A 144179-nucleotide genomic window follows, 5' to 3' on the forward strand; every position below is an offset into this window, starting at 1 on the left:
ATCACTCTGTTCAAGCAGAAATCAAATAAGAGAGATACATTTATTGATCCCAAACACATGCACAATCACACGACATGCAGAGTAGGGAAATTTGTCTTCTGCTTTTGTCCCATGTGGTGAACATCACAGGACACACAGAGCAGTGGGCAGCCATGCACAGCGCCTGGGGCTGGTGTGTGTAGTTCTGCACAAACCTCATACACTACTCCCAGGAGTGAAGGTAGCCAAGCTGCATTTATGTACAATGATATGATGATATCTGTAGAGCAGAATTTCTTTATCTGACAATGAGCTGATAACATCCTTGTGGGTCTGTGTAAAAGTAAATTCACTCTCTGGATGAATGCAGGCTTCATATGAACACAGCTCTTATTTCACTCTGTGCTGCCAGTTTCAGTTTGGCTGAAGCAAATGCGGATGTTGCCAACAGAGCCACTTCTGATCCTGGAAACTGAAAAATGATCTACGGACTGCAGAGGAGTTTCACCTCACTCTGGCAACAGTCCAGATATCATTTATCCCGAAACATCCAAAAGTTGCTTGAGAAAGTGAGTTATTCATATTTGCAAATAGTACACTGCAAATCGGTTCAATCATTATTGTTCAACACATTTCTGCATGTGACTTCTTAGTAGATCGTGGCTACAATGTTTTATATATATGTGTGTGTGTGTGTGCGACACATTCATATGCATGAATATGTGTGTATGATACATATCATTCTGTCAGTAATATACATATTGAACATTAGTGTACGTTATCTATCTATCCATCTATCTATCTGCCTGTCTGTAACTCTTTCTGTCTGTCTTTAGACAGATTTCAGTAGAACACTTACCTGAGCTCAAGCTTTTCTCTAATACTTGGAGTGTACATGAATAGCAGAGCTCAAGCCTGCAGGAGGCGCCATCATACTACTGACCCACTGTCAGAGGGGATGGTCTGTCTCGTCTAATCTGGGCCTTGCTGTAAATTGAGGTGACCTGATCTGCATGGAGGAATCCTCAGTATGGGAGATTGGTGACAGTAAAGATTTACTCAGGGAATGAACATGTTTTCTTAAGTGTTCCTTTAATACACATACTCCAGCAGCTCTTGGTAGCTCTGCTTAGCAGCAAGAAAAAAAGGAAACATGGAATCCTATCTAAAGTGTATATCTGTGTGAACTTAGGAAAACACATTTAAAGTTAGCGCTTAAATGCTAGATTTCTCATCCCAACCCTTTCAATACATTTTTACTTATGTGATAAAGCTTAAATGAGAAAAATATTCAGACGGTTAGCGTTGGAGTCCGTCTGTGGCAAACTGAATGGAATAGAAGTGGTTTAAGGGGTAAACAATTGCGTGTAAGGTCCAAATCTTTCACACTGCATTTCAGGACAGAAACCAGGTCATGAAGTCCGAGGGCCTCTCTGTAGACCTCTGTGATGTAACTGTGTGGCACAGATCAGAGCAGGGCTATTAAACCATTTCTAAAGATCTGCATGTTCCCTGGAGCACGGTGAACTCAATCAAATAAGAAAACACCAGGACTCGAGAGCAATCCAGTCCTTTTCAGTGTCCCACATCAGTGTGAAGTCTGTTATTAAAAAGAAGGTTTGTTGAAAAGATTGATTCACCAAACTGTTTAACCTACTTACTGTCACTTGGAGCTGAATCACTTGAACATGCACAGCAAAGGAGTGATTGAGTTTATGCCTGCAAATGCTGGCTATATATATATTAATCTAAAGCTTTTTTTTTGTATATATAAATGTAAATATAATAATTTTTTTTACAATTTGTTATTGGTTATTGAATGTATAGTGATGGGCACAAATGGCAAGCAAATCATCTGTTTACAATGAATTTTAGAAACAGATGATAATAAAATTATAGCAACTCCTTCCTAAACATTCAAGCTTTAGGACCATTTTTCTAGCTGCAGGCTGGTAGGACAAGTTTCACATTTAAAATAAAGGGGAAAAAAAGGAAAAGAAAAAACGAACTCTATCAAAAAGCAGCTTTAGAACTTGGGAAACAAGAGAGAAATGTTCAGTTGTGATTATTTACATTTTCAGCATCATGGCAGAATTTGGGCAGATGATGTTAAAAAAAACGCTTCAGTTACCCAGAAAATACAATTTGATTTATTTTTTGAAAGGGGTACAACATTTGAATGGCATAACTCATCTGATCCTTAAACATCTAAGAGTATTTCTTGTAGAAAAGAACTGAAGAATTGTGTCGTGATAATTGACTTAGTATTTGAAAGATGTCAGACCAGGGCTGAGTTTATTAAAAGGCATCAAATGTGACATGTAATCAGCCAATCTCACTTACTTGCTCTTAACCGGAGCTAAAGTATCTGTATTTTCCACATGTGTACAATGACCAACAAATACTGTATGATCTCAGATAGGCTCCCTCATTATAACATCACTTACAGTAGCAGTCTCTTCATGTTTAATTTCATACTTTTCTTAATTGGTGAAGACTGGTGTATATATAAAACAGCACGGATAAATCGTCATCGAAAGCATCACTGTGGTTGATGAGCAGTTGAGAGAAAAGCAGTGTCCTCTACCGTGTCACCTCATCACCAGCAAAGAGGAAGACGGCAGCTCCCATGTGCACAAACCGGCCTCAGGTACATCATTTAAGAGCAAAGCCTTCATGAGCTCTGCAGCCGAGACTTTATCCTCCTCTCCATTCACAGGCCTCTGATCAGTCCTTATGTATGGATACTGCACTTATTTGCATAAATGATTTATTATTCAGACACCGCAGGAGCATCTATCAATTTGTCTTTATTTCATTTACATATAGAAAATGGTTGGCACATTTCTTGAATTAGTACATTATTTTGTCTGAACATTTGTGTTGTTCTATGACTTACCAGTCACTATTGTACACTGATAAACGGAAACGCAAAAGGCAGTCTTGGCGCTTCTTCACGTTCATCAGGACCCTCTTTAATTCCATGTCACAACAAGACAGAGCAGGATCCAGACAGGACAAAGTCATTCTAATGTCATCCACCACATTCTCTAGTGTCACTGTGGATGATGTCACCGTTCATGTTTGGGCATAGTGTCTCTTCTGTCCACTTCCACCATACCAGGCCTGCTCAGCTCCTTAGGGGACACGTCTGCATAAAACTCAGCCACCACAGGGCAGTGATCTGACGCCACACCGCCCCATGACCAGTTATCCGGGATCCAGGGGTTGGTCAAGCCCTCCCGCACGACCATGCAGTGGCCTGTCGGAGGGAAACACAACATGCATGTGAGACTTCATGACAGCTCTAATATCATACTGACACAATGTACTGATGTGTTTACACTCTGAGGCTTGATCTGACAAAAACTGTTGCATTCTACATCCGACTATCATGAAACACAGGAAGAAAATCAGGAATCCTGCACTGAAAGGTAGTGGGAGACTTGGGTCTGACTTGATTTGAACCTCACTTAAAGTAAAATTCATTTGATCAAATCAGTTATGTAGGAAATGTTCACAGCTTCAGAAAAACAATCTGGTCAGTGGTCAGATACCTAAAAGAATTGAACTTGCCCCAAGGACTCAAGACTGGACCCGAATTTGTCTAAAATATCTTGGTATTGACTTTAAATCCTTTTAGTTTGAATTTGACATAAGAATTTAGTTTTCTTGTACTGGGAAAACTCAAGACTCAAGATTTTTCTCAACTGAATTGGACTTGTCTCAAATGGAAGAAGACTTAATTTGTACTAAGACTCTGTCATTAGGGTTAGACTAACCCTAACTCTAATAACTCTCCTTGAAGAACTGAATTATATTAAAACTGTTTCTACTGAAAGCAACACTCAGACACAGACTTTTCTCAAATGACTCAAATAACCTGGGACTTGACTTGAACTTGTTTACTATGAATCAGATTGAACTTGGTTGGCTCAGGACGGAAAGTGAATCAACGGGGGTTATCCCAAGCTCCAACTGTCTGCATGCCAAAGTTTCCTTGGGCAAGATACTGAACCCAAAACCCCAAAAAATGATTTGGGCTTTTCGAAAGGTACTTGGGAATTGAATTGGACCTGTTATGAGAACTTAACATTTCAAATCTTAAGCTTGACCACCATTTCAAAACACCCATAGTGTACACCTACCGGAACAGAGCTTCTTGAGGGAGCGGCTGACCCAGATGTTGTCCAGGCATTGGGTGCCCTGTGGTGAGCGGGTGCTGATGTTGGTGAACTGGGTGGATGGGATCAGAGCACAGAGTTTCTCTTTTCTCAGTATGTCCAGCTCTGAGCTCTGAGGGGGGGAGCTGAAATCTCCCAGCACCACCAACTCCTTCTCAGCTGCACAGAAAGAGATGGAGGGTAATGAATGGAATTCTCATCAATTACATTCATGCAGAGCTGGGAATATAGCTGTGACTCCCTCAATAGTAAAGTGGTTGGTCAATATTCTCTCCTCTGACTAATTCTCATTGATCATTGTCTTTGTTACAATTATACAGAGAAAAGAACTACACCAATAGCCTTCCTGGATGAATCAATTACTCTACACTTTGAGACTAAATTGATGTTAACTTATTTGAAGTTTAGTGTGTTCGGGGTCTGTGTGAATCCAGTGTGTGAGACGTGAGCTGTAAAGTCTGGAAACGCAGATCTTGGCTCTGATGTGACAGACTGACCTTTGAGTGTCTCCTGGATACTCGGCGAGAGGCGCTGACATTTTACTTCTTCTGTGTTGTGGTTCTTGCCGTTGGACTCTCCTGGTGAAGCTGTGGCCTGCATGTGCACGTTCACCACTGTCAGTTCGTATGAACCGACCTGATGGAAAAAAAACGTCATATGATCTGGTTAGACTTTATTAGCCTTTATTTGCCTTTCCGAACCCCCATTGGGCCCGGAGAGGCTTGGGTCTTGGAGAAACGAAACACCTCTAACTAATAATAACAATAATAATAACAGTAACAAAATCTGAGGTTGAACACTGTGAAATATGGTTTACAATTCCAGGGAAATGCAGCTCAGTTGCAGAGTCAAGATGATTTAATCAGGAATGAACTTCTCAAGTGCAGCTTCTCAGAATGTCCCCATGGAGCTGATTCAGATATTCAACCACCAGACAGTCTGAACATCTTCTTTTATTATATTACATATATGTGCTCAAATTCTTATTTAGATATGAAATGGAATGTGGAACAGTTCTATCATCAAACCATTCTTTATCTGTTCCCTTTAAAAAGATGATCCTGTTAGGAGGTTTTACCAGGAAATTTCCTTTCATTCCTGTTCATCCTTCAATTATTCAAATTAATTACATAATTATTCTTTATATATGATGTATTATTATGTCTTCCTCATGCTGTATGTTGAGGTCTGAGCCCTCATCCTCCACCCTAACTTATCTTGCCTATTGTTTAACATTGTATACAGTGTGTGTATGTGTAACCCATCTTTTAGTAAAACACTGTAAAAGAAAAAAAGCATTATTGCTTGCTAAAGCCCATATCTGCTTCGTATATTGGCATAAACGGTTAATCACAAAGTTTCAGTATTTTTTTCAGTCATGAAATCATTACTCACAATAAAGTGAGCCAAGTAGAGGAGAGGGTAGGTGTGATGCCCATTGCCATTGACAACAGGAGCGTCCAAGACAGAAGCGTCCTTCAGGTCAATACCGGACAAGCTGTCCCACAGAAAACCAGAGTAGCTCACTCCCTGTGAACAGAGGATCATGGGAACTGGAGTCAGTTATATATATTTTTAGATATTTTTGCTAACTTATGAAACAACCAGTCTCTACACCATTACTAACAAGGAGCTCATGACCAGTTTGTATACATAGTTCATTGTATCATCTATGTGGGCCCTCTCTAAGCTTATTGAATTGTAACAATTCATTTGTTATGTTCTAACTCATAAACTCATAAGGAGGCGACAGCCATCAAAAATGTGAATTGCTGTATATGACCCTCTAAATTACAGCTGAATTATGTCTGTCTATCACTACGTTATAGAGATGTGAATAAAGAACATTAACAAAAAGTAAAATGCAACTTAAATTGCGTGACCGTGGCTTGCTTGTTTTTTTTCCCTCAGTGCCACTGTCTGACTGCATGAGCCTCCAAGTCATTTTCATCATGTGTCATAGAGCCTTAGTCTTATACATAGAGATGTATTATAGACCAAAGGTCAGTTAATAAGGCTCAGTCACAGTTATATAATTGCAAAATGACCTGCTTGTTCAAAAGACAGTTTGGTAACTGGAGATTTTGTAGCACTTAACATGTATAACACAAAAATTATATTATAATGTAAATAAAAGTTAAGGTATGAATTCCCAGAAACTCTTCGAATACTAGGTAGAAATACATCGAAAGGGATTAATAGATAGATCAAAGGAATGGCAGTAAACTAAGACATCAAATTACAGAAAAAAAATATTATTTACACTGGGGTAGAAATACTGAGGACATTAAGTCCGTTCTGCCCTAAGGAGATTGTGATTGAGATACAATAATGAATATGACGTTTTTTGTTCGGCCAGTTTTAGTGACCATAGAAAAGTTTAGGAAGCAACCAGATGTGCATTTGACAAATCAATCAGTCACTTTTCATATTTGTTCATTTTTGTTAAAAACTAACCACAAAAAAGAATATAAGTATAAAGCTTACCTTGCCCAATTATATCACAAAATGGAAGTGAGTGATTCACCTCATTTCAGTTTTCCCTTTACATCACAGATTAGCGCCTACCACAGATAGATGTCCTCAACTATGCCTCAGACATCTGTCCAAAATATCAAATCATAAGCTCTTTCGAACACAAATCTCTACACAGATTTCGCTAAACTCATGTGATCACAGGACTATTGGTGCATGTATGGCTGCCTGGACGCAAAGCCACTCACTTCAACTCAAAGCCAAAGGTCCAATTTGTTCTGTTTCGTTTTGTTTCCCATGAAAGGACTGAAACTCCACTGTTTAGAACGTCAGCCTTGGACTATGGTTCCAGTTCTGCTCAGTTGAGGGGACTGGGAAATAGTACATGTGCCATCACACTAAGCACAACAAGGATGCAAAGAAAGACAAGGACTACTGCTGCTAGCTGCAGTTAGCGAGCTAGCTATCTAACAGCCAACAATGGCCTTAAGTTACAACTTTTAATGAAACAATCCGTATGAATAATCTGAAGAGTAGATTACATGCTATATTACGATTAGTTATAACTTTATTTATAGAACACTTTCCTTAAAAGGACATTTCAAATAAAGCTGCTTTGATGATTGATCCGTAACATTTGTTGACTCACCTTACTGGAGTATCCGGTGGGTTTTTCAGACACAACACTTTTCCAGAGCCCTCGTGGCCACTTCCACTTCCGTATGCTGGCCAGTGTACCTTGGTTTAATTCCACACAGAACTGCATGAGAACATAAAGAGAGAAATAACTGTCAGCACTACAATTCATCCTTTAAAAAACCTGCAAAACCTTCTCAGTCGAACCACAGTGTTTTCTTAAGTATAAAACACGAGTATTAGGGCCACTTTGAAAATAAAAATGATAGTTACAACTTTATCCTTGTAATATTAAAAGTGTCTTCTCAATTAAAACTTTATTTTGATAATATTTTGTAATATTTTTCTTGTAGGTCAGGTCAAAACTTTAAGTAAAATAATCAATTTTACATATCAACTAAAACTTTGAAATAAAAAACATAAAAAATACTGTGATTCCAGGCCCATGGAAAGTTTAATGTAGTTCTTCCAAATAAAGCTAGCCCTTCTAACATATGTTTATATATAGAGCTGTAGTCACACCTGACATGTGGTCTTTCATTCGTGTTTATTGAATGAATTCATTAATTCATAAAATGATTAGCTAAATCCCATATCTATTGCACCCATTGGAATTTAAGAGTTTCTTGGCTAAACACTGATGAGACGCTATATGGTCCTGTAGGTGCCAAGAAAATTGTAAGATGATATGAGAATCAGTGCACGATAAAAAGCTAAAGAAGAAAGAGAGAGATGCCTGAATAGTGGGGACATGGCTAAATCGAAGTGATCTAATGTTTAAATGTCAACACTGTTTTATCTCTGCCTTCGTTCATAATCAGTGCGAAATACATGACAAAGGGAAGTAAAGAGGGAGTAGTGTTTTTCATTTTAACTCTTCGGGGCACATTAACCACAGCAAAAACATGTTTAGCTCAACAGTCTAACTGCCACTGAAAAACAAAACGGAGTTCAATGAACTCAAATTGCCTCATGTCTCAGAGGAAATACAAGGCGCAAGAGGAAGCCTGTTATGTCAACATCACAGAGGGATCTCTAAACCAACAGAGGAATGATATTGTTACATGAGCAGGTAAATATGACTCAAGTTTTCTGTTTTTCCACAGAAGAAGATTCTCATAAAGGCTCAAGTTGCTGTTCATGCAGCAATGGCTCTAAATTTAAACTGAGAGGCTCCCTGTTGGACGCTGGGAGAGTGAGAGGAACCAAACCTATGAGCCGGCGTGCGCACACACACGCACACACACACACACACACACACACCAGTCTAAAAGGACACCAATTAATATTTAAAGTGAAAATATGCATTTAAATAATACCTTCTGCTGTAAAGCACAAGTCTTATTAAGTTTACATAAACCAGGAGGGACAGAATTTTACCTCCGCCAAGGCGCTCAAGTTTTCGTCTATAGGGATAACCACAAACCCCAGGGGAAGGATGCAGTTTGGGTCAATTTTGTTGGAGATCCGGATCAATGGGGCAGATAAAGGAACTTTTTTCGCTTTCTACCTTGTGAATTTGAGTCACTTTCTAAAGAAATATTACAGAGATCTTGATGACAACAATGCATAATTAGGGAGTTGCTCTCTATGAGCGTGTGTACTGAGGAGTAGCTTGATTGAATCATAGGGGGCTGTTGGCCCTTAGTGGAGGCATGTGCTCTACTGAGTGCCATTCTTGGCTGTGGCTGAGGGGTAGAGTGGTCGTCCTCCAACCTGAAGGTCGGCGGTTCGATCCCCGGTCTGAACCATCTGCATGCCGAAGTCTCCTTGGGCAAGATGCTGAACCCTGAATGGCCCCCCATAGAATAACAAAGTGCTGCGATTAGATGCACTGTATGAATGTGTGTGCGAATGGGTGAATGTAAAAACTGTACTGTAAAGTGCTTTGAGTGGTCATCTAGACTAGAAAAGCGCTATATAAATACAAAGCCAAAGCCATTCTGGTTCTTTATGCAAAACCCAACGACTCATGTTATACCACAATGGTCTGACAAGGCTCCAAAAGATTATTGTGATGTAACAGAACAGTAACCCCTTAAATGTTTAGTGCTGTTGAGGTCAGGTGATCATAGAGGAAACTAAATGAGAGTCAGGACTCCTTGATTTATTTGGTCTTAAAAGCAAAGGAAGGAGTACTAATTCCAGTATTAGTATTGTTTTTTAATCAAGTGCTGTGTGGATGTAAGTTGTGAATGGCAGGAGGGGCCCCCAGGACAAAAATAGCAAGTTGCCTCGAGTTCCCATCAAGCATTGTTTACAGGACAAACTATAAATAGTAACTTTATTATTTTTCCAGACACTCAAAAAAAAAAAAGTCTGGCAAATGTCAACCTGAGAACCAAAGAAAAAAACTCCTCCCATCAAATGAATAACTGAATAAGTGTACAAAAATATTTGTTTACGGTCTTAAATTGTGAATAAGAACAAACCATACATTTCATTTAACCATGCTGCTGACAAAGGAATGTGAAACTACACAACTACAAGTTATTCATCAGGCGAATTAGTGCTCAATCACATCGCACTGTCACTGTAATTATCACACTGTGTCAATGTTAACTTTAAGTAAGACCTGAAGCTGGGTCGTTGTGGCCACTTACGTTGGTTAGACAGTTGTTTTGATACCGTTGTAATATTATATTTGACATCGTTTCAGCAATGCTGGTTAACTTTGGCTGGGGTGAGTTATCTGCACATGCTGTAAATAATATGTAGCCTTGCATCAATGTGAAACAAAATAAATCGAGAAAACATTTCTCAATCAACTGTTAACAACATACGTTAACAGTTCTCTTGTTTAGCTGATAAAACAATGTTACCTTATTTGTATTTGATAACATTTTACAATGACTTTCTCCCTTAACTCGCTCTTAGTTTTTTTTTTATCTTCCTTTGGCCGGCCTTCGTCCAGACAATATTATGGAATAGTTAAATATTGTGTTAGCCATTTTTTAACAGCACGAAGCAGTTAACTAATGTGAAGATGAATGGATTGGAAAGATACAGCAGGTTTGTGAACAATACCTGGGATTTTGTATTACACAGTTAACAAGACTCGGTTTGGCTGAACTGCGTTTGGTTCATGCGTGAATTTGAGGACATTTAAAAAAAAACAGTTTTGTAACTCTGACTACTCCCTATGGAGAGTCCTGCCTGACCTTGTGCTCATTGGCAGTACTGGCTGCTCTCTTCTGTGGAAAGTAGCAAAGGTCAGAAAAGTCCGAAAAATCTAGTGACAAAGTTGGCAGCGCCGATGACGAAACAAAAACTATAGGCGTAAAAGCATAGCTAAAGGACCAGCGACCAATGAGCACTCCCAGACAGTAGAGTTTCTAAGGTTGGACTCACTTTTGCTGCCAGGCCAAAAAAATAAGAGTTATTCCACCTGATGCAGCGGGGTAGATATCGTAACTTTCAATCTTTTGTTGAATTAAGTAAAAAAAAAAATGGACCCATCATGCAACTCAATAGCATATATGGTCAGGCCCTGCCTGGTAAACAGCTTACTGTCAAACTCCACACCGACAGTTCATAGCACAGGCTTTGTATGAAAAAAAGTGTTGTCTCCTTTAAGTGTTTGTGATCTTCTACATAGCAGAACAATGGTGAGGAGGGTTGACATCCTCTGACTGCTGATTACCATTCATTCTAGTAATCAGCTAATTAAATACTTGGCAGTGACGACTTCAAACTGTATTGTTGCGGCTTTTCCTGTCCCTGGTCTGGCCCCGGTGTCACAGTGGGACTCGACCAGGTGACTCCTCCAGGTCTGAGCTCACTGCCAGGACCTTAACTACGTGATGTACCTGCACTTTGGTCGTCACAGGCTGAAGTATGAGTCCCTTTTGTGTTTAGATCGAATGATAATTCATCCGTTTATGTGAATGGCCCTTTGGTCCCTGGGGACTGTGATAGAAGGTATATCATGTTGGGGTTTCTAAGCTCCTGGCAGTGTGAAATTGCTTCATTATGAATATTATTACTTACTCAGCAAACGGACAGCGAAAGCAGAATACAGATCACCCTGCTTTTAGTGCCATATAGCTCACTATAACCTCTGATGACATTTTTACATTGTAGCACTTCACTGATAATGAGTGTTATCGAGATCTGTGTTGCTCTTATTAAAATGTAATAGGTGTGTGTTTCAGGGTTATAAAAACTAAAGTTATCATTTAATAAAATGTTCTCCTATAGAGCAAATTGGCACATTTTACAGTTAACTCAGGTCCTGCATTATCGCCTGATCGTGTGATTTTGTCTTACAGAGGGGCCCTGAGTCAAACTCTAGTTCTAACATATTGTGTTTTTTACTTTTGTTACTCAATAGAATTGCCTAAAACAAACTGACTGAAAAAATTAGCTGCTCTTGAATTTAACTGTGTAACATTACATTGAGTCAAATTAAATCAATTTTCATAGCTTTGGTTTATAAGTTGTTATGGCAGACTAAATGTTCTCTCTGAGGACCCCACAACAGGTTTACTTAAGGATATCAGATACCTCACTTCAAGATCAAAAGTCAATAAGAAATACAAAATCTAGTAGGCACACAGCATCACTAGCATTCATTTTGAGTTGTGTTTCAATCCACCTGTTGAATTACCGACCAACCATCACCCTCTTTTAGCTCTGGTTTGGTCTCCACAACCTCCTGGAAAAAAAAAAACATCTGGCTATTCGGCTGCTAAATGCTCCACTAACTTCACTAGCTAGTTGGTTGGCCTTCTTGAGCTTGTTTCACTGGTAACAGCTGCCTGCTGCTGCTGGGAACAGCACATGGAGGAAGTTATGGACTGGAGCACAATGAGCTGATTGAAACAAAGTCACATCACGATTCACTGTTTGTCACTACAAGCTACATTATTTATGTTGAAAAAAAATTGCCACCACTTTAAACTAACTTATTAGTTGTTTCATTTGCTTTAATAGAAACAACTCTACTCTGAATAGTATTCTGTAATTGAGGCTGCAGCCTCTAGGAACCACTCACAGGACTTGCTGAAATGCGAATATGATGTTTTGCATAAATATATTTTGGGATTATTCTATATAAGGTTATATGTTTGTCTTTGTCATATCTCTATTGAAAAATAAATGTGAATCTCAAAAGGCTGATTGGAACAAAAGAAATTCAGTGGTGTCAGTGAGGTCTCTTTCACTTCCTGCAGGTAAAAAACAGCCTCAGTCGCTTAATATGAAACACAAGCAAAACCAACAATACATAGAAGAAAAAAACTGAACAGCCTTTTCAGAGCATGATGGTAAATAAAGAAATTAAGGGGGTAATCGGAGCTGACCTCACTGAACTGAGGAGTGCCAGAAAACTGTGGCTTCATGTGTGTGCCATTATGCTTGTGTGTTATTACAGTTTACTTTCAGAAAGTCTTATTGAAAGTTCCCTGTTAGACGTCTGACAGTATGACCGATAACGGTGTTGAAACGTAACCACAGACAGAGGGTTCCTAAGTGACAGGGGACAACACAACAGTCTAAACACAGCACACACTCTGTGTGTGACTAATCATGACACATGTCCATAGCAGACACGGCTTCCACATTTACAGTGAAACGCTGTTTATTAGCTTGGATACCGATTTAACACATCCTCTTTTCAGTGTGATGTCAATGGGAACTGAGACCTGATATGGGACAGAGGAGTGATGGTGTCGAGTTCAGTAATAGATTTATATACAATGATTCCCAAAAGTCCTGCACGGCCAAATAGGCAAATACTGATTAAAGTCCATCTGGTCATTTAAATAAGCCTCTTTCCCATTTCCCTATTGAGCTGTCCTGTCAATAAAGGTGAGAGGCCCCTCCCAAAAGACTAATAATAATAATAATTCTGATCAGTGTGTTCTATGAATGAGCAGACTAGTGGCTTTATAATGCAAAATAGGCACCAAAATATGCTTTCATAGTCAAATGTTTCCTCTGGGGGCTGGGCCCTCGGACCAGTCCTGGATATACATTCATACTGGAAGTGATATCATAATAATCTCAGGATATTACATTTCAGTGCCAGCAAATGCTTTATTTCTAGAGATTTACATGAAATAGAATATCAATAAAGTCTGTTACCCAGATTTACAGATACTATTTATAGGTCCGGGTTACCCAGCATGCATTGTGATGGCACAGAGCGTAAAAGGAAGTTGTGAAGGAAGAAGCTATAACACTAACACTACAGCAATGAAAGCTGTTTAATAAGTTTTATTTGAGCTTTGTCATTTTAAGTCCCCTGGGGCAACAATGAATCTTCTGAGTGTTGAACATGGGGAAACAAAAGCAAAAAATAAATATATAATGTAAAGAGTGAAAGAACTCAGAGAGAAACCAAACATTCCCTCTGTAAGAAAACCCTGCGGTAGTGTAGATGAAAAGAGACATACGACATGAGAAAACTGCCAGTAAGTCAGTGTGGGCGGCTGGCTGAGTGAATACACTGCAATGTGGGCTACCATTTCCACGTCCAGAGGTAACTCATCCTCCCACCACCTCCCTCTCTCTGTCCAAGATTCTCTGCTGCTGACCTACTTCTCTCTCCATGGAGCTCTAGTTTCTCTGCCAAGGATCCCCCTGGTATCCAAAACCTAAAGTGACCTTACAAATGTGAAAACGTGTGTTTGTGTGTGTGTGTGTGTGTGTGGGCTGAGCGGTCCCTCGGAACGCTGCTCAGAGCGGCATGTCGAACTCTGACATTTGATGCACCAACCTCTGTGCATTAACGCTCATTATGACCGAGCGATGTCTGACAGTGCAGCACGCATATTTCAGTCTATGCTCCTACTTTTTTCCCTCACAACACAAATGCAGACATGAAATGTGTATGAAGGGACCACAGACAAACCAACATGGAGGAGAGGGAACGAGACACAGTACAGGGGATGGATTCCAACAAGCTGAGACAAAAAAGAGGGGCTCCTTCTGTAATATTGACAAGATTGTGGTTTGAAAAATCTGACACGAGCCAAAAAACTGTCCCTAAAAAAATCCCTTTGCAAATCATGCAACAGATTGCATGATTTGTGTGCAAGACTAGAGATGATCATCTGCAAGACTAGAGTTATGTAACTTTTCCACACTTTTCTAATTCTACATATAAACAGCTATTAAATGCCTTCTCTTCTTAAATTGCTCAGCACATTAAATCCCCAGGCAGTTACTGCATCAATTATCTACCCAAGATGCACATTCTAGCTATTAATAACTTCAACTCCAAGGTCCTGGGTCGCAGTATATTCAGCTCATGAAAAAGAGGCAGGATGTAAAGTATCTCTCATCACAGCAAACTCTCCTCATATTTTCGTCTGTGTCTCGTACGTGTGGCACAGCTTTTTCATCCAGAGAAAGTCTGCATGAGCTCCGGAGGGCTCTCAGTTGGACATTAGTGTCCACAAATGCACCTCCTCAGGAGAAACTGCTGAGGATCTCGAGTTCAGTGCCTGTCTGAAAGCAGCTAATGGGTTTTTTGTTAAACCCATACAAACTGTTAGCATAGCTTTAAGAATATCAATTTGTGGTTCAAAGAGGGATTACGTGCTGGTCTTAATACCTATAGAGTATAGAAAAGAAGCTGTGCTGAAAGAGAAACAACATCTTTACTCAGCTATATCGTTTTTGTTTGAGAACCAGTTAAACAAATAAAATAACATACATTAATGGGTGACGTATAGATGTGGGGGGGAAATGTCAGACTAGCTGTGTCTTCTTGTCATTACACTGGTGCAAATAACTGAGTGATCCGCTTTAACGCAGTGAACTAGAAGACAGATGAGCACAAATGTTCTCTGCTGTGGAAAAAGTCGTAAAAAGCTTTCACTTCCGACAAGATTTACTGTTTAATTGTCTTCTGCAAATCTGTCTGTTAAGGCAAAATGTGCCGGCATCTTTTTATGTTGTCTTATTTCCTCTTTATGTAGAAAAATTATCCAGAATCAAAGTAGAATCCAGTGTATCCTGATTCCTAACACTGCTGAAACTGATACCCTCCCCGTAGCAACCACAGTCATATTTATAGTAATGAAAGCACAGGAGAGCACCAACACAGGTCAAACCCAAATATGGGTCCGGAAATAGTGAACACTCGGGAGACGGAGACACACACACAGAGCGGGTGGAAGGAGAGAGGGAACATTTGAATAAAACAGCGACACATTAAACAAATGGGAAACACTGAGCGCGCGTTTGTCAGGACGTTTCCCTGAGCGGTGAGTCATCTCGTTTACAATGATGCAAAACAGAGCTGGCACCAGCATCTACAGTAACAGCCCTCCCAGTGTGACCCAGTCAGAGAACAGTGGGGTGCAAAGTTCTGCTTTACCTTATCAAGAGCCTCCCTCTCCAGAAGGTCCTGCACGGCCAGTAACTTGATGCTGGAAGCAGAGAGAGAGAGAGAGGACAGCTTTTACATTCACATTCAGTATTTTAATTGATGACTGTATATTAAATTATACATTTATTGTTTGTAAAAGAAAATGTTGTGGGATAATTGAGTGCATTGCTGATCTCCCAAATATCTTCTAAAGCCGGAGATATACTTGCTGTTTAACAAGTGTTTGCGTAGACAACCGGCTGCATCGTGAACGCAGCTGCTCACATACTTGCCGATGTACTACGTGTAAACTAGTGAGTCTGTCAGTTGACAAAATGACACAAAATCTACTGGATGGATTATCAGGACATTTGGTGTGAGGATATGGTATGGATTAGCAAAGAACACAATATATTTGGGGGCAGATTAGGGAATTTCTTTTCACTTTCTTTAACATTGTGAGAATAAGTTATATGATCTGCTCCAGATTTTGATCCCTGATTCTCTTCTCCTGGTGCGGGGCTGCATATGTTCAGGCTACACCTGACACAAGGTTGTTTTGTTGCTTGTAAATTCAACTTTTAAAGAAGAAAGAAAAAATATTGCTATATTCATTACCTTTTAACCTGATACCTTTAAACCAAGAGATGATAGCAGAAAAAGAATCACATCAAAATGAACTCATAGAACTGAAGGAAGAAATGTCTCAGAGCCACCCATGCTGTTTGATTCACGTGGTTTTCAGGAAATGCAGAGGTAACCACTGCTTTAGCACCAAAGATGGAGGCGAGAAACACTGGTGGTCATTTCCTCTCCTACTTCTCCTGGTACTCAGCCAAGCAGATCTGGCTACTTTGGTATTATTTGATTTGGAGATTGCTCTGACGGAGAGTTCTGCCTTGTGCAATGGCGGCAAATAGAATTTACTCAGTGGTGGTCACAGCAATGGAATCTTACACATTTAACGTTAAGTCTGTACAGGAACTTCCCAGTAACTGCCTGTACAGACTTAACAAAGACCAGTTTTCACAGGAACTACTTTCAGTCAAATGCCTCTTTAGGGAAATGGTCAAGGTCACTGGCAGCTCATTTGTACAAGTAATATGAAGGTTTTTATGTAGGACACGTTTGGCCTCCTGAAATTAAACAGGCTGGAAATGCTGGAAACTGTGTTTAACATAATGTTGCACTGGTTTTATTTGATCACCATGTTTTGCGCACAGTGATGAAACACCAGATATTGAGTGGTACTGTCCAAACTACATCCTCACAACCATAAACAGCACCGCAGGGCAAATTCTGTGTTTTTCCAACTGGCAGAGAGCAGAGGAAATCTGACTAACTCTGACCGAGGGAGTTTGGACTGCTGTCCTGTACTGCACCACGAAGGAGGCGGATTTACAGCCCAATAAACATTTATCTGTTTAGTTTTCAAATGATTTTCCAGACCAACAGTCAGCACAATAAAAAGCAATGAATTTCTCAGAGGCACCGGCGCCTTTCCTGCTGCCAGCTGGCTCTGAAGAGGAACCGGTTCACGATGTGATTTGTGACATAAGTGAGGAAAGAATTACTGTAAACTATTTTGTCTTTTACAAATGCCCTATGAAGAGTCAAATAATCAAAAACTAAAATTATATTTCCTCCAGAGCTCGATCTGAGCTATTACACAGAAAAACGAAAAGCACCCCCTCAGTTCAGGCTGCAGAAGCATATGATAATCTGATTCACTGTGGTGCAACACATTGAAATCAAGTTGATGGCGATGCTTTGGCCTCATTCACCCATAACCTACTAATACCAAATCAGCCAAACAGAAAATCACATTGCATAATGGTCTTTTCTGTTAGTGAAGTGCTGCTGCTGCTGCTGCTGCTGCTGCTGCTGCTGCTGCTGCTGCGGGGTATTACAGGACCTGCATTCACCGAGCTGAGTGCAGGAGCTCCAATGCGGCTCAGTGACAGCACCAGCAACATGTGCAATGTAATCAGTCAGCACTTGTGAAGGAGAATGCGAGCGAGTTACAACACAAATCCTCCACATGGCTGCACACGTCACACTGTTAAGGCTGCGGAGCTGCAAAGGGCAAATACAATCATGAGGAGACTTTTTTCTGCACTTGTGCCTGAGCTATATGTAACATTCAGGTCATATAGGAAAGGACAGACAGGCTACGTCCACACTAATATGTTTTAGTTTTAAAACACATCCCTTTTGCTACATTTATAATATATTAGTACATTTTAAAATAATAACATTAATCAACTTTATTGTATAGCCCTTTTCAATGCAGTTCAAAGTGCTTAACATACAATATATATTAAAAAAAAACATTTAAAAATGTAATTTAAAATAAAAAGAGAACTGATTTTAGAGGAACATAAGAACATGACATTCAACAAGACATTTTAAAGAAAAGGTAAAATATAATGAAGAAAAATGTATATGTAAATATATTTTTTTTACTATATATATATATTTTATAAAAAACAAATATGCGCAGGAGTTTAAGCAGGTGCAAGTTCAAATTAAAGACTGAAGCTAAGAGATGTTTACGTTTTCTTATAAAGATGTTTACTGCTTCCCTGATATCTAGCGGAAGTCTGTTCCACCACTTTAGAGCGTCATTAAAAAAAAGTAACCAGTGCAGAGCAGCTAGAACTGGACTTATGTGTTCTCTCCTCTTGGTTTTGGTTCTCAATATTGTTTGCTTTAGGACGCCTGTATTAAATGTATTACAGTAATCCAGTCGGCTAGAAATTTAGGCATGGATCAGCTTTTCAGCATCTGTCTTATTTATTAAAGGCCGAACCTTTGCTATGTTTCTAAAGTTGAGAAATTGGGTTTTGGTCACCTTATTAATGTGGGCTTTGAAAACTCGAATCTGAGTCTAAGATAAAACCTAGACTTAGAGTAACACTTATGCTTGACGTCCACACTGCACTGGAGTTTTCAAGCCCCTAAAACACCAACTTTTGGAAACGCTGTGGGCCCAGTTTTAGTTTGTAGATGTTATCAGTCCCAATGTTCCCTCACACTCCTCAGGTCAACCTTTACCGTGAGAAAATGTACTGTACCAGCCTTGATTACCCGTATGGAGAATGCAACATGGGCAAAGAATTACAAGTGTTGCTGGTCTTTGCTAGCAGCTGTTGTGCTTTTAAATTATAATATTCAAGTTATCTGCAACAAATCCTTGGGAATGTGTAGGTCCAGTGTATGACGAAGGTCATGTGATATGCTTTATCTGGCATTATTCCTGATACACCTTCATATTTCAGTTTATACGCCAATAGACCACAATATACACAATGCACAACATGGTGTCACAACTCAGGACAGGATGTCATAGGCTGTAAATCATGAAACTCGGGAACAGGACATTGGAGATGTCAACACGGATCACCTTGTTACAACAGTAATTGTGTAATAAGATGCAACAGAAGACTGTAGGTGCCAAAGTTTTGATGCATATAAACACCCACCAGGATGTGTTGCTCTTCAGATGTCTGTAGCAAGGCCCAGTGTGGTTAACTCACATCAGAGCTTGATTGACAGTTTTAAGAAGCTAAAACACATCTGTTTAAACGACTAAGTTAAAGTTATGTGCTAATGGACAGTTTTTATAAAGATTTATATATTTATATCTTAGCAGTCTTAACAGCAACTCATAGCTCTTTACAGTACAAGTCACATTCACACATTCAAAAGGGGTTTTCTGTACACAGCACTTTTTGGGGTTTCAATATCTTTCAGTATGTTGCCCAAGGACAACTCAGAATTCAGACTGGAGGAGCAGGGGATCGAAAACCACTGACCTACTGGTTAGTGGACGACTCTCTATCCACAGTCTCCCTCAAAGAGGAGAGGGTCATACACTTGATATCCAACCACACTGATGCAAACAGTGAAGTGTACTAATACCCTCTTCTTCAGCTGATGTATTATTAGTGTATGTTCACAAAAACTAGTAAGGATTGCTTGGTGTAATTAAGAAAGAAGTGAGCTTTCTACAGCCACATTTTTGACTAGTGCCAGGTTTGTAAATCTGAGTCCTTGAAACAAAAAAGCCCCCCGAACAATGTGACTGGAATTAGAATCAGAGCAGCTGCTGATGCATATTCAACACACCGCCACCAGCACAGCGGGTGATAAATGCAGACCTGAAAGTAGATCTAGATGTGTGGAGATCGAGATATGCTCCTAATGCTTAATGTCATGTGTAAATGTATTTTTAAAAGCAACAACTTTGAAGAAGTCATGGATTTCAATGAGTTAGCATTTGTTAGAGATGTTGGTTCTTATTCAGAACAGATGTGCTTTGTAAACTACTTTTCTGTCTATATTTTCCAGTTAAATAAACAACACATGTTTGATAAAATCACTAGTGAGGATATTTAGATATAGGATTTTTGGCATCTACTTTTAGGACACAACTGATTGATTGATTATGACCAACAATTAATGAGAAACAAACAACAACTTTAATGAAGAGTGTACAAGTCTTGCTTCAGGGAAATTAGATGATTAAAGGTACCTGGTGACATATCTGTCCAGTAGTGGCACTATAGAGCAACGATCTTACAGATTGGTCCCCATTTGGTTGCTCACACATGTGGATACACATGTGCACATGTAAACACGTGGATCCAAATGTGCACATGTGAGCATGTGAGTGATGGTTTCTACACATTCCTGCTGTCAGCTTTATGCTGCTCCACTGATGGACTGTTAGTGGTGGTATAACAATTATGTATGTGAACTTAACAAGGCAGCTTTATTTCATTGGTCATTGTTAGCTTACTCATCTGTATTACTTATTTCATATCTGTATTACCTATTTCATTCATTCAGTCGGTCTACCCAGTAGTAGTACACTTTATTATAGTTAAAAAATGTATATATTTAGGTGTATATTTTATTTTAAAACTTGGTTTTATTTTATTTTATATATTTGCTGGATGGAATTGTTGCACACATGATAAATAAAGTCTTGAATCTTGTCAACTTTAACTATGTGTAAGTGTGAGTTTTATTTTTGTTAAAAATAACCTTAACCTTAGCTGTATACTGTCACTGACACAACCGATGCCACTTTGACAAGTGTTGGGAGCTCATGTGCCAGGGTCAGAGCGTATGTGACGCTCCCGTTAGCAGAGGTGTGTTCCTGAACGTGGTCAGACAAGGGGGAACCCACGAATCTTTTATTATATTTTAAGGAAAAGGATTTTAAGGATCTGCTGATAACATCTTGGACTTGATTGCACAAGGCACCTTCAGACGTTTTGTAGAGTCCATCGCTCTTTCAACTGGCCCTTCTGGTGGCAGGTGAAACACCATCAGCTTATTATAGGGGGGGGGGGGGGGGGGGTCATGATCACAATGTTTTGAATCGGCAGTTTATGTTTAGACTAGATTAACCACAGTATTAACTACAGACACAGCAAAGACTAATCCAGGCTAAAACAAGAAGCCTGAAAATGGATCAGAAACTCTTTAGATAACAATACAATAGAGACTCTATCGAGACAAATGGAGCTAGTCAATCATTAATCCTTATTGCAGTTTTCCTGCAAATCGATCTTTTCCTTCCCCATTCAGCTGAATAGCCTGACTTTCTGTACTTAACACTGAGCTAGTGAGATCACAACACTGTCGCCTTTGTGATCAGCAACTCACTCAGATCCTGTTATCAGAACACACAGGCCTACACTCACAGAGACAACAGCCCTCTCCTGTAGGTGTGATCTCTATGCATAGTGAAAGAAACTGTTAAAATCCCCTGTTTCCACTGGCAGGGATTCAATCCAAGCTCACATTGAGATGACCAGAGGTTCAGCCACATCAGCCGGACACGCCGGATAATGCTGAGACAGTGATGCAGCGTGTGCTTTGATTGTAACTTTCATCCCTTCAGGAGGTCAGAGTGTGCTGTGTCTGCAGGAGATAATCCAGACCCAAGTAATTCTTAGAGGAAATTAAAATAAGACAGACACGCACAAACGCTAACAATGATTAAAGAGAGACTTCATGACATCCAGCCTAATCTGTGAGTGTCACTATGACAACACAAACCGTCGCTATGCAAACAGAAACGCGGTGTGATGAGAATAAACCACGAGTGACTGATTCAACGTTGTCGGGCTGGGGGAAATCTAAGAGCAGGGCACCAGGTTGCGTAACAAGCAGCAGCAGCAGGGAGGTGACCTTGAACATGAAAGAACAGCTCGGAGGATTTTCTGCCACTGAACGAGGAAAGGGCCTGAGGCGGCAGTTCACCACTTCAACACACTTTTAAACGGCCCACTGTGTGACAGGGGTGCTGACAGTGATGATAAATTAGTTTCTGTTTTGAGGGGGTTTCACTTCAGATCACTGTACATCCTCATGTTTGAACTTCAGCTAAAAGACTAATCAATTCTGCTATTGGCCTCTCCTTCCCAGTTCCTCTTATGAATCACCAACAGGTAATGATTTAAAAAGTAAATACGCTTTGTGAGGCTGTTATTTTCATTCAAAAACACATTGTGCAGACATGTAATAAAAAATATTTGCAATAACTTTAGCAGAGTTTACAGGAGAAGGTTTTTACGCATTTACAAATGCCTGTTTGGAATGGACTGTCTGGCAGAGTTACTTTAGAGTTATACCTTGTCATTAGTGAGTACTCCTAATACAGACCCAAAATAGAACCTGTCAATTTGTATTTTTGACATATTCATGTTTGTGTGCTGGACATGGTGCAGACACAGTCCATGTGTAGAGTGAAGATTTTCTTCATCCTACCTGGTTTATCAGCAAAACAGTTTTCAAAGTCAATGTATTTCATTAAATAAAACAGAATCTTCTTTATCAAGTTTGTGGTTCATAAATAAGTTTGAATGATTTACTGACCTGCTGTTATTTTTTCAGCAGAAAGAAACTTTTCAAAATAAAAGCTCTGTAATTCAGCTCGATATTAAGTTTTGCGACAAACAAAGCGAGAATTGTGCTTATAATTTTAAGAATAAATTGCATTTAAAAACACGATTAGGGCAAGTTGAGTCACACTTAGGGATTTATCTCCACAGAGTAGTTGCGCCTTTACATTGCATCCATAATTCATGCTAACATCGAACATCAACCATGTTTTATGAGTGTTTGGAACTTACTGAGTATACAGGAATGTAGATCTTATCGACATTTGGATACAACCTCATCACCACAGAGACGGACTGATGTCTGTGAAAATCCAAAGCAGCTGGCTAGAATATATTTAGAGCCTTGTTTTATACTCAAAACATGTTTTTAAGATTTACCCCTCAAATGAAGTCCTCCATTTAGCTATCTCTGTAATCTTATTATTATATCAATCCGTATTTCCCCTCATTCGATGCCTCTTAAGTAATGTATCTTTTGTTTCATCCCTTTGATTAAAAGGGAGTTGCACTATTCAACGTGGTGAGGCAATAAGTCTCTTTGATCGGCTGCTCGCTGTTAAAGTGCTACTGCAGGAGACAAACAAGCGCACATCAGCTTTGTCTGGCTGAAGAAACTGGGAACACTGTACTGGCTCAAGAGGCAGAGTCGCTGTGCAGCACCCTAATTTACCCACTGAAATGTGCTGTGTCAGTGGAAATTTCCACATGAGCACCCAACACCCTGCGTTAACTCAGCACAGACCTCCCGTCCTCGTGACTTCAGCACCCCCGCTGGTCTCACCCTCTTTATGTGTCCCTGGACTGTAACAGACAGGCCCAGTTCACTCACATCAGGATGAAAGTATAAATATTCAGCCGGCTTCTGCGTGTGTTGCGGATATTGTTGTTATGTCAGAGTGTGAAGGGATTAAAGGAGTGTGTGACGCTTCTGCCATACTCTGCGCCTGGATTATATGTCTAATAATCCAGGCCTGCTGTGCAGACCCATAGATGCTGGGTACATCCGCTCTACAGCTGGACTAGGCGACAGTCGACAGGCAGATTTATAGGCATAGATCTTACAGTCTCACTTACAGAACCGAGGAGGGACACCGCTCTTTTTGTATCATGTTATCAGAGACTGAAAGGTGCTCTGTGTAGAGCTGTTTGCACTGTGCTATCTTAAAATGAGCTGCTCCCTTATTGTGATTACTGTAAACAAATGAGAACAAGGTTAATGAATAGCAGGGATTGCCGCTGTGCCAGCAACTTCGTCAGAGCTTGTTATTGTAAAAGTTAATGAGATAAACCCATAGTGACGTAAGAAGATCAATACCAAATCATCTGTTAAATGTAGAGTCAGCCTAGTTTGGCATAAAGGCCATAAACAGGAGGAAGCAGCCTTCCTCTCTCTGAAGCTTATTTGTTTAATCCACACAGAAAGAGCCAACAACTCATAAAAATGCTATTGAGACATAATTCATTGTTCGAGCGAAGAAATCGATTAGAGTACAGGACGAGGAAGCTGCAAACAATGAGATGTGCATTTGTGCAGACAGAGTATAGATGTGAACAGTATGACACATATCAAAACAAGAGTGTGTGTGTGTGTGTGTGTGTGTGTGTGTGTGTGTGTGTGTGTGTGTGTGTGTGTTTGCGTCTGTGTGTGTGCGTGTGCGTGCGTACTGTGTACAAGTTTATTATGTCCAGGGCATGTTGTGTTTCATTTCTGCAGCCACTCCTAGACTCCATCCTTTATGGCTTCATGGTGCAGTAAAAAGCCAAATGCTGTCCGTGTTAGAAAAAAAAGGAAAGGCTGAGTGTTCAACTGATTTTTCCATTACAGCTTTGTGATTCTGAACAGAATATATTTAATTAGAATCAAATTAAAATTTTGCCTTGGACTTTTGTGTGAAGAACTTTGTAACCTCGTTTAGATAAGTGTTATAAAAATAAAGTTATTATTATTATTATAATTATTATGAAACTCCAAGAAGCCAGTTCAGGTCACTTCTAGTCCAGCCACATCAAATTCAATGACAATTACTGTGGTTATTGATAAAGAATAAAATACCTTTGAGCTGAGAGGTCGGCAGGTAGAGTGTTATACTGACAAGCTAAGTATAGCTATATAGCCTGAAAACTGGGTGTACTGGGCAGCTGTGGCATGGGAGATAGTAAAAAGTTAGTGGTTCGATCCCTGGCTCCTACAGCCTGCATTACAAAGTCATCTTGGGCAAGATACTGAGCCCCAAATTGCCCCAGATGGCTGTGCTGTCAGCGTATGAAAGGTGCGTTATAGAAGAAAGCCCAGCATACTGTATGTTAGTGCTGTGTGGAAAGGTGACTGCTTGTACTGTAAAGCACTTTGAGTGGTCGACGAGACAAGAAAAGCTTTATAGCAACTGGTAAATTCACCAATTACTTTTCACCCACAAGACCTGATGTCTCAATGGACAACAAGGAGACCTTATCAGAGACGCTAATCTTGACGTTATGTCTGGCTGTTAATCAGTGTGAACATTTGAATATGATACAGTGCTGACATTAAGTGTTGTATGCAAATATGTTTAGAAGGAAAGTGATTGGGTGTTTCTTCGGCGGTTCTTCATCTCTGTAGATGAGAGCCGGCGGCGCTCAAGCTGATTAATTCACAGATATTTCATCTGAACTTCAGCTCCAGTCTGTGAGACTATGTGCAAAAGGGGAATTACAGATTCTGAGAACAGACAGCAAATGCAAGGGAGAATTAAATAGGAAATCATTCTGAATATGAATAGTATCAAATGCTCTTTGTGACTGCAGCCATTCAGACTCTCATGCTTTTATAAGCTTGAAGTCCCTGCAAAGTAATGAATGACAAGCTAAAAAAGGAGCAGACACAGATCTGATTAGATGGTGCTATGATAAGCAGGATGTCCCTCAAAGACCAGGAATATCATTATCATATAAGAGGCTTTACTGGCTGCACAGTAAACACAGCAGGCTGTAGCATCATCTGTTAGCCGACATGAAGGAGAGGTGGGGATATGAAATGAGACAGGCTGAACAGTGACTGGGTTTTAAACGTTTTCTCCTCCACGTTTCACCTGGACGTCATTCTAAGCAAATAAAACCCCACAAAAGAGGCAATCCAGGATGAGTGACTGCTTTGGCTAAATACACAAGCTGAGGATTAAGATCTGTTTGTATTGCGTCTCCTTCCTTTCACTCTGTGTCTTTTTAATAAAATACAGTTTGGCTTTTCGTAGGAACGATCCACACTGCCTGCAAAGTCAGCAGACCGTCGCCTACTATGAGCAACCCTGTCAGTAAGGTCAGAGGTCAACCACAGACACCACACCGCTGAAGGAAAACCCTGGCGACTTGATATGGTGACGATATAGGGGAAATGAAAGCAACCTCGAGTGACCTTGCAGCTTTTGGGTTTAGCTTGGTCATGCCATAAAACTGGAACTGTTGTTCCACCTACTCACTCTACTCACACTATACCGCTACCTTCACTGGTTACCAGTGGCTGCCCACATCCGTTTCAAATACTTATACTTGTACGGCAGTTACCTATAGCACTTTGTAGTTTGGCTTTCTTGAAGAAATTTTACTTTTTTGATTCTTGTTGTTCTGGGTTTGTACCCTCATGGTTGAATGCACTTATTGTAAGTCGCCTCAAATAAAAGCCTCAGCTAAAATGAAATGTAATGTAATTTTTGTTTCAATAAGGAAAATGATCTATGCTCACAGTACATGAGACAGTGATTAGGAGGAACAGAGAAAGTGAAAACTCAAGAATCCTTGAAAGTTCTAGGAGGGTAAGGTATTCAAATTGATCAACATTGCAGTGAGAGCAATTATTATTATTCATTACTGACTGGTACTGAAATTGTTGTCATCATGCCTGAAGGAAAGTCCAATATTTTCTGAGCTGGTTTGTCAGAATAGTAACAACTTGGACTGTGAATCATGTGAATATTGCACTTGCCAGGAGCCATGATTCGAAGTCATCTATTCTCCATATTCATAAATATTCCCTCCATTTTCATGTTAACGACTAGGTTCAACTCTATAAATGCAATCCAGTGGAGAAAATCTTCATTTTTAAATGATACTGCTCCCCTCCTCCCTCTCTGTGACAGCTGTGCTAAAGCCAAGTTGTCTTATTAAGCACAATTACTTTTTAGCATTGGTTGTTCTTCTTCTTCTCAAATCAATATCACGACTATTCCTAAATTTTACTTCAAGTACGGCTAATCCCCTGCCACCCCCACAGGATCATGATCTGACTGAACTCAGCTCACCCACAACTCTTCAGTTCTTTCTGTTATTTGCCTCCAGTCTCTCCTCTTTCCACTGTTTGCAATGATGTCAGCGCCCTTAAGAATCACCTGACATCACCTGAGTAAAGCTCAGTGTTTAACATGTTATGTCTCATGCGTTTATTAAGCAAAATGTAAAAGTGACAGGTCACAGTGCCAAGGGAAATCATGTGGATATGTGATGCAAAGTTTTCTTCATGAATTAAGAGTTTATACAATCACCCAGCAATTCAATGCAAGCCTGAGATGTTAAAAGCACGACACGGTCAGTGAGACAGCTGAATTCCACTGTGTGAGGCAAGAAAAGAAGCAGACAGGCAAAACAGAAAAGTCCTACAAACTGTCATTCAGACATTCCTGAGCAGATTTGACAGTAACATAGCTGTTAACCACTGAAGCCACATTTTCTCGGAGGCAAGTGAGGTGCTGTCAGCTCGAATCCCCTCCTTGATCCTTGTTAACCCCGTCTGTGGCGCCTAGTGGCAGCTCTTTCACTTCCCTCCTGCATAGTGTGTGAGGCTGACGACAGGCCGGCTAACATCAGCAGGCTTGGGAGTCTGAAGAGGCTGAGCGCAGATTGCTGTGTAACCTTCGGTGAGCAGGAGTTCATTGAACTCTCGAAGCTCTCTGTTTGTGTCTGGAGGAAAGCCAGGAAGTGGGTAAACTCAGCCTGGATCTTGTGATTGCTCACACAGCCGAGGCCAAGCTGTGCAAACACACCGTATCTCCTCCAGAGCATCCTTCTCCATAACAAACCCAGCACTATCACGGGTGTTAATGTTGCTACCAATAGCTGGGAACACAGGAAGTGGGAGGCATGAGTAGGGGAGAAGGTGGAGATTTATATCAAGGTGGGTGGGTTTGGAAGGAGATGGAAAGGGAGACAGAAATGGAAGAAAATCTGTTCAAGCAGGGCTTGGTGGCTTAATACAAATTTATGACAGTAACTCCTTTCCGTAAACTAAAAAAATTGTTTGTTGCCTTGAACTAACCATAGCACGTCAGAGAAACACAGGCCTAATTAAACTTTTAAAAAACTGCTACATCAAAATGTGTTCGAACTCACAATGACTCTGATGACAGACTAGCCAGAGCTGTATCCGATCATTTCCAACTATTTAACTTCCTTTATGTGGTGATTTCCGGTGTAAAAATATTCAGATTGGCCAAAATCTGTAATTTCATATTGTCTGACACCTATTTCCCTTCACAAACGCATGAAACAGTTCAGGAGAGCTAGCTCCCCAGGTCAGGACTCAGCAGTCCACCTAAATCTAAAAAGATAAGGGGCATTCATTTGAATACAACAATGTCCACATTTTCCAGAAATATTTTTCATTGTTTGGTTGGTGCTTCGCGTTCTCCTATAGATGCAGGTAGGATGGCAACATGGAAGCAACACAAACAAAAATGGAGGAGAGTGAACCTGACAGAACAGGAGAAGGACTCTAAGCCAAGTCTATTTTAAAGACAAAATGAGGAGGCCATACCCCAAAGAGGCACTACTTGTGTTGCATGGAGGTGGGCTGGGCATAAAACCTCCTGTCAGCAGTCAGCACACTGTACTTTGCAATTTGCACCACAGAGCAGTCCACACAACTGACACCACTAACCTTTAACCACCTATTTATGTCAAACCGTATTAGAGAGAGTCTGAGAGCCATGAAAGTGCAGTTGAGAGCTCTAACCAAAGACCAAACTCAAGATGCATTTACCCGCAACAAAAGAATCATGACGATGGAAGGCAATAACAGCCGCTGATGCAACTTTAATCAAGAAAAGACATGGCCCCATTTTACAAGGCTAAGAAAAGGTGGAATAACTTGTGCCCTACAGTTATCTGGAACTATTGCCTTCAAGAAGAAGCTGCAAGACTTATGTGATTGATTGATGGATTGCGATCTGCAGCTGCATCACCTTAAAGCCTCAGACTGTGCTCAACAATGTTACACAAACTGTCATCCTATCCTAAAAAGCAGAGTGGCTGAAGACTGATTATGTCAAAGTAGCGCAACTGCTGTTGTGTCATATGCCACAGACAAATTCATATCCTTGGGTTTCCAGCTTCAAGGGCAAACAAAAGAAGACATTTGAAGACTGGGATCTTTCACATCTTTTACTGTTTTATGACATTTTTTGGACAAAATGATTCGTCGAGAGGAAATCTTCAAATTAAACGAGAATCAAAATAGTTGTTAGCTGCAGCCCTCCTTTGGTTAGGAGTGGTGCTGTGAGCCATTAGCACAGAGGAAGAGAGACACAGCACAGATGGTCAAATCAGCACTTCAGAAGACTGAACCTTCACTCAGATATGATACTCTGACAGATTCCACATGAATCAGCAGAAGGTCCTCTGATAAGGGCTAACTAAGGGGTGAACTCAGCAAATACTTACTATAGTACAGTGGCCCTGAGAGGTCAACATATTGCAAATCAAGAAAACACATGCAACCTATATAAAATATCATCAATTTGGGATCATCACTTATTTGTGTCCCCTAGAAACGCTTGAAGTTTGTGTTACTTGCCGCGTGTTTATCTATTTTGGTTGTGTTGGTGGAAAAGGGATGCGTGTTGCAGGAGTAAAATTCTGCTCAGAGTGCCAGAAAGGCCGGAGACAGCTCTGACAACTAGCAGTACATGGCCAATGAAACCTTCATATAAACTGTGATGATAAACACACAACCAAATACATCAATAGCATCAGAATGTTTTGTTCCACTAATTCATCCATGACCAGAGGCAGATGTCTCAACAAATTCAAAACAACTTTATTTGTCCCTGCAGGGCAATTCTAAGGCACACCGAGCCAAGGGATATAATCATGTGCATGGAAGGGTTTATTATTTATTTCACTCTACATTCTAAAGTGCAGACAGGTTTTGCAGGGTCACCATTTGAATAAACAGGATTAGGTGCTTTGGGATCATGTGATGGCTGCATAGAAGAGGATGCTAATGTTACTGTCAGGCAGAGTTTCAGATGTAACAACTTGTACTGCAACAAGTGCCCCCTCGTGAGCCCACCCTCCTCCTCCACCCTACCAAGCCGGTCAGGCCTCACCACGCCAGCAGGATAGAGCACAGCTCAGGCTCAGGAACAGGCAAACCTGGTGCCAACAGACACTAATAAACTCCGGTCACACCCAGCACGAGAAGTGTGTATTATGTACAAAGAATAAACTGAAAACATGGAGACCATATGAGAAGTCACGCGGACACAAAGTAAATATCCTGTGTAACACTCCATGCAAAGCGATCGTAGGCCAGAGGACAGGGTGAGCTGGGAAGCTTGTTGTACACGTTGTTGTCAAGCAAATCTCCTGTTGTAGTAAATTGTCTGTATTTTATATAGTCCTGATGACCACTCAAAGCGCTTAACAGTACAGTTTTACTCTCACACATTCATAAAGAGCATCTGTGTGCAATTTGGGGTTCGGTATCTTGCCCAAGGACCCTTAGGTTTAGGATGACCACTCTAACCCCTAAACCACAGCCCAGATATAATCTCATTATTCCTTGACTGTGCAACCACACACTGAAACTCTGATCTCAAGGTTTATCTGATGAATGTGAATTCACAGAGCTGCTACCTGCACAGATACACTCTGGGAAAAAGACCGCCATCGCTTTTAATTGGCCGACTACAGACTGTGGCGCTCTCTCTTTGCCTCTCTTTAATGTTCTTGTTCAAGTTAAAACTTGTCAAACACCAGTATCGTGAATCAAAGAGTCCCATGTTGCGTCACACTCTCAGCTCGTCCTAGTGACAACAAAACAGGTTTACCCCCAGAGACCTGCTGCTTCTCTTGCCCTTTGTGTGTCCTGGGCTAAAGTATAATGGCTTCAAACACTGATGCAGGTTCATTATGGTTTTGTGACCAGGTTTCTCTGGGACTACCAATTCTCAGACCTGGATCAATAAACCTTGGAGAAACTAAAGAAAATAGAGAAGCAGTCGTTTCAATTTTAGTCCAAGTTTAGTCGAGCTTATTATGTTATAAAAAAGGTTAATTGTATTAAAGGTTCCGTGTGTAGAATTTAGCGGTGAAGTTTTGTGTTGCAGCTGAATACCCCTCACCTCACCCACCCATTTCAAACTCAAAATTAAGGTTTTAGGGCCGGAGCTGCAAGTAAACTGAAGCCAAAACTCAGCTGCAACAGAAAGCATCTTACCTGCTTTTTCTTCTGGCGATAAATGGTTTGTGTTAGTCTGTGTGAACAATTAATTGTTGACGGTCCCCACGTGATCAGTCCACAGCACTAATCCGGAATGTTCTAGAGTGTTTGTGTTAAAACATCCCAATGCAGCAGCAGCAGCAGCAGACTGATATGTTTGGCACAGCGTCGGGACTGGCAAAAGCCACCTGAGCCAGACATTAATCGATGTGGCTCTGATGGAACTGTGTCAAAGGTGGAATGAGCAAGATGGGCTGATCGCTGCTGGCCCACAACACCAAATCCAGGCTTTGGGCCACTGTTAGAGCAAAATCTAAATTATACTTTTAGATCAAATGTCCTCATCCAAATCAGCAAACCTCCAATGCTCATCTCATATAGATATTTTTTGATACATTAAATAATTGGTTGGTTCAGTGACTAATATGACAATGAAAACTTACACTAATATTTAATAGGCATTTACATTTTGTATGGTCAATGGTTTACCTCAGCAAACTGTACACTTTAATGTTTCCTGGGCTCTTTCAATAACATGAAACGCACTATTTTAGTTATTAATACTTCATGAGCATATTTATTCTTGTAATAAAAGTTCTTCAGTTAATTCAAATATAAACATTTTGATTTCATGTTTTTCTAAGACTTCTAAAGCTGTTCTGGAGGTAAACTGTGGCCTCCCAGCTGTGACACATCCCTCCACCTCACCTAAAGTTCAACAGTTGTGTAAGTTAGGTGAAAGCTACTCACTCGTTCTCCAGCAGGGTCATGCACACCACCTCTTTGACCCCCGGGTTGTTGGCCTTGTCACAGGAGCAGCCCTGCAGGCTCCAGGTGCCCAGACGCACCACGGGCTTCCCGTCCCGCAACCCCGGCGGCGGCTCCACGTTGGGCCGCACAGACAGGATCTGGGTCGGTCCTCCGGGCGGGAGGTCCAGGTCGTCGCTCCTGAAGCTTAGTGAAGTCGGACTCGGGTGGGACTTAGTGCAGGTCAGCCCCCCGTTGGTGTTGGTGGACGCCGCCCTGGAGCGCTCCACGTACACCTGGAAGCGGATCCTGTCCAGCAGGGAGCTGTTGATGTGGGTGACCCTCACCAGGTCCTCGATGTTTTTGAACGGGCCGTTCTCCGCCCGGTACCCCACGATGTTCTTGGCTATCTTCTCCGTGATGCCGCGGATGCTCATGAGCTGCGCCGGGGTGGCGGTGTTGATGTTGATCCCGGTGCAGGGCTGGTGATCCAGGTCTTTGCGCAGGGAGGACGGGGAGTGCTGGGACGAGCTGGTCCTGCTGGAGACGCATATTTCCAGTTTGATCACCTCCAGCTTGGTTGCCCCTATGCCGCTGACCAGTGCCAGGTCCTCCACCTTCTTAAACCCGCCGATACAGTCCCGGTACTCCACGATGTTCTGCGCAACAGTGCGGTTGACTCCCGGCAGAGTCATGAGTTCCTCCTCGGTGGCAGTGTTGATGTTAAGTCGCTCCTGGTTCACCAGGATGTGGCCGAAGTTGCACGCCGCGCTGAATTTGCGCTTCCCGCAGCTGAAGTCCGTGGGGTCCTTGGGAATGGAGCGGTGGCAGCCCAGACTCCCACCCATGGCTGGAGCGGGTCACCGGGGCTGGGTGAGTGCGGCGGTCGGGAGGAGACGCTGGGCCACGGCAGAGACAGAGAGAGGACGGGCTGAAACAACCATGACGCAGACAGCAGTGAGTGTCACACGGGTTCACACACAGGTTCTGACAGCATCGCTCTTCAATAGGTTAAAGCTGGTAAATACGCACCAAACATCAGTGATCCTCCGGCCCCCGGCTACATGCTGCATGTGTCCACACACACACATACACACACACTGCCCGGCTCAGCTGCTCCGCCTGCAGCTGAAGCCTGTGTGTCCTCACAGCAAATCAGATACACACGATCCCTGAGACTTTGCCCTCCAGCACACTGCTGCGTTACTGGCCACAGGTCGACACACACAAACACACGCACACAGACACGCACAGACTTTACAACCATCTCATCAAAGTCACACGGGTTCATAGGCAAATCCCGGAAATCATTACAATACTTTTCAAAATAAAAGCAATGTGACATGTCACGTTGAATAACTCACCGGTCGATACATGTGGACCTTTGTGCCAAATACCATGAGCATTTAATAATACCAACAATATGTGCAATATTACTTTTTATGAGAAATTTCACTATTCATGTGCAATACGGTATTACAGTTTTTTTCAAGCGCAATATTGCTAATCATGTGCAGTATAACTATTCATGTATAATACAGTATTACAGTTTTTTAATTTTTCATGAACATATCACTTTAAATTTTCAACATGATGTTTTTCATGTTCAATATTACTATTCATGATCAATATTAATGTTTTTTATGTGAAATATTACTATTCATGTGCATTATTATTGTTTTTCATGTACAATATTACTATGCATGTGCGATAATAATAGTCATGTGAGATACAGTATTAAATTTGTTTCATGTACAATATTGCTAAGATACACTTTGTTTTTATTTTCAAATATCTGTCATATTTAATACTCTATTTATTTTTTAAATGTATTGTTTTAATCTATATTGCACTGTTACTGTAATCTTGGATCAAGTTGGTACAATAATTTACATCTTAAAGTCTTAAGATGTAATAATAAATGGAGAATACATAATTCAATTACATTTTGGATGGTTTTATTCCATTATTTATTTCTTACTATTACGTTTTATATCTATATCTGTATAGATATAGATATATACACACACACACACACTTGGGCCTCCATAGAGGACAATGAGTCTAATGTTAATCAATTCACATAATAAAGTAATTAAAAACTCTTTAACAACCATATGTGAATGAAAACAATGTGTGTATTTTTCATGCAGGTATGCTTTGATAAATTTACTTTGAATTTATTTATTTATTTGACTGAAAGAAAATGAAACAGTCTTTTGTCAACCTGTTTTTTATATTGAAATTAGACAATGTCCTCCTGTTGCTCCAGGTACGGTAATTAATTGTTTTTCTCACCATAGATGTAAAATATTGATGTGATGCAAGTGGTGAAAGCATTCACTGTTTCACTGTGGCCTCAACTGTTTCAGGAATGCAATTACCACTCTGATTCCTTCAGCTCTGATCGGTCTGATTGAATCAGTGTAGCATTACACTTTGTATTACAGACAAGACACATGCTTTGATTTCAATCTTTATCAGCAAAGCCCGTGATTATCCTTTATCCTAATGCCTTCTCTCTTTTGTAATGGTGTTAAAAACGTCTCAGTCATAAACATAATACATCCCATGTCTTTAAATATATCCTTTAAGAAGGTTGTAGAAGGTTCCTGTAGCACGTGTAAAGGTTCTTAGGAGGCGGTCCTGAAGAGGTTTCATAGACTCTTTTGGTTCGTTTCTACTCGTGGCACTTGGTGGCTTCTTGATGTGGTTGCACATATTCTTGACAGAGATTTATGGATTTCCAACCACAACAAGGAGTAGTTAAGTTCTTTTGAGTGCATACTTTTGAGATCAATTTTTGTTTCTTCTTAAGAATATTCGGAGGACTCCAGAGGTTCTTAAAAATCTCAAGTTAGAGATTCCAATTGTTATTTTAAGGGTTTAGGGTTCTGGAGGGATTCTAAGGAAGATTGAAATTAGTTTGAAGGAGGTCCAGGAGGTCACAGGAGTTCCTGAGGGAACTCTGGGGTCTTCTGGAGCTCAAGGAGCTTTGAATCCATGCTAGCTCCTGCGGTTCTTGATGGTTCTATGGGTTCTTGTGTGAGTTCAAGCCAAGTGGTAGGTATTTAAGTTGGTTCTGGATACAATTCAAATGGGGTTGAAGGAGATTACAGAGTTTAACGGTTCCAGCTGTTCCAAGGGTTCTTAAGGGGTTTCCAGAAGTTCTTGTTACCCCCAATTTGGGTTACTGAGTATATTGGTGAAGAAACTCTGGGCAACTTTATGAGAGGTCACAACTATGTTAAATTATGATTTTAAATATCAGTAGGGGGATTACAGATTTATAACAGGTTTTATCACAAAAGTCCCTGAGGTCGTCCTGCAGGCTTAAGGGAAGTTCTGATGGATTTTAATGAGTTGTATAGAAAATCTAATAAATATACAAAGGTTGTTTGAAGGTTTTTGTAAGTGGCCATCTGGAATTATATTTAGCATAATGGAGGAGTCTAGGCTTATTATTTATTAAAGGTGGTTTTAATGATGTTGTCTCACTCTGGAGTGTTATGTAATGTATGCACTCTGTTGACCTTGTCAAATGGATGTCATGTTCAATTAGCAAGTAATGACATGGATCCCTGGTCCTGACAGATCTACATTATTTGATGCAGTCAGTCAGTTGTGTAACATGATCCTCACGTGATAGTGAGAGGATAAGCCACTCTTCACATCACAGCTCTATTTGCAGCCTGGATTCCCCATGGGTTGAACACTGGACATTTTCACGCCTGACCTCACTGCCTATGCAACATGGATAAAGATCAGGCCCAAAGGCAGCATCCAACTGACAAAGAGACTCACAACCAAAGTAATTAACATCCCAAAAAGTTAAGAGGATTTCAATTGGTGATATGAATTTTAAGAATACACTGAAGATTCATGTTCTCTCATGGTACCTTCCTCTGCCTGTTGTCTTACAATACCAATCCTGGAGGTCTTGACAGTATGAGCTTTTGCCCCACTTTCCCAAGTTGATTGAAGACTTATGTTGGGTTATGTAAAAGAGTGGGGAGGCTGTGGTTGAGGGGGCAGAGAGGTCGTATCCAGAAGGACAGCGGTTCGATCCCAGTTTTTCCAACTGCATGCCGAAGTGTCCTTGGGCAAGGGACTGAACCCCGAATTGCAATTCATAGAAAAAGTGCTGCCCATAGATGACATCCACTGTATGAATGTGTGTGAATGGCAATAAACTGTACTGTAAAGCGCTTTGAGGGTTCATCAAGACTAGAAAAGGTGCTATATAAATATAGACCATTTATCATACAAGGGCAAACCCCCTTAAGGCAGTCAGAGCAGGGTCCTTGGGGGCATTGGGGGCCCAAGTAAAATTTAGTTTGTGGCCACGTCTTGTATCATCATGTGGGTTGACAAATTAGGTTTTAGTGTACATCCCTGCAATTGGCTGAGTGTGTTCACCTGTGTGACCCGAGGGCACAGCAGACCAATCGGCAAGAGTAGAGGCCGAAGCTGACGAGCCGTCTGGTTGGGACGACTGTGGCGTGATGCTGTGGTGCAGCAGCGTGTGTGTGTTTATACTCCACAGAGCAACTGTGAGTCCAAAGGGCTCAGCTTTTGTTTGAATAAGCCTGAGGGAAAGAAATCTAAGGTTACATCCATTCTGCTTTTTTTTTATTACAAAGGCGGTTTGATACAATACTTTCCTGGAACAGTTTTTGGGCACTCGGCACTAATCTAATTCATATGTAACCCTTGGAATAATAAACATCCTTAACAGTAAAACATTCGTCTGCTGTTTGACTGTAGACAGGGAGTAAACCCAAGCTTGTTTCTTAGCAACATCATTCCTCTGAAGGGGATTTTAGCAGTGAGTTTCTCAGAATGGTCTAAATCAGGGGTGTCCAATCTACGGCCCGCGGGCCATCTGCGGCCCGCCATCCATTTTAAATTGGCCCGCCTAAAAAGAAAATGTAATTTTTTTTTTTTTTTTAAACTAACAATTTGGTAGCACTTAAATGACACTTACTTATAGCACTTTGTAGTTTTGCTCTATTATTGAAGAAATTGTACTTTTTTGATTCTTGTTGTTCTGGGTTTGTACCCTCGGGTAGGGGAGAGTGGGGTAATGCGAGACATTTTTACATTTGCTTCCCTCTGGGGGGGATACAATTATATATCAGTAAAATGTACACATTTCCCATTAATTAAGGATGTTTCTTAGCAATGGAAATTTTCAGAATGTCTTCAGGACAAAGGGCAGTGAAAATATGATTGTTTTTTAAAAAGTCGTCTTGTTTCTCACTTTACCCCAGCTTAGTGGTAAAGGGAGACAGACCAGAGAAATCAAGAGGGTAAAGTGATCCACTTACTTTTTCCACTTTGAAACTACCATAACAACACATGTTGTAATAGGTAAATTAAGCACATTTATGATTATCTTGACACATGTGATCTCTTGCACACCCTAGCTTACCTGCACATTGTTTCTCTGTCCAATTGGCAGGGACAGGGATATTGTTTTTCTCTGCGTATTCAAATGCCAGTTCACTGGAGCAAGGCCATGGAACTGGTCAGCTAGTTGCTTCAAGTGTTTGGCAAGCTCCTCCTCCATCTCATCTGTGAATATTCTCTTTACCTCAGCTACTGCACCCCAGGCTACTGATTTTACTTCCCCTTTCTCTTTTTTCTTTATGAATCTTTTGAGGGTTGTCTTGTCAATATTTCTATCCCTTCCAGCTTTTCTTAAGGACTTCTTTCCTTGCATGACCTCAGCGGCTACACTCTCCATCTCTGGGAGGGGTGCTTGGCCCCAGGTTGTCTTCCTGGTGTAGTTTCTTGGCATGATGGCTTTTCTACAATGTTTATGGCATTAAAAATAAAACATATGTAATGTAATATTACGCTAAAATATGTTTAAGACTAAACTTAACTTGTGCTACATGTCTCACTTTACCCCAGAGCATTTGTCTCACTTTACCCCACAGCTATCATTTTAGAAAAAACATCTCTTAGCAATTCAGGCTAATCTTCAGCTAGCATCAATCACATGATTTTATATGTTCGAAGTTCATCAACATGTATGATAAAAGTTTTTCTACCTGGATCAATTTTTTTGTACACAACAGTTGATTAAGTTCAAAGCAAGAAAATATACTTTGTGAAAAAACATTCTAACCACAGCACCAGCACCAACTTCTCCTTCATGGCAAGGGTGGAATGGGAGTGGCTTGGAAACATAATGATCACATGATCACAAATGTGTTCTGTTGCCTAGATACAGGGGGTGTCTCACATTACCCCGCTCTCCCCTTCCCTTGAATGCACTGATTGTAAATCGCTTTGGATAAAAGCGTCAGCTAAATGAATTGTAATGTAATGGACTATGGCCCACTGTATTTTACTTCTCAGTTTTGACACTAGGTGGCACCCAACTCACCCCTGACCTGCCAGCTGTACCCTCAGAACGCCGCCAGGCCCCCCCCTGCCCTAAGCGACGCGATTGAGGTGCACTGTCAACAGTCCGGTCCAGGGCAGGGGGGCGTGGCGGCCCAGACCTTCAAATTTTTTTCTTTATGTGGCCCTCAGGATGAAAAGTTTGGACACCCCTGGTCTAAATGTAGTTAACAATAACAACATGCTAGGGAAATTAGTTATTTTAAAGTGATGGCTGTGGGTCAGTAGGTAGAGAGGTTCGTCCACTAACCAAAGGGTCGTTGGTTAGATCCCTGGCTCAGTGGTGGTTTTGGGCACGGCCGAACCGGGCAGCCGCCCGGGGCGGCATCTTCTCATGTCACGTGGGGGGCGGCAAGAGCACTTAAAAAAAAGAAGTAATCTGGCCTGCGAAGCGGTTTTCTATTATCTATCATATCACTGTGTGTGGAATTGGCAAAGTGGCGCCCCTGCTTGATGCTGTGTGCGAAAGGGGAAGGGGAGGGGGCGCGGGGGACAGTTCACCTCTGGGTCTCCCAAATGGAACGGACAAGGGGGGATCCACTGTATAGAGCAGTGATTATCAAACTGTGTGGCGCGCCCAATGTTTTAACGTCCGCATCTCTTTAACAGCGGAGCAGTAAACAAATCGCTCTTTCACCGTAGACAGGGGTCTGCAACCCGCGGCTGTGAAGAGCCCTGATAATTATAATTATAATTATCTCGAATTTCCGAGATAAATGCCCAAAGAAATAAAAAATATAAGTCAATGCAATACGCTTCCATATTCTTCTGTTGATTCTTTTTTTTTTTATCTTGCCATTGAAGTAGGCCATCACTTCTCAAAATAACTTCATGACTTTAATGCTGTATCTAGAGCCAGTCCTGTATTGTTAAATGTTAGAATATCAAATTGAATCAAAAGGCTGTTATGTGGGGTGGAACTGCTAGCTCTACGTCCAGCCCTCCTCCTTTATCCGGTCTTGGGCAGTGTTAATTTCGGCAGCTATTTTTGATTTAGTCTTAGTCTTTTGACGAAAAGGCATATTAGTTTTAGTCACATTTAATCATTTTTATCCTTCTTAGTTTTAGTCAAGTTTTAGTCAACAAAAACGAATTACATTTTAGTCTAGTTTTAGTCACATTTAATAGCTTCGGCGCACATTAGCACATTAAACTCCTTTTCTTCCCTTCTCAGGCCCAGGGACCCTTTGTTGTGTCTAAAACTGCATAATAGTCTAGCTTGCAGTACTTAGGTTGTCCATTAGATATCCCTACCAGCATAGGTCTATAGCAGGGGTCGGCAACCTTTACTTTCAAAAGAGTAATTTTACCCCCTCTTCCCCCAAATAAGATTTGTCTCGAGCCGCAAAACATATTTGATAACAAAGCTAAGAAAGTTTAATATAAAGTTATACTATACTAAACTATAGTTTGTTGCATTTAGGAAATTATAGAACAACAATAAAGAAAACTCTTGACATTTTATTGCTATTTGTACCTGTTACAACAAAGGAAAACACAGAACGCTTATGAAGAGAAGAAAATACACAGGCAAGTGTAGGCCTACTTTGAAATAAATTAAACACAGAACTTTGTATAGCTATTTGAGTCCTCCCAATATTTGTGGGAAATGTATGAAATAAGAGGTAGACTATATTGAAATTATTAAAACATTAGCTGAAGCCTAATAGCTTAGAAATATATATTTAGTTTTAAATGTGAAAACAATAAGTGAGAGCAGGTCAGACTGGAGGCGAACACAGAAACTGCAGCTCGGTTCAAACCAACTGTAGCTTCTGCTCTGATCAAGAAGCTGAGGCGCTGATCTCTGAGCAGCTGAGACCAGAGAAACTCTGTGTTTTCACTGTTTCCATAGTTAAGAAGCAGCCGGTGAGTTAGTGAGCGGCTTCTTCACGTGAAAGAGCCCGGATCTTGTGTCTCTGAGCGAGTGAGCGGGGCGGGGGGGCGGAGCCTCGGGACCGGTGCACTATCTGGGGCGCACACACACACACACACACAGACACACACTCACTCGCCTGCTCCTGATACTTTATTACGGCCTGATACGATGATGTTATAAATTATTGTGACTTAGTCAACCACCAACATTTTCGTCTCATCTCGTCTCGTCAATGAAAGTTAAAATAGATTTACTCACAGTTTTTATTTTCAAAGATCTGTTTTCGTTACGTCTTCTTCTCGTCATCAAAAAAAGATCGTTAACGAATATTTTTCGTCATAGTTTTCGAAAAATTAACACTGGTCTTGGGACCGGAAAAATGATCCAAAAGAGATACTCTGGCGTATCTTGCGACTCTATGATGTGTGCCTCAAGATGATGTGCGCCGCACAATGAGGTGCACCGCAGGATGATGTGTGCCGCAGAGTGATGTTAGGTGATGATCTGTGCCGCAGGATGATGTGCGCTGCATGATGATGTGCGCAGCAGGATGATGTGCGCCACACGATGAGGTGCGCCGCAGGATGAAGTGCAGCAGGATGATGCTGCAGGATGATGTGCGCCGCACGATCATGTACTGTGATGATGATATGCGGCTGCAGGATGACGTGCGGTGATGATGTGCGCCGCAGGATGATGTGCGCCTCCGATGATTTGCGCTGCACGATGAGGTGCGCCGCAGGATGAAGTGCGTGGCAGGATGTTGTGCGCCGCAGGATGATGCAGCAGGATGATGTGCGCCGCAGGATGATGCAGCAGGATGATGTGCGCTGCAGGACGATGTGCTGCGCCGCTGGATGAAGTGCGCCGCATGATGATGTGCGGTGATGATATGCGCCGCAGGATGATGTGCGCTGCACGATGATGAGTGGTGATGATGTGCGCTGCAGGACGATGTGCGCCCCAGGATATTGTGCAAGGCAGGATTATGTGTGCCGCAGGATGATGTGCGCCACAGGATGATGTGCGCCGCACAATGATGTGCGGTGATGATGTGTGCGGCAGGATGATGTCTGCCGCACACATCATCCTGCGGCGCACATCATCACTGCACATCAACGTGCGGCGCAGCGCACATCATCCTGCAGCATCATTGTGCGGCGCACATCGTCCTGCGGCGCACTTCATCGTGCGCGCACATCATCCTGCAGCGTATATCAAAGGAGGAGGGTTGGACCTACAGCTAGAGGTTCCATCCCACATAACAGCCTTTTGGATTAAATTTGATATTCTAACATTTAACAATACAGGACAAAATCGATTTATGTATGTGGCTGGTTTAATTCCCTGAGTCTGTCAGCAGTTTAGTGCAGTAATGGGCTGCCACCTGCTGGTAGCAAAAATCTCAAGGCCTACATGTTAACTAAAATCATCTGGACTTTGAACACCTAATATGCTAAGGTAGAACTGGATACAGCGAAACAAAATATTTATGGCTATCTTTTCATCTGTTTTCTGAACACACAGTAAATCGTATTTATTTATTTTTCCCTTACTACACTATATAGATAAAAGTATACAAAGATACAAAGCACATATCTAAGCTTTTGTTTCTCTCCTGGTGTCCATATAATATATTTTTACAAAGTGAATCAAATTGTTATTTAAAGAAAACTAAAACAAGCAGAGTTGGGGCGAATTTTTTTTAATCAATTTTAATTGTTCCTCTATATCAGCAATTTTAATTCCTTTGTGCTGTGAATTGTGGGAGACTGTGCGCAATAAAAGTACTCTATCAAGTGTGACAATACATGCTCACAATCTGGTGGGAATTTGCGTACTGTATGGACTTGAGACACAGCTATTGTTTGGATTCTTAATTTCAATAAATCATTTTAAACATTACTCTGGTTCTAATCTTGTGGCAGCAGTTTGAGGAAGGGTCTCTTCCGTTTCAACACAAATGGTTTCTTCAGTTCGGTAGAAGAGCTTGACCGACCTGAGCCCTGATCTCTGACTTTGGGATGAAGTGGAACTACGAGCCTGTAGCAGGTCATAACACCCAACATCAGTGCTGGACCTCACTGAACCCCCTGTGACTCAATATAGGCAAATCTCTGTATCCAGGTTCCGTCATCTGAAACATGACACGAGGAAACTGTTGTGTGTATTTCTTACTTCTTCATACTGCACCGAGAGCACATGTTATTTTTCCCCATCACAATTTTATTACGTGACTTTTTACAATAAAAACAGAAACAGGACATTACAAAATATAGATGCAGTACACAAACAGTGCTAAATGTGATATAAAGAAAGCCGGCTTGGTTCAGTTACCAAAGGGACACCTGTTTGAGGGAGGATTCTCAGCTTCAGCTTTCTCATCCACCCACATCTAAGAGTCTTTTCACAAGCTGTCCACATAAATATTTGTTTGTGAAAAGAGTTTGATATAGAATCTGCACAAGAAGCTCCAATGAATTCACATAGAAGCACTTGATGAGCAGTTTCTTTAGTTCGTTACACTCAGCGTGAGTGCAGTCAGGTATATAAGTTGGTTTTCCGAGAGCAGGGACAGAAAGCTCTGGCTGTGACATTGGAAACAAAATGAAAAATATTTATATACCAGGGCCAATACAAAAGAAAATAAACTGAATACAAAGTAAGAAAATGTTACAAATGATTGAAGTTAAACACTGCAGATTCAAGGTTATACGCTTTACATTAGGAGGTGGAGGAGCATACCATCTCTGGAGGAGATTAAATGTGATACCTATACAAACATATGCATTATGTATGGTAATATATATATGAACAGTGCCTGAGGTGAGCTGTAGCCTCTCAAGAAAAGACTGACCTCTTTGGGTTTTTTGGCATTAAAAAGGATACAGCACAGGTAGAGGAGGAAAAGAGGAAAGAACGACTTAACTCTTTCAAAACCGTTTGTGTTTTTTGTAAAATGTGAAAGTATTTGTTTATAGAGTCGAAGCCATGATCAAAAATCGGACAGTATGACAGAGTGATTGGTCAAATTCAAGTTCTGGAGAAAAACATACAAAACAATAGACTGTAACATTGGGTACGTCCTGCAGCGTTATTAAAATATCTTCTTCTTTTTGTTCTTTTCCAAGGTTCTGCAAAAACAACAGGAGAGAAGAGTCAATCACTCTAAATACAGTCTGTGGGGTCTGTTGTAGCTCATTGTGTCTCCCCTTCCTCCCACTCTCGAGAAAAGATAATTATCTATAAACCACTTGGCTATGAGAGGATGAGAGGTGTAGATTTAGGTTTGAATTCATCACACTGATAAATGCTAGAAACAGAGCTCTGTATTCAATCCTGGTGCTGTTGCTGCCTTTTAATGAAAGCATTATACTCAGACTTGTGCCGAGTTCTGTACACACTTCCTGTGTGACTGCGATCAGTCCTGAGAAGCATGATCATCAGCAGACGTTTCATATCAGAAATCAGAGTGTTGCTGCGTTTACCTGGAAGCGTCCAGCTTCTGCTGCTCCAGAATTCTCTGCTGGGCTTCCCAGCTGCCCTTCTCCTCCTCGAGATGGCGACGTTTTTCTTCCAGCTCTTTGTGCTGAGCCTCTAGGTTCTTTTTCATTTGCTCGTGACGCCTCTGGAGCTAAATATTAATAAAAGCACAGAATGTACAAAGGAACAAAAACGAATAAACATATGCATTTTAAATCAACTGTGCAGCCTTATTGGTACCTCTGCCTCGGAGTCTCTCAGCTTCTGGAGCTTCTCTTTGACCTTCATCTCAAACACTTGTTCCATTTCTTGTTCCATCTTTTTCATCTTGGCCACATGATCCCGTCGCTCCTCCTCCATCTGGGCCAGAGGACTCCTGAGGACACAAACCATGTTCAAAGAACCAGCACGAAGTGTGTGGGGGGCCACCCATACTGTATGTGACATCCCAGGTGAACAGCCACCCCCTTCCCATTTTGTGACTGCAGAGAGATGACAGGGAGAAGATGCAGATCTAGCGGGGGAAAGCTCCAGCTTGCTCACCTTCCCTGGAAGCCCTTTGTAATAGAAGGCTTCCAGCAAGGGTTGTAGCGGAAAGGTGATAAGGACTTATCAGGAGAACAGGCATTATGTGAGAATAAACCATATCTCTGATACCAACCATGTTGACCTGCTTCCTAATTCTCCAGCTGAAAAAACCCACACCTTTGTGCGACCATATTGGAGATTTTCAACCCTCTCATTGTTATTAATCGTAAATTAGCCTGTCGCCAAGTTAGCTGGTTACATCTGTCAGAATAAGATGAATTGAATATATTAGTAGATAACGGTTTGATGACAGAATGGTACTCATAGAACTCATACAGCCCGTCAAGTGTTTATAATGGAAAAATTCAAATGAAGCAATATGACAAACTGTACCAAACTGCATTAATGGCCAGATCAACACTACATATATCTTACATGAAGATCGAAGCATTATTTGACAAACTGTTGATAAACTGCCCTTTCGTGCAATGTTAAACACAAATATTTTTTATTAAAGTAAAATATTGGAGCTGTCCCTTTCACCAGATCCTCACCAAAATGTTATGTGCACTTCCCTGGATCAAAATACATATCTCTAACAAGTTTGATGCAAATCGGTTTTGTGCTTTTTTTGCATAATGCTGCAGACAAACCAAACAACCACCCAAAATAGTGAAAGACCTCCCTGGGGGTAATTACTGTTGGGAGTAATGGTGGTTTTGCTGTAACCAGTTTATTGATATGTCCATTGAGCCTTTAGCCAAGATAGAAATATTGTAGAATATATTGTAAAACAAACTGACTGAGCCATAGGTCTGACTGCAGGCTCCCTATGTTTGTCCTAACTGGAGGGTGACTTAAGGCCTAATTATACTCCTGCGACTGCAACCGCGGAAGGCCACGCAGCTGCATCGATGGACTCGTTTTGGTTTATGCTTCACTCACGTGTTGCGCTAGCCTGGATGCCAGACGAACTTAGCCCCGCCCACAACATTTTTGGTCGGGCAGTTCGGTCTGGAGTCGCTCCATTGGGAAAAAATTATGGGGCGTGTTTCAACTGACCAGGAAGTAAAATTCCTCTTCGCTCAATTGGATAGACCTACAATCAATCAGAGCAACGTAGTATGTGACGTATGCTAAGCAACGCCTTGTGAGTTATTTACTAACGCCGGGTTCACACTGGACGCTTCAGCGCAGCGCCAAGCCTTAAATAACAGCTGGCTCCCATCCACTCCCATGTTAAAACTTTGTGCCGGTCACACCGGAGGCTGAAGCACCGCGAGGCAGCCTTGGCGCAGCGTGGTGCTTCAGCCTCCGGTGTGACCGGCACAAAGCCGTGCAGCGATCTACTGGATCAACGGGTGATATTATTAGCGCTGCCCGGCGGTTCAGCGTCGCTTCAGTGTCCGTTGTGAACAGCCAAGCAACGGGGCGATAGGGATTAGCGCGGTGCTTTGGCGTCGCCTCCACGTTCTGTGTTCCTCTTTCAAAATGAATGCGCTGTCGATGTCTTCTAAAACAGACTCAATGGCAGCATCTACACATCTCAGCTCGCCAGCGGCAGGCATGTTTGTTGAAAACGAATTCAACCCAAGGGCACTTTGATGACGTGGTTGATTACGTCACCGTTGATCATCTGTCAATCATCGTATAAAGCCCGCCCTGACAATCTGATTGGCCCGGTCGGGCATAATTTTTTCCCAACGGAGCGACTCCAGATCGAACCGGACGGGATGTAGTAAGCAGACCAATCACAAGCCTTGCGGGCTGCGTGAGGGTCGCGTCGTTTTGTCGTGTAGTTAGAAAAATTGGCGGACGCACGCAAGCCCGCAGAGGGCACGAAAGGGGCGTGTTGCGTGTCTTGCGTGCATGCGTGCGTCCGTGCAACACGAGTATAATTCGGCCTTTAGCTTGTGTAGTGTGTAGCTATTATATGCACTTTAGCTGCACAGTAGATTCTTCAGTGGTTAATAAAAAGATGTGTCATGAAATAGCAAAGCCTGAAGCCAAGGTGTCAAGTTCTTTTGAGAATGACATTGATTTGATATATAACTTGGGCCATGCAAAAGCTTATAACAGATTTCTATGTTTTAATGTATGACCGTTTCTCGTATAAAATCATGTAATTCATGGGCAAACAAAATGTCCTTATAATTTTTCTCAAACAAACATATAAAAAAACATTTCAAAGTGTTGCAAGTGAAAAACAGAAATAAGGAAAATCGTATGAGGCAGGGAAAATGAAAGCGGTAAGAGAGAGAGGAGTGAGGTTATGAAGAAGTCATACAACACTTACATGCCATCATCCGTCTCAGGTCTAAAAACAAACAAATGCACAGACACTTAACATGCAGCCATAAACCATGCATTAGCTGGTGATTACTGACGGCTGCAGCCGGTGGATTAGGAGTCAGATGGTCCCTAAATTAGGGCTGTCAGATTAGGCACAACTGATACTGGGGGGGGGGGGGGGGGTGTTAGTGTTGCTGTGTTAAAGATCTGAGCTGACTTAGTGACAGCTTGCCAATTTTAATCAGTAGGTCACTCCCAGCGACCGTTGACCTCTGAACTGCAGGTTCCTCCACGGATACAAAGTGAATCAAGTGCTCCTGATAAAACCAGGATCCCTCTGACAACAACATAATCCCATCAGTTCACACTATGAGTGTGCATTTCAAACAGCATGAACACAACAGTGCCGTGTACAGTGCACGGATCCACTCACTTGGTAAGCTGTCCCTTGTTCTTGTTGTTGTCCACGCCGTTGTAGGTGACAGCTGCGAGCTTCTTGCTGCGGTAGTTCTCGTAGTGAACGTTGTTTGTCACATCCTTCAGGTCCTGCATGTGGGTCCTGGAAAACAAAATGAAATAATCGGTGATAAATAAGCACATTTGCTCTTTGTTGAAGAACTCATGAAGTGTTTGTGTGCTTTTCTGCTTGATATGAATTTGCCCTTGAGTATCATCACTTTATTATACATTTTCTACAACAAAGACATTTAATGGTATTTCTCAACCTCTAAACTACTTAGCTTGAATAACATTTGAATCAAACCTGCACGAGCTAAGGTAAATTTACAAAACTTTTCTGTAAATGGATTCACCAAACGTTTTCGGCTATCTTCCTTTCATCTAAAGTTTCATTGTGTAGAATTGAATGACATCTACTGGTAAGATTTCATATTGCAAATCAATAACCTCACCCTCTTCTTCCAAACATGAAACAGAACTATTATATTTTATTTGTTTGCAAACAACCTTGTTTGTAGATCTCATCCTCATTGCATGCATATGACATAAATACCTCATAATATATAACAATAATAACATACAATTTTAATTTAAATTCCGCAATTACATTATAAACAAATATAAACTGTAATAATGAATGATCTTCAATGATCTTCGATACCATGTATGTTTGTGTTTCTGCTCACCTGATGAGCATGTTCCGGAGGATTGTAAAATCACAGTGTTCTCCATTTTCCACTGCGGGAGGAGACACACAGAGCAGAGTTTACATATATTAGCATGGCGTGACATTCAACCATCATGGACCCATTAATTGATTATGAATATAGCAGAAAGAGGACAAATAAGCAAGTTGTGATTCACAATGCAGCAGACAATTTCAAATCAACATACCAAAGAACTAGAAATAGGAATTAAATAAAAAGGTGTTAACTGTACCTTATCATAATAAAATATACGTGTATGAAATACTGAATTATAATTCAAATGAGTGTTGTGTCACAGTGACCTTTGACGTTAAACCTCCAAATTCTAGTCCGTTCATCTTTGAGTGTCATAGTGAACCTTTATACCAATTTAAGAAAATTCTTCATGAAAGACAACCTGAAAATAAAATGCCTCCAGCTACAGCTGTTGCCAGTGTGGAGGCAAACTTATTAAAATGACAAACAGTTATAGTTCAGAAATACTTATTACCGCCCAGGAGATTATGTGTTCATCAGCATTTGTTTGTTAGCAGCAGAATCATGACAGAGAAAATACTGGACAGGTTACCACGAACAACGTGGAAGGATGAAAGAATGTGGTATGGGCGGGAAAGAATGCACCAGGAATTTTGTTTTCACCTTATGTGACATAGCAAGATAGGGAGTTTTTCAACATTTCTGTTGATCTACCAGGGAATTATTCATGGTTCTTGATGAAATCTTTTATTTAAATGTGGTTTAAAAAATGAACTGTTGGGCATTGGTGGAGGTACAGTGCCTTGCATGCAAGTATTCACCCCCCTTGGACTTTTTCCCATTATGTACTGTTACTAACTGGAATTCAAATAGACTTAAATAAACTTTTTCCCGTTTGATCAACAAAACATGCATAGTACTTTGGAGGTGAAAAATAAATTTTATTGTGACATAAACAATAATGAGAACAAAAAAGTTGACATCTGTTGGGTGCATAAGTATTCACCCCCCTGTGTCAATACTTGGTAGAACCCCCTTTCGCTGCAATTACAGCTGCAAGTCTTTTGGGGTATGTCTCTACCAGCTTTGCACATCTAGAGATGGAAAGGTTTGTCCATTCTTCTTGGCAAAAAAGATGAAGCTTAGTCAGATTGGATGGAGACCGTCTGTGAACCGCAATCTTCAAGTCTTGCCATAGATTCTCTATTGGATTGAGGTCTGGGCTTTGACTGGGCCATTTTAAGACATTAACATTCTTTAATCCAAACCATTCCTTTGTAGCTCTGGCTGTATGTTTAGGGTCATTGTCCTGCTGGAAGATGAACCTCCGCCCCAGTCTCAAGTCTTTTGCAGACTGCATCAGATTTTCTTCAAGGATTTCCCTGTATTTGGCTCCATCCATCTTTCCCTCTATTCTGACCAGTTTCCCTGTACCTGCTGAAGAGAAGCATCCCCACAGCATGATGCTACCACCACCATGTTTCACTGTTGGGATGGTGTGCTCAGGGTGATGGGCAGTGTTGGGTTTTCGCCACACATAGCGTTTTGCATTGAGGCCAAAAAGTTCAATTTTGGTCTCATCTGACCAGAGCACCTTCTTCCACATGTTTGCTGTGTCTCCCACATGGCTTCTGGCAAACTCCAAACGGGATTTTTTATGGATCCCTTTCAACAATGGCTTTCTTCTTGCCACTCTTCCATAAAGGCCAGATTTGTGGAGTAGACGACTAATAGTTGTCCTGTGGACAGATTCTCCCACCTCAGCTGTGGATCTCTGCAACTCCTCCAGAGTAACCATGGGCCTCCTGGTTGCTTGTCTGATTAATTTTCTCCTTGTCCGACTCTTCAGTTTGGGTGGACGGCCTCCTCTTGGTAGGTTTGCGGTTGTGCCATATTCTTTCCATTTTCTTATGATGGATTTTATGGTGCTCAGAGAGATGTTCAAAGCTCTGGATATTTTTGTATAACCTAACCCTGCTTCATATTTCTCCACAACTTTATCCCTGACCTGTTTGGTGAGCTCCTTGGTCTTCATGATGCTGTTTGTTCAGTAATGATCCCCAACAAACTCTGAGTCCGTCACAGAACAGGTGTATTTATACTGAGATTAAATTGCAGACAGGTGGACCCTATTTACTAATTATGTGACTTGCAAATGTGACTTGTGAATGCAATTGGTCGCACCAGATCTTTGTTAGGGGTTTCACAGTAAAGGGGGTGAATACATATGCACTCAATACTTTTCAGATTTTTATTTATAAATAATTGTGAAATCCATGTAATATTTCCCCCCACTTCCAAATGATGCACTATTTTGTGTTGGTCCATTACATAAACTCACGATGAAATAAATTTTAATCTGTGGTTATACCATGACAAAATGTAGAAAAGTCCAAAGGGGGTGAATACTTATGCAAGGCACTGTATGTGCTCTACTGCAGTTAATTTGTGTTCAAAGCCCTAGTATTGGGTTTTACAAGATATCATTTTGATGTATTCATCAACTGAACTACTGAGATAATGAGCTGTGTAAAAAATAGAACATTGTATATATGCAGTGAGATGACATCACTTTCCGAGCCTGATTTTCAAATTTCCTGCTCAAAAAGTTACATATATGATTATATTGATATAGGCCATATGTTTATATTACTCTTATCTATTCTTTTGTGATATTAAGGGTTTTGCAGCAAGTGAACAAATTAAGTTTACTTTGCATGTTGAGGGGTGAATCTTAAAAAGACACTATGCTGGAGAACTATGTGCTCACGCAAACAGTATCAAAGTACTGTACAGGTACATTCACACAGGAATATATATATATATATATATTCCTGTATAAGGTAGAATAATTCAAATAGATCCTAAAGTTTAATTTTCATTTTATTTCAAGTTTCTATTTATCAATTAATTAAATAAATGAAGACTATCTTTGACTAATACATTCTTTTTTTCAAATCTCTCTTGGTCTAAGATATATTTAAGGAGTCATCTATCCACTTTTCTTCCTGTGCAGTATTTCTTATCCATCTTTCCTCATGTGGGAGACTTTGATTATTCAATCCATTAAAGTCATCTTATTTTTAAGACCTTTTGTGGTTGTAGTACCAGAATCCATCGGCAGGTGGCATTATCTTCTGCCTTTTCCCCCTTCTGCAGTCCACTGAGGTTTCTCTGTGGTAAACTGACTTGCATATCTTCTCAGGAACCTTGCCCTCACCCCGTCTCTATATTTATGCCGACCGGGAGGCAAAAACATTTTTGGCATTCCAAAACATACTCCCCCAAACACGTTAAACGCTGGTGGTAAACCAGTCTCAGAGCAACCCCCACCAGGGCGTGCGGCTCTCAGCTGCTGAAGAGGACAAGAATCCATATGATGTGGAATGTTCCCTCCACTGGATCTAAATAATCTGCTACAGTACACACGTGCACATCCAGACACATTCATACTGCAACAGAGTCCCCATAAGCTGGGAGTTTTGATATGTTTCAAACGATGCCACAATGTGACAGCCGCTTCCTGTGTAAGGTCAAACACGACTCTCATATCCTGTGCTGCTGAAGAGAAAAATGTTCACAATGCTTTTTTTCCCGTCATATTATAAGTCATGGTTACTTGTAGTATTTTCATACAGGATTAGTTTCTCTCTGTTTGGTCATGAGGATTAGTTAAATTGGCAGTAGAACTAAAAGATAGAAGGCAACAGTGTTTGAGCCACGACATATAAATGATTTGTCTACATTAAGTGGTTTATTTTTATCAGACATGTGGGACTTAAATCGGCAGATTCACACGTAGTAATTATCCCCTGTTGAGTAATCTCATTATCTCCTTGTGGTCAAACGGTTGTTGTTTAAATTCTGTACATACTTTGTCTAGCATTGAGGCCCACCACACATTTTCAAATCTGTTTTTGTTGGACTGTTAATTGATCAGGTCTGCTGCTACCAGGGTTATATTTATATTCCACCGCTATTTTCATGTGTCTGTATACAATCTTCAACGTAAACTGAGCCGCTTTAAGAACTTTTTAATTTCTAAATGTGTGCCTGCCTCAATTTTAAATCTTAAATAATGTTACTTGAAGCTGGGTTTGGCAAAAGCTTCATGGAGTTCTTTAAATTATCTTAGAATCTGTAGTATATGAAATTTACGGTTGAGATTTGATAGTTTGTAGTTGTTTTTTTTAATCTATTTATTACACTACATTTGAATACAGAGTGCAGCACTTTAACCAATGGCAAATGTCCATATAGGGGAAAAAAGTGTTAATAATTAATAAGAAATGGAGAAAGCTATCCTTTCAATTGTTTGGTCCAACTCTCATTATGCAGGCATAGTCTCTTGTGTAAGAGCATTTGTGTGCAATCAACGGCGCGATGACAGCAAACCAAGAGCACATGGATTGTGTTACTGCTTTACAAATCATCCACACAGACAGCCTGCTCAATAATCCCATAAAACGGTCGACACTGGTGTCTTTGCATGTGACAGATTCCTCTTAGTTCGGCTTAGATCATTTGACCTTCAGTCTCTCACCTTCAGCCACACCCCATGGGTACTGCCTCCCACGCACTGGCTTTCCATTGACCTCAATGATGGTGTTACTACCGACCACTGCCAGGGGTAAACGATCCTGCAGAGATACGGAAGGGGACACAACTGTTGCATAGCTGACACATAAAGGCTAAAAATACACTGTTGGCTATGGCTGCGTGCTTACATGACATTAATCCAAAGATGCTGCATTAAGGAAACAGCACAGCACGTGACCTAAAAGGTCCAGTGTGTAAGATTTAAGTGAAAGGGATCTATTGCAGAAATTGAATATAAACAATCCTAGTGGTGTTTTCAATAGTGTGTTTCATCTAAATTGTGCAAATTATTTTATTCTTTACCCTAGAATGGTCCCTTTTATATTTAAATACCCTATTTACCATAGATCCATATTTTGTCCAACAATGGTCAAACTAAAAATGATATTGTTTTGATTTAAAGTTTGATGGAAGGTTGAGTCAGAAGAAGAAACCTTGATTTTCCTGATCATCTTCATCTCCTCCTCATCATCCGTCTCTAGGAACTCGTAGATTTTGATTTTGTGCTCCTGGATTTCTTTCATGATCTGCACACAGCAGAAAGAAAAAAAGGGAGAAGCAGTGTGAAATGGAAAGTCCTTATGGGTAGGATGGGTGAGCAGCATGGGGAAAAAACAGATCTGTAAACATCAATAGTTGTACTGAAGGTAAGTAGACACACTCTCACAACTACACAAACACACACATACCATTATGTAAACTGTACTGATGCTATATTTATACTGGTCCCTGAAAAGACGCATTGTAAATAAACAAACAAGCAAACACAACTTAAAGAGTAGTTTCAACGCCGCAAAACACTGTTGGGGCTTTCCCTAGATAGAAAATTAATAAATTATTATCTATCTATTATCCAAACAAATAATTATAAATAACAAACACAAAGCTGTGTTCTCTGCAGTGACTGTAGATTATATTATTGTGGGTTAGGGTGAAATTAGTTGACTCTAATAATACACACCTGAGTTTCTTCATGTTTTTCTTCAAAGGTCTTTTTTTTTCTTAAAGAAATTTGAAAAGTGTCTCAAATTAATTGTCTTTATTAATTAAAATTTAAACAATGGGAGGAGGTGTGCACATGTACAGCTGCTGCCATCTTTCACTGGTCAGTTGGAGAGCCTGTACAGTGGAGATCATGGGGCTGCCATAACATTGTCCCAACAATCACTAGTCAGTCTCAGCTGTCAGTCAGCGTGATAAGAACTATCTACATGACAAACCGTCCATGTCCCATCTGCTAATATGGAGGGAGCAGGATGTATGTCATGTAGTGTACTGCAGCCAGCAAAGAGGGGGTGATCCAGATATTTTGGGTCTACTTAGCAGAGCGGTCATCTCATCCATTTATACAAAGGCCGCTGCTTGAGGATCTTGTTGTGCTTCATATACCGGCTGACTTTGAACCAAAGTCCTATGAGAAATTAGTGTCTGGGAAAGTGTCAGCTCAATATGGTAAGTAGATGATTATATGTCTGACACACTGGACAAAGTTACCAGGTGTGATGGATTCAGAGGGGCAAATACAACAGGGACGTGCTGAAAGGAAGGATGGAAGGCATCAGCCGACACAACTTTACCCCAGCGCCTGATAGCGAGGCACCGACATTGACTGAGCACCACAAACAGAGGTATGGGAAACTGATTTTGCAGCTGTGGTCATGGCTCAGTAATGCCTGATGGCAGAATGTCACTGTTTTGGGGGGGCGAGGTCCATTCCCCTAAGAGATAGTGACCTGCATGTCCAGATAAGAGAATGTGTGTGTAAAGGTGAGCGTCCTATAGTTAGTGCTGATAACTTCATTGTGGGATCCACAGCTAATTTTTTAAAGTTAAAACTGAATGATATAAAATAAAACATGAGATCAGCTATCTTTGCCTCCCTCTCTCTACCACGCACACACATTGACCATTAGCAGCATAGAGAGAAATCTTACCCATGTGGGTGGCTGTTAAAACATCTATAAAGATTTTAAAGTCTTTGGCAGGCAGGAGGGATTCAGCTCCAAAAGTTAATATTGTAGAGATACCCTCCCAACTAATATCCACACAAAGTTTGATGAAAATCCATCCATGCATTGTTGAGTTATTTGCAAGCACATGTGTCCAGTCGCACACATTCACTTTGATAATAATTAAAATTGCATTCTTATCTTAATTAAAAATATGTAAAGCAGATAAACGAAGCCAGTCAGAAATTATACACACCTGTTTCTTGAACTGTTGACACTCCTCAGGAGTCATTGTGTCGGCTTTGGCGATGAGGGGAATGATGTTTACTTTTTCATGTAGCCGTTTCATGAATTCAATATCGAGGGGCTTTAGTCTGGAGGGAAAAACAGGAAGAGAAGATAGAGCTAAAAGGTTAGAGTGTGGGTGAAGGCTTCGACTCAAAAAGCTAGGACAGCAAGGATTTAATCATTGTACATGTAACCTAGCTTTTGAGGCCTGCACCCGCCCACCCATACTAAAAAGCAAAGTTGAGAGTACACAGTGTGAGGACAACAAGGTGAGAGCCAATTATGAACATCTTTAATCTTGTGGGAAGAAAAATATTACTACATATCACAATATCAATTCATAACTAAATCAAACGCTGCTACTGATGCCAGTCTCCACATTCCAGTTCTCTATATTGTGTCTTTAACAAGGGACACAAAGAAACGAATGCCACATGGAAACACATTACTGGCAGTGATGTTGTGTCTCGCAGCAGCATACACATCAGAAGGACAACTTACCAGCTTAATGTAAAATAAGTTAGCACAACTGTGAGGCCAACAGGGGGAAAGGCTACTAATCCAAACAACACTCTGAACCTCACTTAACATAAACCAATTGCATAAATCATACTGTAAAAAGCTGGATACATTCCAGTCACTAAAATTCCGAGAAAATCCAAAACATTTTTAGAATTTCTTTGCTCCTTGATTTTCTGGTCTCTCTAATGCTTTTAATGAAGATTTGTCATCATTCCTATTTTCTGTTATATATTTCTGTAAGTATTTAGCACAACTGACAGGAAATATTGAAAAAAAAGCTGATGTACCATCATGCATCAAGCTGTCTGGGCATTATAATGCATTTCTCATAAAGGGAGTGGGAAAACTTTATTTTATTAACTGTCCCCCAGTCAATCACGTGGTACTAAGATAATGACACTCATTACTTTGTCATTAGATACATTTTTTATGGGAAGGGAAGGTGAGGTGTGTCAGAAAATAGGAAACAGTCAAACTGGTCTTCACAAAGGTAGTTTCTTACATTCAACCATTTCAAGTTGGGGTTTTAAACTAGCCGGGATAAAGTCGGACGTAATGGCATAATGAACTTAATGATAGGAGTCATCATCAGACTAAGCTCTGTAACATGTTAATGGGACCATGAATAGAATATTCTTTTATCAACTCATATAAACATCATAATCAAAATAATGTCTTATAAAATAAGAAAATTGTCTGAATATTGCTGTCGTATATATAGTCAACTATGTTCCTTGGTCTAACTCTCATTATGCAGGCGTAGTCTCTTTCTTGTTTAAGAGCATGTGTGTGCAAACCAAGAGCCCATGGATTGTGGTACTGCTTTACAAATCATCAACGCACCTAGCCTACTCAATAATAATCCCACAAAGTTTTTATCCGATTTAAAATTTCTGCCTGTTCCTCATCTGTTTTTAATTGCATTACTTAGATTGACCTTAGCCACAAAGCTTGTGAGTTTTACCTATACCTTAGTCTGTAGTGTTTGCCTAACCTGCCAGTGCCACAGAAATACCTGGGACTGCTCATGCCAGTTATCTCACAGGACGCTTGTTGCTTGCAATGTGAAGTAAACATTTCCTCTGCAACTGTCTGGTTTATATGTAGTCAGTGAATGGACATCCGTATATGTAGATGTCTACAGACACAGGACTGGAGACAAGCTGAGGAGCTCTGCCACTAGATCTCATGGAAAATTTGAGACGACATTTAAAGCTCCTCACTGGATAAACAGTTCGGCTGGCAATAAAGCTGGCTGGGCAGTATTAAGGTTTAAAAAATAAATAAATCTGAGAAGGCATGCATGAGAATGTGCTATTATAAAATGTTTACATTATTTGAACTGATAAACAAAATTAGCACAGAGTGCCTAAGTAATAAATGGTGCTCCCTTCCCATACAATAAAAAAAATGTATTGTTAGGCTAACTTGTCCCTAATATGGGTGAAACTTCATAAACACCAGATGTCGCATTTACAATAATGAAACCGTCAATTTACAGATTTCAAGGAGACACGATCTTAAGTAGGTGCCCTGTCAACCAATGTGAACAATTGAAGTTTAAATACGGACTGACATCACTAATTCAATCAAGACTCATTCGTACATCCTGGTGCCACAATCCAACAATATAAATAGTTCATATTAAATCATATTACATGTAGCTTAAAATACACAATTGTGAGAGACTGTAATCTCCTCAGATGCACCTGTTTCTGTAGAGGACAACGTTCTGCTTCTTGCTTTAACCTGCAACTTCAAAGTATCTCTCTGCCTGGTCAATACTAACATCTTCAAACTCAACCCAGTCCCTCTGTCACACACTGATGTTGTTACAAAGTTGACTCAGTGAAGCGCCGCCTGAGCCACAGAACATCGTCATCGACCGGTCACTAATAAACTGATCCTTCCATTTTAACAAACCTAATCCATCTGTTGCTCCTCTTGTTAGAATGCCAATGCTGGCTCAATTTTCTGATGTTTCCTACGCACACACACACACACACACACACACACACACACACACACACACACACACACACACACACACACACACACACACACACACACACACACACACACACACACACACACACACACACACACACACACCCCTCCAGAACAGATGTTGAAAATGAATGGAAACAAATGGTGTGTTTGATTTGCCAACAAGGCTGCGGTCAGTATCCCAACAATGGCTCAGTGTGGACCAACAGGCTCTACAGCCCTCGATGACAAAGTGATTGCAGAAAGTCTTATTATCATGCATAAGGTCTCTGTGTGAGAGCCAGTTGCAAAGAAGCGTACTCTGATTGGACAGCCGCCGATTGGTAACGGCCGATATTCCCTCTAGATAGTCCTTAATAAGAGAAGGGACCTGACCTGACTCCGTGGTCTGGTTATTGATGAGTTTAATTAATGCCACTGACTGAAATCTGTAAATTGAATAGTTATGTCATCCTACAATTCTTTGGACAAAAGCAGCTTCCGGCAGATTAACCTTTTTGTCATAGTCATGGTTGAGCCTCCTGTTTATTCCTTGTGTTTCCCCTCTTCCACCTGTGTGTGCATCTCCGTGTGTGTGTGTGTGTGTGTGTCTGTGTTGTCGACATGTAGCTCGTCTCACTCTCCAGGATCCCGTTGACTGATTAGCCTGCACACCTGCAATCCATCAACCTTCATCCGCTCATGTCTACATTGATGTTTCAGCCAGTGGTGGTGGATCATGTTGTCAGGCCACACAGAGCTGTGCATTCTTAGTTTTGACTCTCGTGTTGTTTGGATCGCTGAACTAATCCTTGCTACCCTGGGCTACAGGATCTCTGCATGCCTGCCCGTTTTCCAGCTGTTCTCCCTCTCGCCGATCAGTCATCCAGCTACGCTCACAGTCCTGCTTCACTAATCACCGGCTTCCCTCCAAACCTTCGCCTGCTATAATCCTAACCTCCATCCCCCTTCACCCCCTGACAGCAGACAATTAGCCCTTTCTTTTTTATTCCATCTCTGAGTCTGTGTGCGGTGTGTGGGTTCCTCCTGTTGATTGTAAAACCTTCTGGCTCAGGGATTCATTGACTCAACAATCAAAAAATATCCTACATTGCAAGGCCTCCACTCTAAACTATGAACATTGTCTAATGCTATGCCAATGTGAATCAACCCTAAACATATTGTTATAAATTAAAGTGGTACATACAAATTCCTTATTTAAAATACTATGTACAAACACAAGAAGGTTTAGTAGTAGTACATACCCGTGTCCAGAGGGAGCAATGAAGTACAGGCAGCAGTGCACTCTGTTGTCTGGCATCTGCCGTCTGTTGACCCTGGATTCTGCATTGAGGTAATCCTCAAATTTGCTGTCAATGTGGTCGATAACCGGCTGCCAGCTGAGAACGGCACATTGTTCACATCAGTTTCGAGGACAGCGTTGCAGTAACTAACATTAACCAATGATGTGAGCTCACCAGTTACTGTTGTCAACAGCGTCACCGAAGCCGGGGGTGTCGACGATGGTGAGCAGAAGGTGGACTCCTCCTTCCTTTACCAGAACCTTTGATTGTTCCACCTGCATTTGGAAATATTACATACGATTAATATTTAAGATAAAGTGTTTTTAAGACTGTAGCAGCATGTCTCCTGTTGGAAACCAATAAAACAAATAAGCTTTTTAATTGCGAAGACATTATTTGGAGATGTGACATATATAATAAATAGTGGGGTTACATGCAGACCGATTTTGTTCACAGCACCATGTTCCCACACTGTTTGAGTTGCACATGCTCACATATTTAGGTTATTATGGGAGACTTTTGTTCCTTTTAGAAGTGTGGGTATACAATGTACAGTGGGAAAAATAAGTCTCATGCTTCTGATGATTGAACAATTAACTCAATCAATGTTTGAAAAAGAAATTGAATCGATTTTGAAGGGATTCAAGATACCAACATGAAAGGGCATGAATTACCATACGTGTTTCATGAGGAAACATGACCAGTGACCTAAGCTGGTTGCTCCTCTACATCATCATTGTACTTTAAGAAAATACACTGACAGACCAGAAGTAAAACAGCTCTGCAAACCAATGATCCCAGCCAGCCAAGACCACAGTGTTTTCCTTCCACCAGGCAAACCATCTTTAGACAGACCGAGGACGGACATTAGAAAGGTCTGAATGGCCCATTCTTAGATCAGGATGGCGCTGAGACAGAACTCATGATCGGCAGATGAACTTTGATTTAATCAACGGATCTGAACCAGACCACTATGTCGTGTGAGAGATTTCACAGAGTGAGTGAGGTCCACACAGATCCAGGTTCACACAGCACTTAACAGAGAAACGCTGACATTATAAAACTCTGGAGATACATATCTAACAAGCAGACAGAAAAAAACAAATCACAGTTATATGCAACTTAGTGGGTAAAATGCTCTGTACTTGAGATCATCAAAAAATGCTACATTACAACAAAGTTAAACATGTGGGACTTCTGAGTCGGGCTGCAACAACTAATCGATAGTAATCGATGGTCAAACTAGTTGACAACCAATTTAGTAATTGATTAGTCGTGTCTTTTATATTACACGGCAGACGATGTGGCAGCATTTCCTGAGGTGGGGGCAGTAAACCAGCCAATCCTGAGACTTGATTTGTAATTATAGATATTATTATTATTATTCAATTATCAAAATAATCATTATTTGCGGCCCTACTGCTGAGTGGACGACGACAAACGAATCCTGCAGTATTTCTCTTCTCTATAGCAAATCAGTGTGAGTCAAGTCACAGCTATGTCTATTGCCTAGACATGCTGCCCCCAGAGAGTGAGCTCATGGGAAAACTTCAGCGCCTAACAGTGTTAAACTGGATCACCCCTGTACAAGCTTATTTGACCACTACCAGCAGCCTGGACTTTTGACACAAGGTGGGTTGGTTCATGGATTCATGCTGTTTACAGGAGAATCTGATCTGCAGGAACCTTTTTACATTTTCTCCTCCTTGAAAAACGTTCCTTGTGTTAAAAGTTCCAGGTACATTTGGTCAAAACACGGTTATACTGTAGCTTTAAGTCATAACAGTCACTGAAGCTGCAAGTTTAATTCTGCCATGAATGGCATTGCCAGCTGGAGTTATGTCACAGGCCTAAGGTTTATGCCCCCAGTCCTTGATATCATTTGCAGTGACGGTGAAGAGGATAGAGTTTGGCAGTTTCCTCAAACAGAGCGCACACAGCTGCATAGTTTTCCTGAAAATGTCTTTTGAAGAGTGAAAGTCGATACTGTTGGTGTTAAGAAGCATCAACAGGCTTCTCTGTTCCTCCCTCTCGCCGGTCCTCTGCCTTCAACAAGGAACAACAAGTGTTCAGTTGGGTAACTGTACAGTAGATCAGCTGCAAGTTTAGCATCTTCCCTTCACCTGTTCCTTCTGATCTTCTACTTTGCTCTAAATCTCCTCTAATCCCCAGCAACATACTAAGGGACTCTGTCTGCCCTGCCCTACTGCTGTTTCCAATTTGTTAACCTGCCCATTACACCTCCTCAGATCTTATTAAAAGTTTAAATTAGATTTAGACTGCTTGTTGGCTCTCAGACTGAGTGAATATTTATAAAGCTTTTCATTGTATTCTTGTGTGCTGAAAATGATGCTTGAGCGTGCATATTTTTTGTGTATTGGCAAGACATGACGGAGCTCTAAGACATGTGTTTCTTATTTATTCTTCCTCTTCTTTTTCTCTCTCCAGAAACCACACACTAATTACATCTCAAATAACTGCAGCCATTTGTTCTTAGTCATACCAAAGAATGTGACGACACCCAGGGGGATGCTGTGTGCAATAGAATCCTGTTTATTATGAAAACCAGGGAAAGATGACCAGGCTGGCTGACAGAGCGGGTGTTGGAGGTGATAGGCCAGGGCACATGTCTTTGTTGTTCATAAGGCTTGTTTAGGCTGGAGAGCATACGAGGACGGAGACTTGTTGATTAGCCAGGAAACCCCCATGTGCACAGAGCTCCGTCATGTCTTGCCAATGCACAGACATGCTGAGAATTTTACACCAGAAACTCACTCCTACCTCAGTGGAATTTTAGGATTAAAACAACAATAACAAAAACGTATATAACATTAAAACTCATGTGCAGCTGTTTTATGGATGGAAAGGTTGTGTTGATGAGAGGTCACAGGAGAATGGCCAGCCTTTAGTGGAGCTGATAACCACACTTTACCACTTTGGTGAGAAGAATAGCATTTCAGAAAAAAAATGTCCAACTTTGAGGTGGATTGTCTTTCACAGCAAAGATCACATCAGGTTCTGTTCGTCTCAGCCAAGAACAGAAATCTTAGTCTTCAGAGAAAAAGTCCCACCAACACTGGACAGTTTAAGAATGGGATTGATCTGTGAGCCCAGTCCTGACACATGCATGCAGCTCGCTCTCATGCAATTCAGATACATACACGCAAAACACACCCTGAACAGAGAGGTTGTGTGTCGAGATGACTTCTCCCTGACAGAACTGGAAGGTATGATGCTAAAGCAGAGATTTCCAATTGCATATCGAGTTCAGTCTGCCTGGTGAGGACGATACAAAAAACTTTTCATTTGCTTTTGTTGACAGCCTACTGGACCACTGATGTAGGTCCCTAAGGCTGAATTAGACTGGAGGGGAGCAGCTCTGAAGCAACAGGGAAAAATACTACAATGGCATCTTTTATTTTACTATGAGAACTTTGATTAATGGGAAGCACTACCTAAAATGTATAAACAATCATGGTTAGATGTATAGATAGTGAAAGTTAACCAGAATTAATGTTTATTTATAAACTCCTATTTATGCCTTTTCATCCAGCTTAATACGTTTAGATGTTTGGATTTCAGATAATCCTGTTGAACCTTGACAGCAATCCAGTTGCATTGCCTAATTTGAAGTTCTTACACATTTTGCCTTAAGCCAACAAACTCTGTCTTTGTTAAAGCAGATGAACCAGTTTCACCGGGTGGCGACAGCAAGGAGGAGCAGCTTCACAAAACAACATCTCACTCTGCAACTATTCAACTGAGAGCTGTGATGCATAGAGAGAAATATTGTCTGGGCACACCTGTGTTCTAGCAGCCCCAGGCTCTGACACCTAAACTGGCCATTGTCAGGCTTTAGTCGTCCTATCATGTTTCGATTAAACAAAACAATGTGACTCTTTACGAGATATACAAAATATTGGTTGAGTCAATCCAACAGAAAGGGCAAATAAGGAAATTAAAACATTGGTGACACCTGAAGACAAAAAAAAATGTCGGCTTCTGCTGAAAAAGAAAAAGCATTACCTCGACTGTTTTTTTTATTCTATGCGAAGGACCTGGGTATTCAGTGGAGTACAGGTCCGTCAGAAAGAGCGAGTTGATCAGCGTCGACTTCCCCAGTCCAGATTCCCCTGAAAGAAAAAGAGCCAGGGTGAACACCAGAGATGAATTTAATGCTATACTTGTTGTTCTGTTATCCTTTTTTCGATGCCAGACTGAGGCCCAGCATAACACAGTGCATATATGTTAATCAACTGCATTACTAACACAGTCTTTTGCTTTCTGACATTCTTTTTAGAGTAGGAAAAGGGTCCCTTTAACCCTATTTTCTCAAAGAGTAAGCATTAACATGAGACAAAGGGAGACACACAGAGGGGGAAGTTCTATCCTCCCAAATTCTTTCCTGTCTCCATTTCAAGAATCTAATCAGAGATTATTCCTCAGAATAATACACTGTGTACGTATTTTATCAAATTGTACTATATGGCACTAGTAGAATTCATAAGAATTCCAGCTTTAAAGTTAGACTTGTAAAAACATACAGTACAATGTAATTAAAAATGACTAATAGCTAATATATATAGTATTGGCCTAAAAAATCCACTATACACTCAATCCACTAATAGCTGGCTCACTCCTAATATAAATGGCCTTTGCTGTGTGATGAAGCGTTACTGAAAATATTTCATGAACGTGTAATAATACCTATTGATGTACACGACCAGTATGGAGAGAAAGACAAAACCATATTGGCTTTCATAAAAGACAAAAGCTATAATCTGAAACTTAGGTTTAAAGTTGGGGGTTGCCGAATACTTCAACAATTATGAGTTCAGAACATAACAAATGGAGCAAGAATAGATGACGGCCTTTTACACTGTTGTATTATGGGTTGTTTGGAGCTTTATTACATTGCTAGGTTTACTAGCAACTAGGTCTACTGCGTATAGTTAGTTTTTTGGAGAGTCATCCTGAAATTGTTTCATTAATTCAGTTTAAACTGCAGGAGTTTCTGATGGCTGATGTCTAAATTGTTGATGAACAATCGAATATTGTAATAGTAATGGTCCAATGGGATGGGAAAATAAATATATAATATTTTCATATTGCAGAATGCTGTCAGCTAATCCATCCACACTTTGGGCAGGTAAACCTTGAATCTCATTAAATAATTTATCTTGTAAAATTTTGATAATAAATTGAACAGTTAAGTCGTTTTAAGAAAAGGTTGCTGATTCTTCTGGGAGCTAAACTAACAACAAAAACTCTGGCTGGCTGTGGTAATCCAAAACTATCCGAAGTGTGCCTGTGAGGAGTGGGCCTAGTAGAGGAAAACAAGGAGCTGCTGAACAAAAGCTTCAGTGTGAGCTGTGAGGGAGGAGGCGGTCATACGCTGGTCTGGCACTGCAGCCAAAGAGCCGCTCCTGACCTTTACAAGTGGCCAGAGCCAAACTGGGCCACCACTGCCAACTACTCAGCAATTCAATGCTACATTAGAAGAGGGGGGCGAGACGAAGAGATCATCACACAAAAGGACCCTTCAACCAATGCATACTCAGAGTCACAAATATTTTCCTAAGAGGGTAGAGCCCTATTCATCTAGCAATCTCGACAGATACAATTCAGCAATTATAACAAGTCAGTGATGAAACATATCTTGAAGGCTGAAAAGGCAAGAGAGAAGGTAAGGCTGGTAGTTGATAAGGTGAGGCTGTGGTTCTGTGCAAACTCGGTGGGTGAAATGCATATGATAAAAATGTCATTTTGAATTAAGGGAGCCAAGAGCTGACAAGAACAGCAGGACTGATACTGATCCAGGGCCACGTCGGGGCCCGGTGTGAGCAGAGGGAAAACGAGGAGGCTCTGGTTACACAAGAACCAAACTCATCAAGCTGAGTTATGGTGATGATGGTGGTGGATTGAGCGAAGATGCTGATCGTGGCTGGTCAGAGCTGTGGTTGCTTGTTTAGAAGTGAGGCCGGTTGTGAATCTGCCACATGACTCCAACCATTATACAATCCAACAGGCTTCAGCTGTCGAGATCTGAGCTGATGATGAGTGGCTTTGACTGCCTGAAAATATTCTCCACCCCTGCTGCTCTGTGAGTTGCGCTCACTAAACATATGAAGCCTGGCCCCTTACCCACAACAAAACACTGATATGATGATATCCAGCTGAATGAACTGCCAACTCAAAGGAATCCACCAAAAAGCAAATAGCAGCCACTGAAACAAACAGTGAGCTAAGACGCTTGAACCATATGGTCGGGAGAGAGAGGGAAGTTGGAGGGAGGGTTCCATTTGGACGTGGTGCATTTCACATAATTTAAATTTTTTAAAACAAACACAGGTTGTTGTTTGTCACGGAGTACACTTAGACAATAGCAAGAACAAAAGCGAGAACTAAAGTAACTCCAAATGAGACAGTAACAGCATTTACCGACATCTTTGTCTGGTTTGTTGTCTATAGACAGCTCACTGTCCCTGTGGTCACTCGGCAGTAGACTGAGTCCCTATAGCGAGTGGACTCCCTGCTCACTCATCCCTCTCTGACAGATAGCATTTTTCACACTTCAAACTTTTTTAGCTCATTATCTATGACGGGCATAATGCATGGCTGTTTAGCAGATTTTCTCGCTGGGTTATTTCTGCAGTAAAGACGTCAGGGGAAGCTAAGAACTCGTTTTCACTCATTGTGATGTTCATTAACTCTGTGGCAGTTGAACATGCGACACAGCCCTTAAGAAACTCCTCCTACTTAAACTGAACTAATGAAACACTTTTGAGGCTGATTAACACTTACAGGCTCACTATAGATGGACTCAAGCCTTGCAACACACCACATAAGGCTACAAATGACCCATAATGCGCGCAATAAACATCTTACAACAAAATAGAAAAAGATTCACATATATGCTCAAAAAATGCTCCAACTCTTAACAACAACAACAACAACAACACCGCCACTCACAATATAAATCCCATCTTCAAGCATAATATGTGAGCAAGCATCTGACCAAACTGAGGGATTTTGAACAACTTTATACATGACGTTGTTTGGTTCTGGATGAGTTCATGGTGAGTCAAAAACTCAGAATGTTTCAAAATATGACCACAGGCAGCCCTACTTCATCCAAACCCTGAACCCTTATTTAAGCTGCCAGCTGTTGAAGCTATTGGACAGTCTGCTGTCAGCAAAATGAAAAGACAGGAATGACAAAATCATTTTCCATGAAGACATTTTCTAGGTCTAGAAACCTGAATTTTCCAAGATGCATGGCACCCTGATAAATACAGTGATACAGTGTAATCCGCTTAGAAAAATAAAAGAGCTTCATTAAAACCTTCACGTGAGATAATTGAACCAGGCTAAATAAAGAAGTCATTCAGTGTCATTACAGCCAAGTATCTCGTCACAGCACCGGAGGAGGCCACTCTCACAGGGCTGGCCCATTGAGCCATGGCCCGCCGGCTCGCCAAACAGCTCGGTCTGCAGCCAACTCACTTCCTTTAAAGGAAATTTCCAGCAGCTGTGTAAACCACAGGGGTTTATTCAAAGGCACCTCCCACTGTATGGAAAAGGCTGGCAGAGGGGAGGCAGGTAAAGACTGACTTGTGAGGAGGGAGCCCCTGTTAGGGTTAATGCATTTGACAGGCTTCTCAAGACACTGGGCTAATAATATGCAGGTGAAATGAAAAGTGGTCTTTAAGAAAATGAAAGGGGAATTCTGTGCGTTTAACACAGCCTTGTAAAAGTCATCATCTTCCCTCCATCTCCCTGTATTTATGAATGGGACTTTCCTCTGAAATGGGGCAGGAGACAGTTCACGTTTAACTAGTCTCTGGTATGAAGACGTTTGACACACATCTGTTGGCAGAGTCATCCATTTTCCTTTTGAAAGCCCCTTACATTCATGAAAGTGTGTTCTTTCCAAAAAAAGAGACACAAACCGTGATGCATTCAACTAAAACGGTCAAACGTGGCCAGACACAATGAGCTCCAGCTGCAATGGCCAACATCAAGGTCACTTCCTGCCAATGTGTAAATCACTGGCAAATATTGACTTTGACCAACAAATAGCTCTGGCCCACTTTCACTAGTACACAACAATAGCAGCCACCCACCCCCCACGACATCATTCAAGAGACCTTTGACTATTACTTAGTTAAAAGCATTGTTGTACTATAAAATTCAAATTAAATAATTTATTTAGCCTTATTGATGATGAAGAAATATTTCTATTATCATTATTTTCACATTATCAAGATATACAGGTCTAATGCTTTCATGACGTTACTATTCACTATTTACTATTCATCAACTTGACAATAAGTTGTAGGAGCTATTTTCTCATCAAATATCACTTTTGAAAACCCAATAAATTCCACTAGCAGAGGCCCCCCTCTCAAGTTGGTAAATGTGATTTATATCCTCCCTATCAACTCCAGAAACATTAAGAAAACTACATACACAATCTGTTACTTTGTCTACTCCAGCATGGCATGAAAATGACAGCGCCAATTAGCCTGCTATTCTGATTACATGCTGCAGACAAAATTGCCACAAATCCGCCTCTTTCCTGATAGCACACAGAGAGGGGGGAAACTCCAGGGTGTGACTACATGAACGCAGCCAGAAGGGAGGAGGGTGTTCTGACTACCAGAGGGACATGCTCTTAGCCCTGGAGACAGGTAAACACTGAAAGCCACCAATGCAGTGGACAGGATGTGACATCGTGCAAGCATTCAGTGTGGCTTCCTGCCCAGGTATCCCTGGACAGCATGCAGCAGAGAGAGGAAGGGCTCTTTGGGTGTGCCTCCCTTCAGATCAGCTGCTCATGCTTTGACTTTGGCTGCATTAATGGAATGACAGGAAACCTCCTCCCACCACAGAATCCAAGACACACACACACGCACGCATGCATGCACGCACACACACGCTGCTGGCTTGCAAACATTTAGTTTAAATATATATATATATATATATATATATATATTTTTTTTATAAGCAGTGTAGCCTACTTAACTAAATCGCCTCTAAACTATTTGGGAGCCAACTGCTTAAACCGTCAGCCATTCAGTGTCAAAGAATTCCTTCTGACAGCAAAAGCTATGCTTGTGTTGTATTTGAATTTCTGCTTCCGCTCTTCGCCTGTTCCCCTCTCTCCTGCTCTCTGTGCACACATACATGTTGATTTAATAAAGCTGATTTCACTTGCATGTTTTTCAACAGTCACTGTCACTCATGAAATGCAACTCTCAATAGAGATGAGAAGGAATTGAGATCACCATTGACTTCAATTGCATTGGATTCAAACAAAGTTTACCCCTGAGCCTCTTTAGTGTTTTGTGGACTCAAACACTTCACCCACCCCTCCATCAGCAAAAGGGTGAGTAGAAATTGGGTGTAATTATAATTTTTCTGCGAACTATCCCATTAAGCCCTGTAGTCAACATTTGCATATAGAGCAGTAGAGAAATATGATCATAAGTGGTCACTTGAACCATCCAAGACACGTTATTCAGACGTAGACAGGGCCATAAACCCCATGATCGGTCATCAGTATCAGCCGATACAACTTAAAACAACTGATGATCTGCAATTGGCCCCAAAAAACCTGATCGACACACCCTTAGTTTTGCACGTGGCCGTGAAGGGGTAGTGTTGTCCCATTTCTCTATGTGATGTATGGGTAGTGGTCATTTAGCCCACCCCCTAAAAACTAAGGGGTAGATGCAAATCCCTGAATGCTTTATGAATTAAACAAAGCAAATCAACATGGTGAGTACGGAGGTTAAAATCCTCAAAATGTAATTGTTAAATCTTCCAAAAGAATGAAGAACACTTTAAATCCAGCGGAATATCTTACTTTGATCCCGTAGCAAATGAAAATGTCATTGAATCACTGTGACAACCGTTTAAGGAAAATAGCTACTCGTGCCATCAAAACAAACCGAGTGTCACAAGTAACTTCCGTTACTCCTGTGTCCTGTATATGAAGTCTGAATATCTAGGGGTAGGGCCATGGGAGTCGAATTGAGACAAGAGAAAAGTCTTACTTTTACACAAAGTACATAAGGTTTCCAAAATGTCACAAATATAATCACTTGGTTATGGACATTCAGGGATGGAGCATTGAGACTGTGGTCAGTCAAACCAAAAAGGTCCTATCAAAGATTTAACTCACCTACAACCATGAGTGTGAACTCAAATCCCCGCTTCACAGATTTTCTATAAACTTGATTGGGAAGATTTGCAAATCCCACATAGCCCTCCAGGTTCTTCTGTTGCTGTGGACCGTAAATAAACATGGTTAATAAATGTTCTCCGTTAGAAAAAAGTCAATAGTGCATGAAAGGTTGTGGAACATTAAACTAGCTCAGAACTGTGTCAAATACTGTGTCACAAAGACAAAAATATGTACAATTGTCAAAATTATCAATTAATGAGCATTTTAGCAATTTGAGAATGAGTCACTTTACAGTCTATATTCAGAGGCATTGCAGGTTGATGAGAATAGACAGCAGAGTACTTACAGCTGGATTGGAGCAGACAGGTTGTCAGGATGATGAAAAGGTGACAGCGGAACACAGTAGTCAAAACAGGCAGGTCAAGGAGGCAGGAACAAATCCAGGGAGAAAAAAAGCAGAGAAAGAAATAAGCAAGAGAAACACAATTCTATTGGCTCGACCAATATACTGCACATCGAGACACAGTATTGATGTAGCTCAGTGAGTTACTGAACGGCACAATGGAAACAGCTAAACAAGAGTGCAATATCCTTCTTCACATAACAGCAGACATTACAGACCTACAATGAATCTGAAGGACTTTATGTAAATAGACAATTCTTGATTCTACGTCAATATGAGGCATGCAAATCAGCAGATGTTGCTTGTGAATAGGATGCTGTATCACACACATCAAATCTGTGTTTTCTAAACCCTGAAAACTATGCCGTTTTCACACATGACCTCCGGAGGATAATTGAGTCTGGACTTTCTTCGGAGTTTGCCTTTCACACATGCACAACAGAGCAGCAGTTTCTCTGCTAAGACAAGTTTACAACAACACAGTAATCTTGAGCGCAGGAGATCAGGTGTTTTTTGTCTACAGCACATCAACACAGACATCAGTCTTTATTACCAATAACTCTCGACAACTTTGCGTTAATCTTCTACAAGCGTGGCACCGCAATTCCATACAGCAATTCAGTCCCTCAAGATAATGTCAGGAGAACATCCAGAGTTCAGTGCATATCTCCAAGCAGCTTAACACTCACCTCCAATCTGGGTTTTTCTAGTTTCTAACAATTCATTTAGTTTTGGTTGATTTCATTACTTATTATTATTTCTGAAAATACTGTATTTGACTAGTCTGAATTGTGTGAAACTTCAGTAAACAGTCTTCTTTGTCACACAAAATGTTACTACAACACTATGCACCAGCAGTCAGACCTACAGTAGAGTAACCACAGAGTATCACCGAGCAGCTATTTCCTGTCTGTTTATAAGAGCTGTCATCAGTTAATCTGAGCGCAGAACAGGGTGCATCCTCCACTCATCACATTGTTCTCATTGTAACTAAACACAGATATTTCCAGTATACTATCAGCCTACTGGTTTTCACCCTAGGGTGCTCTCCTCGCTGCTTCCTGTACTTGAGAAAGTTGACAAACAGCAGAGCAGCTACACATTCGGCTTAAACCAATTTGCAAACAGCTGAAAACTAGTAATACCAAAGTGTGGAAGTTGTTTCACTGGGTAATTAACTTGTAACTCCAGCCATAGCGATGACAGGAGACATTTTACAAAACGTGTGTCAGCTCTGTATCTGTAGTTTGCTTACTCTGATATTTACTCCACCAAGGCAGTTTTCATTGCTGTCTGTTTATCAGCGAGGTTACTCAAAATCTGCATAGATTTCCAGTAGAGGAAGTACATGACCTACGGAAATAAACTCTCAATAACCAGATGAACACACACAACATTGAACAGCTGCCTCTACCTCTTCCCTCAAACCTCATTCTGACATTAGATGTCAGACAGCATTTACATTATTATCGTTAGGCTAGTGGCTACCACCTGCATTTGAGTATTTTAAATTGTTTTTAAATGACTGGTGCCTGCTCTGCTGTTAGAAAAGCTGAGTTTTCTCAGCTTTTGTGAGAGCTCTTACTCTTGTGGTGGCACTTGGTGGAGATGGGAGATTAAAAGCGTTACCACCTTCAGCAGACAGAGTTAGCAGAATGTTATCAGGTATACATAATATTTAATAATACATTTTATTTATATAGCACCATTTATACTTAAAATGCAGCTCAAAGTGGTTTACAATTAAATCAAAGACATGAAATAAGAGATCAAAAGGAGCAGGTTAGCAATAAAACAAAGACTTTGGCTTTAAAAAAACATAACTAGAAAAAGGCATAAAATAAATAAATAGAATAGAGAATGGTAATTAAAAGATAAGAAAAAATGAACAAAAAGCAAGATCATAGATAGTCTTGAGTTGTTTGTTAAAAATATCAACAGAAGTAGCTTGACTGATGTGTGCTGAAAGTTTGTTACAGATCGTTGGTGCATAGCAACAGAAAGCTGCTTCCCCAAACTTGGGGAACTGATGTTCAGGTTAAATCTAAAAAGTTGCCACTTTTTCGCTTTGACACCAAATCCTGCACCTTGTTGTACGACTCAGTATATGGGGCCAGTGGGTAAATAATGGAATTGTGTGACCCTGAAAACCATATAACACTGACTATGTGATGAAAATACTGAAAACACAACTTCATGTCTAATATGAAGTACCACACAGTATACACAAAGATACAATTTACAGGTTATTCAAGTAAATTGGTCAGCCATGGCTGCGTTGAAAATGATGTCACCTACATTTCATAAAAAGCATCAACAGGAAATCTGCTCCTATTCTGATGCTCTGTGGGTAAACTGGTGTCACGTACACAGACCCACTTCAGGCAGCGACTTCTCAGCCATCTGTCACCACACATGGAATCAAAGTGCCTCAGAAAGGTACTTGCTGAGTCTGGGTGCAATTGTGCATCAAATTTCGGTTACCAGCAGCTGAGAACTCTTACTCTTGAGACTCTTTTTCACTACATTTGTCTGTCATTGCAGAATCAATGACTGAGAGAACTTCATTGTGGTAATTACAGTTGTACACTGTAGAAGAGATGGTTTACAACTTCATGACGCATCGAGACGTGTTAACAAAAGTATGGCATTGATTTAAAGAGGCACTCATTAAATAGTTAAGATACCACTGTAAAAGGTTGAACGTGAGCCCCCATTAGGGCTGTGCTCCAAAAATCGATATGTCGATATATCGTGACGCCGTCATGCCGATGCGCGCATCGATGCAGATGCTACTGTATCGATACGGCATCAAATGCTGTGACGGCCGTCTTGAAAACGAAACTTCACCTATGGTGCAGTGCACAATAATGCCAATAGGTGGCTGCATAGGCAAAAACAGCACATGTCTCAATTCAAAACAAACAAGGAAGAAACACCGGAAAAGCAGGCAGAGTTATTGCACATGAAATGCTTTGCCGGCAGTCTGAATTTGGCCGCTCAACGTGCACTCGAGACGCCAACTGTTTCTTACTTACTCTCCACTGAGGTGTGGAAGAATGCCAAGGAGTTGTGGACCTTAACAGAAGCGGACCAGGCCTGTGCTGAAGATTCGGCTAAAGCCCTGAAGCATCTAAAAGTTGCAACACTCGTAATGTCCGAAGAAATGACCCCTACGCTGTGTGTTATAGCATCACTGCACCCCAAGCTGTGCAACTGCGCTCATGTCCAAGCAACAGACTCGGCTCTTACGAGGAACACAGTATCCGGCGATGTTGGGAAGAGATACGTGAGCGATAGATCCTTTCTGTGCATCGCCTTTTTTTTATTGGGATTAGAAAGATAATTATTTTATTTTACTTTTAAGATCTTTAATGGCCAGAATTTTAAGTAGTGCGATCCTATCCCTAAGACTTCGCCTTTGCTGTTATATGGAATAATAAAGAACAGCTGTTGTAGTAATTTCTGTGCAGGACATGGTCATTATTCAAAAGCAACGTGTATCGTGATACGTATCGTATCATGGCCTCTGTATTAGGGCTGCTCGATTAATCGAAATTTCGATTATTGTGTCAAACGATCTCCAAACTACTATAATCGAGTTGAAATGATTATTTGGCCTTTTTTTCGAAAGAGACGCGGATGCGCAATTCAGTCCTTCCCCCAAAGCATTCAGTGGCCCTGCTGACTGGCACTCACTCTCAAGCAGCCGTAAAGTGAAGGAGGCGAGTTGTGTGTGTGGTGACCAGCGGTGAAAAAAACACAGCTATTCTCAACCGCGCTCCCGCCTGGCTGTTCAGACCGGTCAGACCGGACCCGCATTTCTCCGCGCCGGTCAGCCTCTCAGAGAGTGTTAGGGTTGCCATCATTAAGGGTTTGAATAACCGGGCACCGATATCCTGGTTTCACGGAGGAATAAGACACGCAGCCGTCATCTGTGTTTATTGCGCACGCTCAAGTCATTTAAAGAATACAGCATAGACTTCAGAATAAGGGCACATAATCGTTTGAATAATCGTGATTTCGGTATTGTCCAAAATAATCGTGATTATGATTTTTTCCATAATCGAGCAGCCCTACTCTGTTTCGTGATATGTATCGTATCGTGAGGTTGTAGGCAATACCCAGCCCTAGCCCACATCAGCTCAAGCTCCAAGACAGTGTCAGTTGACAAATGAAAGCAAGGCAACAGTTGCAGGCATAAAAATGCAAAGCTCTCTTTGCTGTTTCTTGAACTACAGGAAACACTGTGGGGAGCCTGCAGGAAACTGGGGTTACAGAGAGATCCAACCAGACCAGAGGCCCGGCCCTGAGCACAGAGTATGAATTTTACAAGAGCGAAGATACCAGGGCTGTGTGACAAATTCCTTCCCACGACCTTACGACAGCGCAGACATTTCATGCATCATCCCACACTGTTATTCTTCCAGACTTCTTTGCTGATAGGACTTGGCTCCTTTCGCTCTGCACCGAAAAATGTCCCAAAGTACATTTCCCCCCCCTCACATAAGACCAGATGGTTTCGAATAGATGGAGATTGCAGAGAATTCCTATTAAATTTCCATGGAAAGTTTAAGCTTTGCCATTTACACACTGTACCAACTGTCAATACAGTGTTGAAAAATGATGGAAAATGTTATAAGACTTGGGTATTGCTAGTATTTTATGATTATTTTTCATATACCTTTTTTCATTTGATACAAAAACAAGATACAAGTAATCTTGGATTAAGACAGAAAGGAGATAATGTTCAAAACAGCGTGTTCATTTTAAACTGAAGTCTAAATAAGACAAACAAAACCACTGCATTCCATAAGTGTATTACTTAAGGGATTTTCCAGCATGAAATATTGCCAAACAACTTCAACTCCTGAGACACCATCAGCCACTTTTTTTTTTTTTAAACACCAGCAGAAAAACCAAGACACTTCTGAGACAAACCTTCTGATAGACTACTGATGATTATCATTAGTTCACTCCTGCTTCCCTGCTAGATATCACTTTTCACTGATCTGGTAACATATGTGATATGATGCTGCTCGCTCAGTTGCCTGCTGATGTTTTTTGGGCCGATACCACACTCCATGTGATGAGTCTGACTGACATATTGCCAATAGGGTATGTTGTTGCTGTGCATCATTTAAAGTGGGTAATGTGTAAAAAGATTAGCTTAAAGGCATAGTTCACACAAAAATGTCTGTAAGCCCAGATAATCAAATTCAACAAAAAAATTGGTCATTTATGCCATGTTTGTAGAGGAGCAGGATAACAGAGGATATTTAGGCTAAAGATATGGTGTAAATAATGTTGTTTCGAGTCAAATTTGAATGTCGGGGCTTACACTACCACAGGACCACTATAGAGGCATTTTCTGTTTATGCTTTATTTCTTTCCAGTTTGAAGAAGTGCTCACCATTTACTTCAATTGTATTGGATTTGGTTGCTACTTTGTTTACCCCTGACACTCCAAAAGTGTTTGGTGGCCTTATATACTTCATCCAACCCTTCATTGGTATAGTGGTGAGTAGATAAAGAGTGAATAAAACATTTTGGGAGAACAATCCCTTTAAGCCATACAGTAGAATATAACCACTACTTGTATGCAGCTGTTCCTGATGTAATAAACGTTGCTTTTCTGGTAGCTATGCTATTGGGTCTAGCTGCGGCTACATGATAGCCCTATGTCGTTTTTATTTGTCTAACCCACTTTAGTCAGCCAGATTAATCAAATCATATGATGTGATGATCTTGTGTGATTTTGGATATAACATAATATTTTCAGTATTCATGATAGTGTGTCAAACTAACTAAATGTAATATGTGGTCATAAAGATACATAACATGTCGAGATAAATACGTGAGAAACAGTTACAGTCAGTGGAAACAGTGACTTACTGTATTAGTGGGCCTGCTTTAATGTCAAAACAACTGTGACATACAATTAGTCAAGGTGTCATGCTGTCATAGGCTTCACACTTACTCAGCGTAGAGTAATGATTCTTCCCTTATATGTGCATTGCAATTGTAACATTAACACTCAGCATTTCACATAGCACAGAGTTGCTAAACCCACACTACACCACTGCCACACAGAGTTCCACACCAGAGTCCATTCAGGTGCAATGTCAGTTGATCTCTCTTTCTATCTGAATTTTGTATTTAAGGAAATGGCAAACTCTTGGTGCATACTAAATAAGATAGCATGTTAAAAATACATACCATATAAATGTATTCTTATTATTTGAATCACATAGTAAATGAAAAGTATTATTTATAAAATACAGGTCAATCCACTCAAATAGATAAAGTGTTCAACGATCTGTCTAATTCAACACTTTCGAGTCTAATGAATTTGAACTGAACTGATCTTTCTTCACAGAAAGATACGAAAATCCACTGAAGTCTAAAACAGAAGCATTCAAAAGAATGCCCAAAATAGAGGTGAACACTTTGTCTTTGCTGCTCTGTTGGTGTCTTTTTAACATCACTGTCAAGATAGCAATAGTTTAATTTCAGCCTGTGGTGTGATTGCAGACTTATAAGCCTAAGATAGGCTGTGCTGGGGCAGAGGACAAGTATTTTACTGCATGTAGACAGAGGACAAAAATGTGTCTCCCCAAAGAAGGACAATATGAGGAGTGGCCAGCCTTTACTCTACTAGAGCGCAACACCTGAACAAACTGGGAGCACAGTCACACACGCTGTGGTCATCCCAGTCTTGGTATTTTGACTGCCGTGCCATCTGACACTGTGGGTCAGTCTGGCTGAATGCCTGACCTGCCCATCTGTGCTGTGTCACTGCCACTATGCAAACAGCACAGACAATATGTCACTTGGCTCCGGATGCACGACACAGATTGATGATTCCTCCTTTATGTGGAGGCAAATCAGTACCTATCCCCACAGATAACGTCATAAACTTGTTCTTCTCCTTCACCCGTGCCACACAACAGGAGGCTGGTGTGTGTGCGTGTGCGTGTGCGTGTGTGTGTGTGTGTGTGTGGACGATGGGTGGCGCCGGGGTGAAGCGTGCAGGAGGCTGACAGCTCCTGAGCTTTCGGTATTGCTGGCTGACCTGTTCCACCACCTGGCAGCAGGGTAACCTGAGGTATGTGGCTCACTCTTCTCCCGGAGAGCAGCGACAGACGGTCCGCTCTTCTCCTGTGGTGAGCAGGCTTCCCTGTTACTCACTCAACACAAACACAGGAAATGCCAGGCGAACTTACGAGCCAATCACCAAATACGCGGTGTTATTGGAGACCTCCAAGCCAAACCCCATTCACAGAACTAACAACAGCAATGAATTCTAGCTTTTCACTTGACTGCCACACGTCCACTGGGTAATAAAAGTTACCACTGCACTCCCTAAAAGCCACGTTTCAATTCGGAGAGTGTCAAAAAACACGGAGAAACCAATACAGCAGGAGAGGCAACTTTTTCAATCTCCATTAAGTTGACGACAAGCTTCGGGTAACTTCGCACCATAACATGGCATGGTGGGCGGCAGCAGCCGGAGCGAACTGGGTTAACTTTAGTTCGGGAGTAGTTGCTGTGGTTAAACGACAAACTTTACCGGAAGCACGCTAGTTAACGAGGCGTGTAGCTCCGCTAACAGAAACAGCGGCGAGCCATTCGATCTGATGTGTTTTTGTTACCCAGGGCTAAGCTAACGCTCAACACCACAAATACCGAGCGGGGATCCCACTTTATTTAGTTTCGCCTACGAGGGAAACTGTTGGTCAAACAAAGCCCGGCTGAGCAGAGAGTCGATGCCACCCTCCGGTGAACGGTACACCCTGAACAGAGAGGGACGTGTTTCCATTAAACAGTGAATCAACTCACCCATTATGCCTCCGTTCATGTCTGCCTCACCTCCGTCTGACATACTCTCTCACTCAGATCTCACTCTGTGGAGCGGGAGCAGAGGGATACGCACATTATTCAACGCAGCGGCAAAGTGCGTACGTACCCCTTTGAGAATACAGGCCACGACATATCGCGAGATTTGTTTAGAGCCAACAGCCACTTCCAATTACAACCTATAAGTACTTAATGCTGATATTAATAATTCACTTTATTAAGATGATACCAACTAAACTCAACTATTGTGAAAACAGTTCTCTAATAACTGACAAACTACATGATGTGTAAGCTGAGCTTCTGAGGGAGGCTTAATAATAATGATTATAATAAAAAATAAAAATAATAATAAACAAGCTTTTAACTTGTACCTAATAAGAATTCCACCGACTTGGTTTAAATAGTAATATATTAATATAATAATATACTTTATTTGTACAGCACATTTCTTACCAAAGTTACAAGGTGCTTTACAAGATAAAACCACAGTTAAACAATGATAAAACAATAGTGAAATTATCAATACATAAAAATCATTTAAGACATAATTTTTACAGCAGTAACACATGTATAATTTCTGATCTCAGCAGGTATAGGCGAGCAGTTCAATATCACAATGGCTTTAAATCACCAATCGGGCCGTGCGGAACATTTTATTAGATGAATCTATGAGAATTTACAGACATTTTAAAACACTTTACAGTCCTGGTAATAATAATTTAAATGCTATTTGTTCTTAATTACACAAATTCCCGGGTACACTGGTCCTTAGTATGGACATCTTTCAAGATCTTATACCACTGCTGTTATACAACTGGAACTGGAACCAACAGCTATTTTCACATGTTGTGGCTGGGAAACATCAGGTCATCCTGAGGCCATCCCTCTGCACAGTGTCCACGGTCTCTGTAGTCTCCTCTCAGAATCAGTCTGAGAAATGCGTACCAAAAATAGGAATGTAGATGTGCTCGGACCGCCCAACAACTTTGAAATGAGAGAGCCAACATTGCCATCTAGAGGTCATTTGAATTTGGATACAACTGAGAATACATTCCCCCCTAGTTTCAGTGAAGGCCTGAGTCTCAGCTCTGGCTTTATGCGTTTCATCCTCAAAGAAGTGACTTTGACTTTGCGCACCTTTTGGTTAATAATAGTTTCAAAAACAAAATGTAATATTGCTTCTTGTTTTATGCGATTTTGATATTTAACTTTTTTCCTCTTTCTGTTTGTTTTCTTCCTCTCTAGGATAGATCTCCTTAGGGAAAAAACTCAGCCTTCCGAGTGACTAAGCAGGCTAAATGTATTAAAGGGGATTTGGGAAGTCAAACCGGGGTGTGTACTTAATTTGGATTTAGGATAAGTGATGGCAGACAGTTTGAAAGCTGGAAATGAAAACAGTCTGTATGGGCTGCTCTCTTTGAAGGCGGGTACCCACAGAAGCATTTGACATGGACTGGAAGGGGGTACAATGCTTTACAGCTGCTTAATCTGATAAAACATTTTCATCAAATTACTATATAAGCATAAAAGGTACAGTATGTATTATCAGTGCCACTACCAACTTAGACCCGACTTTAAACAACAGTATAGTTGGATTGTCCCTTTACCTCCCAATTCAACTCATATGCACAACAGACCTTTATTGTATAAATATACACACATGACTGCAATAAAGGAATGATCACAATTCTATTGAGTTTAGATACAAAAAATATATAATTCATAAAATGTGTAGCAAACATACAGTGCTGAATGTTGTTATTGACAGTGACTATGTTACCTACAGATAATTATCCTCATTTAAACTTAGATTTTGATGCTGGTCTGTTTTGAGCAGTGTTATCTCAGTTGCTGATATCAAAGTAGAACTTTATTGAGTTTAACCTCACTGATGGTGTCGTTAGATGCCTTCTTCTGACCTCCAGGTGTCTGCTGTCCTGTATGAAGTTTGGATTCAATCCGTCAAATAATTATTGATGTATTTTCAAGTGGATATTTCATCAGCAGTTTCTCTTTAGAACCTGAAACATTACACAGGAGGAAGGAAGGAAGAAAGAAAGAAAGAAAGAAAGAAAGAAAGAAAGAAAGAAAGAAAGAAAAAGGATGGATGGATGAATTTGCTGGTGTGTGTTTGTGCAATTATAAAAATAAAACTATAACAATAGGAAACAAAAATGTTATATATAAAAAATATACTATAAGCAAAATAAAAAATATATAAGCAAATAAAAAAACTATAAGGGTGAGGAATCGTGCAAGATAGATATATAGATAGATAGATAGATAGATAGATAGGTAGGTAGATAGATAGATAGATAGATAGATAGATAGATAGATAGATAGATAGATAGATAGATAGATAGATAGATAGATAGATAGATAGATAGATAGATAGGTAGGTAGGTAGGTAGGTAGGTAGGTAGGTAGGTAGGTAGGTAGGTAGATAGGTAGGTAGGTAGGTAGGTAGGTAGGTAGGTAGGTAGGTAGGTAGGTAGGTAGGTAGGTAGGTAGGTAGGTAGGTAGATAGATAGATAGATAGATAGATAGATAGATAGATAGATAGATAGATAGATAGATAGGTAGGTAGGTAGGTAGGTAGGTAGGTAGGTAGGTAGGTAGGTAGGTAGATAGATAGATAGAAAGGTAGATAGATAGATAGAAAGATACATAGATATATATCTCACACTCTGCACAGGAAGAACCTTGCACTGAATTATTCTGGATGTAAATGTCCTGCACTCAGTCAAGAGAGTGTAAAGATGCTGACTTCTACGACTGCACAATGATCCAAAAAAGAACTCAAAATCCACACTGAACTGCTTGAAACACCAGCTCACAGCTCTCTGAATGGATCATCCCCAAAAACCTGTGGGAAGATCTTACACACGCTGAGTGTGCAGCCTAAAAATATCTCGAAGTGAAGTAGTTGGTAAGTTAGAACATTTCCAAAATCAGACAGGATCCTAGCTGAACTCAAATACCAACTCAACACATTCAAGAATTGTGTTCATTTTTTTCAGTTTCTAAGTTCATGCGGTAAGAATTAGCAATTAGTTTGTGGATATGTTCTCCCAGTCTCTGCATGGATTTCCTCTATGTGCTCAACTTTCCTCTTATGAAGGTCATGTAGTCTGCGGTAACTTGTAACCTGAAATTACCCAAAAGGTGAGGATGTGAATTTGAATGGTTGCCTGTCTCTATAACCCCATTGCAGTCTTCATATTCAAAGTTCTGTAATCATATCTAAAGGAATGGATTGATGCCAGTATTGTATCCCTGTCCGTATGCATGTGAGTGTATTCAGATTTCATCCATCCATCACATCAGAGGTAAACAACAGATCTTACAGAGGGTCAGTAGCAGTGGAGAATTCTCATCTCTAACCGTCCTAAAAACACACCATGTTGTTTGTGGTGCTGGTGAAATAACAGAGACAGATCCCTGCTGCCCTGCTGCTCAGCCCCTTCCTAAGTTATAGCACAAAGCATACACAAGGTGTCAGTGTGGGTAATATAATACACCAAGCCCATAGGCCTGATTTACTTTGTGAATAATGACGTAGTTACATATGAAAACACTGACTTCATACTCCATAATTCTGACTGTAGTGATGGATGGAGATATTCAGGGCAGCTGAACAGCCATGATGAAGCAGTGTGAGATTTAATAGCTGCACCCAGATGAAATGATGGCACGTAAAGAAGCCATCTGGGATCCAAACAGTGTTTTCCTAAATGGATTGTGTAACTGAGGAGTTGAAATTATCACCCAATTCTAGATTGATCATCAGGGAAGTAATTTCCCATCTCAGATGTTCATGATCTCATTGTAGGAGATGGGAAGGCATCATACACAGTACCTTCCTGATATGCTAATATGTTGGCAGCTGACCCGATATATGCAAATGTCTCCTGGTCTAATATTCTGCAGTGAAAAAACTGTTGGAACAAATAGCAGCATCTCTCTGTTTCAACACTGTGTTGTCTCTGCTTGTCAGCAAGCAATTGTCCCTTTGCCAATTCGGAGTGTGTTTGTATTTCATGCACTGTCTCTATTTACCGTACCTTTGCTGCAGGGGGATCAGGTGCACATTTGCACTCACGCATTAGCTACATGAGCCTGCATTGTAATCGGGGCGTATGTGAGAATAATGATTGGAGCTGTGTGGCGGAGCTGCCTGTCATATCCTGCAGCAGCTCACAGAGAGAGAGAAAAGAGCGGGCTCCTCCTCCCGGAGCAGACCAAGGGAAGATGGACCTGTTGGAGCCCAACATTTAACATTTTATACCTCGAGAGAAAACCCAGAGGACATTCATATTCTACACTTCTTTTTTTCTTTTTTTAAGGGGCCACACAGACTCAGGGCAGTTTTTTTTTTATCACGCTAGAGAAAGGCTTTTGAATAGGAGCCTTTATTGTGGGCCTTGGATGGAATTAATTTGATTCCTTTTGTTTACTTTGATGGAAACAAAAGTCAAGGACGTTAAATAATGGAAAGCACTAATCAAGGGGAAATCGCTATAAAATATTTAAAAAACATCAAATGAAATGTGCAGCATAGAAAGCTGATGGTTTTTTGATTTGTGTCTCATCTGTCTTGTCAGAAGCATTACTACTGCATTAAAGAGACCAAATACTGCAGTGCAGTATATCAAAACAATTCAGTGTTTCCACACCAATCAACACCAGTTTTAAATGATGCAAACATGGGGACTACAGGAGGTCTTTCATATATTTTTGGGAGAACAGTGGTTCTTGTGCTCCTTACTAAACAATTTAGTATACACTATACTCTATTTATTACTTGTCTATCTAATGCAAACTCATGTCCTACAGGAATCACAACAGATTTTTTGTTTACATTGATGCGATTGGTCAGTAGCGAAGCTGTGGGCAGTTTAAATCGGATCCAAAGCAATATGTGGTACCATGGAAATCCAGCTGACCAGCTTCATGTTACCAAAACGCCACCTGAGTAAAACCCAACGATAGCTGGATTAGCCATTAATCTCAGTTTGTGACCCAGCTCCGATGCAGAATTCTGTCTTAATGCCAAAGTAGAGAAATACACACCAATTTGCATTGTAATCATCCAGGCTCCAATCTCTGCTACCTCTAGTTATTTTTACTGAGGGTACCAGGCAGGGTTGTAGACATGTAGTCAATCCAAAACAAGAAAGCAGATCCAGGCAGGGCATAGGCACAGAGCAGTTGAACATAACCAGGATATAACTAGGTTCAATTAACTCTGTGTTTTCCACCTACGAGTGTGTACATGTGGAAGGGGCAGCGTCGTTATTACAGATGACAGCATCAGAATCATCAATAAAACACTTGATGTGATATGAGAAGAAATGCCGATAACTGCGTAAAACATCTTGATGTATCTTGTAGCAACGCCCAATAGTGACATCCAACAAAGTGTGTGTAAATGTCAATGATACCTAACGTTAAGGGACTCACAATGCAAATGATGATCGCAAAGTTGGAGTAGAAAAAAGAACCATTTGAAATAATTTTCTGTAATTAAGTAGACATTTTATTAAATATTTTGTCTGATGATAAACCAACTATTAGGAACATGCGATGTAGAGGAGCTAGAACAACAATCACACACAACAAAATTACACAGGAAACATAGATGTGCATAGTACACTGTTAGGTGACCATTTTCCATTCATCTGCTTTACTGTGACTTTCAGCCCCTATAGAGGCTATTTATATATAAACATATATGTAATGAAACATAATATAGAAGTTCCACATAATTCTTTTTCTGTATGTGTGGATGCATTTGTTAGCGAAGCTTGGTCCTTGGTTGCACATACCATTAGCATGACGCTCTGTGATGTTCCAGTGACATTGACATTAAAGGCATTCCCATCATTTTTATTTCCATCTCAAAGGGTGTTTCTGTTTCATCTTCCCTCCGCAACAGTACAAATCCATAAGCTGTGCTGCCATTACAGATACAACCTTTTTCAATCAACTGGAGATTCAGTTCACGGCAAAAGATCCACAGAAAAGCATATATAAAAAAGACACACACACACACACACACACATAGTCTTCCCTGAAAAAACTATGGGCCTATTCTAGATTTCATTTAAAATAATTGAACACATCCATTCTAAGGGGAGATTTAGAGTCTTTTCTTCCTTTTTACCTTCATGTCTAGGCTCATACTGAAGTATGTGCTTCAGTGTGGGCAGGCCAGTTACTGAAAAGGAAAAATGTTCAGCCCAAGGTTGGAATTAGAGTTTTCTCTCCAAACATTTCTCTCAAGACAAGAGCAAAAGAGTGACGTCTTCATTTATCAGCTGGAGAGACACATATGAACAAAGAGTAGAACAGATGGGAGGTGAGTCGTGATGTGGTCTGTATGTGTGTGTGTGTGTGTGTGAATGTGTGGAGAGTCTTTTCAGTTATTTGTTCATATGTGATAAACAGAGTTCAGAATTACCCCATCTGTTGCCACGTGGTGTTGGTCTTCGCAGCAATGTGGGCAGAACTCAGCCAAGCCCATGGAGCCTCAACAGCCCATATCTACATATATCAGATAAGTCGTCATTATTCAATTAAAAGATACCGTATGTTCTGGTTTTTGAATCTTATAGTTTGTTATTATGCATATAGGTTAAGGTTTTAGTGTAAATGTCAGTGGGTGTTGAGCGGGTGGACCCAAATGCAGTATTGAGTTTTTTCAAAAAGCTCAAACCTCGGAACAACATCCTCCCTCTGCTGAAGGTCTATAAGCTGATGTTTGTCCTGAGGATTTTCCAATTGTGAGATGACATTTTCATTTCTGTTTAGGACAACTTACTGCTGTGAGCAGCAAGGTGCATCAAAACTGACTAGAACATCTAAAACAAGCTACACCATCACCACCACTGCCATCTGGCATCAGATGCCTCGCCCAAGAGAAGCAGTTAGCCATCGCATTCGAGAGGTAAGTGTAATATGTGTATTCAGTACTTTAGGGTGACCCTCAAAGGATGAAGTAAACAAAATGGAAGTGACATTCAAAAAGATTCCCAATCCATGATTTAAAGGTTATACACACAAGGGCATTTCAAGAACACATGTTGTCTTCAAATGAGGCTGTATTTACAATGTTCACAAGAGGAGTTCATATTCACAACCTCTGAATATTCTGAAAGCTCAGATTTCACGAGTTGGGATATGTTTGCTAATTGTTTCAGAAATAAAGGCTAATGAGATGCATTTTTTGATAAATCCATTTGGATAAGTTAACATATTATGATATAGCTTTTTCTTTGTCATCTTATAATACGTCTGAAGAAACTGTTAACACTCCCCATAGCATCATCTTTTCCCTCTGTCATTATGCATTCGCATTTTACCCGACTGCTATCTCGCTCAATGGCTTCTGTGGCCTCTCGACGCGACAGTAATATAAATATTTGTGTCCATGTTGGTGTTCTCAGGCCTTGAACGCTTTGCACATCGTGTACATGACTTACCACATCGTAATAAGCTCACAAGTTCCATCTGAAGGCAGCAACAAAGCAAAATGGTGAAAGACAGTGGCAAAGGCTAGTTTCAACACTACAGCTGGGATTGCATAATAGACAATTTGGCAGCATGCAAGTGGAAATGGACTGGTATATATAGAAGGGAGCTAATGAGGCACAGAACTATAAATGACTACTGGGGGAATCAGATGCCTGGAAAGGCGGGTAGGGCTGGGGTGAGTGTGGGGCAGGTGGCAGTGGCCAGGTCGCTGAGTGAACATTCAAAGCAGACAGAGAATTAATAAGTTAAGTGAGTGACTGATGCCATTTAGCAGCACAAGTAACTCTCTGTATTCCTTTATGGTCCAAGGTATGTGGTGCAGCGGATGGCTAACACAGTAAAACTTATACTAAGCAACAGTCAGAGCAAGGTCGTTCACTGAACCCTGCTTGTTTTATACATTTTATCAGATTTGCAGAAACATTGGCATTTCTCCCACTACTCCCTGCACTCCCCGGTCTCTCAAAACTATAGAATAAAAACCTGAGCTCAGGACTGAGGAGTGAGATGTCTTTGAAACTACCTACTCAGTCCTACACAAGAAGAAGCTGCATGTTAGTTTATGTTTTCCTTTAAAGAGTGGAAAGAGAAACTTTCATATTACTATTATGAGGAAAAACACAGGGCAAACAAAGTGGCTTCAAGTGGAAATAAGCAAGATATTTCCTGAGGGAGAACCTCATCCTACAGGTCATCATCCAGATTTTAAAATTTTCAACATTTCCATTCTTTTAATGCCTCCGTGAGCTGTGTTTCTCTAAACTGTTAGTGGGACAAGTGTGATCTGATTTCAGTGCTGGATTGCTTTTGTGGAAACATATAAGGAGCGAGTGTGTGTTTATTCTTCTGACTCATCTCTCCAGACTGCACACACACAAGGACACACACAAGTTTATTCCTCAAGATTCATTCCCAGATTGGTGACCTTCATGACTGCACATCATCAATAATACGATAATACAGTCAATAAGAAAAACATTGGAAACCCCTTGGCGCCTTCTGCTACATGCCATTGTGCATTTACTCAAAATGTCATGTTTTCCTTTGTAAAGTACAGCGAGTTAATACAACAGCCAGTCTGTTTTCCTGTTTATTTATACACTTGTTCTTTTTTTATTTACTTAATGAGGTTTCACACCTCCCTGTTCAGCCTTAGCCCAGGGGGGCTACGGCTGTACATTTGAGGAAATGACTGTTAAAGGAGTGAGAGAAAAAGTAAGCGTCGACAGTCATGAGGTGTGAAAAGTGAATAAAAACAGATTGCGTTTCACAAGCGTGCTGCGCGCAGGCTCCTCCAGGTCAACCCACATGCTGTACAGCATGCAAGAACAGGAGCTGTGACCTCATACGCGGGAGGGAGCTGTTGCTAGTGTTAAAAACAACTACAGTAGCAGCAGAGGTAAAAACAGGAGCATCGTGGGAGTTGCTGTGGCCTCGGTGTCTTGGACTCAACACAGATGTTTCCACAGGGCAAACAACACCCGCTGTCTAATGTGGACGGCAACTGTAAAAGAACAGCTTGAAACGTGTACCATACTTTGTGTAGGGAATACCAAGCACCCTCGCTGTACTGAATCACACTGGAGTCTGGTGTGATTCTTCCAGCGTGACGAATTCTGGAATTACATGATGCCAACACCAATCAGACCCCCCACTGTGACAAATGTGTGAGAAAAGCCTGTATAGCTCGATGTTAGGATTCTACATTTTAAGGATCATGCCATTCAAATCACTGTTGAATCCATTCATTTTATTACTAGCTCAACCAAATTAAAGCTGTAGCAACCAGCGATTAAAGGAGTATGCATGTATTGTGAAAGCTGTTGCTTGTGGTGAATAACCCACAACAGTGCATTTCTCATTAACCATGCGAAGGCGAAACACTCACCTTCCTATTACTTTTCCTTATTTACCAGAGGGAATAAATGTGACATGATTCCCCTTGACCCCGTAGGGCTGATTAATTCAAGTGGCAACCCACCATGATGCCACCCTTTGGTTTGCTATTTTGAAGCCGACATTTTGGCATTTTGGTCAACACCATCTTTTTTTTTCTTCCCTTTTTAACAGTGCAATATACATTTCTGTCTGTGAAACTCAATGGCTAAATGTGCAATACATTTTCACTCTGTTCACACGTTACATATTCTGTACTGTACAATTGTACATATTAGTTTGAATCCATTTATATAGTTTTATTCTTTACATTTAGAAGCACGGCATGCTACTTGTTGCATAATAAAGGATCATCTTATCTTAACACCAGAAGTAACCATATTTGGGGGAGTGCGGGGTGGAGCCTGACTGGGAGCTCGAGGACACTGCATACCCACCTGCCACCTGCACCCATGGCTGACACCATATCCGTGCCCAAATGCATACTGGGATTTATCATCCTTTTGACACTAAATGGGACAATAATGTCAACATCATGCAAGATTGAAGAACACGTAAAACTATGGACACCGTGCACTACTTACCAAAATGTTTTCCGACGTTATAAATAAAATGAAAAGTAGAGTCAATATCTCGCAGACTTCTGGAAACTGATTTGTGTTGCATGCAGTTTCCCACTTGACTTTTAAACATTCAAAGTCCAGGTTAGGGTTGACACAAAGGTAAACACGTCCCAGTGATCGTTACTGCCCAGGCTTCATATGAACTAGTACTTTAAAGTGCAATTATGAAATGATACAGAGCAAATTGTGTTTACTGTGATGAGGCAAAAGAAAATTTAAACAGAGGTGAAAGCAGGCCCTTATCTTGTTGGCTGTGGAGGGACTTGCCTGTGCTTCATTTAGGAGGAAATTAGAGGTGAACTATGGACTAAAGACTAGGAACAAGAAATACAGCATTTACCTAATTGTAAACCTCTGAATACTACAGAAAGTGAAGCTCCTGGATTTTCACGTCTCTGAAGGTCGTGCTTTCTACCTTCTCAAGGTAACAGCGCCTGCAGACAGGATACCTTTTTTTCTTTTTGAGTGAATCAATGATGGAGTGGAGAGAATTTGAGAGCACATTCATTTTCATTCAATTTCAATCAGATGCAGTGTCTCTGTAAAAGGCGACAGGGAAACACTGTTTTTAATTGAATTCCAGTCGATGAGAAATGAGACATTGTATTAAATGCTTGGCTTTCTCCCGTGTGAGAGACATTTCAATTATAAGGCAGGTTGTCATATAAACTGAACGAGGTATACAGCTCAAATATTTCTGTGGATTGTAATGCTCATTATGTAACAATTACTTGTGTCAACAGACATGCTTTCAGAGATAAATAATAGGTAATTTCAGCGCACAAGAATATTACTTCTTATTGATATTTGCTTCACAGAAAGGTAAACGGTTAAAAAGGTAGCCGTCGTTGTGGTTAATAGTTACACGTTGTGCTTTAGACTTTAAATACCTCCTGTGAGAGGGGAAGATTCTAGCTTTCAGTCATGAATTAATCATCGCAGTGAATTATAGAATGGTCTAGTGGTGAATAGAGGAACTGTACACAATCAAAGTTCATTAGCCGAATATCTTTTATGAATCTTTTTATGGGCTTTGCCATTTAAATGATAACAGCTGTAATTAAAAAAAAACTGTCAACATTTAATAGATCAATCTGTTACTCTGCTAAATGAATGTCAGCTATTAACATAACTCTCCGTAAGGGCATTTCCATCCACCTGTTCTCTGCACACATTTATTATCAACACCTCTCATCCTTCAAGGGTGGCAGGGGCCAGGAAGCATATTCCAGTTGACATTGGGGTGAGAGGCAGGGTACACCCTGGACAGGTTGCTAGTGCTGACACAAAGGGCTGCTTTCAGACATGTACCGAACTCGGAATACAGACACAAACAAACATTCCCACTCACAGTCACACCTAGGTCAAGTTGGAGTCTCCCACACAGTAGTCTGCATGTCTTTGATCCGTGGCAGGCGGAGTTCCCCCGAAAAAACACACAGACACGGAGAGAACATGCAAACTCCACACAGAGCGGCCCTGAGATTTGAACCAAGAAGCTTTTTGCTGTGACGCTACCATGTTTCCCGAGAAATAATGACAAAAATGAAAACCTTCAAACATCACTAAACTAATTTTAGCAACACAATTACCAATAATATTTTATCTTCTATATTTTCCTTTCTTTTTCAAGGAACACAATAAAGACTACATTTGGAGGCTGTATGGAGGCTCTCAGGATACCAAACGCAGCCTGTGTAGACACTGACATGTCTGTGTTATCTGTGTAAAAATCAGCTAAATCCGGCTGTGTATTTTTACAGCAAAAGAAGAACCATACATACCACGAACCAATGTCTTTATTTCATCTTCTATATGCCATGTCATTACAACAGATCCATTACAGTCAGGGTCAACTGTGAATTAGGCTATCGTACGCACCGCTCTGTCTGTGCACAGAAAACTGCAATATGGTACATCAGAATTCAATTAAAACATGTTGCATCAACACAGGTGATAGTTTCTTTTTTTATAACTTGCTAAATAAACCAAAATTAAAAGATACATGAAACAGTGAGAATCCTTAAGTAAGAGTGTTGGGAACAAAAACCAGAGGTGGAAAAATAATAAAATATCAAAATAAAAAAATTAAATGGTAAGATAAGTATTCAGGCACTTAGAAATACTTTCGGATCCTTGGCTACACTGTGCTTCATGACATTGTACATGCATTTTATAGACTATTCGGATCTTGTCTTGAAGAGTATGGAGTTGCCTCTACAAGACCACGCTAAGGGGTGTAGCACATTCAAGAACAACTAATTAAAGGGATTTCAAGTATTTTACACAACATGAACGTTCCTATTTACATGTGATCCTAGCGTTCTCTTACCACATATTCTCATTGTATACCCCCTAAGACGGCATTTTAACAACCATTACTGTACACAAATGTGACAAACAATTAAAACATTAACTGAAAAGAAATTTCACAAGATACCACTGACACCCATTATCCAACATGTCATGCAGGATTTCTTTAGGTTATTATTGAAAGTGGGTAGTAGTCATGTATACTATACTATTTAAAAGTAGTTTTTGGTGAAAATCGAATCTCTTGTACTTTTACACTTTTCCACGTGACTTTTATTGTCTTTCCCTGATCCTACGGTATATGCTTTAGTGCGCTTCAGGGACAGTAATGAGTTTTCTCTTTCTGCGCTGCCGAGAACATCACTATCCACAGTGTTATTAAAGGGAAAATGATGCACGAATTGGTAGCTTGACTTGCAATAGGAATGTGATGACTGAGATCATTGCATAGTGTGGTCTGCAATCTCCATATTTGACAAATCTGTCTGGTAAGAAAAAATGGTGTCATGGGAGAGCAAACGGTAACAATGTCCGGCTGTGACTCTCAAGGACCGACTCAAACACAAAACACCAACAAGAAGAGTCCAGGGAATCTTACATTTAGTGCTTTCTTCTGATCAGTGCAGACATACATGTAACAATAGACACTGACAACAACATAGACTTCACAAACTGTAGGAGGAAATGTTGAGTACAACACAGCCTCTCTAAAAGGTATTGTTTCACCATTACCAAAACCCTTACATACACCATATAAGACACTCTTTGTTTTTTTGACAAAATAATCTCAACTCAAGGCCTACTTTGGGCAAGTGCACACTACGAGCCTTTGGAAGTCTCACCGTGGCTGTGCTGCTCCAGCCACAAAGGGTTTCTTGTCCCTGACTGTGTTCATGAAGCTGCACGGTTCCACAAACAAACATCTGATCTCAGACAAGATGTGCTGATTATAAGATTACTATAGCTTAAAAGATCTGTGAAAGTAGACAAAATAGCTGACAAGCGGACACGAGTGATCGAGCTAGACAAGGACCAGAGTTTACCCCTCGTCTTTAACACTTGTGTGCAAACGATGGCCCCTCGTCGAAACAGGTTTTTTTTTTTTTTTTGATTGCCTATTTGCCTTTTCATTGAACCCTTATATCCTTGTATCTCTCCTCCCGTTTGATACTTGTCTCCAAGGTGCACAACAAGAACCACATCTTGATCTTGGCTATAGTGAAATCAAACAGGATTGGAAACTGATGTGTTATCTCAGAAAACTCATGTCGTGGTCAGAACAGAACCTTTCAGACTACAGGCTCCTTCAGGACAGACAACATTTGTGTGGGACAAGCCTATTTCAGAGAATTCAGTAGCATCTCAGTCTTAATCTGCAGATTGTGTTTGCTCTATTGTCATGGAATGTCATCATAAAGGGTATACTACTATCTGTACTGGCCCTGAACACTGGCATTAGATAAAGTGTGAGGTGCAGAATCAACTAATTTGAATGGGATTTCTAGGCCACTAGGAATGTTCAAATATGTTCTCTCATGTTGGATGCAAATAGGCTCCTTGATACTTCTCCAGCCATCGACTGGTAATTGGATGATGACGTTGACCCATTCCCAGTCAATGCTGAGACCATTTTGAATTAAGTGTACACTAAAACGTGTTTAATGATGATGTCAGCATTCATTTGGACTCGTGTCGAGGGTCCTTCACCAATGTGACATTCCACAGAGCTGCTGCACAGGATGCCAGGTCTAGGCAGTTGTGTCTTTCAGGAGCAGCAGAGATCTTAAGGTGCTAAATGCTGGTTCAGAGAGCTGAGCCATGTAAGAGTCTCATTAGAATGCATCTGTTGTGCCTATTGATTTAGCAAAGTTCCTCCTGGTTTTCAGTTGGCGTGGGTGTCTTATTATCCAATCCTTTCTGAGTAGTAACGGTATATGTCCAATTTTGTCTCCCTTTCAAACTTAGAAACACTCATGTGATGACAACTTGACAACCACTGATACAGACTGTAGGATGCGGTCAAAAGCTTTGAAAAGTTTGTAATTTGGCCTTGAGTTATTGTTATTAATTTTTGTTACACTATTTTCACTATTATAATATTTTTCTTACTATTTCGTCAAGGAACAGTTTTTTGGAACAAATTAAAATGCTATTGATTCTGTATCTTAACATTCAGAGTCTCCATCAGCTTAAGCTCAATTAACCAGCAAATACAAAAGTTTCAGTAAAAATTCACATTCAGAACAAATTTAAATACACATCTGAACTTTTCTTGGGCATAATGTACATAATTATTTTCCATTAAAAATACTTCTGACTTGTAAATGTCACATTTGTTAGATGCTGTTTGCCAAGATCAACTTTCTAAAGTTTAAGGGTATTTATAGTCTTAAGCAAATTGCTGTTCTTGTGGGTGATAATACGGGTGTCAATTACAAGGACTCACTATCTGACATGTTGTCTTATGGTATGGTAATTTTCTTGATGTCACCATGACATAAAAGGGCAGTTTGTCATTATGACGGAAATTCACATTTGAATGCAAAACCTTTGATATTATGATTTGATAATTCCAATAACATTTTTCCTCCATGATTACATACTAAATAATTCCATTCAAAACCTTTCATGTTTAAAATGATGCTATCTAAATATATCAATAAACACAATGAATTATACACTATGGATCTGTACCTATTTCGTGTTTCTTGTGATTCTAAAGTTGAATGTTCTACACTTTCCCTGGTCTGGTTTGTTCCATCTAACCTCTATGGTACGCAGTCAAAACTGGCCCTTGGTCCACTGGCACCACCATGGTCCAAATACCATTTCAAAATATAATAATTGATTGTTTTAAAGTTGGGATGGTTGTGAAACTCTTTTTAAATAGTCCATAAGTTTCCACCACAGAGTAAAAAGTTTAACTATGTATCAAATGATTTTAAGTCAGAATTTCTTTATTTCTTATTTGTTTCCTTTATTTGCCAAAATGTGGCTTCCACCGAAATCTCTGTAACCACTTAGTGAGTTAAGTTTGATTTCTCTAAATCAAAAGGATGTTAACACACCTCATATTCAAAGCTTTGATAGACACAATGTAAAGACATTAGTCTCCCTTAAAATATAGGGCTTCAAGTTCTGAAAAAATTTGTAATAACTACAATTCATAAATATTGTAATTTATGTTTGATTTCTCTGGGAATTGAAGATGCACTTGGTTTAACAAGTGTTTAAAAAAACTCAAAATATATCTTACTGTGGACTGAGACACCAAAACCAGGGCTCTGGGAAATAGACAATAGGATTTTTTTATCTTAAAAATATATTTCTTATTTATCATATACTCCAAATTTCATTTAAAAAGAGCCATTTTCATATCAATATTTAAACCTGAGATTCAAATATTCAAAACTCCATAATTAATTTATGTAGAAAAGATAATGTTGGTATTAGAGTGTTAGTCTGTGGCCTCCCTTCTCATCGCATCTCAAATCCGTCATGAGCAAACCCTGGTTAGGGACATACAACAATATTTCCAAAATACAAAGATTTATCAGCAATTTGATGCTCACATCACTAGTATTACAAATAGTAAACACACTTTAAAAGGGGGTCCTGTCACATAAACATTTTGGTGGTCATTAGGTGTGTGACAGCAATCAAACAACAGTGCTAATGTCGTCAGCCTCGTCAGGTTTCTTGGGTTTGCTAGGAAGAGACTTTAGGTACTCCAGGTGGCGTCGGGCGTCCTCCTGGTTCTGTCGAACATAATACACCACATATGAAATGACCATGGCAAACCAACCAAACATGGTCACCAGCATAGCATAGTCTGTGGTCCTTTTCGCCAGGTTACAGAGGTCAGTATCCACTGCCATGAAAGGTCTTCCCTCCTGGTCAAGAAGTTCTGAGCTCCTGCAAAGAACCCTAGCCGCAGCCTCGTGGTTGTGGGCCATTCCACTGATGGCCTGCTGGAGGGCGCAGTCACAATGCCAGGGGTTATCGTCCACAATGACGCGGGCCTTGAGCCGAGCAAAGGCATCCTTGTGTACGCTAGTGATACGGTTGTGGGAGAGGTCCAGCACCTGTAAGGTCGCCTCTATGCCACTGAAGGCTGCTTCGCCCAAAGTCTCCACTGCGTTGTATGAAAGATTGAGCTCCCTCAAAAGCCTTAGTCCATGGAAGGTTTGATCAGGCACGGCTCCAATTTGGTTGTGGTCCAGCCTCAGCAGGACTGTATCAACCGGGAGGCTGGGGGGGATCTCTTTGAGGCGAGACTGACTGCAGGTAACGTTGAGGCCATGGAGGTGGGGGTCGCGTTGGCAGATGCAGCCCTTTGGGCACATGCTGGCCGAGGGGAAGCACAGGGCCATGAGGACAAGGCTCTGAAGGAGCAGGCACATGGGGATGGAGCGCGACAGCCACAAGTCCAGCAAGGTCATACTGACTGGCCGTCAGCAGCATCCCGCCTGGGCCCACAACACCACCACTGGTCCCTTACACACATTGCATGTTGGCTACTGGTCCTCACTGTCTGCCCACTGGAGATACTGGAGTTTGAACTGATAGGATCATGCTGGTTTCAGGCCTGAAACAAGATCAAACAGAAAGACAAGTTGAGCCATTGATGTTAAGGGATGCTTGTAGCCTGCTCTTATTCCTGTGCAACATTGTATTTATTGTTCTATTCATCAGTAAATCTGTAAGTACATTAACTTGAATTGATTGTTGACAAATTGATAAGAGATTTTCAGAGTAACATAAAATGGTTATTGTTAGAGATTATTTAGAAAATGACCCGATTCAAGTAGTAGTGTTGTTTTTTCACAGTATTGTTTCGGAGAACATGACCAACAGAAACCATCTCAAGTTTTCCGATGACACGAAAGAGGGAAACCTCCCCATCTCTAGACAAGGCAAATGAATTTGTAAAACTTGAATCATCTACCAGCTCATTGTCTAAGCCACAAGAGATGGATTAAGTCAGTCACAAACAGAAAATCCTCAGCTTAACATGAAAGTTGAATTTACCTACAATAACTACAGTCATCCTGACCCTTAGAGACTGTGCTTCAGTAAAGTCATCAGGAAATGTTCAGTATTTATGAAGCCTGCAGATATTCAGGATCAAACTCAAATAGAGGTATTCAAATGAAGAGCTACATATTCAAGAGAAGTAACTTTTACATAAGATGCCTTGCCGGGGATATAATCATTAACAAAGACGGCAACTCAACCCTCTTTCTTATTGGCTTAGAAGGCACACATGAAACTGGAGTTGGGAAGGGCTGACTCGATAAGAAGAGCTGCACTGTTAAATCAAGGTTTTGCTTGATAATAAAAGCAGTGTATTCAAAAAAAAAAAAAAAATGTTTCTGTTGTGTTGTGTCTCCCTGTTGTCCTTGACAGAGGGAACACATGGGTGATCCTGAAAGGAAAAATACCAAAAACTGTGCAAATTGTGAATAAGAGACACTGAATAGGGGGTAGATGTAGTTGAAAAACACATACTCAGTGCCAAAAGCACCTCAGCATTTGTACTTTGTGCAATATGATGTTTTGAACAGTTGAAGGTACAGCCACCGGATGCAGAGACCTTACAGTTTGTGTTGTTTTAACTGCAACTGCTTGTCACATCTTTTCCAGCACCCATGCACTATAGATGTTTACATTCTGATTTACTCTAAGTCCTCTATGAGAACGAGAAGTTATACAGGTCCTCAGATGGGGATCCAGGGTCCTGCAGCAGTGGTACAAATTCTCCTTTTTCGCAGCTGCCCATAGCTGTATCCTAATCTGCACAGGAGTTCAGGAAGATGATAAGGTAAGTCAGTCTGTGTCATTACAAATCTAATGGCTTTGGGTTCTTCCTGTTACTTGTGCTCCCATATTCCAGGTAAATGGTTTACTCCTAGGCTATGCCCTAAGAGAGTTCCATAGATGAGACTTGTATATTCATTATCCGACACTGAGAGCTGCCTCCTTCTTTTGCACCAACCTTATCTATCGAGCCTTTTGAGGATCATTGGGGCAGGAGCCAATACCAGTGGACAAGCCTTGACAGAGATAAACACCATTCCAACATTCATCATTCCACCATTCACATCCGCTCCTTGAATATAGTCTAGTCTGAATGTAGGAAGCCAGAGTTAACATGCCTCAGCACAGAAAGGCCCTGGTCCGCCGTCAGGTTGGAACTCAGAACCATTTTGCTGGGAGGTGACAGTGCTAACTACTGCACCTCCATGCCCCCCATGTTGGTAAATGGTTTATAAAGCCCCTTTCCAGTCTGGACATCCACTCAAAGCGCTTTACAGTACAGGTTATTGCCATTCACCCATTATTACAGTGTATCAATGGGCAGCACTTTATCTATGAGAACAGCTTAGCTTCCAGGGGCAATTTGGGGTTTTGTATCTTGTCCATGGGCACTTCGGCCCTTTGAATGGGGAAGACTAGGATTGAACCGCAAGCCTTCTGGTTAGAGGAGGACCTGCTTTACGCCCCCAATCATTACAGTCTTGTTGATGCTAATTAGCAGTGTTAGATAATTCCAGTGTCAGCATGCTGGACATGGTAAATTGGTAAACACAGTCCATTTACCTCCATGTACACGTCAAACCAGTGAGATTTGGTTTGCAGTATGGACATCAGTTAATTCATCTTCTGCTAATTAGCTTTGTCAAAGTATACAGTCACTGCAGTGTAGGCGTGTAGGCGTGTGCCGTTTGAAGGCTACGCTCACACAGCACAGGTCACAAATAAATGCTGACGATCAAAACATTGGGAATAGCCTACGATATCCCAAAAATATGTTTTTGTTGTGGCTGTATTTTGAATTTTTGAGTGAAGCAAAGCTTGCTGTTTTCAGTTTATAAGTTAAATTAATCTGATCACATAGTGTCTCCTGCTCCAGACTCCACACACAGACGTGTCATTGTTATCAATTGTTTCATCTCACCATCGGAAGGAAGATGAATAAGCATATTTCTCTATATATTCTTGCAATAGCTTAATATACTGTGAATGTATTTGTATAATGGTTACAACTATTGATCATCCTGTGTCAGTGTATTCTTTATCTAGTTTATCTATCCTTAATTCATAGAATTCACAAACTTGATACAATTAACTCTAAAAACTTTCACTACATGCTCTTTCTCATCTTTATAAAAGATGATTTGTTTGAGTTTTACCAATGGTTTGATTTTAGTTTTAAGTTTACAAGCATATTTTGTATTCAAATTCAAAACAACTTTATTCGTCCCCGGAGAGCAATTCTGGGATCAAAAGATAAAGATAAAATCATCTTCATGGTCAGGTGCAGTCAAGTTCAATCAGTCAATTGCATTTCTTTTAGCAAAAGTGCATGAATCCAATTGAAGAGCCACACATTCAAAGAAACAACATTTCCAGAGAGATGTATTCTTGCAGTGGAGGGTATCATTAAAAAATATGGCAACTTCACCTTCTTTCTTATGGATTAGAATGCACGCAATACTGAAGTTGGGAGGGGTTGACTCGATAAACAGAGCCACACTTTAAAACCAAGGTTGGGCTTTAGAATAAAATATGTTCTGTTTATATGAAAAGCTAGATTCTACATGCTTAAAAGGGACACACTAGCCTGACGTTGTCAGACTCACAATTCTAGTCAGAATGTGAGTCTGAGACCGCTCCATTGGGCTGTGATTATGGGGCGTGTTTCAACTGACCAGGAAGTAAAATTCTTCTTCGCTCAATTGGATAGACCTACAACCAATCAGAGCAACGTAGTATGTGACGTATGCTAAGCAACGCATTGTGAATTATTTACTAACGCCGGGTTCACCCCGGACGCTTCAGCGCAGCGCCAAGCCTTAAATAACAGCTGGCTCCCATCCACTCCCATGTTAAAACTTTGTGCCGGTCACACCGGAGGCTGAAGCACCGCGAGGCAGCCTTGGCGCAGCGCGGTGCTTCAGCCTCCGGTGTGACTGGCACAAAGCCGTGCAGCGATCTACTGGATCAACGGGTGATATTATTAGCGCTGCCCGGCGGTTCAGCGTCGCTTCAGTGTCCGTTGTGAACAGCCAAGCGCCGGGGCGATAGGGATTAGCGCGGTGCTTTGGCGTCGCCTCCACGTTCTGTGTTCCTCTTTCAAAATGAATGCGCTGTCGATGTCTTCTAAAACAGACTCAATGGCAGCATCTACACATCTCAGCTCGCCAGCGGCAGGCATGTTTGTTGAAAACGAATTCAACCCAAGGGCACTTTGATGACGTGGTTGATTACGTTACCGTTGATCATCTGTCAATCATCGTATAAAGCCCGCCCTGACAATCTGATTGGCCCGGTCGGGGCATAATTTTTCCTCAACGGAGCGACTCCAGACCGAACTGCCCGACCTAAAATGTTGTGGGCGGGGCTAAGTTCGTCTGGCATCCAGGCTAGGGACACACTGCAACTTATGAGGCCTGAATGAGTGAATGTGGGGAGTAGCCTCCTCTTCCTCTTTGCTCTGATGTCCCTCATGATTACAGCTCACTTTAGGTGTGGGGCTTAGATGATTGTTTCTGTTGCTACATACTCTATGACTATGTATTAAAAAACATGGGCTCTCTGTGCAGCCTCGATTGACACAGGCAAATCAAACATGACAGATTAAGGATTATAAATAAGCTTCTATGTTTAAATAGTATAAGCAAAAAAAACAATAAATCATAAATAAATGGTCAGTATTTATTTATATAGCAAGTCAAGGAAAGTGAAAACATTATCCAATGGGACCATTACGGGCCCTTTCTTACTCCTGGTACAAAGCAGTGCCAAGCACAGCTCAAGTGTCTTTGCTATTTTAACAACCAAAATAGCCGACATTGTTTAAATAGAACATGCCCATCGCTATCATGGTGGTACTACAATGAGGTGTGGTCAGATGCATTGTTAGTGCATTTCTATTGAGGCTTTGAAAAGCAATTGGGCTTTGATAAAAATATTTCTTTAATTCACAGGCTTATTATCAAGATAGTTCATATGCACACTGCATGTGTAGACACAGGTGGTGTGCCTGAGCATGACGACAGACAGTTTCTCTTAGTACCTTGCAAATCCAGCATCGTTTTAACACCCCACCAAGATCAGAATCAGGGATTATTGCCAAGTAAGCTTACACATACAAGGAATTAGCTGTGGTGTGTCTGTGAAAGTATAAATATAGAAATTATGAAAAATAGGAAACAAAGTTAAGATGGGATTCTGATGGTTAATTGTACATTACACCCCAAAACACACCCACAATCAATTTAAAGGCTGATTAAACTATGTTCTTGGCACAGGGATCTCTTTTATTAGGGCACTTGGCATTCCATCCAGTAGTTTCAGCCAGAACCGAAGTGTTGCACTGACTGACGCTGCCATCCCTTCGAGCCAAATACGCCTCAAGTCAGAGGTACTCCAGCAACGCCTGCCACTTATGTATTGATTATGTACCAGTCAATTAAAGTGGAGGAGAGTAATCAGGAAAGCTGCCAAGGGACCTTTGAACGAGACTCTCTCAATTTAAAACCAAAGAGATAACATGTTTTTACTTGATTCTCTCAATACTGGATGGACCTGACTTAAAGATGCTTGCTTTTGGAAAATTGACAAATCCACATGGACTCCAATACATTGCCATAGAAAGAGATTATGTAGACATATGGTCTTAATAGAGACTTGTCATCAAGAAGCCCTGGTTTGGTAATATTTGTGTGATGTGTGTATGAAAGAACAAACACTCAAACCACATTTGACATTAAACAATTGTCTGTGTGTTCTGGACAGACTTCGGATGTCATTACACTGGCTGGTGGCTTTCTGTCCTGTGGTCTGAAACATTCCAGTCTGAACCAAAGTGATGCACTGACTGACAGTGTCGTCCGTTGGAGCCTCACAGCCACCATGACTAACCCAAAAAATAGAGCTGTCAAATGGATTTCGGAGCCTTTAGCTTGAAGGGCCTTTAGGATGAAATAACTGTGCTGCTGTGTGAAGTCTTTACATCGCTTTCACCAAAGGCCATGTCTTAGAATAAGGTCCCAAACGCTCTAGGCATGTAGATCTATATTTGAGTTTTAAGACCTCAAGCCTTCAAGTCACATAAACTACATTGTGCCTCCCTCATGCATATAGAAGCAACAACAAATGTATCCAACTAAAGAGTATTGTGTTTCCAAAGCCTAATCTTAGTCCTCAGAGCAATTGTCCAGAAACCACTGAAAGACACCACACAGGTTGTTCATTATGACCAAGATGCACTCTGTTTTTGACTCAGTTACAAATTGTGCAATCTCTGAAGATCAAACTGTAACTACATATTTGTGAGACACTTTTTAAATATTTATGGCAAATTGCTGTGGAAGAGGATGTACACAGCCGGGAAAACTTCAAACCTCTGCCCATGGCGAGAGGGTGTGAGCTCCACAACCTGTTACCTCTGTTCTAGCACTGCTGCAGTTGATGCTGGACTGTGCTGTGCTGGTTAAGTGAGGCCCTTCTTGATTTCAAACACAGAATGGTCTATTCTCTTGTTTTTCTTCCCATGAGGCACCTTTGCAAATAATCTTCTGAACTACAGACCCCACCCCATCTGATCTACAGGCTTTACCTCAGCTGTATTTGAAACAAATCCATAGTACAGTATCGGAAATCCCCTGTGTAGCATTGTTAAGCCCCAAATTGAACACAGAAGGGTCACCAATGGATTCCTCACACATGTAGCTTTGACTAATACCCTACCAACTCATGCTTTTAGAAGGTAGGACAGTTTGTATCCAGAGAACTCATGTGTCAAGTCAGAGGTACTCCAGCAATGCCTCCCACTTAAATATTGATTACGTACCAGTCAATAAAGGGGAAAGAGAGTAATCAGGAAAGCTGCCAAGGGACGTCAGAATTAGATTCACTCAATTTAAAACTGGGAAAAACAATGCTTTTACTAGTGTCTCTCAATACCAGATAGACCTGACTTGAAGATGCTACAGATTGTTTGAGGTTTGAAACATTAACTGGGACTCCCATACATGCATTCTGGGAAATTACTTCAATTGATCAGTTGTTGGCAGCAAATTAAACGCCATAGAAAAGTATTATATCAACGTATGATCATAATCAGTAAGCCCTGGTTTGGTCATATGCGGGTGACATGTGTACAAAAGTACAAGAAATGTTCATATCTGTTCTGGACAGACTTCTGACAGCATCGTACTGCCTTCCCGACCAACCACTGTGTAAGGTTGAGTGACTGTGTACCACACCGAGGCCTTGGCCGTTGTTTCAACAATTCGGGGGCTGAATCCTTCGGAGGACGTGGTCTACGATGGCTGAACCAAAATGAGATGGTCTGGTCTACAGAGTATTTCTGTGATCTGCGTCACAAGCTCGTCCTGTCCATATTGCTGTTGCCTAGCAACAGGGCTGAAGTTGTTCAAACCAAGAAAGTTTGAATGCCCCTTGGTTTGTGGAACGTATGAACTGTTACCCGTTAGGTTGAGTTGATCGTGGGATTGGTAGAGCCACGAAGGATCTCCCAGTTGGAGCCTTCGTTTCTCAGGAATGAAAAGAGAGCCTGGCCTCGCCGCTATGACGCAATTGATCTTTAAATGCTGCCTCAAAAGGATGTGGCCCCTGAATTGACACAGATCTGATTATTCAGTATGAAGCAGGTCTTAACTAGACCTGGAAATGTAGTTATTATCTCTCCTTTTAAATTCCTGATTAAAATCTGTAATCTTATACATTTCTCTGTATTTCATAAAAAATGCATATATTCTATTCATTTATTTATTTATTCATGTATTTTCAAATGTGTACTTATTGACTTTTTTATTCATTATGTTTATATTCATCCTCTTAATTTGAATGATTTATTGATTTCATATTTCAATTGGAAATTGTTTTCATACTTCCACTTTTTACCCTCCATTTAAATATCCATAAATTAATTTGTAAAACGGTTATTTTGTTTTTTAATGTAGAATGAGTTAATAATTAATTAAATGCTTTATAGCTATTTCAGTGGCTCTTGTGGTCCTCCGCATAAAATGCATTAGCCTAAAAAACTTGATATGGTGATAATATTAAGTGATACAGCTTGTTCTGCTGCTGTAGAGAAAATTACTTTTAATTTAGCTTCAAGGAATAAAGCTCCACGTTATTGTAATGTGTTGTAAACGTAATATAAACTATATTATATTAGAGCAGTAAACAGGGCTCATCCGAAGTAGGATAACGACATTGAATTGTCAATATGAAATTTGCACAACAAGCCTGACCGGAATATAAAGATTGGTTGAACATATTCATACATTTAAATAAACACAATCTGCCACTGTGTAGTTGTTGACCAGCATCACTTTACATGTAAAGGAAAATAGCGTTGCTTCTACCTGCATCTTAATTGCCTGCAATCACTGAGTGTGTGCTATGCCTGTGAAGGGAAGAGCTCCCAATCAGAATCATTAGCCGGCCGGCGAGAGGCATTACTGTCCCTCTGCTCGCCACTGTTTTTCTTTCACAAGGCAAAATCAATTACAAGGCATGACTAGCAGCTTTGATACACTGCAACCTGCGAAACCTCACAGAAAAGCTGCTTCCCTTCCTTTACCGGTTAGATCTTGAAACGTCTGATCACCTGGTCTGTAAGAAGGAGGGATTACATGTTGTCCATCAGATAACAGGCTAAAATATAAAATCGACAACACTGCTTCTATGCAGAACAAGGGATGCATAAAGACACTGGGGAAAAGACTGATGAGATTAGAGTTTAGCCAAATACTGTGGTCAAATAAAAAGATCACAACGAGAGCGTGGCCTAGAGAGGAGAGCGTGGCCTAGGGGATAGAGTGGGTGCTCTGCAACAAGAAGGTAGCCGGTTCGAATCCCACTCTATCCCATCTGCATGCCTAAGTGTCAAGATACTGCATGCCTACTGCATGCCTAAGTGTCAAGATACTGAACCCCTAAATGCCCTTCAGAAATGCTGAGTGTTCTAAAAATGTAAGTCGCTTTGGATAAAAGCGTCAGCTAAATGACATGTAATGTAACAACGGCACAATAAGTCATACGCATACGCAAGATGGCTGCTTCGCGTATCCTGCGTCCTTTGGTTGTGTAGGTTGTGCACATTCTCCAACATTAAAACGACGCATATGCAAGATGCAATACTCACACAAAGGTCGGGGCAGTAGAATTGTTAACTCTTTGTTTCTGAATCTAGAAAATGGCAAAAAAATCAATTTGAGTTAAAGAATATAGAGCCAAGCGTTCTACAATCTTTAATGTGAGTTCTGTGGTGTGCCCTCTGCTGGATTGCTCCAGTAACAGTAAGTATAAGAACAGTCACGACGCAGTTGTCAATGCGTTTGTGTGGCTAAAAAGCATGTATATTGTGGGCCTAAGAATGACTATCTTTTCTGATTAACCCTTAAGTTTGTCATTTGATAATGATTATTGTATATTATGTATATTATCCGTGATGATGTATGATGTGAAAGGGGTTGCTCACAGTGCTGAATCCACTGAAAACATTTCTGCAGTGGTTTAAGCATCTTTGGGCTGATTGCTGTTGTACTGTTTTGGTTCAGTCTCACTGCTCATCATCACTGTCACTTCCAGTCACAGCATGACGCGGTTTGTGGCACTAAAAGCACTGATTCACTCAGTGCACAACACCTCCCCACCATCAAACACCAAAGTCTATGATTAGCTGGTGAACACAGTGGAGCATTTAGCTGCTAAGGAGCCAGATATTTTCCTAATGAGACCCCACCACAGGACCCAAGTGAATGAAAACTGGACACTGAGATGAGACTGAATGCTCATGTTGCTCTGTGTCAGTCAGATGCGAAGGCATTTGCAGTAACAACTTTATAAAGTGAGACTGCAAATGTTGTGAGACTGCTCATCCTTAAGAAGCCAAGAAAGAAATCAATTAATGCAGCTTATAAAATACATTAACATATTTCCCCCAGACAGGTTAAGTGGATACTCTATGGCGTTAGAAAGTATCCAGACCACTTCACTTCACTGTGTGTTAGATTTCATTTAAAATAAATATTATTCTTTTTTGAACATAAATTTACATTCCATCCATAATGAGAACATAAAAATGTGTTTCAGGAATTTTTGCAAATTCTGTAAAATCAAATTAAATTGAGACACTTAGGCCCTTTTAAAGCAATCACAGCTTCCAGTCGTGTTGCGTAAGTCTCTAGAAGCTTTAGCTCATTCCTCCTGGCAGAACCTCTCAAACTCCATTAGACTTAATGGGAAATGTCTGAACTCATCTTCAGGTCTGTCAGATGTTCTACGAGACTTCTGTGTTGGTTAGTGTTGGGGCCTTGGTCGTACAGAAGTGGGTGTGGTTTCTTATGAACTGGGTCGGAAAAAAAAGATATGCCTCAAGGACGAACAGCAACTTCTCCTGAAGACCCCCCCCCCCCCCCAGTGTTGTGTGAGCAGTACGCCTCCTGACAGTGTTGTGCTGAAAGGTGAACTGTCACTCCAGTGTCAGGTCACAAGCACTGTGGAGCAGGTTTGCTTCAGGGACCTCGCTATATTTGGCTTCATTCATTGGTCCCTTAATTCTGACCATGTCTCCATGTCCCTGCTGCTGAGACAAGGTTACTGAGGACAGTGGGTTAGTTAAAAACATAGCTGAGCTGGGCGTCAATCTCATCCCCAATACAATGCCTCAGGAAGTAACATAAACATGTTTAGATCATTTTTGGAATTTAAAAATACATCAAATTACTCAATGCATTGTGTTAAATGAGAGGCTTCACCTAAATTAATCACAGTCTTAAGATTCCAACACAGAAACAGCACATCAAGAGAAAAAAAGACTCAAAATCTGACCAAACTTCTGAGCCTTATAACAATACTCAATAACCAATGCTACATAAACTTTTTGTGTTGAGGTCTGATACCTAGCTCTATAACATAATATAATATAATATAATATAATATATAATGAAAAATCTTTATTTTAGATTTATATACAATACTAAAATGGTCCTCAGTAGAGCGCATGTACAGTGCCTTGCATAAGTATTCACCCCCCTTGGACTTTTTCCCATTATGTACTGTTACTAACTGGAATTTAAATAGACTTAAATAAACTTTTTCCCATTTGATCAACAAAACATGCATAGTACTTTGGAGGTGCAAAATAAATGTTATTGTGACACAAACAATAATGAGAACAAAAAAGTTGACATCTGTTGGGTGCATAAGTATTCACCCCCCTGTGTCAATACTTGGTAGAACCCCCTTTCGCTGCAATTACAGCTGCAAGTCTTTTGGGGTATGTCTCTACCAGCTTTGCACATCTAGAGATGGAAAGGTTTGTCCATTCTTCTTGGAAAAAAAGATGAAGCTCAGTCAGATTGGATGGAGACCGTCTGTGAACCGCAATCTTCAAGTCTTGCCATAGATTCTCTATTGGATTGAGGTCTGGGCTTTGACTGGGCCATTTTAAGACATTAACATTCTTTAATCCAAACCATTCCTTTGTAGCTCTGGCTGTATGTTTAGGGTCATTGTCCTGCTGGAAGATGAACCTCCGCCCCAGTCTCAAGTCTTTTGCAGACTGCATCAGATTTTCTTCAAGGATTTCCCTGTATTTGGCTCCATCCATCTTTCCCTCTATTCTGACCAGTTTCCCTGTACCTGCTGAAGAGAAGCATCCCCACAGCATGATGCTACCACCACCATGTTTCACTGTTGGGATGGTGTGCTCAGGGTGATAGGCAGTGTTGGGTTTTCGCCACACATAGCGTTTTGCATTGAGGCCAAAAAGTTCAATTTTGGTCTCATCTGACCAGAGCACCTTCTTCCACATGTTTGCTGTGTCTCCCACATGGCTTCTGGCAAACTCCAAACGGGATTTTTTATGGATCCCTTTCAACAATGGCTTTCTTCTTGCCACTCTTCCATAAAGGCCAGATTGGTGGAGTAGACGACTAATAGTTGTCCTGTGGACAGATTCTCCCACCTCAGCTGTGGATCTCTGCAACTCCTCCAGAGTAACCATGGGCCTCCTGGTTGCTTCTCTGATTAATTTTCTCCTTGTCCGACTCTTCAGTTTGGGTGGACGGCCTCCTCTTGGTAGGTTTGCGGTTGTGCCATATTCTTTCCCTTTTCTTATGATGGATTTTATGGTGCTCAGAGAGATGTTCAAAGCTCTGGATATTTTTTTATAACCTAACCCTGCTTCATATTTCTCCACAACTTTATCCCTGGCCTGTTTGGTGAGCTCCTTGGTCTTCATGATGCTGTTTGTTCAGTAATGATCTCCAACAAACTCTGAGTCCGTCACAGAACAGGTGTATTTATACTGAGATTAAATTGCAGACAGGTGGACCCTATTTACTAATTATGTGACTTGCAAATGTGACTTGTGAATGCAATTGGTAGCACCAGATCTTTGTTAGGGGTTTCACAGTAAAGGGGTGAATACATATGCACTCAACACTTTTCAGATTTTTATTTGTAAATAATTGTGAAATCCATGTAATATTTCCCCCCACTTCCAAATGATGCACTATTTTGTGTTGGTCCATTACATAAACTCACAATGAAATAAATTTTAATCTGTGGTTATACCATGACAAAATGTAGAAAAGTCCAAAGGGGGTGAATACTTATGCAAGGCACTGTACATCCACCAGGGCCCAACAATTCCCTCAAATTCAACCAAGTTGCACCAATGCTCAGGTTTAAGTTCCCAAAATCTGCCTGATTCTCTTTATCAAGATACATTAATTAGTCTTTGGAAATCAATGAAAATGTCCACAAAAAGTCCTATCTCACAATAAAGTAAAAAAAAAAAAAAAGTTTTCTTTCCTGACCCATATGTCATCCTTCCACCAAATTTCATGGAAATCTACCCAGTAGTTTTTTTTTTCTGTAATCTTACTTGTAAACAAACATAGAAACCAACAAACATATGAACAGACAAGGGTGAAAAGACAAGCTCCTTGGCAGAGGTTATAATCAACAAGATTACTGGGGAGATTTATATGGATCCCTGTGCTGCTGCAAGTCTCCTTGCCTGCAGCCACTTATAAAACAATGATGATAACGGATGAAGTCAATCAATGATCGTGATCATCATTCACAAGTTCCAACTTGACTGGGAAGAAAAATTGCCTTTCATTCCTTTGAACCTTTTATTTGAAAACACAAATGAGTTTCCTTTGCACTGGGAACTGATTTGGGCATTTTCCTCTATTTCCCCCCCATTTTATAAATGAAAACATGATTGGTAAAACAGAAGAAAATGATAGTGGAACTATTAGTTGTGTTCTTTACTTTGAAAATGTAATTAAACAAACTGTGTCGGAGATGTGAAGTATCTTACAAACAGGTAAATCTGCTTTGTAATATGATGTGTAATCTTAATGCAGTTTGGCTTATACTAAGAACTGAGTAATGTGACTTACTCTGCAATTTGATTTCGGCTTTCAGAATTGGTTTGCTACTCCAACTGTGTTCCAAAGAGTCAGGTTTTTCTAAAAGTTATTGATAGACAGGGTGTGTGTAGACGCCCTGACTATCAACACTGCGTTAAATAGACTGGCTCCAATAGAGGAGGTCTCCCCACCATCTCCATGCAAATGAGCCTGGACTCCATCACTGTTTGGGGCTTCCCCTCGTCTGTCAGGAGTCTGCTTGCTGTGATTGTGAAAGGCTGCATGAGACGATCTGATTCAACACGGAAAATCCTGATATGAGCACAGCGGGGGATGGGGGGGGCGGGCACCCTGAATCTCTGGATGATCCAGCTGTTGCCTCACAACAGGCAACAGCTGGATCATCGTGAAAAACAACCGTTAAACTGCCGAATGCTCTCGATCTATTTAAAGACGAGGCTCAGTTAACACTGTCTGTCCATGACCGGTGCAAATGAACGATGAGCTCCGCAAACAGACGTAACGTCACCAGCCTCTGAATCCGAATAAATCCAACGTTATCTGAATTGTTGCTTCGTTACACGATATGAATGGAGAGAACGTCAACGTCACACAGAACTTCATGCAATTATTTCACAATTTTATAAATCCATCTTTACTGGCACACAACAGTGAGGCCGATTGCACACTTAGACACCTGTGCTTATTCTAGAGGAGTGATGTTGTAATTCGGCACCAAATTAACGAAGCCAGGCTTAGATATTACTTCGATATCTTAACTTTGATAATGAATCGCACTGCTTGCTGCCGCCCTCCACGGTGCATTTAATGTGGAAAAGGTCGGAAGAAACTGCAGGCGAAGCACGAATAAAGTTGGAAATTGCAAAAAAGATATCAATTAATTATGGGTTAATTTCGGGCCGAATTAATGTATGCCATTTGACTGTTAAAATGTAGATTTGTATATATATTTCATACTGTCCAATTTCGATTATTATCAAAAGAAAAATGAAATGGAATATTTTATAATGGCGTCTGGCAGAATGTCGCCTGTGAAAACATCACGGACCAGCCTACCTGAGGTGCCAACACCAAGCCACAGCTTTGTGCTGTGCGATGCTCAGAAACGATCCAATGCACAACGACTTAGAAAAGTCCACACGCACGACATCCTCTCATGTGTGGATCATACATCACAGATGTCTGCAAGAATGCCTTCGTGCAAACAAAAAGAACGACAGCAGAGGACAGACAAACACACAGACACCCACAGACACACACACACAGATACACACACACACACAGGAGCAACAGGCGACACACAGTGAGCTCACCAGCGGTCAGAGTGTGAGCTGCAGCCGCACGGCTCATGTCACATGGAGGAGTGGACCCAGCCCGTCTGCTCCTGGATCCGCTCACTGACGCACCAGTCGCAGTGTGAACTCGCATCTTTGGCTCCCGGTGTAAAACACCGCACAGGAGTGAATGGAAAGGAAGGGAGGGGTTCGTGGAGTGAAGTCACCGGGAAACAGGGGCGGCACCAGTTCCGGTGCCAGCTTTCAGAGTAAAATGAAGGCTGGTGCCACAGCAACAGATGTGGCACCAGCCTTCATTCAGTGTAAAGATGGACATATATGAACAAATATCCCATATAGGTAAACAGTTTTGGCCGCACATCCCACACATCCCACATCCCCCAGGCGAAAGATGGCACTAAGTTGGTTAGCACCTGTTAGTTAGGCAGGTCGGCCGACTTCATCCTTTCGCCAGTTTAATTGAGCATTTAGCTGCTAAGGAGCCAGATATGTCCCTAATGAGACCTCACCACAGGACCCAAGTGAATGCAAACTGGCCACTGAGATGAGTCTGAATGCTCATGTTGCTCTGTGTCAGTCGGATGGATTAACACAACTCTCAACTGTTTGTCGAAGGCATTCGCAGTAACAACTTTATAAAGTGAGACCACATTTTGTGAGACTGCTCATCCTCAAGAGGCCAAGACAAATATATTAATGCAGCTTAAAGAGATATTAACATATTTCCCCAGACAGGTTAAGTGGATATTCTGTGGCTTCATAAAGTATTCAGACCACTTGACTTCACTTGTAAGATTCCCTTTTAAATAAATATTGTCCTTTTTTGGAGCATGAATTTGCAATTCACATTCCATCCATTTAATTCTTCAAATTCCGTGCGTTTTTTCCTGACTGTGCCTGAGTGCTCCTCCTTCGTTTAATATGATAGATCTACATAAAGGGGAGGATAAACTATGCTCTGGACATTTTATTGACAAGTGCTTGCAAACATTTCCACCACAGTGTGGCATCAATCAGAATCAGTGAACAGTGCATGACCCATTCTCTAGTTCCCACGCATTATCATTACATACAAAAATTACTATATCCATCCATTCATATACACATACATACATACAAAAATGCAGACAACCAAACAATAGAATAACTAGAGATCATTCATAACAAGCCTATATGTGAGTTTTCAGCAGCTGCTTAAAGCTAACCGCAGATTCAGTTGGTCTGATGGATTCGGGAAGGCTGATCCAAAGTTTAAGAGCTACAACTGCAAACGACCATTCACCTCTGGATTTAAAATAAGTACAGGACAGATAGAAGGCCTTAATCAGATGATCGGAGTGGCCGAGCCCCAGAGTAGGGGTTCAACAGTTCTGTTATACAAGCAGGGGCCAGGCCATGTACGATAATCTTTCTCCTCCTCCTCTTTCCCCTGAATGGTCATAACACCAACTGGATGGATATGGTGAAGCCACGAAACCAACTGGACACACTGAGTAAACAACTGGTTCAAGGATAGGACTTTTTATGTGCATTTTTCAATTCGCGGCCACATGCAGAGCCAGATTAACCTGTTATGAGGCCTGAGAGTAAATATTGAAAGCTGAGGCCCTTTTGGACCAATCTCATTGTGTATAGTACAGTTCTCATAATTTCAATAAGCATTGCTTCCAGAAACCCACCAGTGCGCTAATGCTAAATCAAAGGCCTAAGTTTTTCTCTGTCTTTATTGTTTTACTTTAAAAAACAACTTTGTGTTGTTTGGAATTACAGAGGTAGATTGATTTTGGTGACATTTAGTGGAAAGTAGCAAAATCAATGCAGACAAATACTGTATAAGCCTCCTTCTTGGTGATATCTTAGTTCATGCAACATGCTGTAAATAAATAAAAGCTTATTCAAAGATAGAGAAACATATTGTAATGCTTCCTGTTGTGACTGTTTTTTGTATGCGTGGGAAAAGACAGATGACACATTGGCTCTGGAGAGCCACCAGAGATTTAACACAATTGGACATGTAGGGAGGGGGTTTAATCTACAACCCCGCTTGCTGGATGCCAAAAATCCTATACTCTGGTCCTTTCATTTCTATATTGACCATATTTCTGATATGCTCTCCTTCTCTCACCCACACAAATGCACTGACCTTCTGCCATAGTAAGAATGACCATCAGCAACACCTGTAGAAATCCTACTCGCATAGGTAGCCAGTGGTTGGTGGCCATTAAAACAGAAGGACTCTAGTGTCTTCAACAGGCAGGCAGGATTCAGCATAAAATAGATACAGTTTTTTGGTGTGTGAGTTCAGGCAACATAGTTCTCTACTGCAGGGGTATCATCCACCACACCCCTAACCCTGACTGATCAGCTGAAAAAGATAATCATGCAGTAATATTCAGGAATAGTTTGGTGAAATCTACCCATAACTGTTGAGTTATTTTGCTCGTAGACACACACACAGCATAAATGACAGTTTCTCAACATCCGTGATTTTTTTTTTAAATGGCTTCTGTTCCAACCACGACAGCTACTGTTACCTCTGTGTGGGTGGGTTTAAATAATAGACAGGCATTTTTAAGAGGAAGAAAGACTGTGGCAGAGAAGAGAGAAGCACTGACACACTGACAACTGTAAGTGATGAAACTAGGCGAAATGTAGGACACAGCGAGGAGAGGAACAGCATATTACATTTAGTTCATTAGTTCATTGTTGAGTTAACGAGCTCCTGAGCTGTGGCTCTGTCATTCCTCTTGAACCTGATTCTTTTCCCTCCATTAGTCTGGTCTGTCTGTTCCCTGAACGACGACCTGTGTGAGGATCATTTATTCCATATGTTGGCAAAGCTGTGGCATTTAGGGAACACATTCCTGAGTTACAAACAGCTGATTAACAAATCCACTGAATTTGTGCTGCCTTACCATCCCTCCATCCCTCTCCACTCTGTCTTCACCTCCTCGTCTTCTTTCCGCAAGAAGAAAATAGTTTAAATCCATTATGTGATACAATGGCCATCGAACTATGATACATCTCTGAATTAATCGTTCAACCAAAATATGGTCGGAAAAAACACATTTCTCATGATATTTCTGCAATTAATAAAAATACAATCTGTAGCTGATACTGAAATACAAGATCAGTGACGGTATGAAGAAGTTGAAGAGGAATCCGTATATTTTATCATCTAGTTCAGTAACATTTATAAACTTTCATAACCAACAGGAGTAGAGACACACCGTTCAGTTTATTTAGATTAACCAATCATTCATTATCATACAGTATTATGGAAAATCCCCTCCACTTCCCCTCCTTTTCTTACCTATTGCACTACCTCCTACCTCTGCCATTTCTATTATTATAATAATAATAATAATAATAATAATAATAATAACTATAATTATAGCCTGATTGGGGAATCCATCATCTGTTAACATTATCCTCTACTTTTATCCAGTACTCTCTCATGATCTGTACATAAGTGACTTAAAGACACAATTTGAACTGTCTAAAATAGTTATTTCCTGTTTGATTATTATATTTTAATCCAATCAAATTGTATTTTATTTATTTTATTGTGCCATATTATTACATACATCGTTTCAAGGCACTTTACATATTAAGGTTGAGACCTTCAAAATTATACAGAAACCCAACAGTTTGCACAAAGAGCAAGTGCTTTCTTACCTTGTGTGCCCATGTATTCTACTTTCTGTCTTTGTCAGGTGTCCCTCCTTTGTGATTGTATGTCCCGCCCCAATGTGTTTCACCTCCATCCAATGATCCCTGCTTCCATTGCTGTGTTTAGTCTCTGAGATCTCCAGTCGGCTTTGTCTGTCTCTCTGTTTGTCTTCCTCGGCCTTGTTTTGTGCTCCTCTTTTGTTCCTGTGGTTTTTCTTTTGTGTTTCTTCCTGGTAGACCACAGTCTAAGTCAGTTTATTCAAATTAAATATTCTTCACTGCACCTGCCTGTCTTTGCAAACCACATCCCACAACAATTACAGCTGTTTATTTGTTTATTATTTCATCACTTATTCAGTTGTTTCAACTCACTGCAGCCTCTCATGAGCTATGGTCCATAAAATTGCCTGCTTTTAATTTGAAGGCCGACTCACCTGCTCTCATGTTACTGTTGTGGTCTAATACAGTATCTTGATGCAGCTATGTTGTTCCCCATGTAGACAGCAGATGAAATGAATGGGATTTCATGATTTGGCAGACAGGCAATAGGTTTGTGTGTCTCCGTGGGTCTGTGGGTCTGTGTGGGTGTATGTGTTTGAGTGTTAATGCTAATTCATTTCCAAAGGACTTTATTTATCATTGTTTTTATGAGAATTGTTAAATTATATAAGCATTATGATTATTTGTTTTGAGGCGGGAGGGGGACGCAATATTTGAGACATATTTAGAATCAGTGTAGCTACATTGTATCTACTGCAACAGAATGCAACATCTTACCTTTATTCTTACAGCTCGATGTGAAAGTGTTCTGTTAGGGTGTGCTCGTGGAATTGTCCTGGTCCTTCAGCAGGTCATGTCAACCCAGAGAGAACCAGTTCACAGCAACACATATTCCAACCAGTCCTCGGCCTGGCAGCCAATCATTCGTCACACTCCATCTGACCATGCAGGGCGAGGCAAGCACCTTCAGGAATGATTAAATCTGTTTTCATGTTGGTTTTTACTTCAGAAATCAAGTCAACACATTAATCACGTAAAAAAATTTCTGGTGTCATACTTGTCAGACGTCAGAATGAGCAGAAACAGTGATTTGAATGTAGCTAATGAATGCTAATGTTAGCAGCCAACAAAGCAAACCTGAACTAAGTCAATACTACCGATCACCATCTTGAGATCATGAGATCATCGAGGAAAACCTATTTACCAATGTCTTGACTGTACAGAAAGGTTAATATTTCAGTTGAAGAACCTGTAAACAACCAGTGAGTGTAATTAAAGTTGGAAAGGCACTGCCATCTTGTGCTGGTTTTGTGATTTGGAGCCAGAGTTGGGACGGGGGCAATTTAGGGTTAATAATGAGGTAGAATGATTAAATAATGAAGTGATTTAAATCAGTTGATACCAACATGTCATTTAAACCTTAATTTGGGAAAAAAGCAGCATACAGGAAAAGCCTAGTCCTTTGGGGCAAAATGGGCAGAGGATCCCCTGTTTGCCAACTAATGCACTAGAAGATTATTGAAATGTTTAAAAACAGTGTTGCTCAAAGAAAGATAGGAAGGGATTTGGAAATTTCACCCTCTATGGTGCATAACTAACAAAAAATTACAGGGAATCTGGGGGAATTTCAGTGCGCATTGAGGAAGGCACAAGCCAAAGCTGACTAGCCCTTCTCTCCGATCCCTCAGCTGACACTGCATCAAGAACTGTCATTGACCATTAGAGATTTGGCCAAAAGGGCTCAGGATTACTTCGGCAAACCTTTGTCAAGCACTGCAATAGATAGTTACATCCACAAATGCCAGTTAAAAATGTACCGTGCCAAAAGGAGGCCTAATGTTAACGTGTCCAGAAGTACCGTTGACTTCTCTGGGCTGGAAGGCATCTGGGATGGATCATAACCATTTGAGGTCAGACGAGCCAGTAGTTATGGTCTTTGTTGGATGAAATGGATGCTGTGTGCTCCGGACAAAAGATGAAAGGACCATCCAGACTGTTACCAGCAAAAAGTCCAAAAGCCAGGGTCTGTCATGGTATGGGGTTGTATCAGCGCCCTTGGCCAAGGTAACTTACACTTCTGTGATGGAGCAGCATCTACTGCCTTCAAGACGACATCTTTTCCATGACAAATGCATGGCTGCGGAAGTCAAGTGTGTGTGTGCTGGACTGGCATGCCTGTAGTCCCGACTTGGCCACAATAGAGAATGTGTGGCGCATTTTGAGTCCTCATACTGTTGCACACCTTAAGACTTAAGTAATGACAACATTACAAAGTGGTAAATTCTATAATGTCCTTTTTTTATATATATATATATATATATATGTTGCAAGAATCAAAATTGAAATAAACTATAAAATTCATGAGGTCAAACCTCAAATAATACAAGATACAAGATACATTTATTGTCCCACACACATGCACACATACACACATGCACACAGACACGACATGCAAGGGGGGAAATTTTGTTTTCTGCTATGACCCATCTGGTGTACACAGGAGGACACACAGCAGTTTTATATAATATGGTATTGTATCGTTTTCATTGTAACACACACAGAGATCATTTACAAATCACAGTTTTCAGTCTTAAATTTAAATGTCATTGTGTCATATGTCCCATCTATTTCTGATTTAATTAAATTTAAATTAAATTTATCAGCAACACAAACAATTGAACATGTACGTGACATTTTCCTTAAAAGGTTAAAAGGTGCTTGTTTATTGTGGGAACTGTTTCCATATATTATTGGAACATCTCTGGGTCTTAAAGTGCCTTAAAGGGGACATATTATGAAAATTCCACTTTTGTAGTGCTTCTACACGTTAATTTGGGTATCTGGCATGTCTACCGTCCTAAAAACAACTTCTATTCTTGATGACCACTCAAAGCTCTTTACAATACAGATTTACATTCACCCATTCACACACACATTCATACAGTGTATCTATTTGCAGCACTTTGTTATGCTATGATGGACAATTCAGGGTTCAGCATCTTGCCCAAGGACACTTCGGCATGCAGATGGGTCAGACTGGGGATCGAACCGCCGACATTCAGGTTGGAGGACGACCACTCTGCCCCTCAGCCACAGCCACCCCATAATAACATATAATGCGTTTAACAGTGATTGTTTGTGGTTGTGACACCAATGTAACATTATCTTTCTACAGACATCACAGACACACACACACACACACGGTGAAAACCCATGTTGTTGCAGCTGATAATTATCCTTATTGTGATTGCAGCTGAGATCCTGATGTCATGATGATCACTGTGGCTGCGACTTCTCCAGAAAGAGGAAAGGAGAGACAATACAGACTGGTTATGATGATGCGTGCCTGTCTTTGAAATTGCCTGGCAGCTCCATCGTCACGAGAAACAGACTCGGCTCAGCTTGAACTGCTCATTTATTATGACAGTTCGCGTTCAGAAGGTTCATTAGCACAAGATGAGTCATTATCCTGGAGTGTGAGGGCCAACACCCGTATCCACTACGCTCCAAATAAGCCTCTTAAAGTCTTTCCTCTGACACGTTTAGGGAGAGTGTAAGTGTAAGTTACAGGAAACAAGACGGTGATTTATTCCAGTCTTTGCCAAGCGGTTAGCCTTCCCATATATAGTGGAGATAATTATAAGCTGTATATGGAGTTAGAGGAAGGAAAAGGAGTATTAATGCATAGGAGGCTTTTATCTGCTCAATACACAGCTCATTATACCATTCACCTATTGAGGACAATAAACAACGCTTCCTGTGCAGAAGTCACAGTCATTTACAAATATAATATAATCTCACAAATAGTTACACACGCAGGAACCTGACAGGAGCCACTCTTTAGTGGATGTTTTCTATCCCGACACACAGAACATCAGCCACTCATGAATCATTCATGAATCATTATGGACCATACAATGACCCCCCCGCTGCTGCTTTGAGCATAAAAATCAAGTAGAGCTTGATTGATCTGTGATGCTTTCATGGAAAGGTCAGCCTCCCATGCAGCTGGTCAGGAGATACTCTGTGGTCAATATTTGCAGAGGAATGGTGGAGCGTCTGACAGTGGAACGCAGATGGAGCCCGGAGTTCATTTCTTTGTTCAAAGAAAATAAAAACAGCAGAAACCTGTTAATGAGTTTATCTTCATTGAGCTTTGCTGAGACCAGCCCAATTACCATCTACAGTATCTATCTATCTATTGATGCATCAGTTCAGTAGGTCCATTCATCTCTCTGTCGAATTCTTTGGTCCAGAGCACGATATCATCACTGTTCATTGCCAGATATCCATCTCAATTTAAAGGGATATTGAGGCTCCCCAGAGGAGGGTTTCAAATGTTTTGAAGCACCTGACCTTTTGTTTATCCCCAGCAACCCTTTGGTTCGTCACCAGCTCTGTTTCACAGACCAAAGCCAAGGTTTCATTGAATGTATGATGGGGTATTACTGCCCCTAAAGGGAGAAAACACAGTCATTTTCGATAATAAAGTCATAACGTTACGATTTTAGGGTGTTTGTCATTTAGGAAATGTTGGTTGTAATCGGCCGCGAGGTTGTGTTGGTTACTTCTGTGTTATATGCTAAGCTTTTTTGTAGTTTCTCAAGAATTGTCGTTGCGTGTTCTTTTATCCTAAATATGAAAAGAGCCGGTTTGGTCTAATTCAAGTATTTATTAAGAAGCAATGAAAAGGTATGAAAAGTTTACAGCAAAACAATGGGCACCCAACACACTGCCTGGCACCTCTGGCAGCACCGGACATTCACAAGTCACGAGTTGCGAGTCGTCCCAAACAGCCGGCGTCTGTAATATTTTATAACAGTAGGTAGAACCGGATTGGTCAATATTGAGGGGACTTCTTCCTTGGTTCTTCCTCGATTGTGAGCAGGTGTAGTCCCGTCTCTTGGCATTGAAATAAGGAAGTGAACAAGCAGCTGCTCCCAATCTCACTCCTTCTCTGATAGTTGCTAAGCAAAATGTTAATTTCTTGACCAGCCTTGACACAGCTGATGTCTTGTAGGTCAGTGGTGTTTTGCATTGGAGTGAAGAATATTGTGTTCCTGCTTTATCGGCTGTATGTTCTGTTTGTGTAAACTTTCGAATCCTCGAAACAAAACAACGTCACTCTGTCTGTGCCTCAGAACCTGGGGCAGCTGCTTGAAATCTATGTGATGTTGAATGAATCTAAGGGAGTTATGTTATAATGTAAAAGTTACGTATGAGAACAAATTAAAGTGCAGTGTATAGTATGTCACGGAGTTATCCAACAACAGGCAGCGGCTCTTATCAGACCTTTTATCAAGACAGGTGTGAGACTAAACAACAATGTGACGCACATATATTCAAATTTCAAGATTAACACTCCGCAGCAAAGGTTATTTATAAATAATTTGTGTGAAGGCATAATATCTGGCCCAAACTGCTCCTGCCTCCCCCCTCGTTTCTTTATTGTTTAGAGTTTCAGTTCTAATGCCTCTTCTGAGACTCAGGCACACAGACAAGCTAAAATTTAAAATCCCAACAGAATCAATCAGATTGGTTTAAGATTTTGGGTGCAGGAGGGGAGCAAAACTACAAACACAGGTTCTCCTTGCTGCTTATATCCTGAACATGTTTTTTTCTAATATTGTGACTTTATTGTCATGTCTCCAAGATAGCTGAGGTCATGTTTTCTTTTCTCCCTCATGCTTTTTGTATTTTGTCTTCCTGATTTATTTAGTCATACTCTCCTCGTTTCAGGTACCCTCCTTCGTCCTGCCCTCCTGTGATTACCTGCTTCTCCCTAATGTGTTGCTCCTGTGTCCCAAGCAGTGTTGGGAGTAACGCGGTACGAAGTAACCGCGTACAAAGTAACGTGTTACTGTAATTCCACTACTTTTAGCGGTAACGAGCATGTAACGAAGTATTTTTTTTAATTAAGTAACGCAGTTACAATTACTGAAATTTAAATGAGTTCGTTACTCGCGTTACTCTCTTTTGCAAGGGTGCCCAGTATGTCGATCGCGATCTACCAGTCGATCGCGAAGGTAGTGTGGGTCGATCGCACGACTGGACAAGAGGCAGTCATGAGGACGCTCCTGCGCACGTACCAGCTCTTTTTCTTTTTTTCGCCGCCACCAGGGCTATTTTCACCTGTTACCAAAAAGGAAAACAACAAACTCTTATGAAGAGGAGAACATAATACATGTGTAGACCGTCTTTGAAATAAATGAAACACAGAACTATGCTATTTTTGCTCATCTCCAGCTTGGTACTTTTCAGCAGATGCTGTGTGCTTGCTCTGGAAATGTCCTTAAACATTACTTTTTTTGTGTGTGTTTGCTAATTCCTCAAGCATACAGGTAAACCTGCATCGTTGGCAGTGAAAGCAAATTAATCTGTCCACGCAGAATTAAACTCTCTATTTACCTCCCAGACTTTTCTTTTTCGGGATTTGTCCCTGGTTAGTTTACCTCTGCGAGCCGGCTCTGCGCTCTATTTTTAAATAATAAATATATTTTAAAAATGTTTTAATTAAATCAAATTAATTAAAAAATTGCGCGCGCACATCCTGCGGCGCACATCCTGTGGCGCACATCCTGCGGCGCACATGAATAAAAAATATATTAAAAAATATATATATATAAAAAATATATATATATTTTTTAATTAAATCAAATTAATAAAAAAACTGCGCACGCAAATCCTGTGCGCGCACATCCTGCAGGCACGCACATCCTAAATAAAAAAAATAAATTACATTAAATCAAATTAATAAAAAAACTGGGCGCGCACATCCTGCGGCGCACATAAATAAAAAATATATAAAAAAATATATACATATATTTTTTTAATTAAATCAAATTAATAAAAAAACTGCGCGCGCACATCCTGTGGCACACTTCCTGTGGCACACATCCTGCGGCGCACATCCTGCGGCGCACATAAATAAAAAATATACTTAAAAATATATAAAAAATTTTTTTTATTAAATCAAATTAATACAAAATATATGCTCTGCACCCCGGCTCTGCGCCCCCACTCTTCTCTGCGCCCCGGCTCTGCTCTTCGCTTTTCGCGGCGCTTCTACCTCCGGTGCATCCCGGGGTTAGAGGATGATGGTGTGACGTTAATGTATTGTTTTACATTGCATGTGTCACGTCATGATAAATCAGTCTCTTGTGCCGCCCTCTCGGCATTTTGCGCCCTAGGCAATCGCCTATGTCGCCTGTACCAGGAGCCGCCCCTGGCCTGATACGATGATGATTTAAAAAATGAACGTGAACGTGACGTTCACTCACGTTCATCATATGAAAACTGATTCGTTAAGTTTACCGTTCGCGAAAAATATGCGAAACATGCACAACACTGTACAGGGAGCCACTGCAGAGGGGCTGACCCCTGACCTAGGGGAAACACTGACAACGTTGGCGTGTCTATTAAATCTGTGAGAGCTACAGGCATTTACGCAAGGTGAGCCTGATTCTCTCTCCAAAGAGGAAACAGGCTCTCAGATCATAAGTTTGAGAAGCTTCTCCTCTTGAGGTATATAACTGGTTTGAGAGCTAGCAATGTTGTGGCTACTGGTCAGAGGTGAGAGATGAGACTTGTTAGCCCATTTTAACGTTTGTTGAGAATCTCATCTCTCATCTCTATTTAGCTCTGCCTTATGAGGTATGTTTGTTAAACCATTTTGTTAACCTTTTGTTAAATCACATATTCATTTTTATGCAGCACCTCAAGGCACCTTTGTTTTCCCTTTTAATTAGTGTAAATACTGTAGGCCAATCATTTTTATTTCATTGGGCCTAATGTGGTAAAAAAAACACTGCTAAATGACTGAGACAGTTGTTTTGTATTAAGTTAAGTATTAAAAGGGATTTTTGAACTACTGCCTGATTTGAAGGCCTGTTGCCCTGTTGATTACAAAAAATGTTTTTATTGTGTTTAACTGTTCAGTACTATTCATATTCATTACATTTAAAAAGCAAACATAAAAGTAACTTAAAAGTTACTATACCTAGTAACTAATTACTTTTGATATACAGTAACTGGTGAAATAATCAATTACTTTTAAAATAAATAACTAGTAACTGTAACTAATTACTAATTTTCAGTAACTTGCCCAACACTGGTCCCAAGTATGCACTCCCTTGTGTATTTTTTCTGACTTCCTGGTTGGAGGGACAGCATAGCTTAGCTCAGTCGTGTATTAGAGATGGCTCAATCAGGTGGAGTCTACTCTCAATATGTTGTCGCTAAAAACCTTTCATACCAAATGGTTGTGCCGGCAGTTAAAGGGATAAGCGGGACTGCAGAACATCAACTTGCCACATGACATTAGAACATCACAGAAGCCAGTCAGGCACTGCAGTTGCTCTCCGGCTGCATCAACTGGGAACCACCTCTGTGACATCAGAACTTTGTGCTCATTGCCCAAAGGCTTCATTCACATATTTTATTTCTAAGAACTAGAGCTGTGAAAAATAACGCGTTAACGCGTTATGATTAAATTACAGGATTAATTAGTTGTTTTTTTTTTTAACGCATTTAACGCATGCGCAGAAGGACCTTCCAATTCCGCCGCCTCTGCACTAGTCGCCGCTCTAATGCCGGGTTCACACCGGACGCGGAAGCGACGCCGAAGCGAGGCGTAAGCGCAGCGCCAATCCTCTGGCTCCCATCCACTCCCATGTTAAACCGCAGCGCTGAACACACCGGAGGCTGAAGCGTAGCGTTGTGCCGCGGCTGCCTAGCGCCGTGAAGCGATCGTTTCGGCGTCGAGTCTATTTTTTCCTCTTGACGCGAGCGTATCGCGACAGGAAACACACTGAAAAATGATTTTAAACGATATAGATGACATATTTTATATGATATAAATGACCAAATATGCATCCCATACTTTGTATTCACCTTCTGTTGTCTTGGAGTTTTAATTTTACCACTTTTACCAACCACATTATTAAATGTCCCCCTCTGCCCATCCACTACAGCCACACAAGCAGTCATAAAGATAAAAAGAGAGGCGGGGGGGCTACGTATTCTCCACATAGGCTTGAGTGGAGAATACGTAATTTACCCTCGACACCCGACATTTACCGGAGCTAACAGCGGAGAAGTTCTTCAACATGGATGACATTAAATTAATCATTGAAGTGGAGGAGTAACTTGAGTTGTTGATTCTCAGCATATGTTGTATAAAGACAACACCAAAAAAGACACATGTTGGGACGCTGTTGCAGTTAATGTTGGAGCAACAAGTAAGTATATGCTTGAAAAAAATGATTAAATGCTGTTTTTACTGCAGGCTGATAACAGCAGAAGTATGAGATATTATTAGTAATGCGCTGCGCTTCGGCGTCGCTACCGCGTCCGGTGTGACCAGCCAAGCGCCGGCGCGCCAGGGATTAGCGTTGACGCCATGCTTCGGCGTCGCTTCCGCGTCCGGTGTGAACCCGGCGTCAGACGGCAGCTGCCATTCAAACAAACAAACAACATGGATAATTCTGATGAACCTGAGGACCTTCTGGACGGGAAGATCGTGTTCCAAAAAAACAAAGATCGAACATTCAGTAAAACCAAGGTGATATGCACACTCTGCGAGAAGTTATCGTTTCGACGTAGCAATACCCGCCTAACCACCGCAACGCGAAGCATGTGTTGGTCGGCGAGGGGCGTTCAAGTGGAATGCGCCAAACCAGACTCACTCGCCGGACACATTGTGCAAAAGAAGCGGTCAGCTTTACTGTCAGAGAATTTGAACAAGTTAGTTTGCCTCACCAACTGGCTAAAGACCGAGTAGCTAAGAGGGCCTTTAGAGGCATTAGATTGTATCATGGTGTGGTTAATGGTTGTGTGACAAAAAATATAAAAAATGTCAACCATCCTATGGCTAAGAAGCTCAAATAATTTCTGTTTAATTTAAAAAAAAAAGTTTTATTCAACCACACAATGGCTAAGGAGCCCGAATTCTGTTTAGGATGAAGATTATATTAATGTTCCATATGGAAAAGCAATGATAACTGCTGAAGAACTGCTGAGTTGCAGCACAAAAGAAAAGTTAAATGTCATAAATCTTGTTTTCACAAAAATGTTCCGAAAAAATCGGTAATGTGATTAATCATGATTAATCCATAGAAACCTGTGATTAATTTGATTAAAAATTTGAATCATTTCACAGCCCTACTAAGAACTTTTGGTCCATTATCTCCCACAGTTAAGAGGTGACCTCCTTCTTCTGGAAGCTGATTTACTACAAATGGGCACCAACACTGTAATTTGAAAGCTTAAAGAACAGTTCAGTTGAGGAGTATGTTATGGTTTAACAGCCTTATAGATCATGTTTTTAATTTCAGGTTTCATTTCCTATTGCCTTGCTTGCGATATGATGGCCCTTGTTTTTATTTTCAGGTCTATGGTACGGTGGCTCTGAAAGCTCAACGAACGGCAACTTAAGAAAACACATGCAAGTTGACAAAACACCAGCAAAGTAAAAAAACATCTTCATCAATTTCACAACACAACACAACACATTACAGCAACGCGCTGCAAAAAGAGAAAAGCGCTGCAAAACCGGAACGAGCTGCAAATAGAGAAACGCGCAGCAAATACCGGAACGCGTTGCAAATACCGGAACGTGCTGCAAAAAGCCAAACACGCAGCAAGAAGAGGCCACAACACAACGGAAGTGTTTCCAGGGGGCAGCTAAAAGTGATGGACACTGCTGCCACAAAAAAGTCCAATACACCATAGAAATTCGGTTCCACACAGGGTTCGGCCACCCGCGGCTCTTCGGCCCCTCTGCAGTGGCTGTACAGTACAATGTTGTGCATACAGTGCCTTGCATAAGTATTCACCCCCCTTGGACTTTTTCCCATTATGTACTGTTACTAACTGGAATTCAAATAGACTTAAATAAACTTTTTCCCGTTTGATCAACAAAACATGCATAGTACTTTGGAGGTGCAAAATAAATTTTATTGTGACACAAACAATAATGAGAACAAAATTTGACATCTGTTGGGTGCATAAGTATTCACCCCCCTGTGTCAATACTTGGTAGAACCCCCTTTCGCTGCAATTACAGCTGCAAGTCTTTTGGGGTATGTCTCTACCAGCTTTGCACATCTAGAGATGGAAAGGTTTGTCCATTCTTCTTGGCAAAAAAGATGAAGCTCAGTCAGATTGGATGGAGACCGTCTGTGAACCGCAATCTTCAAGTCTTGCCATAGATTCTCTACTGGATTGAGGTCTGGGCTTTGACTGGGCCATTTTAAGACATTAACATTCTTTAATCCAAACCATTCCTTTGTAGCTCTGGCTGTATGTTTAGGGTCATTGTCCTGCTGGAAGATGAACCTCCGCCCCAGTCTCAAGTCTTTTGCAGACTGCATCAGATTTTCTTCAAGGATTTCCCTGTATTTGGCTCCATCCATCTTTCCCTCTATTCTGACCAGTTTCCCTGTACCTGCTGAAGAGAAGCATCCCCACAGCATGATGCTACCACCACCATGTTTCACTGTTGGGATGGTGTGCTCAGGGTGATGGGCAGTGTTGGGTTTTCGCCACACATAGCGTTTTGCATTGAGGCCAAAAAGTTCAATTTTGGTCTCATCTGACCAGAGCACCTTCTTCCACATGTTTGCTGTGTCTCCCACATGGCTTCTGGCAAACTCCAAACGGGATTTTTTATGGATCCCTTTCAACAATGGCTTTCTTCTTGCCACTCTTCCATAAAGGCCAGATTTGTGGAGTAGACGACTAATAGTTGTCCTGTGGACAGATTCTCCCACCTCAGCTGTGGATCTCTGCAACTCCTCCAGAGTAACCATGGGCCTCCTGGTTGCTTCTCTGATTAATTTTCTCCTTGTCCGACTCTTCAGTTTGGGTGGACGGCCTCCTCTTGGTAGGTTTGCGGTTGTGCCATATTCTTTCCATTTTCTTATGATGGATTTTATGGTGCTCAGAGAGATGTTCAAAGCTCTGGATATTTTTTTATAACCTAACCCTGCTTCATATTTCTCCACAACTTTATCCCTGACCTGTTTGGTGAGCTCCTTAGTCTTCATGATGCTGTTTGTTCAGTAATGATCTCCAACAAACTCTGAGTCCGTCACAGAACAGGTGTATTTATACTGAGATTAAATTGCAGACAGGTGGACCCTATTTACTAATTATGTGACTTGCAAATGTGACTTGTGAATGCAGTTGGTCGCACCAGATTTTTGTTAGGGGTTTCACAGTAAAGGGGGTGAATACATATGCACTCAACACTTTTCAGATTTTTATTTGTAAATAATTGTGAAATCCATGTAATATTTCCCCCCACTTCCAAATGATGCACTATTTTGTGTTGGTCCATTACATAAACTCACGATGAAATAAATTTTAATCTGTGGTTGCCACTGCAGAGGGGCCAAAGAGCCGCGGGTGGCCGAACCCTGTGTGGAACCGAATTTCTATGGTGTATTGGACGTTTTTGTGGCAGCAGTGTCCATCACTTTTAGCTGTCCCCTGGAAACACTTCCGTTGTGTTGTGGCCTCTTCTTGCTGCGCGTTTGGCTTTTTGCAGCACGTTCCGGTATTTGCTGCGTGTTTCTCTATTTGCAGCTCGTTCCGGTATTTGCAGCGCTTTTCTCTTTTTGCAGCGCGTTGCTGTAATGTGTTGTGTTGTGAAATTGATGAAGATGTTTTTTTACTTTGCTGGTGTTTTGTCAAGTTGCATGTGTTTTCTTAAGTTGCCGTTCGTTGAGCTTTCAGGGCCACCGTACTATGGTCCTCAATTAAACAAAGAAATGAAAACTGTGATATCTCTCTGTTGCTCGAGAAGATATTCTATGTAAGAATTAATCCCTATCGACCCATCGTCCTCCATGTTTTCATAAAACATTTCCTACACTTAATTTAATGTTGGTCAAAACACTAATCTCAACTTGTGTCTGGCCTGAACAACATATTTTAGTGCAAGTAATAACTCAAACAATTTCAGATAAATTAAGGGTAACAACAAGCTTCCCATGTATCAAATGTCCCCCTCTAGACACATCCCTGTTCCACTCACCTGTCCTCAGATGGTCTTTGTGCTCATTGCCAAGCTTTGTTTTGTCTAGGTTCCTATTTGTTTGCTTGTCTGCACATATGTTTTTGCCTGCCACCCCTACGTACCTTTTCCTCCTCATGTCTTCACGTCTTCTTCACGTCTTTCACCTACTTCACATCTCATTTCCTTCTTCTCTCTTTCACTCCTCCCATTAGTCTTCTGGTCCACAAGCCGGCTGCAGTGTCATTGGCCACACCGAAAATGATGCAGATCATGTCACGCCACAAGTTGTCAAAGTCGACTGAAGACACTGATTCCTGAGACTGTAACTCCCTGTTACGTTTCTGCCGAATCCAGGATCTCTTTTATTTCGAACATTGCTAACATTTCTTCTCTGCTATTCCAGCCGAGAAATCCCTGTTAATAATCTAGATAGATAGTAACAGTAACGCTGAGGCAATTGCAGATAAAACATCTATGATTTGCTGTAAAATCGCCTCATACCAGATATACACCAAGGATAAGAGTAATGGAATGTTGGCATCTCATAGGATGCAACCCTGAAACCCACCTGGAGTGAAGGCACACACATGCTGTACATACTGCACCAGAGCAAAACCTGCACCACTGATAAAGTGTGAAAGACGACTCGTGTTCACACAGCAATTAAATATGAGGAGGGTGTGATAATCCAACCATTTCAGCCTCTGACCCTCTCATCTCGTCCCACTGGTGAGTTTATCATGTTCATCCTTTCAATATGAATGAATGAGGAACACCTTCTGTATTATTTATAGTTCATTAACACTTCACAGACATGCAGCTGAATCTCTGGGTGACATTTGAATATGCAAAAAAAAAGCTCTGTATAGGTGTCAGCGTTAACTCTTATCTTTGGAGACCACATGTACATTATAATTGCCCGTGCAGGAGAGAGAAGACAGAGATCACATTTAATGAAACCTTTTTTTAAAATATATATGCTAAGGTATGCCAACCATGTCCATGACACCAGCTCTGAGTTTAACACACACGTCTTTTGGGATTATGGAAGTTTTGGCTGATTTTCTGGTTCTCATTCTGCTGTCAGGAGGGTTTGTGTGTGTTTCCCGCTCCCAGCTTTGCGTCCTCCTCTGACAGTGTGTGATGTTGGCTGACCGTGACCTCCCTGCAAACTTGTCCACGGATCAAATCAGCATCTAGAATCCTCACCTAGATCTGATCGTAGTTAGCTTTTTTCCGACCCCCTCTTCTTCACCAGAACCTCGCCGTACCTTGTATTGATGTTTCTTTAGCCTGAACTCTCTTGCTAGTGTTTTTGTTTGCTCTTTCAGATTTTATTATTGTACCTGCCTGCTCTTGGCCTAACGCTGCATTGTGTTACCCTGCCTCAGGATAACCTGGTTCTGTCAGTCATTCTGAGTCTTCTTGATTCCATTGTGCACTATTGACACTTTACTTAGTCAATACATTATATTATTTGCACATACTGCCTTTAATGTAACTAAATTGTTGCATTGTTGTTCTCTACTCTCGTGTTTGGTATATGTCACATCCCTTCTCAGTTTAAAGCCTGTTAAAGTAATGATATTCAAATTGATTCTATCTTCTCAGCCTTGGAAAACAATATTTAGCATATTTCCCCAAATATAGAACCATTCCGTTAATTATAACTTAACACAAGATTCAAAAGTAGTTTTTAACAGTGTGTTTCAGAAGTGCGCTCCATAACAGCACCAAAGCGACTGCAGCTTAATCAAGTGCACCACAACTCTTCTGTTTAAATCAGTGTATGTACAGGATCCCTGATAAATAAACTAGATAGTAAACTATGGCACTCAGTAGAGCGAAGGCCAAACAGTCGGCTCAAGACACAATTTTTAAATAGACTAAATATAGATTTTTATGTGGATTGGCCACAAATTCTACACACTCATTAAATTCAGTCCTCTAAATATACCTTACTTTTTTCATCAAGATTTATGAATTCTTATAAAATCTCGCGGTGGTAAAGAAAGTATAAGAAAAAAATATTTCTTGATCTGCCCCCTGATTTGCATTCGCAACAAATTTGAATGGCTCTCCCTGACACACTGTAAAAAACATACAACAACAGACAGACAGACAGGGTTGAAAACCTCCTAAGCAGAGATAGAAATAAACATAACTGTGACGTCACAGGGAACTGACAAACTCAGAAATAACCCCATAATATCAATTAAATCAAGTGAAGGTGGGAGGTCACAAGGTCACCAAAGTTAAACAACTAGTTTTCCTATCGGAGTATGAATGTGCAGAGCAAGTTTGAGGTCAATACAAACAAACAGAAGGCAGTGACCACACATAACCTCTGCGGTTTGGAAGCAACCCTAATTAACAAAATTGGCTCCAATTATGTGAAAAAGGACTGAATTAGATTGGAGAGGAAGAGCCAGTTGCTCCCAGGATCCTTCAGTACCCTGAGCTGAATATTGACTCGAGCAGGCGTGTGGATCCTCTCGGCTGGGTAAGGACTGACAGATTCTCGTGGCGAGCAGGGCAGGCTACCCTCTCCCCTGATGTTTGGGGTAATATCCTCTTCATTGACTGAACTGACACTTGCAGCTGTGGTCTTCCTTCTCCCCCTCCCCAAGTCAGACATTTATAACACTTGACGTGCTCGCACACCACAGCAGATTCGTCTGATAAAAACCCTCAGAGGGTTCTGTCAAGTGCCAAGCAATGCATGGAATTGTGATCCTGTAAATATCTACTTCATTTAATAGTTTAAATAGGTCTTTCTTACTGGAGGGCAGCAAGAAAACACATTTGCCTCCCTGTCTCTTAATACTCTTCCAAATTGTTTTCTCAGTTATGTTGTGATGGCGGTGAAATTACCAGAATGGATTACAGTCAGAGGAAGAATTTATAATGCATGAAGTTAACAGCAGCAGAGTCACCAGGTGGTTGAGCTGCATGGCGTGTGAACAAAGCGCACACGTGTCACACATGACACCGAAGTTTGCTTTTTCAAGCCCACCTGTGGTTTGATTTACGAAAAGAGCAGTTTTAGTCATGTCCTTGAAAGACTGTGGGTTTGGTTAAATCTAAGTCAGGGCTGAATCAGGGTGAATACTTTTGAAAAATACAAAAATACAAATCAGAAGTATATAAAATAAAATCCCATGACAATCATTAAATTTGCATTGGTGACTAGCAGCAGTAAAAAGGTGTGCTGGCCGTTACTGAGCTTGAAGTGGGTCTCGTCTATGGAGTGGCTGAATAATGTGGCGATAGGCTTTCATTTGACACTGTGCAATAAATACAACTTGTACTTGATTAATGGAACTTGACTGCTGGGGCGGCTGTGGCTGAGCGGTAGAGCGGTCGTCCTCCAACCTGAAGATCGGTTCAATCCTAAGTCTTTCCCATCTGCATGCTGAAGTGTCCTTGGGCAAGATGCTGAACCCCGAATTTCCCCTCATAGAACAAAAAAGTGCTGCTAATAGATGCACTGTATGAATGTGTGTCTGAAACTGTACTGTAAAGAGCTTTGAGTGGTCATCAAGACTAGAAAAGCGCTATATAAATGCAAAACCATTTACCATTACTTCTGCATTAAAATAAAATGACTTAACACTTAAATTAGAATAAAACATGAAGTGAGAGTTCAGACTTTACAATCAGCACTTAATAAGTCTAAATGCAGGTAATACACTGTTGTTCCCATCTCCATGTGCAGCATAAACTGTATATAAAAATGGATAACAGTGCTCCCACTGTTAGAAATTAAGCCAAAATACCCTGGATATGAACACTGCCTTCTTGTGCGGATGACGCCATTTGGGAAGGATTCATTTGACCAATCATCTCAGCTTTCAATCATGATGTTTTACCTCTTTTTTTATAGCATCACAAAAGTAATTAAAAACCAATCTTACCTGAAAATTTGACACTTGAACAAACATCAGTGTATAAAGAGAACCTTAATTGATAGACACCATCTTTAAGATTTTGGGTGACTTTTTAGTTTGATCAATGTCCCTTCTATTAACATTGAGGAGACAGGATATCTGACCTTTACTGTAGCCAGCCACCAGTTGCTTATCGAGACGCTTTGTCTTTACACTTGAGGAAGTTTCATGCCTTCCGTCTTAGAATCCAATCTATGATTTAAAGGAGGAGGGAATCAGGGACATGGTTTGATATAGATAAGATATGGAAAGGATTGGTCTGTACAATGCACACAATTTGATTGCTGATTAATGGGACAAGGTAATGTTAGTCTTTTATGCACAGCATAACAGGACCCTGCTTTCAAGCAATTCTAACTGAGTCAGGTGCATTTAACTGTAACTGCAATGTTTCGTTTAATCCTTTCCTGTATAATCGGTAAATGAAATGAAATGAATAACTCTAGTATTCAATTTAAGTTGTGTTTCAGTCATTTTGGAATTCATTGAAAGAATATCGTTTCTTTTTGGTCTTTTCATATTAAAGCAAATCCACAGTACAATTTCTGCCACTTTCTGCCACTGAGACATTTTTCCTCAGCTCAGTGATAACTGTGATCTACGGATGATGCCATCGCCCTGACAACCCACACCACCCTCTCCCACTTGGAAAAAGGTAACACATATGTGAGGATGCTGTTCATGGACTAAAGCTCAGCATTCAACACAATTGCGCCTGCCTGCACAATAGTGCATGTGACAATAAACACTTTGATTTGATTTGATCACTTGATGCTGTGCGGTTGGTGTGTCGCGGCTTCATGAAAGTGACCCCCTGCTGATGAGCTAGAAGAGGCAAAATCATAGCAGAGCTGCGGCAAATTGCATATTGGGATTATATGTCTTTGTAGGATCATTACCACAAGTCATTTATTCCACATTAGACATAGTAATTTAGTCAATACAAAATATATTGGTGCAGACCTAAAGGTATGATTTCTTTAGCTACCAAAAGCCAGTAAAGGATTAATAGGGATGATAATAATCGTATTGGTCCCTGTGCTCACTGTAGTGATGAGGTGTTTCTGAAACAACAGGCAGACAACGGAACAAGAACAAAACATTGTGACCTGTCAAAATTTCTCATTAGGGTCGACAGTAGTGAAGTATATAAATTTGTCTCCTGTCCATAGTGAGGTAATATGGAGCTAATTGCAGTGAATGTGGGCCTCCTCTTTTTTTCCTCTGGTCTCACACCACCATTCTACAGCAGTTATGAGAAACATTTGTTTTCCACCTCATCAATCACACCTCCTCACGCCCATTCACTGCTCAATCACAGGATGTAAATTGTAAATACGAGCAATGCAATAAAAAAATGTTAGCAGAAGTTTCCAAAATCCGAATATATGCTACAAGACTTAGTGCTCAATTCTTCTTTTTTGTTCTAGATCCGATTCTGTAATGTAGCTGTTTCCATTATCTTTTAAGATGTGGTCGGTATCAGACTCCAATGTGAACGGCCCTGATGTGACCCGCATGCACCAAAGAACAAGACGTCACATCAAGTACTGGAAGCCAAAGATGTGAGCATCTATGTTTAAATGTTTCTCTTGATATGCTTTTAAACACAGACCGGTTACGGTACAACCCCTCAAGTTGAGCTTGTACAGACGTGTCACCCCAAGTACTTACGTGGTGTAAAACTTCACTGTCCCTCCAATTTAAATCCCTTCTCCTTCTCCTCTCTTCCGCAGTCAGCCGTCATTCAGTCTTCATCACCTCATCTGGATCCGCAACCTCAACTGATCGTGATCATATTGGCGATCCTGTATCATGTTGGCAGCTCGTTGTGGATAGTGGGGGTGAACTATAATCGAGGTGGCAGCTGATAGTGGATCTAGGTAGTGTCAGTGGATCATGACGATGGATTGTGGAGGATGGTGGCCTCTGATCGTGACGCTAAACCGCAGACATTTTCCCTGGAGACTGGCCAAAAATGTGGTAATGCAAATTATAAATGCTCTAAACAATGCAGTTTAGAAAATGTCTCTGAGCTATGTAAGAGAGGACCACAGGATAGACACAGGGGCTGGGTAGATTTAAGATTTTGAAGGATGGGTGAACCTCTCTTTGTTGTGTCAACATCTAAAACCCGCAGCTGGGACACACATTTTATAAATAGAGTCTATGGTTTCACAAAGCTACTAAACTCCCAATATTTTACCCAGAAAAACAGTCTCAACCCCACATAGATAAAATAACCTCGTATTTTTCTGTCTTCAGGATACTAAATATTAACAGGGGTTATGATCATCCGCAAAAGACGGTGTGGATCGTGGCAGTGTTACTGAATTGTTGTGAGTGAAGACAGGATTATTTTTTCTCTGGGTTATTGTTTTGGAAAAGTGTTTTGTGAAATATTTCCATCTGCGAGGTGAGAAGCGTCTGTTGAGGCTGCCAGTGGCATTACAATGGTGCTGCTCCAACAGCTTCAGAAGTCCCTCATGAATATCAACAGACTGTGAAAAGACCATTGTTATTCTCAGGAGTACATTTTTTGCCTTGGCTGGCTATACATGTCAAAAACCGGATAAAGAAGAAATTTTACAGAAATATAATGAATAAGACTTGTGTTGCAGCCAGTCGGCCAGCATTTAACTGTCCTGCATCATCTCCTCAGACCTTGTTCTCCCATATATGAAGAGGAGCAGATGGACGAGGCTTCTAATCCTTCTTTCTGCTTGCTGCAATCTGTTATTCATAGAGAAAACGAGGAAGATGTTTCTTGCTAATGCCCCAGAAGTAGTGTACCACAGAAAAGCTATTAGCAAATACAGGCTTTCATAATCTGCCAGACTAAAGCTGATTTGGGTTAATTAGAATGTGTTTACAGACTCTGCTGCTTTAGTGAGGACTCACAGAAGAGAACGAACCAAATCAGAGCAGTGGAGGATGAGATATCCTGACTTTTAGTCCCCTTTGACTCAGACGCCCATGGTTCCAGGAGTGGAAGTCCTTTAGTTTACTTATAGATGGAGCACTTCCAAGACCTGTATCACAAAAAAAACAAAATGACGAACAACACAGAAGCAAAATTTGTTTCTTTGATTAAAAAAAAGAATTAAGTATGCTTTCAAAAGAGCATTATGATGGAAAAAGCAATGAACAAGCAAAATTAACTATAATTATCTCACATTCACCAACGGGGTTCACCAATCAGCCTAGACATTGAAACAAGCCACCCGCTACTTAATGTTGTGGCTGATCGTGTACTCACGCACACACACACACACACACACACACACACACACACACACACACACACACACACACACACACACACACACACACACACACACACACACACACACACACACACTCACACACAGTCCTGTCTCCATGTTATGATTTCCTAGGACTTATATGCCCTGCATACCTTGCATTCAAATATGGTCCCACATGCATCTTGTGATCTGATCACTATCTCTATATGCAAATAAACAAGTACGTCATATCTATTTACGAAGACAAAGTAATGCGGCTTTTACTCAGTCTGAGTACACAAGTGTGTCCGATGCCACTTTGTGTGTTTGAGCGTGTGCAGGGCTGGCCCTTGCATTTTTGGCACTCTAGGCAAGCTTCACTAATATAATTCAAAATATTAGTCAAAATATTGGTTGGAGATATATGTTATGAGTCCCAAAATTGATACCACAGCAACAAAGTATATCTGTAGAATACAGCAGGAATGCAGCAGCAGTAACGACAGAAAGCCTTCAGTTCCTCATCCAGACTGCATCTTATTCAAATTAAACACTATTTCAAGTACAAGCATTTCTCTGAGCGTAACTGCATTTTAAAGTGCATAAAACATACATTCAATTATTATGGTGTGTCTTTCCTCCAAACATCTTAATATACATTATCACTCATAAAGAAATATAAGCATTTACAATATAGACCTATTGAACATTAGATTATAACTGGTCTTTATAAGGCACAATAACAAAGCATGAATTACAGAGTCTGTGTGTGTCGGAGCTGAACTACACACTGTAAAGTAAACCATATACTATCAGGCCCCGCCTGCAAGACGACGCGCAGGTAAAATAAATACCTATACAGGCGAATGTAGCCCCGCCCACCTAGTGCGCGAGCGTCTCCCCTCACTGCCCAGCGGAGTTTCTAAGTTTTACCAGTCTAAGTAGATAATCAAAACAACAACACGTCTCAATGACACTCGTGGTGATCAAGCGAAGCTTTAGGAGCTAACGTAGGTGACTCTCACCCACTACTAACCTGTAGAATACAGGATGAATGCAGCAGCAATAAAGACACGGTCCATTCAGTTCCTCATCCAGACTGCACCTGGCATGTGGGCGGAACCCCCAAAGAGACAGGACGGGGTGCAACTGCTCCAAACGTTCCTCCTGAGCGCTGCTGTCATTTACTGATTTCTCTAATGAAACTACTTAAAATACTGTCAAAGTAATTAAATACAATATTTTGGGCCATACCACATATAGAAGGGGGCGCAAAAAACTCTGCCTACCAAAAAGTTTTTGGCGCCCCCCTCTGAGTGCCTAGGCAACCGCCTATGTCGCCTGTAGGAAAGACCGGCCCTGAGCGTGTGTGTGTCTGCACAACCGAGCAAGCAAGAGAGAAAGAGAGAGACCGTAGAGAGAGAGAGGAGCTAAATTAATCTTGAGCAGCAGTGAAGAAAGATTTTATAACTTTAAGGAAAGCATTGATCGTTATGGGGTGATCAGTGGTGATAATGTGAAGGTGGTAAGAAACAAGAGAACTGCAGCGGGTCAGAGGATGTCAGCTGAGTAGTACTTCCTTTGTATGTGGCCCAGGACGGATTGTGGACACATGTGCTCCAGACCAACTCCCTAGCGTGACTGGATCGCTATCTGATCTGAATGCGTTCACACCTATACAGTACATAGAGCCAACCCTATCCCTAACCCACTTGTGATCAAGTCACAGAAACACATACTGTACCAGGTGTGCACAGGCGCTTACTCTTACCATCCTTAACCATAGTTACTACTTTCCTAACTCTAACCATAACCTTAACCTTGACCAAACCTAAACCTAACTTTAAATTTAACCTCAATCTTAATATTTACCTAGACCAAATCTTAACCTTGACCATGACCTTAACCTCAACCTCGGCCTAAATTGAAAACCTTGCTTTTTGTCCCATTAATTTGACAATGTAAAACAATTTCAGGGCCACATACACACATATGTAAACATAGGCAGACTTAGTATGTCAGTCTGGTTGACTTCCAATATGCAACAGCTTTAAAGAACAAAGTGTTTTCCAGTCTGATTGTGTGTGTGTGTGTGTCTGTAACACTTCCCAGACTGGAAGGATTGTTGGCAACTGTGTGCCAACAATGTCCCCTTCAGCTTTTTGATCGGACCTGGTGTGACCAGCATGTCAAGCAGTAATGTAATACATCACTACCAAAGTGTGTCTGTGAAAGTTCACCAGCATATCCTCTCTGTGATTTGTTATTCTGTTAGTTTCTTCTGGCGAGTAAAGGCATCATGGTGCCTTTCACATCAATGACATCCAGGAGAAGTTCTCAGTGATGTTACTTTTCAAAACATTAAAGCTGGGAGCTTCAACGTTTCAGCAGCAGCTTCACCTTTAATGCAGAAAAGCTTGTGTACTTTTTTATGGCTCAGTGATTTGCCTTTCTGGTGTTACATACCAGGTCTTCTCTATATGAATGTCATGACTCCACTTCAGCACAATGTACAAAAAATTAAATCAAAATATCAGATACGGGCGCTGGTGAAGTCTTTTGGAGCCAGAGTCTGTGCAGTAGTGATAGAGAAATGGAGCTGCTGTATGGAGGTCCTGCCAATAGTTTTTTTAAGAGTGGCATGTGTCCCATCTGCCGAACTAAAGGAAGTGGGGTTTGTAACCTACGCTTAAGCAAGCCACCAAGGGGTGATCAAAAAGATTTGGCTTCATTTTTAGAACCTGTCATGTCCTCCTTGTTTATAAACAGGAGGACATGACATTTGCATCTTGCATTTCACTTTTTACTTCCCTTTTTATATCTTTTACCTATTATATATATTGTATTTAGATACGTTTATGTCTAAATAAATGTTACTTTGTATAAATATTAGAAAAAGGGAGTAAATAAGAAGTAAATAGTGAGAAAATATATATTGTTTCTTTTTATCGCTTTTCTTATGTGTGTATTTATTGTGTTTTTATGTTTTTATGTTTCTATGTTCATTGTATGCACCAATAACCAGAGCAAATTCCTTGTAGGTGTAAACCTACTTGGCAATAAATACTTTCTGATTCTGAGTAACGTTTTGGTTGTTACTAATGAATCCATTGACTATAGTGCCATGTGAAAGTGGTGGACAGTGTTATCGGAAGAGAGACCACAGAGACCCCAAACCATCAAACCCTGTGGGACGATGGAGAGGCTGAACCAATGCCTGAGGTACAAGCACAATGGAGGTTGATTTCAGACATGTGGGGACAGCAGTCAGAGACAACAGGCTGAAATGTTATCAGTTAATCTCCACATCCCAAGTCACACACGATCATCCCTCAACAACTCAATTTGAACAGCAGATTTGTCCACGGAAAAGCCAAATGTTCAGAATATGAACATTTATGTTTGCTTAATGATTTTTGTTATAAGAGGAAGCTAAGAAATAAGTCGAACAGTTTGAACAATTTCGTTGACTGTCTGCGTTTGTGTACATAAATGGAAGAAGAAGATTTTTCTTCTGAAACTTTCATCCTAAACTAGTGCTGCTCCTTATTTTGCCTCCTTGCACCTCCTTACATAAGAAATCATGTCTTCAAATGAAATTTCTTTAATGAGGATCCAGTTGAAACCCATCTCAAAACATTGCCACCTATTCACACTCAATAAATACATGTTCCATTATTTCTGCCACACAATAGCAGGGTCTTTATTGGGTAACATGTAAGCTTTGAAATACCTGTTCAAACTCTTTTAATAACAGTTTTAAATAACAGAGAAGAGTAAACACAATAATATATGTGCAATCCATTGCATTATTGCACATAATAATCATAATACACTTGTGTCTTTCTGTTTTGTTTTATTTTTATTTTAAAGTCATGTTGTTGGAACTCAGTTTAACTTCACACATAGATCAATCCTCTTGTCTCACTCCACTACACATATTTCTCCAAATTTCTATTTAATTAAGACCAAACTGTCCACGTTTGTTCGTAGTATTTCTGTAACTGCATAAAAACACCTAGGTATCAAACTGTTATACAGCCCACGTACTAGTACATCGCAGCACAGATATGCAGCTTTCAAAATGTCTGGCAGGAGCAGATGGTACAGCGAGAGAAAAGTGAAAAACCTTGAATAAAGTTTTAACAGTATGGAAATTTTATGAATTATTGAATGGATGGATGACTCACTAACTCTTTCTTCATTGCCTGTTAATTATATAAAGGTATCAGAAATGATGCTCAATGACAGGAGACACTGGGACTGACTGGGGAACGATCAGCTCAGATTGTGATCTGCCGCGTCCCTGAGGAGAGTCTAACAATGACTCACAAACTAAATAATTCTTCTTCTATGGAAAAACTGCTCCCCCTCCTCAACCACGTCTCGACTGTGGGACTAAATGTAATTTATGAAATTGGAGAAAGATCAAATTCAACATTGTTGGATTAACGGGGAAAAAAACTAGAATCTTTGGCAGCTTCTGGTGTCTCAATTTGAATCAAAGCAAACTTTTGACCTGTTTTAATGCTCTGCAGCCACTTCAGAATTATACCTTATGATTAGTGAGTGAGTTGTGTGCAGTGCTTTTTATAAACAGTCTATGGTGTAGATTGAAGCTAGAAAAGTTTGCATTCATCCTACCTGGTTTATCTGCAGTGAAGACTATATTGTCCATGTTTTTCAGGAAATGAAACTGAATTTGCTTTAAGTCTGTTCACGTGTGGCTTGTTTATTTGTTCATACATTACACATCCTCTATTTAAGATATCTATTAAGCAATCAATACAATCCTCAGACCCAAGTTCAGGACTTGAAACTACAACAAATCTGATTCAGCTTGATTTGCAGCACTGCAGCAACAAAACAAACGTTGAGCTTGATCTTGAAGATTTGCTATTGAGGAAGTGATTTTATGGATGTTGTGGCGATAACAGAAATTTGGACTATTTGATGATATTGACCTGCAGTTTCACCCATTTGAAGGCCAATGCTGTAGTTTATCTGAGGATATAGAAGAAGACATGTCCAACTCGGTCCTCAGACTGGCTGATAGGAATCTGCCCCAGCCCCACTGATTGCTACTGACCACTGGTTGCCCGTTTATTCAGTTTTCATTAAAATTGAGCGAATTGCATTTTCAAATTCCACCAAATACACATGCCAAGTGTGAGGTCAATTAGTTGAACAGTTCTCGAGATATGCGTTCCACATAAAGACAGAATTTGCAGGTACATTTGTACAAGTATTTTGTCTGTATGTATTTAATACTTTCAGTAATATGGTTTGTGTTATTTATCTCTCACTACATTGCTGGAGGGTAAGATTTGCCAATAGAGTTGAATTGTAACTTTCTATACCTGCATGCACTAACGGTTGAATAAAATTTAACAATAAAAATATATAATGATACTACTCAATGCTGTGCTCGGTATGTAGCATATGATTTTAAATGGTGATAAATGTCGAGAGCAACTTAGTGTTTGTCTGATGACTTCAGATTTTCTTTACTGGAGAGTCATCACATTATGCAAAGTGATGCTGCAGTCGTTGACTGTAATTGCACGCAGCAAAATATTCCCTCTGGGTAAGGACTACAGCAGAATGCAGTACAGTGCTAAATACTTTTCAGTCGGCATATTCCATTACAGTACACATAGCGCAAATCGTCCTGCGGTGCACATCATCTTGCGGCGCACTTCATCCTGCGGCGCACATCGTCCTGCGGCGCACAGGATCCTGCAGCACACATCATCGTTCGCCGCACATCATCTTGCGGCGCACATCATCCTGTGGAGCACTTCATCCTGCAGCGCACTTCATCCTGCGGCGCACATCGTCCTGCAGCGCACATCGTCCTGGGGCGCACATCGTCCTGCAGCGCACATCGTCCTGGGGCGCACATCGTCCTGGGGCGCACATCATTGTGCAGCACACATCCTCCTGTGGCGCACATCATCCTGCCATGCACATCATCCTGGGGCGCACATCGGCGCAAATCGTCCTGCGGTGCACATCGTCCTGTGGCGCACAGGATCCTGCTGCGCAAATCATTCTGCGGTGCACATCGTCCTGCGGCGCACATCCTTCATCCTGCCGCGCACATCAACCTGCGGTGCACATCAAAGGAGGAGGGTTGGAACTAGAGCTAGAAGTTCCACCCCACATAACAGCCTTTTGATTAAATTTGTTATTCTAACATTTAACAATACAGGACAAAATCGATTTATGTATGTGGGTCTAGATACAGCATTAAAGTCATGAAGTTATATTGAGAAGTGATGGCCTATTTCAATGGCAAGATAAAAAAAAAAAAGAAACAACAGAAGAATACGGAAGCGTATTGCATTCACTTTTATTTTTTGGGGCATTTGTCTCGGAATTTCCGAGATAATTATCCCAGAAAAACAGAGTAATTTTTTTTGTGAAGTGAATGTAATACGCTTCTGTAAAATAAAGCTTATTTTAAGTTCTAAACATATTTAGGGTGTTTTTTTCTCACTCTCTGTACGTCCTACAGCGACCATTACATTATGCAAATTAGGCGATGACGTCATTTAGCGACATCTAGCGACTTTTAGGACAGCCAATAGCTACTTTCCTTACTGAGGAGTTGGCAACACTGAGCTGAAGTAGAGAAAACGATGGAGATAACTTCTGCTCCCCCTCCTGACAGCGGTGCCCAGCAGGTCCGCCCCAACAGCTCAGACTCTCTACAGCCATACAGCATCACTCAAGCTCTTGGGCTCGAGCTTGAGTGCTACTCAATGGTCTTATCTGACACTGAAGAAGTGCTTCTTTAATGTGGTGAGTGCTGACAAAGCAAGTGGTAAAAAAAAAAGTACCCTGTATCCTTGACATAGACATTGAGGTGCATGTTAGCTGATTATGATGTGTTGTGTCCTATCAGCATGTTTGTCTGTAGTGCACCAAATTCAATATTCAGGATAATTAAATATAGTAAAAATGTATCAGCTCATTCTTCTGCAATTGAGTTGGCCAGGGTGAAAGGGAGTAGGTACTGGAAGGTATCAGTAACTGTCTATTTAACATCAGATCATTTATTGGAGAAACTTCTTGCACGTGCAACTCTCTGGCTATGTTTGAGATAGCTAAGCTCGGGCAAATGGGATATATATTTAGACAACCTCACTTGTGAAGATCATTGACAATTCATTGATCATGTGTCACTCACATTAAATGTGGCTGTGAGTTTGGGGAGGTCGAGAGGAAGTACTCCACATAGAGGCCATACGGAATGCCCGGAATTCCGTCTACTCTGAGAGCCCTTTGCAGTTTATTAAGCATGGCAGGTTATTGCTGCCACTTTTCCACTTCTGTTCATCCATTTACCATTCTGCTCCGTCCAAACTGCAAATTAAGTGTAGTCTTCTGAATGCCAGCATGCTATTAAGTTTAGGTGTGAAGTCCCTCCTAAGCCACACGTGTCTTGCTGCCCCGCATCTCTCCATACCATTCTAACTGTCAGTGCGCATGTGCCATATTGTTGCAGACGGATGCTAATGTGGGGAACACCCAGTTTGCTATATATCATGTAATTTCACCAGGCACCAAGTTAAAAATACTCCGCAGCCGATAAGAAAAAGCTTGCTTTGCTGCTGTAACTCAGGTCCAGTCACTGGGTGCTTAAATCGTTCATTGACAATACTCTGTATATTTGAATGATTCATATATATTCATTTGAAGTGATTTACTTTACAGACAACTAAGCTTTGTTTAAAATGTGATAAATCTAGGTGTCACATTTTATTTTCATTTGAACTTTAAAACACACGGTAATGGATTTATTAAATCCTGCTACTTCTTCATTGCAATGCACTTTATACATGCCTTAGTCTAATCCTAGTTACTTGTTTGCAGCTTGTTCAAAATGCTGCTGCTCGTATCTTAGCTAAAAAAAAACCGCAGGTCTCATATCACGCCAATCCTGGCATCCTCTCACTGATTGCCTGTTAAATTCGGGTCTAATTTTCACATTCTTTTTATAACTTTTAAAGCTCAACACGGGCTGGCCCCTCTTGCTAGTTCAAGGCTGGCTACTCAATGTAACCAGGCTTTCTCTGTCAGGGCCCTGAGGCTCTGGAACTCCCTGCCTGAAGAGATTAGAGATTAGACTCGTCCACTCCACACCTGTCTTTAAACCACTGCTCAAAACACGTTTGATAGGAAAGCATTTCTAATGTGATTTGTAATTCTGGTTGTTTAACTTATTTATTAAATTTATCTTACTTTTTTGAAACATTTTCTTAAATATGATGACTCTGCTGCCTATGAGTATTTAGTTTAGTTTAAAAAAGGTTAAGAGGTAATGATGTCTGATCTACTGAAAGGGCCACATGGCTTTCATAGCACTGCCATACAAGCCAGTAGCCAGTCAGATTAACCTGTAGCCTCAGCGTACCCTCGGGTTTGGCTTTTAACGTTATTGAGATTAAAAGGCTGAAACACCTGTTGACGCCAAAGTGCAACTGAAGAGTATTATTATTATTTCATTATAAAAACCAGTCTGACAGAGACTCAAATGGAATGGTTACACAACTGTTCCTGGGATCTGTCTCCCCCTCTCTCTCCAAACTGAAGTGAATACCGTTATTTTTGTTCATTCATCTTTTGCCATTGATTATTTTTTTTGTGTGTGAAGCACTTTGTAACCTTTATAAGATAAGGGCTATATAAATAAAGTTAATATTATTATAGTATTATTATATTCACTGCCACATTCATTTGTTTTGACTGACCGCTCCAAGATTATTTCAAAATGTAAGTACTGACTTGTTTATATATTTATCAAGGGATTTATTTATGTATTTAATCATGTATTTGAACACGATGTTAAACAGCAAGCCAATATATGTCAATTCCTCTCCTCTTAGCATATTTTGAGAAGCTATGCATACATCTCCTGAACACATTTAGTGAAAATATTTGGCTTTGCATTGTATTGCCAATGTTTTGGTATTGGCAGCTGCTGTAGTTCAGTGTACTAAATAGATTTGTGGCCTATTATGTCAAAGTCAAAGAGGACTTGGCACAACTGAGCTTTTAAAATCAATTCACAAAATATAATTTTTGTTGTAAAAGTTACCTGTATAAAGTCATCACCCGACAACAGTGGTGAAGTCATGATTTAATAGGTCGAATCTATCTGGAACATCATGAGCCAGTTTGATCGATCTAATATAGTCAGAAATCCCAGAATTCCATAAATGAACCAGAGGTCAACACTGAACCTGAATAATGGTCATAACTGAGGAATGATTGGTGTCCAGAAAGTGCCACTGAGAGAGCGAGACAGAGAGAGAGAGAGAGAGAGAGAGAGAGAGAGAGAGAGAGAGAGAGAGAGAGAGAGAGAGAGAGAGAGAGTTAATAAAAAATCTAATTTTAGAACGTGATAAGTGGGGCTCCCTGTGGGACAGGGGTGATATCAAAGGAATGCATGCTGACTCTGTTGCCATGGCGATCATAATTCAGCTTGGATATTGCCTAATTAGATGGCAGGGATGTAAAAGAAGAGGAATAGAAAAAAGAGTAACATGAACTGAAGTCATCATCATTACAGTAATAGGGATCAATAGCTCCTACCCAGCTGAGACACTATTTATATGGAGTTGTGGATTGGGTATACTCAGCTCATGAGTGTAGAGGGCAGAGATACAATGCAGTGCTCTTTCTAAACAGTCCTCATCCTCCAACAAAACAGAGGTGCACAACCACTCTTCCTGCAGAGACACAAAAGAGGAAAGAAGAAACTGCTGAAAAACTCCAGCTCACACATCACTGCGAAAGGCTGTGAGAAACTCGAGCAGGACAAAGAGTGACGTACATACAGTGAGATCTGAGGACAAAATTATCCCCATGAAGATGCTGGGTTTTCCTTTCTAACTCAGGGGGGAAAAAAGCTTGTGCTCCCTCATTTATCTGTGTCGGCTTATTTCATATTAAAAAATGGATGAATAATTGATTAATTCATTAGCTGGATGTGACATCCAGAAGAGTTAATAAAACGTAATCTCTAAAAATGGGTCTGGGAAGATGTTCCCCGGTACAGCAATTCATCATCTGGTCCCAGCTTTACATCATGTTATTAAATTCAGTCTCAACGGTGCAATATTCATCATGTGAAAGACAGAGCAAGAGATCTGAGGTACCCATGTATAGTACAGACAATAAGTTTGATTGTATGTTTAGCCAGATTTAGCTTTGTGCACTGCTTCAAGGTCTCAAAGTAAAAAGGCATCAAACGCATTTGTAGAAACAGTATAAATTTCAGATTTTGACTGCACTCTTGCTGTTGTAATGTTGCAAATGTCCCCACTGTAGGACGAATCAAGGATTATCTTATCCATTTTACATTTAGATTGCAATGTACAAAATTATATTCTTGCATGTTATTATATATTATTTTGCCCTCTGGCTGCATGGAAGGAGATGTTCTTCCATCACCACAACTCATTGATGTTGTTCCTATGTTTTATTGTTCTCAGTCGCAGCATGCAGCAAAATTTTTGCAATAAAGTCAAGACAATACATGCAATTGTAAATTAATAAATGTAATTGAAATAGGATAGAGGCCCACGGAAGAGTAAGAAAACACATAGACGTGACACCATTACACAAGATGACTTCAATCAACTCTGGACATATAATACAAAACACGTTAGACAAACATATAAAACAATTAGATAAACCTATTGGACAAAAGATGCAATCAACCTGTGGACATAATACAAAAAAACAGTACGTAGAAATAGACACACATCAGAAACATAAACACAATCTGAAAATATATATCTTACATTAATGAGACAGATAAACTATTGGGTCTTATCTGTATCTGATATATATCATTTATAGATATATATGTGTTTTTCTTTCTTCCTTCCTCACACTATATTTTTCTTTGAAAATAGTATACATGCTTATTCTTTTATCTTATCTTTATGTCAAGGAGAGTCGTAGAAAGCATTTCACTGCATACTGTACTGCGTATGGTTGGTGTATGTGACATATTAAATCAAAATTCAGAATTCAAGAATCAATTAAGTCGTTTTTTATTTGTTACTATAAAAATGGGGTAAAATGTCATTACTGACAGATGAGACATTCATACCAGATGAGACATCCATACCATGGCTCCTCTCCACATCAACTGCTGCTTAGACTCTAGTTCTGAATGATTTCATCGGAGCAAGTAAACAGCACCAGGACATTTTTGCTTCATTTTTGTACTGTGAGAGGACGTGGATATGTGTCATTTTTATAGCCTTCCACTTCTCCTCCAAGATGAAATCCCTTGCTGTGCATTGGCGGGGATTGTCTCACTGCATGATGAAATTTGGATAATTTTTTTATCTAAACTGACAGATAAAATGTTTCTGTCAACGTCTGAATTCACTCTGCTTCTCCCATATTGAGTTACACCTTTACCTTACATTTCATTTAGCTGACCCTTTTATCAACAGCGACTAACAATAAGTGCATTCACCCATGAGTGTTCAAACCCAGAACCACAAGAATCAACAAAGTAACATTTTCTTCAAAGAAGCCAAACTACAAAGTGCACTAGGTAAGTGTCATATAAGTGCTACTAAAGCGCTACTTTAAAAAACTTTTTTTCTTTTATTCAAGGTATAGTCGGAAGAGATGTGTTTTTAGTTTGCGGCAGAAGATATGTAGACTTTGCTGTCCTGATGTCATTGGGGAGCTCGTTCCAACATTTAGGCTCAAGGACAACAAACAATCGCAATTTTGTTGAGTGTTTAGCTCGCAGTGAGGGAGCAACAAGCCGATTGGCAGACTCAGAGCGGAGTGGATGGGCTGTGGTGTAACGTTTGGCCATGTCCTGGATGTAGAATGGAACCGTACCGTTCACAGCACGTTACACAAGTACTAATGTTTTTAAACGGATGCGGGCAGCCACTGGTAACCAGTAAAGGGAGCAGAGGAGCGGAGTAGGGAGTGAATTTAGGTAGGTTAAAAACCAGTTGAGCTACTGCATGTTGGATGAGCTGCAGAGGTCGGATGGCATTAGCAGGTAGACCAGCCAGGAGGGAGTTACAATAGTCTAGGCCTGAAATGACATGGGATTGGGGAAAAGAGAGGATTAGTTGGGTGTCATCAGCCTAGCTGTGGTAGGAAAAGCCATGTGAGTGAATGACAGAGCCGAGAGAGTTGGTGTGCAGTGATAAGAGGAGGAGACCCGGGACGGAACCTTGAGGGATCCCAGTAGTAAGAGGACAAGGTTCAGACACAGATCCTCTCCAAGTTACCTGGTAAGTGCGGTCATTGAGGTGGGATGAAATCACATCACCTGAAGCAGCCATGGCACCACCTCCATCAAGCTTCATAGACACAATTGTATGTTTTGGATCATGAGCAAATCGTTTACTTGTCCACATTTTTTCTTTCAATCCCTTTGGTAGATTATTATAAAGTCCAGAACAGGAGCTAATGTGGTTCAGCTCTGTACTTTTTAATGAATTCTACCCGTGTCCTTCAGATTCTTTCTGCTGACGAGTGGTTTGTGGTCTGCCCTGTTCATTATATTGCTGCTCTAAAAGTCTCTTTTGAATTTATCTT

At 40.8% G+C, this 144179-nt stretch overlaps 3 protein-coding genes across 7 annotated transcripts; all 3 read right to left on the minus strand.

The window, feature by feature from the left end:
• Positions 1–2773: 2773 nt before the first annotated feature.
• eepd1 (endonuclease/exonuclease/phosphatase family domain containing 1) lies at positions 2774–33023 on the minus strand. Its single transcript, XM_053447191.1, has 8 exons — positions 32764–33023; positions 31735–32662; positions 15604–15655; positions 7288–7398; positions 5559–5693; positions 4661–4799; positions 4128–4322; positions 2774–3241 (listed from the first exon to the last, which is right to left on the minus strand). The coding sequence occupies exons 2-8, from the start codon at positions 32577–32579 to the stop codon at positions 3051–3053; spliced, it is 1668 nt and encodes a 555-aa protein (XP_053303166.1). The 5' UTR covers positions 32580–32662; positions 32764–33023; the 3' UTR covers positions 2774–3050.
• Positions 33024–42229: 9206 nt separating this feature from the next.
• Positions 42230–76707, minus strand: septin7a (septin 7a). 4 transcript variants are annotated; one of them, XM_053446402.1, is made up of 14 exons: positions 76555–76705; positions 68307–68409; positions 62144–62250; positions 58292–58392; positions 58079–58213; positions 54274–54391; positions 52503–52595; positions 52013–52109; positions 47473–47524; positions 46761–46886; positions 46332–46352; positions 43748–43883; positions 43513–43658; positions 42230–43158 (listed from the first exon to the last, which is right to left on the minus strand). In XM_053446402.1, the coding sequence occupies exons 2-14, from the start codon at positions 68314–68316 to the stop codon at positions 43122–43124; spliced, it is 1179 nt and encodes a 392-aa protein (XP_053302377.1). In that variant the 5' UTR covers positions 68317–68409; positions 76555–76705; the 3' UTR covers positions 42230–43121. The 4 variants fall into 4 exon arrangements, with proteins under 4 accessions (XP_053302377.1, XP_053302376.1, XP_053302374.1 ...); XM_053446401.1 differs by lacking the exon at positions 68307–68409 and having other exon boundaries at positions 76555–76707; XM_053446399.1 differs by lacking the exon at positions 76555–76705 and having other exon boundaries at positions 68307–68430.
• An 11701-nt stretch (positions 76708–88408) lies between these two features.
• Positions 88409–107845, minus strand: lrrc3b (leucine rich repeat containing 3B). 2 transcript variants are annotated; one of them, XM_053447540.1, is made up of 2 exons: positions 107710–107845; positions 88409–93528 (listed from the first exon to the last, which is right to left on the minus strand). In XM_053447540.1, exon 2 carries the CDS (start codon positions 93380–93382, stop codon positions 92600–92602), a length of 783 nt encoding a protein of 260 aa, XP_053303515.1. In that variant the 5' UTR covers positions 93383–93528; positions 107710–107845; the 3' UTR covers positions 88409–92599. The 2 variants fall into 2 exon arrangements, with proteins under 2 accessions (XP_053303515.1, XP_053303516.1); XM_053447541.1 differs by lacking the exon at positions 107710–107845 and adding an exon at positions 107453–107499.
• Positions 107846–144179: the final 36334 nt, after the last annotated feature.

This window comes from Pleuronectes platessa, chromosome 18 (genome assembly GCF_947347685.1).
Source record: "Pleuronectes platessa chromosome 18, fPlePla1.1, whole genome shotgun sequence".
In the NCBI taxonomy this organism is placed as follows: Eukaryota; Metazoa; Chordata; class Actinopteri; order Pleuronectiformes; family Pleuronectidae; genus Pleuronectes; species Pleuronectes platessa.

Bases quoted from the DNA above. Each gene is read 5' to 3' on its own strand.
- eepd1 (XM_053447191.1), bottom strand. From the start codon at position 32,579: ATGGGTGGGAGTCTGGGCTGCCACCGCTCCATTCCCAAGGACCCCACG. The intron at 7,399-15,603 runs GTAAAGCAGAAC...GTTCTCATGCAG, and splicing joins AGAGGGAGGCTCTTGATAAG to TTCTGTGTGGAATTAAACCA. The intron at 3,242-4,127 runs GTAGGTGTACAC...TCCCTCCGACAG, and splicing joins CCTCAAGAAGCTCTGTTCCG to GCCACTGCATGGTCGTGCGG.
- septin7a (XM_053446399.1), bottom strand. From the start codon at position 68,430: ATGTTTATTTACGGTCCACAGCAACAGAAGAACCTGGAGGGCTATGTG. The intron at 62,251-68,306 runs GTGAGTTAAATC...TTTTTCTTTCAG, and splicing joins GTTCACACTCATGGTTGTAG to GGGAATCTGGACTGGGGAAG. The intron at 47,525-52,012 runs GTGAGAGACTGA...CTCCTCCCGCAG, and splicing joins CCCATGGGGTGTGGCTGAAG to TGGAAAATGGAGAACACTGT.
- lrrc3b (XM_053447540.1), bottom strand. From the start codon at position 93,382: ATGACCTTGCTGGACTTGTGGCTGTCGCGCTCCATCCCCATGTGCCTG.